The sequence below is a fragment of the Hyaena hyaena genome, unplaced genomic scaffold, assembly GCF_003009895.1.
Source record: "Hyaena hyaena isolate Hyena2069 unplaced genomic scaffold, ASM300989v1 scaffold_26, whole genome shotgun sequence".
In the NCBI taxonomy this organism is placed as follows: domain Eukaryota; kingdom Metazoa; phylum Chordata; class Mammalia; order Carnivora; family Hyaenidae; genus Hyaena; species Hyaena hyaena.
The window spans coordinates 3,996,021-4,131,618 of record NW_024080658.1 but is presented as its reverse complement, the minus strand read 5'-3'; the positions used below and the strand labels follow the sequence as shown (position 1 = coordinate 4,131,618).

General features: G+C 38.0%; 1 protein-coding gene across 1 annotated transcript; it reads left to right on the top strand.

The window, feature by feature from the left end:
• Positions 1 to 37,569: 37,569 nt before the first annotated feature.
• SLC30A8 (solute carrier family 30 member 8) lies at positions 37,570 to 78,674 on the top strand. Its single transcript, XM_039227200.1, has 8 exons — positions 37,570 to 37,640; positions 51,870 to 52,069; positions 62,459 to 62,605; positions 66,110 to 66,263; positions 70,359 to 70,509; positions 72,164 to 72,269; positions 77,155 to 77,289; positions 78,529 to 78,674. The coding sequence occupies exons 1-8, from the start codon at positions 37,570 to 37,572 to the stop codon at positions 78,672 to 78,674; spliced, it is 1,110 nt and encodes a 369-aa protein (XP_039083131.1).
• The last annotated feature ends 56,924 nt before the right edge of the window (positions 78,675 to 135,598 follow it).

Genomic DNA, 135,598 nt, shown 5'->3' with positions numbered 1-135,598 from the left:
CCACGAACCGCGAGATCATGACCCAAGCGAAAGTCGGACGCTCAACCGACTAAGCCACCCAGGCGCCCTGAGATAGCTTTCTTCTAAGCTATTTCTCTCCTATTGCTCTTTCAGTTTATTTATTTTGAGAGAGAGAGAGAGAAGAATCCTAAGCAGGCTCCATACTCTCAGTGCAGATCTCAATGCAGGGCTTGAACACACAATCCTTGAGACCACTGCCTGGGCCAAAATCAAGAGTCACAGTCAGACATTTAACCTACCGAACCATGAGCCACCCCTTAAAATTTTTTTTTAGTTTATTTCTTGAGAGAGAGACAGAAAGAGAGAGAGAGAGAGAGAGAGAGAGAGAGAGAGTCTCTCCCATTGCTTCTTGATGGCCCATAGCTTTCAAAGTTGTTATACCAGATGCAGGAATTATATTGGGTTATAAACTTCTGAGGTTTGGTCATTGTTAGTGGGGGGGGGGGCAGGGGGACTGCTCTTCATTTGCTCCACTGTTTTGTCTTATTAAAATAACTTTTAGTAACATTAGGGAGTAAAACTTTCTTGAGGACAGGATTTATTGTTAGAAAAATGTGCTTATTTTTTTTTTTTTTGGAGAATAGTACTTGCTTGATATAAACAAACTTGGCATTCATTCCACTTTCCTCATGTCCCAAACTGACTTAATTGCAAAGTGCATTTGAAAACAACAATATTGTACAAATGATGCCCCATGGGAGAGTAAGACAGGAAAAACCTGTCAATAAGCTTTTCCAAAACTCTATTGCTTCATTCATTCACTTAGTCACATATTCAATATTTATTGAGGGCCTGCTGGTTGCTGGGAAGTGAGGTGGATACTGGACGTGAATGATGCAACACAGAGTTTCAGCCTACATGGAGCTCAGCGATGGGAGGCATGTAAGATTTTCAACTGAGTATAAATTTAAGTAATTACAAGCTGTGCTTAGTACTACAAAGTAAATGTATAAAAACCTGCAGTATCACAGAATGGGAGATCAGGCCTTATTGGGACAAGATTGTTCAGGGACATTTCTCCTAATGGTATAATAAGCTGACATATTAGGCTGTTGTAGAGACAGAAGCAGCTCTCAATTCTTCCTCTGCACATTTTGGACTCATTCATTCATCCTTTTGTTTTCTTACACCAGTTGTTACGGTTGGAGTTGTGGCCGGGGATTCTGGAAAGGAGAGTGCAGTCTTGATATTATAGTCTCTCTTCTGAACTGATGGTGTTTGAATGTTGCTCTTTTGCATGGATAGGAAGAACTTGTCTTCTCTGCAGAAGTGCTGGGTTTGGTGGATACATTAGGAAAGCATTGCTTTCTTCATCGCTGTGTGGGGCAGATGTTGCTACATCAGTAGAGATACTTCTTGCTGAGCCTAGATGAATAATTCTTACAAAATGTCCAGGTTGTTGCTTCCAAATGATTAGAGTTGCAATGAGGAATGAATCCTACTTGCTATCATCCCACACTTCTGCTTTAGTTGATAAGTGGAATACAATTGGTTCCATCTAGGCCTGGGGTAACTGGATGCTTCTCATGTCAATGGCCTGCCCCTGACTTATGATTCATCTAACCTTTGGGTCAAGAAAAATTCTTCTCTCAGGTTTCTGCAAACCACACTCTGACATACTTCCAACCTCCAAGGAGCATGTGCACAAGTTATTAATACTGTAAGCTTAGAATAGTATTTGGCACCTAGTATTTGAAAAATAGATATAAATAAACAATAATGAACAAGAAAGGTCCTACGTTAACCTTTGTCTTTATATGGAGTCAGATTCTTGGGAAAGAATATGGCTTCCTTCTTGCCCCAAACCTGTGTCGGGGTAAACTGCTACTGAATATACTACATGAACACTAAATGCTTGGCAATGCTCTTGTGGGGAGGGATGGATGGCATACTGTAATCAAAGAAGAAAAGATGTGGAAAATCAATTATATTTGAGATATAATTTTGTTTTCATGTCAGAGATGTTTGTGTTATCTTTTGGCATAGATATATGTTAATAGTATAAACTTCTGCTGGGAATGCATCCAAATCTCCTTTTATTAGTAAAGATCTTGTGACCACTTCTCAATCTTATCAACACCTGGACATAATGGATCCTCAACTAACACTAGTTAGCTTCTTCTATCCTCTATCTTTTAATTCATCTTTGTATTCATTTCTGCACATTCCTTTACTCTGGGGGTACAGCTTATTACTTATAGACCCAAAGAGTAGAAATAGATCTACAGAGTCATCTAGTCCAAGAGTCTGTAAATTGTATTTTAAAGGTTCCCAGGGATCCGTAGACGACTATCATGAGTGTGAGCAGGTAGAAAGACTGAGAGGGCTCAACTCCAGATTCAAACACTGACATTTTTGTCCACTGAGTTCAACTGGAATTTATGTAAATGTGCTTTTAAAAAGAGTTTCCAGTGCTAAAAGAAGGTTTGGAAACCACTAATAGCTCTAGTCCTTGTTTTCTAAAAGATGAAACAGCACCAGAGAGTGGAAGTGGATGGCTAAAGGCCTCATAGAATGTAGAGTGAGACACAGCATAAACACAGGCCTCCAGGCTCATGAGCCAAGGCATTTGGGACACTGTTTTCAAATGTTCTGCCTTTGGCTTCTACCTCATCTTGGGAAAAGTAGGTTTTCTAGTGGAATTTTGCCTTGGGAGCATCACAGTTAAGAATTTCTGAGTCTATTCACTTAGGATTAAGTTCCCATAGTTGGCTAGATTCCTTAAGACACTATTGAATACAGTTCATAGCAGCACTCTCCACAATAGCTAAAACATGGAAAGAGCCTAAGTGTCCATCAACAGATGAATGGATCAAGAAGATGTGGTTTATCTATACCATGGAATACTACATGGCAATGAGAAACAATGAAATCTGGCCATGTGTAGCAACATGGATGGACCTTGAGGGTGTTTTGCTGAGCGAAATAAGTCAGGCAGAGAAGGACAAATATCATATGTTTGCACGTATAGGAGGATTAGGAGGAACTTGATGGAGGAACAAGGGGAAGAAGAAGGGTGGAAATGGTGGGGGAAAGGGAGAGAGGCAAACCATGAGAGACTCTTGAATGCTGACAAAAACTGAGGACTGATGGATGTGGGGGGGAGGGGGAATGGGCATGGAGGAGGGCACTTGTGGGGATGAGCACTGAGTATTATGTGGAAACTAATTTGACAATAAACTATTTGTAAAAAAAAAAAAAAGACACTATTGAATACAGAAATGATTCAGAAATGTCTGCAGACATTAAACAGCAGAAAGTATGGACAGAATTAAAGTTGAGATGCAATTTGAAAAAGGGCAACACCACCTGTGGAGACGATGTCTGAAACAGACAGTAAGTGAGCAAGGAAAATCCTAGAAAGCTGGTTGCAAGTATGGCATGGGAGTAGCGGGCAGAAAAGCATATTTATATTTGTAATGAGATTCAGTAACAGAAAATAAACAGACTGGAATGGGGCACATACACAAAACAACACTAAGTCACAGTATATTGAGGAGATTGTCCCTAGAGTCTTTGGTAATACTATTATAAAAAGGGCTGTTCCATTTTGTTAGCTCAGCAGCAAAGGAGAGATGAATTGGAGGGAGTTATGAGCAGAGCAAAGAATGGAAAGGATAATTGGGGTAAAGGTAAAAATATATAATACTTTTGAGGGACTGTCATAATAGCTTTCCATTACAATGCTAGAAACTAGAGACACCAAGTGGGGAGTGAAGTTAACTTGAGTGCACAGAGATTTACTGGAAAATGATTGCATGTGATTAGGAATATCAGAAAATAGGTTATACTTGGGAATAAAATACTAGTAGAGAGAATCAGTTTATCAGCAAATTGAGTCACCATGCTAGAAGTAGGAGCAGTTTAATATAAAGTGTAAGATTTGTATCTTTCTGCATAAACTTTCAGGTACAGGATGCCTCCAGCTAAACCATTTTTGTTTTCTTCTTGAACAGTCTTTGTTCTCTCCAGAGGGTCTTTGCATCTGCTGATTCTTTTGTCCAAGTCAGCAGTTGCCCCACATCCTCTCTCTCCCCATTAAAATCACTGAATGACTGACTCTTTTTGTTCGAATCTCAGCGAAAATGTCACATTCCCTCCTTTAAAAATGAGGTGTTCAGTGATTTTTGTTGTTGAGAGAGAGAGAGAGAGAGAGAAAACAAGAGTGTGGGAGAGGGGCAGAGGGAGAGGGGAGAGAGAGAGAGAGAGAGAGAGAAAATATTAAGCAGGATCCATGTTTCGCATGGACCCCCATGTGGGGCTCAATCCCATGACCCTGGGATCATGACCTGAACTGAAATCAAGAGTCAGATGCTCAAACTCCTGAGCCACCCAGGCATCCCTGAGGTGTTAGGTGATTAAGTAATTTGACAAATATTACACAGTATCTCACACCAGAACGCTAGCTTTCATTTCAATACTGCTTTATTCAATAAGAAATATATATTCCAATTAAAGAAAAAGGAGAGTATTCCTATCACAGGAGACAGAGAAGTAAGAGCCTCCCATCTTAAGTCTAGGAAAGTTCAGCCAAAAAGAAAGAGTACCTGGCCACCACAAGTCATCATTTGGGGTATCTTGAAAAAAGCTTTACAGTAAAAAACAAAAGGGACCTTGTGAGAGCTACCAGTTTATAAGGAATGTCAACTGGATAGGCTTTCTATAAATTTTACCAAAATAATTACAAGCTGTATCCCTGAGAGCTAAATATCATCAGTACCTGATATAGATTTTGGTACCAGGAAGTGGGTTAAATATTAAATAACCTCATAGAGTTATTTAATAATAATATATAATATATATAGATGTATGTTTTATTTTGAGGAACTCATTCATACAATTGTGGTGGCTGGAAAATCTCAATTCTGTAGGGCAGGAAACTGAGGGAGGGTTTCTATGTTGCAGTTTCAAGGCAAGACTTCTCTGGAAAATCTCAGTTTTTACTCTTAAGGTCTTTCCACTGATTGTATAAGAACCATCCATATGACTGAGTGTAATCTCCTTTACTAAACATCAGCTGATTGTGGATGCTAAACACATTTGCAAAATATAACACCTAGATTACTGTTTGATTAACTAACTGGGTAATATAGCCTATCCAAACTGACACATAAAATTAACCATTATAGGTGCCTGTCTCTATTTGTTTTCCATTTCCAGCTTATCTCTCTAATTGCAAAAGCAGGACAACATATGTTAGTTCAGGTATGACTTCACTGAGAATATAAGAATAGGGTTTATTTTTATTTTCAGTGCACATCATCATTTTTTGGATATTTTTTTGGTGACAGCTCTTTTTTAGACTGGTATTGGTATTGGCTTTATTCATCTCTAATTCTCTCATTTATTCATTCCACAAATATTTATAGGATACAAGCAGGTTCTGGGTGATGGAAAACAGTCTTTATAAATCAGTGCTTTATGCAATGATGGAAATGTTTTATAATCTGCACTATTTAATACAGTAGCCACTAGCCACATGTGGCTTTTTAACACTTGAAGTATAGCTTGTATGACAAAGGAAATGGATTTTCATCTTCATTTAATCTTAATTTATATTTCCATTTAAATATTCAAATGAGACTATTGTATTAGGCAATGTAGTTCTAAATTACTGAGTTTCTTTTACTAAGATCTAGAGATCAGTTGGATTCAGATTATTGCTCCAGAGAATGTTAAAATTAAACGGGACTTCAGGGGTCATTTGGCCAACCTTCCTTTGTAGGGGAGGATACAGAGGTCAAATGAGTTGCTGAAGGTTAAAGTTTGTTATCGACAGTGCAGGACCCAGGACTTCCATTGGCTAACTCTCAGTCCACTGTTTATTCCCTTTGTACAACCTTCCCATCTAATTAGACCATTTGATTTCCCCCTTAGAATCTCCAGCCCATTTACTCTACAATTAACAAATAACTCTAAAAATGGAACTCAACCATGCACATGGTTTCAGAATGATTACATCTTTCCTGCATCACGACAGAATAATCTGGCATTTTCTCTTTTAGAAGCCAGTTGGCTTGTCATACACCTATCACCTCCGCAGTGATGCCGATGGGATGTTCTCTCTAGTCAAGCATGACCCCCATAAGCTTTAGTGAAAAAACAAAACCATTTTATCTGCATAACCCTTAGTCATTGGTATTTTCTTTAGAGGAAAATGCAACTTGGCCCACATAATACAACTTTGAACACAGTACCTTCTTTGATAAATCTCTAGGTGACAGAAATGGGGTGAGCAGAGTATCCTAAGACTTTCTCACCTAGCTACTGATTGACTTTCTTGTACTATGAGTCTTTTCTTTGTTCATTTCCACTGTGCAAAATATACAGATTTACAGACAATGTACTTTGACCAGGACATCAGCCTTGTTAATATGAGCTTGATACCATTTGCACTATACCAAAGCAGCATGTCATATTGACTCTGTATTTAATTTAACATCAAAGTATAAAATATAGGCCACATAGGTCTCAGGAAAGTTTGCCTTTGCTTTTTAAAAATAAGGTAAATTTAAAAAATAATGGCAATCAGTTATTGCATGAATGAACCTGTGTCTTGTTATGTGCTTTGGATTTGAGGAGCAGATGGAAAGTGTCTCTGAGATGAGAATGATTGAATAATATAATTTTAAGCATGCTTTGCCAACAACCGATTTTCTGTCACAGTGATCAATTATTGAAGATGAAATTCTTATACCAGCTAGAAACGAGGATTGTTATATAAGGGAAGGAGACGATACTATCTCTTGGTGCAGAGTTTTATTATTTGGGGGCTAGACATCCAATCCACTATCTGTGATTGACACAACGATCCAAGTTCCATCATTCCTATGAGAGGTGAATCATCCATCCATTGCTATCAGAGAACCAAATTTAGATTGGATATTTGAGCCACAAATGCAACTGCTCCAAATCTATTTGGATAAAAAAGAGCAATAACTAGCATCAAAAAATCTACAGGGTAAGTCATTACAAAATCAACTACAAGTCAAAGACAGTGGTTTGAGCTGGGATAATAATTTTTATTTTGCTTTTATGGAAAAGTTTCAAAAGTTATAGTAAGTGTAGCAAAACCGAGTTCATTCAAATGATTTCTTCATAATCTCACCTTTACCATCCTGGTATTGATTGACTTGCCTCTGACATATACAATTAGGGATATACAGGGTCTTTGAATTTTTGGAGAAAAAAGTTCTAGGGGAATTTATTGTTTAATATTTTTTGGCATTATTTTCTATTTGTATAATGTTTTCTTTTATTTCAATGAAGAAAATGATGTTTCTTCCTTAACCAGCCTTGGAGGCATCAGTGGAACAATTAAAACATTCAAAACAATCAGCAGCAGTATGAATAAAGTATCAGCCACCTCCTAGCAATATTTCATATTTAAAACTTTTACTAAAGTTAATGGGCATATTGCCTGCACAAGGACTGCTGGATGGGAAATTCATGGAGGAAGGAAATTTTTAAATGGGTAAATTAGAATAAAATGCTCCCAGATGACAAGAATAAGCAGAATGGTGTTTAGAGTGATATGTAACAATAGCCACAGCAAGTCTAATATGCTATATTCAGACTTTCCACTTTTATTTGTACAGAGACTCTTTCTGCAAATGGCTCCAAAGAGTGAATTGCCAGTGTTATTCTAGCAAGGGAGTGAACAGTGCTCAGAGGTGATACTCTCAGGGCCCAGACTGAACTGGTAAATGGAGACTGATCCCTGTCCTCATGTGTCATTAGACCCTCACAACTATCCTAAAAAAATTAGAGGATCACCATTACCCATCTTTCACAGAGAATGAAGCCAAGGTGAAGATCAGGTATGTAGTCTGCCTCATACCTACAGCTTCTTCATGACAGTAAGAGGATTCTGAAAGTTGCTGAGGTTCCTGGATGTTAAGAGGTTAAACATGGAGCTTTGGCCTTTCGTTTCTCTGACTTGACTCTGTAAGGAGATGAACCAATTCTCAGGATGTTGAGTAGCATTTCTAAGAACTGAACAACATGAGATCTAAAATGTTCTAATCTACTCCTCTAACAAATTGTAACTGAGCATCTATTGTGATCCTGCCTTGGGTCCTGTCTCAGAGCCATTGACTGTTTGAGGATTTAATAAGCTTAAATTCCTGGATTCAGTGTCACCATTTATTTGATAATTTTCTTTCCTCTTTATCAGTTTCGATCTCTGGCAGGCCCTCTCCATGAGGCATCCTGTGGCTCTAGCTTTCATCCTTCTAAACTAGATATCTCATAGAATGAAGATAGTCTTGACTGATGGTTCCAGTAAAAGTCCCGAGGTTGAGTTTTACTGGATTGTTCTTCATCATGTGCTTTACTTGAATTAATCATAGTGGCCAGAGGGATTGGCCACTGATTGGCCAGACCTGTGTCATACACCTGATCTTGATGGAAGGGTGTGTGTAGGCAGCCTCATGTAATTTCATTAGTGTGGTAAAGGGATAGTTCTCCAAAAACATTAAAGCAAGAGGTGAGTTAAAATGCTGTCCATTATACAAAGGAGGAATTCGAGGCTCAGAGAAATTAAGTAGATTGACTAAGAAAAAGATGGTGATGAATGGTAGAGACCAAGTTCTTAACTTGTAGCTCCAGAGAAAATTTCCCCACACATCCATCATATCGTGATCACTCAGGTCAGGAAGAAGTGTTCCGTTCATCTTTTCAATCCATCCACTACAAATAGGAAAAAACAAGAGAAGCTACTAACCAGATTTTATAAACACCAAGACCCTGAGTATATTTTGGCTGGAGAGTTGTTTGTTCACTTGTATTTAATGAATGGCCCCTTATCTGACAATGCTGAAACACTCATTTAAACTACAACATCTGTATTTATGTTTGCTGAAGACATGCTGTTATTAAGTTGAAAAATTGCTATCTTAACAGTCTCATGTGCTTTAAACTTTGTCTACCAAGGTAAAAATCTTTAACAAAGAGCCTTAGTGCTGTTAAGGATGAAATACTGAGAATTCAATGAAGACATTCTATTGAGGGGATGATCTAAGAGGAATTACCACCCTGGATACCAGTCAGGAAAATGCTTCACAGAAGAGACAGCTCAGCAATTATAGTGATTAAGAGGCTTAGAACTACCCTTTATTTACGGACTTTTTCCAAGCCTTCTCTGTTCTGAAAAACTAAACTGTAGTGCAAAGCATTTCTGTATTTTTAAGTTCCCATTATACCTTGCAAGTTAGGTATATGAGGTAAGATTATTAGAATAAAAATATGTTGATTAAAAAAACCCTCTCTAAGGAAGATGAGTGAAGACATGGCTGCTATGGATGTTTGGGAAAGCCCCAGAGAGAGATGCTCAGACTTGGCCAAATTCTTTCCAGTCCGCTGAATTTTATAGGAATTCAGCAACATTAGCTTAATAAAAAAGCCATCAAATAGGTGGAAATTGAAGTCCGACACTGTGCATTCTGTCAGTTGCTCGCTCTGAATGACAGAGCTGAGGATTTCTTTCCAATTCTGTGGGTGTAAGTGCCAAAAAGATAAAATGAGCGGGATCAATGACATAAGGTTGCCACATGTCATGGTGCACTGCTTGGGGATGGAGACCCAGAGAAAGGCAAGGTCCTCCCAGGATGACCATCAGACTTGCAGAACAAGAGTATGAAAAGCTGAAAGTAAAGGACCTTTTGGAGGTGCCAGATACCAGGTCACACAGTAGGCATACAATGAAGCTTCACCTCTTTGGGGGACAAACTACTTGGAGTCCCAGATGTCTGAGAGGATCAGGTAAATGTCTGAAAAGTGTGTGTTCTTGGCAGAGCTAGAAGTTAGTGAGTATGGGAACTCGGGTGGTGGGTGTGTTTCTATATCCAAATTTATACCTGTATCTACATTTTTGCTTAATTACATAAGAAATAATCATAGTCATATGCTACATGTATGTCACCTCATCTAATCCTCACAATTGCCCTGAGAAGTGAGATAGGCAGATAAGGGCCAGTGTCCTCTTTCTCATTTTACAGGTGAGGATACTAAAGTCTGAAGATATCGAGTGATTTGTCATAAGACAGGCAAGCACTAATTGTAGACAAGTCCATGAAAATGTAGGCAGGGCAGAGTATAGTGATTAATTGCTTAGATTCTGAAATCAAATAGAACTTTAATCTTGGATCTACCATAATTGTCATGTTACCTTGGGAAAGCGCCTTAACTCTGAGCTCCAGCTGTCTCAACTAAACACAGAGTTAAGATAAAACACGTCTTTATAGGTGTTTGGATGATAAAATTAAACACATAATGCATTTAGCACAAATTCTGGCACAAAGTATTTTTTTAATGTTTATTTAGTTTTGAGAGAGAAAGAAAGAGAGAGAACAGAAGAGGGGCAGAGAGAGGGGGACAGAGGATCTGGAGGGGCTCTGTGCTGACAACAGACAGCCCAGCATGGGGCTAAAACTCACCAAACCTTGAGATCATGACCTGAGCTGAAGTCAGATGACTGAACCACCCAGGAGCCCCACAAAACAAGTATTTGATAAACATTACTAGCCTTTATTATTGTTTTCAGGCAGACAAAATATAAGATTAGACCTAAAAGTAGACCTCTCTTGCTTGCCTACTCACCATGCCTACCCCCTCCCCCTCCTCCTCTCCTTCTTCTCCTTCTTCTCCTTCTTCTTCTTCTTCTCCTTCTTCTTCTTCTTCTACTAACAACACCCCCAGTTTCCTTTGGGGAACTACTCCTTCCAAATTCTTGGTTACTGTGCTATTGTTGGGGCTTTGCCCTCCAGCCTGAGAGGAGGCACTCAGCTAGACCTGACTAAATAGAACACCATACTCTCTGGCAATTGTGATGATTTATTTAACCTTGGGCAAGTAGACTAACCTCACCAAAATGGAGTAAATCCTGGAGCTTTTCTGTGAACTTCTAGTCAGAGAGACACTTTGCTTCCACGGGTGCGTTGTGAAGAAGTGGGAGGCCAACTTACCACCCCAAGGGGACACCTTCCTGATAGTGAAGTCAACCTCCCAACGCAGAGCTGGGAGATGGAGGGAAACTGAGTCCTAATTACATGTTTTGAGGTAGTTGCTCAGCAAACCAGCTCTGCTCTTGGTGGAGGTTTTGTTGGGTTGGGTTTGGTTTGAAGTTTTTCTTCATAATTGATGAGTTTGAGGGTCTCAATTCCAAAATATCTTTCTGGCTCAACATCTGGAGATGTCTCAGATAATGGGGCTAATCTGTGACTTAGGTGGAGCCCAGTGACCCCGCATAGGTGACAGGAAGGCTGCAGAGATTAGAAAACAAGCAGTAGAGATGGGCTGCATCCCTCTGTGAAGAAGGGGGTGACATCTTGTGTCTCTCTATTCTAGTTATTGTCCCCCCACACCCTCACTTCTTGAAAACTATACTTGTTGCTAGGAATTTGTGAAAGTGACATCATTCATGGGTTAAGTTATACATGACATGAACTTTCATGCTTCCCTGAGACAAATTTCAAGTGCCAGAGCATCTTGTGTCCCAAACCTTGAAAAGGATTCAAGAAAATGGTTTAATGTGGATTGTATTGTTCTAGCTCACCAACTGTTCAGAGAATTTTAACCAAGTTCTGTCATATTTGTCCCTTACTCTTAAAAAAGCCTTTATTTCATAACTCAATTCAGAACAGCTAAATATTTCATTTGAAGTATAAAACCCCATTCACCACACAGGTAAAGACATTGGTATGTATGAAAAACCCCTTCAGACTCAGCTGAGTGACAAGATCTAGGACTCTAATTTCAGCTCTGCTGGAGAGACTGGTACAACTCAGGCTTCTTTGCCCACAGCAAAAATGAGAATGCTGCAGTTGTTTTACTTTGTTGAGCCTTGACAGAAGTATGAGGGAGACAACATCGTCAAAGCACAAAAAAACCTTCGAAAAAAGTCATCATGTTGTATATAGGATCAAGAACACATTCTGATGGCTACATTACATAAGCGAATTGTGTTATTATGGACTCAAGGGTTAGCACAGGGCAAACACTGGGGTGTATCCCAAGGACGCTCCTTCCCTGAAAGTCCTTTGATTTATCATCAAGTGATCAAGTGGAGTTCTTCACAATGAGTGTTTTCTTTGTTTCATTGAGGGGTTGGTTAATTTATTAATTCGCTACATTGAGGGGTTGGTTAATTTATTAATTCGCTACTTGTTTCCTGATTATTTTACTATCTACTCAGCACTGGAGATATCAAAAGTGGGTCATTCATTAGTTCATTGTCAATAAATATTTGTTGATTACCTACTATGTGTCAAGCAGTGGAGATAGAAAGATGGGATAGCATGGTCACAGCCCACTAGAACCTTACTGCTCAAATTGTGGTCTGGAGACTAGCAGTCTCAGCATCCCTTAGGAATTTGGTAGAAATCCAAAATTTCAGACATACTGAATCAGAATTTGTGTATTAACAAAGTCCTCAGGCAATTTGTATGCATATGAAAGTATGAAAAGTACAGCATTAGGAAGGCATGTGTCATAGGGTAGTTTAGTGGGAAAAGTAGGAACAAGTAGTCTAGAAACTTAGGTGCTAGTGGTTGGCAACTCTCTGCTCTGATGCTTGCTCTGCAGCTAAAGCAAGTCACTTATCTATGTTATGACTCAATGCATTCCCTTCAAAATGAAGATAATAATATCTGCCCTTCCTCTCTTTTGTGCTATTGTGAAGATCAGATGAGAAAATGGTTGCACCGTGTTAGTGCTGTCCAAAGGTAAGACATTGCTATTATAATATATAAGGTTTAGAGAGGTTTCTGTATATTGCACTTAGCTGCAATGCCCAGGAACTGGGGTTTGATTCTGATTTAACAATTTCCTGCATTATGATTCTATGTTAAGACACTCTTATCTCTAGGACTCAGAGATGTGAATAATAGTTTTGTTAATGTGCCAGCACGCAGTGAGTTTCTAGTGCTTTTTAGCTGTATGTGTATAGAAATGGTTGTAGTAGACATTTTATACATTCAGTTCATTTCAATAAAAGTTATTTAGGGCTTGACCACTGGGAAAAACCATGGAGTATGGCAGGTTTGGTTCCTGCTTTCACCGAGTATTTATTGTAGGAAGATGATATAATATACAAAATAATTATAATTCATGATACAATATGTATAGGTTCTCCAAGAGAAGTTCCAATAATGGGCAAAGACATGAGTATATTTGTAAAACACAAGAGATTTGTAAAATAAGAATATGAGAGATTATTTACAGATTACATTTTTATAGCTGCTCCTTTAGCAAACTGTTAGGCCATTGGGTCATGAGATATCCACAGGTGTTGTAGAAAAATATTAATAGATCACTAGAAAGTGATGATCTAGCTTCACGTGTGAACACTATGTCTCATCAGCCATCACATTAGAGAATTCAGACACATATCACTTAGGAACCTGAGTTCTTTCTTCCTCCTGTGGTTTATAAAGTTTCTCCATTAAAGTGCTATCACACTGCTTATAGGCAGTTTGAAATAATTATTAGAGGAAATCAGATTAGGATTTGGATGAGGGAAAAAATGTACAAGAGCCATTGCTGAACCCCTAAACTCCTATTTCATGCTCTCCTCCCATCTTACCCCTTTGAATTGCTATTTGGATTCCACCACACAGCTTTTGAACAGCAAGGGAATATACTCAGTGGAGTAGCAAGGATTTGATGATGACGCAAAGTGGAAAATCAATTTGGAGGAATTAAGTTTTATTATTGAACCCTCAAGCAGTGGGGTAATCACCTAGAGTGAATTCCCCCAATAAAGGCTAAGCTGAGCCCTGCCAGCTTTAAATCCCCATTCTTCCTATTACACAGCACATGATTTTAAAAAGTGAATTAATTGGCTGTTTAGTGAGCCAGGGTCTTGAGGTTCCCACTTCCCCTCATTCAGCAGCTTCCCAACCATGTGAGACACGGAGACTGGAGGAGACACATCCCATCGCTGTATGAAAATGACCAAGTCAGCCCTCCAGAATGCCTTCCAGGGAGGCCCAGAGCAGTCTCCGAAATGAGAGTAAGGAGGTCTGAAGTCTATTTTAGGCTCCACACGATAATCACCTTCTTTGTTTCTCTAAATGGAAAGCCAGCAAGAGGTACTGCTATAGTTAGCATGTGGTCAGGCAAACTCGTGAGTAGCTAGAGGTTATCCTGCAAGTACCATCCCTGTCTGCCATTCTGTCTGCTCTGTCCTTACCCATCAATCTTCTGTTCCAATTCTCTTTGTTCCTTTTGGGTAATTAGTTCTTCTCTGTGCTCCCCCCTCCCTGGATCCCCTAGGCCACCTTCATCAGGTTTGCATTGTTTTTTAGTAGCAGGAACTATTCATTTTATAATTATTCTTTCATGACTGTGATTTTATTTCACTCCACAAAAAGGCATTGAGCACCTACTATGTGTCAGGCAAAAGACAAACAAGGTCCTTTCTCTCCCTGAGATTCCTTTTGGGCAAGGTAGGCAGAGGCCCTCCGAACAAATATGTGAAGTAGGTTCACTTCAGTTAGCAATCAAGTGGAAGAAGGATGGTTCAAAAGTTACATGATGAAAGGGGGTAAGCTCTGGTAGTCACATTCTACCTAGTTTTGGGTAAACACTCATTAAGGCAGCGGGAGATACGCTGAAACCTCAGCGATGAGAAAGGACCAGCCATTTTGAGATCTGAGAGGATCATTCCAGACAGAGGAATCACAAGTGCAAAGCTATTGGTGGTACCAGATTTTTAATACAGGACGTGCTTGGGAGTAGGCTAATAGAAAGGGGGGAATTCGGGGTTTATCTGGAAATTGCATTTGCAGAGCAAGCACATTATTCTTGCTTATATTGTGTATTGAATGTGTGCTTTTATTGTGAGTGGCTTGGGGAAGGTTTGTAGAGACCTTATGGAGGAGAGAAGAGCTCTTTTGTCAGTGGCATATGTGTGACGTCCTGTTCATAAAGGCTATGGCTTAGATAGAATAAGGGGTAGACTATGGGCCAGTCCCAGTGTTCTAGCTGTATGGCCACTCTTTAGTGCTCCACAACATACCAGAATGCAAGATGACACAATTATGGGTCAAATGTCTTTTGATTTTTTTATGAAAATTTAAAATTAGAATTATTAATTACACATTAATCCCAACATACCTCATAAACTGGTGGGTAGCCTGGCTATCTTCCAGGTCACTCTCTTTCTTCTTGCTATCATCCAAATCTCTCCTTAGGTAGCTATTACTTTGAAATTAGAAAAGTCTGATGATGTAGTTTACACTCAGTTGTCCTTAGGAAATAAGAAAAAATGCTAATTTGTCTATTTTCTAAGTATGCACATTAGAACAGGGGCAATGATTTCACTTGCAGAAAGTGTTCCAATGTGGGTGAGTGAATTGAAGCCTAAGTCAGGGTTGTAGGAGATGAATATTCAGGCAAGAGCCCTTCCCAGAACTCCTGAAACTACCCTATGTAGCTCTCCTCCACACATACAGTGTTGCCCAGGATCTTAATGTTTTAGAATACTGCTCCCTCACCCTACTACTTTGTGGTTTTTATGCTCTTGAAAATTAATGCAGTAACACTCTACAAATGCATGACTAAGCAAATAATGAAAACAGTTTGTAGCTACCATCATTTCGGTCCTCCTAGAGGGCCCTTTCCTCCAAAGATTTTCTTATTTTGTAAAGCAAAAAGTTCTTTTGAGTAACAACAGAAAAACTGTAATGATTATAATAATAGCCAACATGTGCAGTGTTCTCTGTGTGCCAGGCTCTGTATTGACTCATTCAGACTCATCTAATCCTTGCAACAACCCTGTGTAGTGGGTATTGTTGCCCACCCCCATTTTAAGAACAAGAAAATGGAGGCATTTATGCTAAATTCATGCACTTGTAAATAGGTGGATAATTTAGCAATTGAATATGTACCATCATCTCAATTAGGGCTTCAACCATGGACTCACATCCCAGAGGACAGGATTTATTAGTTACTAAAGTCATTTGTGCAGAATATGCCAATGGCTTCCACTGTTTGGGATGAGAATGCCTTCTCAAGAAAATTTATTCTTGTTAGAGAGTGCCATCAAGCTACAGAGAGGTTTTCAACTTTTAATTATTAAACAGTGCAAGAGAATTTCAGATGAATCCCTCAGATGTAATTTATATTATAAAGTTCTATATTACTTTATGTACAGATGTCAGGAAAGATGATTCTAAATGAATTTTATAGGATTAAGGGAGGGCTTATGGTCTCAGCTCCAGGGATGAAGGCCTGGAAACAAATCTTCATTGAAACCTGAAAACGTCAGAGGTAAAAGGTCTTTCAGACTAAATATTTGGCTTCCAAGGTAAAATTGCAAGTTAATGCCAACATCAGGGTCTGTCTTATGTTTTCTCTTTTTATTATATTTGCCTTTTCCTTATGAGCATGACCAAGAATTCATTGCCTAGAGGTCATCAAAATTATGCAATTGCTCTTAACCTAACTTTTGAAAGACTTTTAGTCCTTGCAAATTTAACTCAGAAATAGTCTGGGTTATTTTTCTAGTTGATGCTATACCATTTTTCTTTCTCACTCACTCTCAAAAAAAAAAAAAAAAACCCACCTTACAAAACAACAGTTGCTCACAAATGAAATAAAAGCAACTGCCCATCTGTCATTATTGGTTTTTTAAAATTAAGAGTTGTCTTTCTAATTTCTCTTCAACTTTTGACATACAACTCAAAACACCTTTCCACAAACAGGTTATGTGGTTATTTCAAATACTCTCTAAAAACTCTATAAAGAGATTTGATTAAAATGGAAGCACAGATGACTGATAGTCTTAAAATAATTGCTGTCTTAGTGATTCAACATGAGCCCTGTCATTTATTACACTTTTAAGTGAAATAATCTAAATTAAAATCTTCTAAGATCAATAGCTCATTTTTTTTTTTTTAAAGCACAGTACATTCTTAATGCATTACCAGACTGGATAAGACATATTTTCAGAACTTGAAAGTCTATAGCAGCTCAAAACGAGTGTAGATTTGGAGTAATATTTTACAGCAAGCCCCTTTTATTTTTTTTGCACAAATATATTAAAAATGATCACCATCCTAAGCATAAAATTTCTCTAAACATATCTAGCTCCTTCTCTCCCTGTACCTCCTCACTTGAAAGATATCATTTTTGGGGCGCCTGGGTGGCTCAGGCAGTTAAGCGTCCTACTTTGGCTCAGGTCATGATCTCACGGTTGGTGGGTTTAAGCCCTGTGTCAGGCCTGTGCTGACAGCTAGCTCAGAGCCTGGAGCCTGCTTCAGATTCTGTGACTCCCTCTCTCTCTGACCCTCCCCTGCTCACGCTGTCTCTCAGATATAAATAAAACACATTTAAAAAATTAAAAAAGAAGAAAGATATCATTTTCTTCTTAAAATGTGTGGAAGTACTTATCAGTCTGGTCTTTTACCACTTGAACAACAATTTGAGACTTTCATCTTTGTATCACTGTCAGGTAATAGTAAAATTTTGGTGAATGTATAGAAAGAAAATTGTGCAAACAATTCACTACAAGTTGACACTCATTCAAAGATGTGGTACAGGGAAAAGGCAAATGACTCTGAGCCTCTGACACAGGCTTAGTGTCCTTGGGGAGTCAGAGTTGGTAGAGATCAAATATGGCAGTCCCCTTTTGGGCGCCTCCAGGCCAAGGAGTAAAGTAGCCGTAATTTGGAAAGGACAGATCCAAGATTTCATTATCTGTATCAGTAAGAGTGCTCTGGAACAGGTTCCAGGCAGGTTCTGCCGACAGGCTAAGAGAAGCCTGATGTGGTGCTGATAAACTGGAGGACTAGTGGTTGTGTGTTGACGTCCACACAACAGTCTCAGAGTTCTACACTGCTCACAAAGCAATTCACAGTTTTTGCTATTGTCTCCAAATCTCATGGTTCATCCACATAGTGTTAGGGAGACATCTGAGACCAGCCCTGGGCTAGAATTCTTTGGAATTTAGTCCGTGTTTCCTCCTTCCCATCTTCGTAATTTAGAGTGAGTTTGTAAAAGAGAAATAAAAGAGATGCCAGGGCTCTGGTTGCTAAAGTCTCCCTGTCCATTTACTCCCACTTTAGTCAGAGAGGAAGCTAAGGGGAATGTGAGAAGAATACATTCTCTTAAGAATTATCCTATTATCTGACCACACACTCAGCCATTCTTCCTTCCTCTATACTGCAAACCCTCTCTCCTCCCCACCCCTGCATCACATCACCTGGTCACATGGGTACTCAGTAAGCCTAAGTTCCATGGTGCAAGGTTAATGCCATGTACATTCCATCTCTAAAAGGCTCTAGAGAAGCCCAGCATCTTGAGAGGTGATGCAAGCTACAGGGCAAGGAAGGTGAAGTGCTATAGTAACGTAATATGTAAAGTGTTCTTACCGTATTGTCTCTGGTATGTGGACTTCCATACACATGGAAACCAGGGTAGCAGACAGGTATTTACATCTAACTCTGCTTTATTGGGTGTTTATACTCAAGCTAATGACTTACTAGTAACTAAGTTTTAGAAGCAGTGACAAGACTGGTTTCTGTATGGCCCGTAGACTCACTCTAATTGGTTTATAGGTGGATCCACATAGGTGGATCCTCTATGGGAAAATGAGATTAAAAGACCTATTTGCAGCTGCAGAGTCATCCTTTAATAATAGGTAACATGTCTTGAGTTTGAGGAGAGGTAGGCAGTCTTCCGAGTGCTGTCCATACTTTGTCTCTTTTAATGATCACAGCACTCCGATCACATAGGCACCATTCTAATCATTGCCCTTTTACTGCCAGCCCAGCTCCCTTGCTCCTGAATGGCAGGGCTTCAAGTCAAACTCAGGTTTCCTGCTCTCAGGGACTGTTCCCGTAACCGCGGCCAAAGAGCCTCCCCTTAATCTCCTCCATTGTACTCATCTCGGCTTCCAGCAGGTGGGCTCACTGTCTACAAGAACTCTGCATCTGAGGGCAGATGTCCACTGTGGACTCCAGATGAACCCACAGTGGAAGACGGCAATTTTAAACATTCTCATACTCTCATTTAATAAGACTTATTATTAGCTTTATTAGCTTCCACACCACAATTGAGCTCTGGTTGTCCACTGAAGACCACTGAGCTGCCTGACCTCTCGCTGAAGCCCTAGTCTCCTTTCCCACAAGTGAGAACCACAGAGCCTTGCAGGGTCCTTGGCGTCCCTGTGGAGTGTGGTTATGACCACACTCTGTCCTTTCTCCCACAGAGGACCCCAGTCTCCATTCCCCTTCATGGGGCTCTCCACAGCCATATGAAAACCCTTGAACTGATTTCTCCTCAGATCAGGACTGAACATTTCATGGGCTCTAACCCTGGATTGGGCATTCCTTGAGACCATAAGAACATACACTCTCTTGGTGAGGGACCTGTTAGGCTCAATCACCATTACAACTTCAGCACGGAGCACACTGCCTGGCACAGAGTAGGCACGCAGCAAACATTTATAGCTGAATGAATTAATGGGAACTATCTCCACCTTCTGTCTCACCTTAAAGGGTATACCTCAGGCCAGGCTCCATCTGTTCTGCCTTCAATATTTGCTCCTTACCACTGGGCAATTAATTATCTTCTCTTGGACCTAAGTTTAATATATGACAACAGACAGAATGTGCCAACATTTAAACCTCCCCATTTACTCAGATGATACAGAGACTAAAGGTCTACTCCCCTGACCAGAGGCCTTCATGTTTTAAATATGGGATCTATCTGACTTTATGTAAGGCATAAACAGACACCAGAATGAGACTAACAGTGACATTTACATAAATAGTCTATCAATATTAAGCTAACATGATGGAACCTTTAAATGTAACATTAATTAGAAACCTGAACTAATTTTATTATTAGCCATTAATACCCTGAAGACATCATCATACTCAAATACTGAAATGAAAGTTCATGGATTTTATTTTTGTGCAGAGTAATATGAAAATTTTATAACATAAGGCAATAGTTGACTGTTGAATTTATGCTTTATTTAAAGCAATCACATATTTAATTTGGTAATTTTCAGAAGCATTTTAAGGTATAATTTACTTACTAAAAAATTCACTTGTTTTATGGTACACTTCAAGGATTTTTAGTAAATTTACACAGTTGTGAAATATTATCACATTCAAGTTTCAGAACACAACATGTCATTCTTAATGTACTTCCCATATGAGATAGTTGCTTATTTTAATTCCTCAATTCATTTTGGATGTTGTGGTACAAACCACAAAAAAGGACATTGAAGATATTAGAAACTACTGATGAAGAAATTCAACAAAGAGCCAGCACTAGGTATTAGCTAGTTCAACCAATATATTGACTTGTTGTGAGAAAACTTCCCTTCTATTGTCTTTTTGTTTGCAATTAGGAAGCAAGTGCCTGGTTAGTTTCATTTGATATGACCTTGATTGGCAATGTCCAAGCAGAGGCAAAGCTGGGGAGGAGAATGGATGGGCAAATTCCCCCAAAATGGGGAATTGTTTTATGTGTTCATTCCCTGATAGTAAAAGCCTAGTCTAAAAAATGCAGTTTTTTTGCCATAGAGAGCAGAGGGTTGTGCCAAACCTTTGTGATAAGAATACTGTGTTCGAAGCAGCTAGATTATGCTACAAAACAAACAAGCCACAGATCTCAAATGTTTACAGAAACAAAGCAACATGTTTCTTCTCAGATTACATATCTAATTACCAAAAGTAATTTATGCAACTTCCCTCCTTAACCTGCAGGTAATTAGCAACATGACCACATCCAATTTCAAGAGGGCAGGGAAGTTCTCCCCTATGTCCAAAAAGAGAGGACAATTGAAAATCAATGAATGGCAGGAATGATTGCCATGTGTATATATATAGTACCACTTAATGAAATGAGGGAAAAGAAGGTCAAGATATCAAAATTCTAGCATTAAAATTCCTTTTAGTAAAAGAACTCTTCTCATTTGGGAAAATATCTTGATAAGCATTTTAACGTGAGGGTAGAGAACTACTTAATCTGGCAACAGAAGATTCTCCTCAAATTACTCTGAAGGTGATAGGTTTAAGAATTTGCTATGATTCTAAGAGGAAGAAAAGAACAGAAAAGAGTGAAGTGACAACTCAGCAAGATGGAGAGACTGAGACAAGACGAGTGAAAGATGGGTGAAGATCTTTAACCCTGTTAGTAAAGTGTATCTACCTGTTAGTAAAGTAGAAGTATCTTTTTGGAATGGTGATGACTATAGTCCCATTTCATAATTTCCAATGGCTGCAATTTAACTTCCTCCTTCACCCTTGGCCTCTATCTTCAGTAAATATTCTACATTTGTTAGTGCACTGTGTGCATAGATTTCTTATATGGAGAGAAATGGAGGGCAGTTTCTTTTCTGGTTTAATACATTGCTTAGTGAAGACAGTTTACATGGAAGTAGAACTTTGAGCCAGATATCTTCCTACTCCTGTGTCCTTTCTGTTCTCTCAAAAAACTGCCAGGAAAAGGGAAGATTTTAGATTTTCACAGGCCATTGAATGTAGGGTCAAAGCCAAATATTTTAGAGGGTCAGGAGACCCCCAGTTGGTTGTATTAGCATATTTCTAAGATTCTTAGTAGGATCAGAAATCTGGGTGTTTAAGAAAGTTCTTTGTTGCACATATAGAGAGATTTGAATCTAGTCCCACAATCTGGAAATATAACTTTATCTTATGGCTTTTGGTTCTTTTCTTTTAATTTTTCCATTTTCTTATACTTTGCATCATTCTTTCTTCATTTCACATGAAGAGACACCAGCCCAGATTTGTGTAACTCCAGTGAGGTCAGTGGAGGAAGCAGGAATTTATGCCACCAATTTTCATTCTTACTTCTGGAGCCTTAGGAAACACGAATATTTCAGGAATTTCTTTTTAGCTCAAGGAAAAAAAAATCACCGAATGTGGTTTTGAATAGAGATGTGCATGGGAAACTGGTGCCATCAATGGGAGGCATTGTAGAGAGCAAGGGACTTCTCTCAGCAATCGTTTTTGAGGCTTTGGAAACCAATGTGGCTAGGATGCTTGGAAATGCAAAGACTTGCCAGGTGGTTGTGCCCTTTTTAATTTCAGCTGCAATTATAAGAATGATAAAATGGAAAAATAAATATTTGTGCAATGACTGGGAAAAGCCAATTAGTGTTGCACCAGTGAGAAACAATGCAGAACTCCTCATGTCCTATGATAAATTGGCTCTCTCCACTCATATTTTTAAATGTATATATACTATCCAGATGTACTTAGTAGCTTAAACAGAACTAGAATGACTATACTCTGCAAGTTTGGTAAAAGAAATAAGCAATGAAGTTTCTGTATTTTAAGAAGAAAAAAATGAAAATACCATCTAGTTGTGTTATATTTTAACTACTAAATGTCAGAGTTGTCTTTTGTGTGTCAGTTTGCATAATGTGTCAGTTTGCACGATCTCCTCTCCCTTACCGCCTTTTTTTTTTCCCTTCAAAGAAGCATAGATAAAGCTAAGATATACTAGCTAGCAATGCAATTTCAAGCTTAATACTTCTGCCAGCTTCAAAAATTTTTTAAAGGGCAAAAAGTCCAAACTATGATAGCTTTTTCTTCTTATATGTTGACTTAACAACTAGATCTAAAAGTACTTTGTGATTTTTTTCATATTTGATCAGTCAGAATTGCCTGATTACAGGCTGGCTTTATATATGAAGTATTAATATGGATTTCCTTTATTTATTAAGCAGTTACTATTCAGTTTATATGTGAAATGAATCTTACATAAATTATTGCCATTTATCTTTGTAAGTATATATATGTACATCTATATGTGTATATATATTTTTTCTCATAGGATATGTATATATCCTATATACATATATATCCTATATATATATGTCCTTTCAGAATGATGATGCTTACAGTCCCATTTCATAACTTCCAATGGCTGCAATTTAACTTCCTCCTTTACTCTTGGCTCACCCTTGGAGATACACACACACACACACATACGTATCCTATGAGAAAAATCTATTTATTTCTATTTTACAGACAAAAAAACAGAATGAGAAAGGTTATGATGTTCCAACTGGTGAGTAGAGTGATACCCAAAGTCTCCATGACTTCAAATGGTTTACCCTCAATCACTATGTAATATTTCTCACCAGTATGTTCTATCCATCCATCCATCCATCCATCCATCCATCCATCCATCCAACTAGCCAGCCAGCCAGTCACTCATCCTTTCATTCATTGATTAAAACATTGTATTACTAACCCATGATATACCACACACTCTATACTGAGAACTGGGGATAGAACAGTGTAAAACATCAGAACTCGTTCCTGCCAAGAGCTTACATTATTATAGGAGTGGATGAGACCAGAAACAAAAACAGAGTGAGGGTAACACAGATCGTGGTAAGATCTCTGAAGGAAATGAAAAGTGCAGTGTGGCGGGAAACTGGTTGTGTCTGAGTTCACACTGTTTTTCACAGGAAGATCTGAGAAAGCCTCTCTGAGGAGGTGATATCTGAGCTGAGACTTTAAGATGAGAAGCATCGGTGTACACAGCCATAGAGAGTGGGAGTGTTCCAGAAAGAGGAGGCAGTACTGGGGAGGTATCTAAAAGGGCCCTTTCCAGGTGGGGGGAGCTTACTTTTTGAGTGCCAATTTTAAAAATGAGGTAACCAGTTCAGTGGGAACTATCCACAATCAGTTATACACATGCTACTCTCTAGAAGAGAGGGCCACTGGACCTGTGCTCTGGTTTTGTTGATTACCTTAAGGCCACTATTGCATCCTCAGGTGTTCATTTTAGATAAGCAACTCTAAAGTCTGTTTATCATATGTACCGCATTTATTTTTGAAACCTAGGAGAAAGAAGTCTCATGTGGAAGTTCTTAGGGAAAATGATGGGCAAGTCACACTTCTTATTAGTCTTTTCACATTACTTAATGTCTTAGTTAAATTAATTTTTTTTTTTTTTTTGGTAGCCTTCCCATTGCTTCTCATCTACTGAATAATAAGTTGCTGGGTGTTTGTAAACCCCATGCTGAAGAGCAATAACTGAAACTCTCCATAAAAGAGATATGCAATGTAGAGCGATAAGTTTGCCCTTAGGGTGTTGGAAGAGATATTATTCTTTGTGCACTGTCATTACTTTCACAATTAGACGAAGCCAGAAAAGATTCACCTTCTTTGTGACATTTCCCTGAAAGGCAGGAAAATATTTAGATTCATATGACAAAGTAAATGTTTTAGTTTGAGTTGCCTGACTATACAGGGCAATGTTAAAAGCTTCAGTGTCTATAATTTCAGGCCCCGGAGAGTGAGATTTTCTGTTTAAAGCCATGAGAAACCATAAGATATTGTGTAATGCTTAATATTGTTTTTGATTGACAGAGCCAGATCTAATAACCAAGGGTCTAAGATAGAAGTTTCTAATTTTTAGTGTTGGCATTTGAAGGTAACTGGGTTGGTGATAGTCACTTTTATCTTCACCATTTGCTTGGGTTTTGTGAATGAATGATGTGTACTTTAAGTATAAATATGTTGGCAGTACTGTGGTGTGTGTGCTAGTTTGTGATGATAGTTTGTGATTACTATGATATGTCACCCGGTACCAAATGGATTGCTTTTCAAAGGCAGTTCTCCCTTCGATTATAAGTTCTCAGACAGCTGGAATTATGCCCGTCTAAATCACCAGAGTTTAGCATAAACTTAGAGCTTAGCCAGTAGAAGCGAGAATGTTATCAAGGCTTGAGAGGAAGAGGAGGATGGATTGATGTACCAATTGCTGGGTTGAGTAACGGAGCTTAATTCTCTCCTAGAGCTTCTTGCTTTCTTCTTCATTTCTTTCCCAATGAAAGTGAATTCTGTGAATTTCGGTCTGTTCAGTTTGCTAATAAACAAGTCATGAGGTGGATGTGGAATTGTATGTGCTGCTGGCTCATGGGGGAGTCACGGAACAGTGGCCACAGCTACCAAATCTTAGTGGTCCAGTAGGTAGAGGAGAGGTCTGGGAGTCTCCCAGCAAAAGCAAAAGGAAAGAAAATAGCTTCATTATCGATGCTACTTTAACATTCACCAAACAACAGCCTCATAAAAACAAATCTGGCTTAAGAAAGTGTGTCTGAGTGAATTTCAGGGCAGCAAAACTACTGTGCATGACACTAAAATGGTAGATACATCTGATTATACATTTGTCCAAAACCTGGAATGTACAGCATCACGCATGGACCCTAATGTAAACTATGGATGTTGGGTGATAATGTTGTGTTGATGTAGGTTCATCAGTAGTAACAAATGTACTGATCTGAGTCTGATGTTAATAATGGAGGAGGCTATGTATGTGTGGAGACATGGGGTATGTGGAAAATCTCTGTACCCTGCACTTAATTTTTCTGCAAACCTAACACTGTTGTAGAAAATACAGTCTATTAATAATTAAAAATGACATGAATATAATTAGCTGTTGACTAAAAATGTTTAAATTTTATTTATATGGCATTTACCCTCTGGTACATTTTGTTTATTTTTTCCATAAATAAATTCACAAATTTTAATGTATTTATTTTAATAAATATTCTTTAATTTAATAATATTAAATACTTAGAAATTGTTTTGTTACCTTCGTAGGAGGAAGAGGATTATTTTTACTCACAAGAATGTTCTGAAGTGTCTCAGTACTGGCATTCAAAGTTTTCTGGTTAGGAAATTGGGGCAGAAAGAAGCAAATTTATTTATTGATCGACATACTGAAAATCAGCAAAAGGAACAGACTTAGATCTTGCAGACCCATGACTAGGTTCATTCAGCATGATAGCATGTTCTATTGAACAGTATCTGTTAAAATGAGGGGCTGGGCTGGACTCAGGTATCAAATATGATAGTTTGGGGGAGAAATATCCTCAGAGAAGAGTTTAATATGTAGAAATATACCATATTGTCTAAAACTTTGGGTAGAAATAAATAATCACTTCTACCCAGCAAAGACTTTGAATTAGTAGTGAATGATCCTGGGGGTTAGAGTGGTACACTTGAAGGCCTGTGATCTTGCCAGTCAACAGTGGAAAGGATTTGTAAGAACAGACAATGAATCCTACATGTTCAAATCTTAGGACTAATCGGTATACTTCATTTCAGTTGGGGAGCTGGTCTTTATTAATAAGTTAAGGTAGAAATGGCTATGTGGTAGAAAGCAGATGAAAAAGAAAAAAGAATTATTCTTCATTTGCTGACAGCAACATCCATAATAATGATGATTCTAAGAAATAATGAAGAATTAGTATTCATTAGGACATTACACTAATCATAGAATTGATTTCTCCTTCTGCTTCCTTCAGTAGAGAATGGCCAAGGGGCAGCTGACATTACTTACCAGCTTCCTTGGAAACTGATTTGTGACTAGGAAGTGCAGGTTATGCCAAACCCCTCTAACTAACCAACTTCTATCAAAAACTGTTCATAGTGTTTTGTCATATTGATTTCTGTTACATTGATAATACTGAAAATATGAAGACATTGTGCTTGTGCCTTGGATATTAGTTTTTGCAGCAGTTTAATCTGGGCATTAATAATGTTTAAAATGAAACTTTTATTCTGTGAAGGATGAATTATCACAATTCTGTTGAAGCCCTAGAAAAAAATCTTAGTTTTAAACTCTGAAGGATAAAGGGGAATAGTGCCCTTAAAGCTTAAAATAAGCTTTTTACAAAATGCAATATTTTTCAATAATGTGTTATGTATTTGCCTGTTACAATTAAATACATATTTTTGTTCTCTTTTGGAGTTAGCTGACTGTGAGGGAAATGCAGGCTCTCATTACCTGCTCACTGACTAATATCCGGGTGATCGACTTGGGAATTTAGGATTGCAAAAGCTATTATGATATCTCACTTGTGTGCACTCGATGCAAATTCAAAGCACACATCCCCTGATGGTGGTGGAGAGACCGGATACAATTGGATTAAAAGCATCTGAAAATGTTGACTCACTGGATGCAAATTTGCTAATACCCAAAGAAGAGATGAATTCGTTAGTGGTGCCTTGTGGTTGTGCTTCCAAGCAGAAAACCCACCTGCCGTCCCTTGATGCATTTGGGTTTGATGTGAAAAGCAATGGCTCAGTCTTTCAGGGAAAGGCTTCTGGGCGGCTTTTGTCTTGTCTTCTGGATGATCTCCTGAGAGGCAGTCTTGTCAGCCTTGAGTCAAATAAATCCAGACTTCGAGATTCAGAGAAGATGAGCTATGTCTTTGCTCTCTTGGCATTCATCTGGGGACTTGTGTGAAAATCCTTCTCATAAGACGAAAGGCCCCTCAAGGCCTTTCACTAAAGGAAAGTAAACGGTACTTATAAAAATTAAATGGTAGCATTCCAGATAGTGACAAGAGGCTCTCTCTTTTGTTTAATTCAGGAATTCAATGCTTTAGGTTTTAGTGATGCTCTATGCACATATAGATCAAGGAGCTGTAATATTAGGAACTATGCTTTTGTCTACATTTTGTTTTAAGATTCAAATAGGGAAGTACTTTTCCAGATAGACCAATACAGGTATTTGTCAGCCACAATAAAAATGCTCAGATAACAATATCAAACATCCAAGAAATGTCCAAAAGCAGTAACAACAGAAATAAAATTCTGGTGATTAGACAAAACAGACCAATGGGATTGTCGTCTTGAAGCCAGAAACAGAATAAAACCTAGATTGGTTGAAATTTTCTATGTAAACTGATAGATAAACTGGCCTTCTTAAGTGGTGTCATAGACAAATACTCATTAGCCACTCTGAGGATCAATCCTCCATAAGCTCTTTCCTTGAAAATTAGACACTATGATGGGGTGCCTGGGTTGCTCAGTTGGTTAAGCTTTTGACTTCAGCTCATGTCATGATCTTGTGGTTCATGAGTTCAAGTCCTACGTTGGGCTTTGTGCTGACAACTCAGAGCTTGGAGTCTGCTTTGGATTCTGTGTCTCCCTCTCTCTCTGCCCATGCCCCACTCACACTCTGTCTCTGTCTCAAAAATTAAAATAAACATTGAGAAAAAAAAAAAAAAGAAAATTAGAGACTGCAGTTCCAAACTCAGTGCTTTTGCTTCTTGCAGAGTAGAGATAGGACAGGGGAAAACAACATGCAGATGGGTAAGAGATAATCATATGTCTCCTAAAAACCTTTTGTAAAACTTAATCTGCCAGCCAACTGACAGCAATTGGCTGGATGGGCAGAAACGACCTCTAGGGGATACTTTGTTTGTCTCCACTAGATGCAAGAAGCAATCAACAAGGGAAAGAAACACTAATTGGATGAAAAGGACCAGTGGAGATGACAAAGAAGTGACCCTTCTAGAAACCAAGGTCCCTGGCCAGCCATGCACCAGGGTCCTTTCAATGCAGAGCTCTTAAGGACCAGCATCCTCAAGAGCTTGCAAGCTCACCACCTAAGGGCAGCCTCCCCTGGTAGCCTTGAGTGCTTCCCTTCATGCACACTCCCCTGGGATTAAAGCTGTTAGCCCTGGTCTCCCTACCATCAGAGAAGTTTGTTGCAGTGAATTGTTTATCTATAATGACTCTAGGGAAGAGACTCTGTCAAGTTCATTAATTCCATCAGTGCTTGGCACACAGTTTGGCTAAATGAATTAATATATATATATATATATTAACTTAAACTTCTTGAGACTGTCTTTTATTTTCTTGTTCTCTAGAGCTTAGTGAGATGCCTGGCTCGTAGCAATCACTAGATAACCTTCTAAGTAAAATCAGACTTTGAATCATGCTAAAGCTCTGATTCTGTTTGTTTAAGATTTATTTATATCTCTTGCAAAAGTCAGTCAATCGATGGGTATTTTTTCCCCTCTGGTAGCCTCAAAGGAACATAATAATCTTCTACCTCATGCAAGTTTGAAATGATAGTTTGAAAAGATTTTTTCTCAAGTATTTCAACTACATTTTTCTTTCGGATTGTTTTTTTTCTGGTTAACTTTTTGTCATACAATGAAGATCAGCTTATTCAAGCTGATTGAATAGGATATATACCATTTTTGTCATCAATGTCCTAAATTATCTTTAATTCATCTGCAATCTAACTAGACAGCTAATTCCCTGACCTTCTCAAATGGTATCCCTAGATGATACACATAGGCCAAAGTGATTGGTAATATCATTGCTTTTTCTTTGCCATTTTACAAAAGAAATTACTTTTTTTTGTAGTTTCCAAGAAACCAGATGATAACAGGAGGAATACTGAAGAGTGCTTTCATTAAAAAATTTTAAAATTTATTTAAACTAAAATAGCTCACCCATTTTTTCCCCACCTCTGGCACTCACCAGCGTTCTCTGTGTCTATGAACTTGATTTTTGCATATATATGTATTTATATGTGTGCATATTTTAGATTCTACATATGAGATAGATGATATGGTGTTTATCTTTCTTTGTCTGACTTATTTCACTTAGCATAATGCCCTTGAGCACCATCCATGTTGTTGCAAATGGCAAGATTTCCTTCTTTTTTTTAATGGTTGAATAATATTTCATTGTATACATATACCACAATTTCTTTATGTATTCATCCATTGGTGGACCTTTGGGCATTTTTCATATTTTGGCTATCTTAAACAATGCTGCAAAGAACATGGGGGGTTCATATATCTTTTTGAATTAATATTCCTATTTTCTTTGGATAAACACCTAAAAGTGGAATTGCTGGATCATACCGTAGTTCTAGTTAAATTTCTTGAGGAACCTCCATACTTTTTTCAATGGTGGCTCCACCAATTTACATTCCCACCAACAGTGCATGAGGGTTCCCTTTTCTCTACATTCTTGCCAATATTTGATATTTCTAATCTTTTAGATAATAATCTAATAGCTGTGAGGTGATACCTCTTTGTGGCTTTGATTTGCATTTTCCTGATGATTAATGATACAGAAAATTTTTTATGTAACTATTGGCCACCTGTATGTCTTCTATGGAAAAATATGTATTAAGACCTGCCCATTTTTAAATGATGATTATTATTCTTTTGGTATTGAATTGCATGATTTCTTTATATATTTTGGATATTAGCTCCCTATCAGATACATGATTTGCAAATATCTTCTCCCATTCAGTAGGTTATATTTTCATTTTGTTAACAATTTTCTTTGCTGATCAGTAAGTTTTAAGTTTGATGTAGTCCCACTTGTTCATTTTTACTTTTATTGCTTTTGCTTTTGGTGTCAGATTCAAAATACCATCACCAAGCCCTATGTCAAGGAGCTTAGTGCCTATATATTCTTCTAGGAGTTTTATGTTTGCAGGTCTCTTGTTCAAATCTTTAATGTACTTTGAGTTAATGTTATATATTGAGTCAGGTAGTGGCCCAGTTTCATTCTTTTGCATGTGGCTGTCCAGTTTTCTCTGCACCATTTATTGAAGTGATTGTCTTTTCTCCATTGTATATTTGTGGCTCCTTTGTTATAAATTAATTGACCATTATATGTGAGTTTAATTCTGTACTCTCTATTCTGTTTTGCTCATCTCTGTGTCTGTTTTTATGCCAATACCACATTGTTTTAATATTACAGATTTATAATCCAATTTTAGTATATGTGCTGCCAAAGCAAGCACTACAGATTTATAATCCAGTTTGAAATCTATATTAGAGTCTAATCTCTATTAGATTATGTTATGCCTCCAGCTTTATTCTTTCTCAAAATGGCTTTAGCTACCTGGAATTTTTTTTTGGTTCTATACAAATTTTAGGATTTTTTGTTCTATTTCTGTGAAAAATGCCATTGGATTATGATAGGGATTAGGCTGAATAGATACACTGCGTAGTATGGGCATTTAGCAATATTAATTCTTCTAATCCACGACCATGGGATATTTTTTCCTTTATTTGTGTCTCCTTCAATTTCTTTCATTAATGTGCTATAATTTTCAATATATTTGTCTCTCACCTCCTTGGTTAAATTTATTCCTCGGTATTTTATTCTTGTTGATGCAATTGTAAATGGGTTTACTTTTTTAAATTTATTTTTCTGATAGTTCATTATTGCTATATAGGAATACAACAGATGTTTTGTAGTGATTCTGAATTTTGCAACTTTGCTGAATTTGTTTATTAGATTTTGCTGGGGCCTTTAGAATTTTCTATATATAATACCATGTTCTCTGCAAATAGTGACAGTTTTACTTCTTCCTTTACAATTTAAATGCCTTTTATTTCTTTTATCCTGCCTGATTGCTCTGGCTAGGACTTCCACTACCATGCTGAGTAAAAGTGGCAGAATGAGCATCCATGTCTTGTTCCTGATCTTAGAGGAATAGCTTTCAATCATTAACAGGCTTATTATATATGGCCTTTATTATGTTGAGATACACTCCCTCCATATCTGCTTTTTGGGGAAATTTTAATCATAAATAGATATTGTATTTTGTCAAATACTTTTTCTGCATCTGTTGAAATAATCATGATTTTCCCTTTCTTATTCCTTACACCTTTCTTCTTCTGATGACTTACAATCATGGTTTGGGTCATTAGAAGCCTCTCTTGCTTGCTAAAGTAAATAAAATAAAAAAGAGAGGGGAGCCTGGGTGGCTCAGTCAGTTAAGCGTCCAACTTCCGCTCAGGTCATGATTGCACGGTTCGTGGGTTCGAGCTACGCGTCGGGCTCTGTGCTGACTGCCAGCTCAGAGCCTGGAGCCTGTTTCAGTCTGTGACTCCCTCTCTCTCTGACCCTCCCTTGCTCACGCTGTCTCTCTCTCAGAAATAAATAAAACATTAAAAAAAATAAAATAAAATAAAAAAGAGAGACATACACAGTTGTGAGAATGTGAAGCCAGAAGACAATTACTTTGGAATTTGCTAGACAAAATAAACTTTATCTATTTCAGAGAGTGCATTTAAGAGTTAATTAGTTTAAGACTTAAGAGTGCTTGTAAAAGGCATTGTGGGACATGGGGGATAATTAAAAAATATATATTTCGGGGCACCTGGGTGGCTTAGTCGGTTAAGCGTCCGACTTTCGCTTAGGTCATGATCTCTTGGTTCGTGGGTTTTTGCCCCGCGTCGGGCTCTGTGCTGACTGCCAGCTCTGAGCCTGGAGCCTGTTTCAGTCTGTGACTCCCTCTCTCTCTGACCCTCCCCTGCTCACGCTGTCTCTCTCTCTCTCCTAGAAATAAATAAAATAAAACATTAAACATTTTTTTAAAAAATATATGTATTTCATAAACATTTTAACCACCTACTCGCAAAACTCCTCCCTACCAAAACAGTGCTATCTTATTTTTGTATTATTTATTTACATTTACCAGGCTTAATAAAGTATTTCTTTTATTGTTTTAGTATCAATATTTTATCAAGTTTTTCTTTTTCCTACAAATACAAATTGTGTTTGCACTGCAACATTTCTATAGCTCAATATTTTTAAAAAGAAAAATGGCAAAAGAAAGAGTTATATAGTCCCAAATTGCCAAGAAGAAAATAAAACTCAGATGGCTTTCAGTCCATTCTCACATAAAGTATGAAATATCAGGAAATGGCTTGTGTTTTATACATGTTTACTTTATATTAAAATGAAATTTTCACAATGTTCTTTAAAATACAATCCAATTAAAATTTCAGTGTCTCTCTTTTCACATTTCTGGATGGAGCTGTTGAAGAACCCACATTGTAGTAATAACCATAAAACCACCTTGCTAAGGAAATGCTACCAAGCTTAGAAATAATACCTTTATAGTCTGTGTGGGAATACAGAAGTCCAGAATCGTCAGCAGGTGATCACACTGACTGAGTTCTCATTTCCTTCCTTTTATGTCCTCTTTATGGAGGACACATTCTGAATTGCACTTGACTGCTAAGTGGGTAGAATGAGGGAGCATGAGTCTATTTGAGAAATTACAAATCACAGATTATTTGAGAATATTGAGCCTAGAGAGTTTGAGGGATTTGGCCAAAATCATAGAGCTGACAACAGGTTCAAGTCCCCAGGTCCTCTTTGTAATAACTTCTACTTCTAATTTCCTCTGTTTCTGGGCAATTCTTAGCCTTCTGCTAAGACTGGGGCCAGTTTTTCAGAGACAGCCAAGACATTGTACTTAGACATGGTCAAGTCCATAGCAACTCACTTCTATACAACACTGGTTATATGTCAGATACCATGCTAAGAACTCTTACACACATTATCTCTTTTATTCTTCATAAGCACTCTGTAAAGAGGGACTCCATTAGTTCACCATTTTACAGATGAGAAACTGAAAACCACAGAGGCCGGGCAACTTGTTCAAGGTCACACATGTATGGAAGTGGTCAAAGCAGAAACTGAAACTAAGTCAATCTGATTTGAAAGCCCATGCATTAAACCACTTTACTATTTTGCCTTTCCACACAAACAAGAACAAGCCAAACAGAATGAAAATCCACATTATTATTTTAAAACAAGAACGCTTCATGCTTCATGTCTCTTTTTAAAAGACAGTTACATGTGAACAATGGCAATATGAAGTGTGTCTGAAATATGAGTTGAAATTTTGGGAATGTAAATCTGAAGAACTCAGTACTTTATTTATTAAACATTTTTTTCTTTAATGCTTATTTACGTTTGAGACAGAGGGGAGAGGTAGAGAGAGAGAGACAGAGACAGAGAGAGAGGGAGAGAGACAGAGAGAGAGAGGAAGAGGGAGAGAGGGAGAGTGGGAGAGAGAGAGGAGAGAGAGAGACAGAATGCAAGCTGGAGAGGGGCAGAGAGAGAGGGAGACACAGAATCCTAAGCAGGCTGCAGGCTCTGAGCTGTCAGCACAGAGCCCGATAGGAGGCTTGAACTCATGAAATGTGAGATCATGACCTAAGCCGAGGTCGGACGTTCAACTGACTGAGCCACCCAGGCACCCTGAGAACTCAATACTTTAGTGTCTAGAGAAGATCATGGTAGTTTTACATAAATATACCCTTTCTTCAAGTAAAATATCAAATAATATGTAAGAAACATGTGTTGATTATTTTTGCCAAGTATTAGCTACTATTTGTAAAATCTTATTAAGAAATTGTTGCCAACAACAGCTAGCACTGGGGAGCTGACCCAGTTCTTTGGTCATGTCAGTGGTGTTCTTGTAACTGACAGAATATTTATTCCCACAGTAACTGCTATAAATTGCATTTTGCCCCTTCAGTTGCCACACAAGCTTGCGATGGTGAGGGGGCGGAGAGGACAACCTGTAATTCAGGATGGTTTGGAAGCGGGTTGCCTAGGAAACTGGAAAAAGTAGCATCGTGCCCACCAAAACTGTCAACAAGAGAAAGGATTTTTTTTGATCCGTGTTGCTTTTCAAATACATATTTTGTGACTTTCGTGAGTCTGATTAGGGCCATTGGTCCTTGGTGGGCAGTGCATGCCAAAGTGGGTCAAAGGTTAGTCAGAGAGGATGGGAAATTCTCTATAAATAAACATTGTGCTGACAGAATACTGGGGGAAAGGGATAATGGTGTAGTTCATAGGAGTTTATAAGATGACAAAGTTATCAACAGGTGAATATTTCATACTATGTGACATGCAAGCAATTCTTAGTCATAATTTACATATAAATTTCTAGCAGTGAAAACTTACTTTTTTTAACATAAAAGTTTTATTTGCTTTAATCCACTCTTTGCTGCTCTTGTGCTACTTACACCAGAAAGTTTGGTTCACAGGAGAGTAGTTATTTTCAAGGGTAGCACTTGGAAATTCACAAATATTTGATGAAAATAATTTCTTAATACTTTAAATGATATGCATATTTAATTTTTGTTTTTAAATGTATCACAGATGCACACATATACATTTTATAGGTGTGTTTATGTGTGCACATATATTTAAGTAAATCATGAAATTGCTGATTTTAGCCTATATTAGGTCTATAAAAATGGCAATTTTATATATTTCAACTTATAAATAAATATCAGAGATCACAGAATGTATTTTTTCCTTGTCCTTCTTTGCTTGGGTGCCCGTTCCCTCTTTTCTCATCTCCACCTTACCCTACCCAGTAGCAATTCTACCCTAGCCTTCTTATATATCCTTGCCCTATTCTTGCCTCACATGAACAACCTAGAGTGCATCTCTGGGTTCACAGAATCATGGACAGGTGTAAATATGTCTGTGTGTCTATGTCTGTGTTAGTGACAAAAAGTCATGGTGCAGACTGCTAGGAATTTACCCAAGGGATACAGAAATGCTGAGGCATAGGAGCACATGTACCCCAATGTTCATAGCAGCACTCTCCACAATAGCTAAAACATGGAAAGAGCCTAAGTGTCCATCAACAGACGAATGGATCAAGAAGATGTGGTTTATCTATACCATGGAATACTACATGGCAATGAGAAACAATGAAATCTGGCCATGTGTAGCAACATGGATGGACCTTGAGGGTGTTATGCTGAGCGAAATAAGTCAGGCAGAGAAGGACAAATACCATATGTTTGCACGTATAGGAGGATTAGGAGGAACTTGACGGAGGACCAAGGGGGAGAAGAAGGGCGGAAATGGTGGGGGAAAGGGAGAGAGGCAAACCATGAGAGACTCTTGAATGCTGACAAAAACTGAGGACTGATGGATGTGGGGGGGAGGGGGGGATGGGCATGAAGGAGGGCACTTTGGGGATGAGCACTGAGTGTTATGTAGAAACTAATTTGACAATAAACTATTTGTAAAAAAAACAAACAAACAAAAAAAAAGTCATGGTGCAGAATCTCAAACTTTCAGATTAGTTTTTCCCCACTGGTATGTATAGCTAAATATTCTTTTTCCTGTATTTGAATATTGCTTATCTTCTCTTTCTTGCACTTATCCTTAATGAATCTCAGCCTAATTTTAAGTAGTTTCTTCACTTCTGACATTCATTCGCTTGAATTCTGTTTCTCTCATATGTGCTAGAAACAAGTCACAAATGATTCAAGGTGCAAAGTGTGACGTGTTGCACAGATGGATTAGTAATTCTTTTCTGGTTTCCTGCTTTGCATCCACAGAATAACCTGTTATTTTGTAAAGTTAAGAGGAAGGATATATGAAAAAGAAACACTTTGGATGATTCTACTAACCCTAGACACAGAATTTCTCCTGCAAGGAAAAATGGCCTCCTACCGCCATTTCTCTGGTCCATCTGTCAGAATCAAGTTAACGATTGCTTAGGCAATGGAGTCATATGAAAAGACCTTAGAAGTTATGTTATGGATGAGACTGTTTGAAATCTTAAAGATGTACAGCTTCACTGAAGATGTGATAGGAGACCTGATGTTCTCACTGTCAGCCAAAGATGACTCTTCCCTCCCCGCTACTGCAACTGCCATTGAATCCCATGTTCTTCTTCAGAGACTATCTTTAATTTATTAGGCCATTGTGGCAGATTTCTGCTTGGTATGGTGGGCAGATACCCAAGATATTGAGCAACTGGGCTATTCCACGACTACTCTACTCTGAGTACTTCTTACTCAGAAGTGAGTGTTGACAGAAGGAGAAGGAAATGAGGACTTGGTGGTTGGACATTCATGCCTTCTTCTCCAGTGTGCCCTTACCCCCACCCCTCACATGAACGTGTACTGTTCTTGGATGTCCTTTGGCTTCCACACAAATGCTACCACAAAGGGCTGTTGTCCTTGGGCTACAGTTGCTTCTCTTACTTGAGAAGGAAAGTGCCTTAGAATGAAATGAAGTGTGAATTCCTAGGAGTTTGGGGGTTGAAGTTCTCTTGGGATTAACTCAGGAGATGCCATTCCTGAGTTGTCATTGTTTGCCTGATAGAATTTCCTTGAGTGAGTCTTTTATCCTCAGTGGAGTATACCCTGGCCAGGGAGAATACAGATCATTCCAGTTCTTGTAGGTATGATTGAGGGCTGTTATTTATTTAGAAGCTGAGTCTGCCCTTTTCCTGCCTGTCAAAAGGGCTTCAAAGCTGCTGCACCAGGAACTGTTTCAGATTACAGACTTCAGTAACTAATGATCCATGTCCTCCCTCAGCAGTAAAATCCCAAAATGGTCCTAGGAGAGGAGAAGTAAATCCTGATAGCTGCTTAGAGGTCATCTTAGAACTAAATCTCAGGAGAAATGCTTTTAGGTTGAGAGGGAGAGGTCTCCCTCAAAAAAGGAAAGGAAAAGAAAGGGAAAACATGAGACGTGCACAGAAAGGTGTCTGCAGTTCACCCAGGTGTGTTCTGAAGATCAAATCCCTACATCAGCAATTAGCAGGAAACCTTTGAGCTCTTCTACCTCTGAGGAAGCACAATGGAATCAGAGAGCATAGGAAGCGTGGGCGCGCACGCATGCACACGCGCGCGCGCGCGCGCGCACACACACACACACACACGCTTCACCTGATTCTACCCGCAGGTCTTCCATAGGAAAGGAGTTTCTGTGGATGAGAGAATGAGACCAGCTGATAGTCCAAGGAGGCTGTAACTTTAGCAGACCTACAGAGAACATTGATGCAGGACGCTTGTTATTCTAAATCCCGGAAGCCTTTTTATTTTTAATTTGGAAAGTATGTGAATGCTGCTTTGGTTCCCAAACTGGACAGTGAGGTAAACAGGAGCAGCCGCCACAATAAGGAGCAGAAGCTCTCATCCTGATCACCATGGAGTTTCTTGAAAGAACTTATCTTGTGAATGACAAAGCCACTAAGATGTATGCCTTCGCCCTAGACAGGTAACAGACATCTGTTTCTGCTTCGCAATTTTCTGTCTTGACTATTCAATAAACCCTGAGGCGCTACTGCTTCAAAATTGGAAACTTCTGCTGTGCAACTCAGAGGCATTTTGTAAAATTTGGTAAACTACTGACTGACTGGTATAATTCAAATCCTGATGAATTCAGGATTTAGTTCCTTAAATATCCTAAATGCACAAAGGATACATTTTATTAATATATTTTTCATATGTAGTTTATCTTCCAGAAAACAGGCATATCCAATCTAATGTGTTTACCTTTCTTTTCTCCAATTATTTCCATTTTTAAAGTTCCAGGTAAATTTTATTAAATTATATTTTAGAAAAAAGTTAAGGGTTTTAAACTGTGTGACAGAATTGTGATTATATTGATCTTTAAGTTAATTGTTATTTTCTTAATCATAAAATAACATAATCAAATGTATACAACTATAATAAATATAGCTGAATTTAATGTTCTATATAGTTCTAGTTCCATTTAATATCTCCATGGTACTACATGCAGTATATTCATTCATTTTCCCCTTATTAAACTACTATTGATTAAATATATCTGGATATATAACAGGAAGAAAATATTCCTACCCTCAGATCTCTGTCCTCTTGAAATTTTGAGTCTAATGTGGAATGCATCTAGGGAATAGGCAATTACAAAACATCATAGAAGTATCATTCTGGTGGTGTTTAATGAGAATATCTCAAAGAAAAGGTATTAGCTAGACTTTAGGGGTCAGAGAAAGCTTTTCAGAAGTGCTAGAGTAAGAAATGAAAAATGAAAAGGAGTTAGAGAGTAAGGTTAGGAAAACTCCACAAAGAAAATAGGGTTAAGAGAGAGGGAGGCAAATCATAAGAGACTCTTAGGAGTCTCTTTGTTCTATAGAGAACAAACTGAGAGTTAGAAAGGAGGTGGGTGGGAGATGGGCTAAACGGTTGATGGGTATCAAGGAGGGCACTTGTGATGAGCATTGGGTGTTATATGTATGGATGTATGTGAGGAATCACTAAATTCTACTCCTAAAACCAGTATTACAGTATTTGCTAACCAGCTATAATTTAAATAAAAATTTGAAATGGAGAGTGGGGGGGAGGGGAGAAGGAGACGGAGAGAATAAGATTGGGGGACATTTCCAGACTGAGATAATTGCCTGGAAAAAACAGACATATAAGAACAAGAACTTCCCATATAAGAATTGGGAAGTTCAGTCTGAATGAAGAGCAAAGAGAAACATGCTTATTACATATAGATAAATGAATGGAAATCTGAAATGAATTCATTTTAGGAGCAGAGCTTAAGAGAATACATAAACATTAATACTATATGTAATGTTTTTGTTTTGTGGAACCAAATTAATATTCTAAAGAGTAGTAACATTGTGTTTGATAGCATCAAATATTTGAACAACAGTAAAGGGACTTTTTTTAATAGGATATTTATAATTTGGCTTTAAAAATATATGATAGATTCTAGCACATCTATTATCTCACATTATAAAAATTATTCTTCTTAGATGAAACAGGTGATGGGGATTAAGGAGTGCACTTGTGATGAGCACTGGGTGCTGTATAGAATTGTTGAATCACTATATTGCACACTAACATAACACTGTATGTTAACTAACTGGAATTAAAATAAAAACTTAAAAAAATGAAAAAAATAAAATCGTATTATATATGATTTATTAAGACCATAAATAACAAAACCTCATGTTAGGTCAAGCAGAAATTTTAGACAACCGATGATTAACACTATGGACACTATTAATAAAGCATCTCTATGTTATTAAAATAACACTATTTCCCTTCTCACTAAAGTAGACCATTAACACTATTACACAAATAAAGCCAACTATTTATAGTTACAGGGTCTCTTTCACTTCCTAAATGGGTATGGTTTTCAGGATATGGTGATGATAAAAACTGTCAAACTCATTTAAAAAAATTTTTTTTAAGTTTTTATTTTATTTTTGAGAGAAAGAGAGACAGAGTGTGAGTGGAGAAGGGGCAGAGAGAGGGAGACACAGAATCTGAAGCAGGATCCAGGCTCTGAGCTGTCAGCACAGAACCTGAAGTGGTGCTTGAATCCACAAACTGTGGATCATGACCTGAGCTGAAGTTGGACACTCAACCAACTGAGCCACCCAGGTGCCCCTGTCAAACTCATTTTAATTTTCTTTTCATATAAAAGCAGTTAAACCTGGGAGAGATGATTTATCCTGATCCCTGATTTTATCAATTAGGAACCTGAATACCAAAGAGAAAAAGTGCCTTTCTTAAGGTCAGATATCTAATTATGATAGAGTTGGGAACTGGATCCATGCCTCCTGTTTGTGAATTTAGCATCTGCTTCCTCCTCCACATCTCCTGCACACACATTTTCACCTTGTACCCTCCTGAATCCTTAACTTATTTCTTCTTGACGTCACACGGACCTTGATTTCCTCAACAATCATTTTATTATTCATAGTTTTGTGGGTCAGGATTTCCTCAAGGCTCCATATAAGTTCAGCAAGGTGTGTTCATGGGGCTGTATTCTGCTGGTGTCTCAAACACCAGAATCAGTGTCTCAAACACTCAGACACCAAATCCAAAATGGCTTTGCTCACATGTCTGGGAGCACTGTGTCAGCTTTTTGGTTTGTCTTCATTCTCCCTCCTATGGCCTCAAATATCCCCCCACTCCTGTAAAGGAGCCTGCTATGGACTGAATATTTGTGTCTCCCCCCATCCCACAAATTCATATGTTGAAGCCTGAACATCCATATGACTATCCTGGAAACAGGACTTTTAAAAGGTGATTAAGATTAAATGAAGTCATTAGGATGGAGCACTGATATGGTAGAACTGCTGTCCTTATAAAAGAGGAAAAGACACCAGATCTCTCTCTCTCTACCATGGGGATGTAGCAAGGCAGCTATGTATAGACAGGAAGAGAGCGTTTGCCAGAAACTGAATTTTTCTAGCACTTTAATCATGGACTTTCAGACCATGGGAAAATAAATTTCTGTTGTTTAAGTTACCCAGTCTGTGTTATTTTGTTATAGCAGCTTAAGCAGACTAACACATGGTCCAGCTTTAATTGGATTGGATTGTGGGGCAATTTATGCCTCAGGGTATTGTTGAAAACACTAATCAATAAATGATTAAATAGGTCAATTGTTAGATATGATACCCATTTAGGCAGAGCATCCAGAAGCTTAACAGTGAGACAATGGACAGCGATAGTCAAAGATTAAAGAGATAGTCATGATTAAAGAAGATCAGCATCCTTAGGCTGGGGTGGGGGTTAGGAGGTAAAGATGACTGTGTGCATGCCTAAGGCTGCACCCTCTTGCAAATGATAACAGAAGCTGTATGTGTAGGGGACATAAGAGGAAATAGATTCCACTTAATTAGACAAGTCATTCCTAAACAAATAAAAATGCAAACAAGTAAAAAGCCCCAACAGGCCCATGGGAGATCAGTATCTAGAACTGCTATAGTGTATTATCAAAAAAAATAAAAATAAAAAAATAAAACATCCAATTTTAGGCAAAATATTATAATGCCTGCAAAGAAATAGTGAAGAATACTCCAAGGAAGAGCAGGTAATAGAAACTGCCTTTGAAAGGGCCCAGATATTGGACTTTGCATTCAAAGATTTCAGAACAGTCATTATAAATAAGAACTAAATGAAATCATATTTAAAGAAGTAAAGAGAGGTATGATGCAGTGTTTCATCAAAGAGAGAATGTCAATAAAGAGATAGAAATTATATTAAAAAGAAAAAGAACCAAATGGAAATTCTGAGTTGAAAAGGAAGCACTATCAATAATAGCCATATTACGGAAAGAGTCCAAATATCCATCATCTGGTAAATGGATAAAGAAGATGTGGTATATGTATACAATAGAATACTACTTGGCAATGAGAAATAATAAAATCTTGCCACTTGAAACAATGCGGATGGAGGGTATTATGCTAAGTAAAATAAGTCAGTCAGAGAAAGACAGATATCATATGTTTTCACGCATATGTGGAATTGAGAAACCTAACAGAAGACCATGGGTAAGGGAAGGGGAAAAACAGTTTCAAACAGAAGGAAGCAAACCATAAGAGACTCTAAAATACAGAGAACAAACTGAGGGTTGATGGAAGGGCAGGAGGGAGGGGGAAATGGGTGATGGGCATTGAGGAGGACACTTGTTGGGATGAGCACTGGGTGTAGTATGTAAGTGATGAATCATGGGAATCTACTCCTGAAGCCAAGAGCACACTGTATACACTGTATGTTAGCTAACTTGACAATATATTATATATATAAAAAAAGGACAGTGAGAATAAAAAAATTGTCAAAGGGGCTCAGCAGTAGATATGAACTGGCAGAAGAATCAGTGAACTTGAGGGTAGATCAATAGATATGCAATATAAAGAACAGACAGAAAGAATAAGGAAGGAAAAGAACCTTAGGTAACAGAACCTTAGGGAGATGTGGCAAATCATTAAATCCCTAACATAAGCATCATGGGAGTACCAGAAGGAGAATTTAAAAAGGGGGAGAAAAATATTTAAAGAAATAATGACTGGAATTTCTCAAAATTTGGTGACAATATTAATCCACATATCTACAATGGTCAACAGACTCGAAGAAGAATTAAGGAAAAATGGATCTACTCTGACATATCATAGTGAAAATACTGAAAGCAAAACACAAAGAGAAAATCTTGAAAATAGCAAGAGAGAAAAAAAGATTCATCATGTTCAAGAGCATCTCAGTAAGATTAACAGCTGACTTCTAGCAGAAACAAAGGAGCTGGAAGGTGGTGGAATGACATATTTAAATGACTAACAGAAAGGGCTGAAAGAAAATGACAACAAGGGCTAACTGTCAATCAATCATCTTATATCCAGCAAAACTATCTTCTAAAATGAAGGAGAAATGAAGACATTCCCAGGTGAACAAAAATAGAAATGTTTTTGCTAGTAGACTCACATTTCAATAAATAGTAAAGAAAAATTTTCAAGCTGAAAATAAGACACCAGACATTAACTTGACTCAACACACAAAAACCAAATAGCATCAGTAAAGGTAATTATAAAAGATAGTGTATTTACTCTTCTTTCTTCTCTTAACTGATATAAATTGCATATATAAAATGTATATAATATTAGATGAAATGGAAAATTTATACAAAGATACAAACTACCAAACGAATTCAAGAGAAAATAGAAAATCTGTGTGGATCTATAATAAATAAAAAGAATGAATTAGTAATAAGGACATTTTCTGCAAGGAAAATTGCAAACCCAGCTGTCTTCACTGGTGGTTTTTACCAAACCTAAAAAGTAGAATTAATACCAATTCTTCATAAAGTCTTCCAACAAATATAAAAAGAATGAACATTTTCAGATTCATTCTATATTTCAATATTTCACTGTTATCAAAACAAGAAGCTAGCACAAGAAAACAGAACTATGGCTCAATATACCTTATAAGTATAGATTCAAAAATCCCTCCCCCCAGTACTAACAAACTGAACACAGCAAGATATAAAAAAACATTAGAAACTATGGCAAAGTCAGATTTATCCCAGTAATGCATTCTTGATTTGACATTTGAAATATAATCAAAGTAATATACCATATTAATAGAATTTTAAAAAACCACCATATGATTATCTCATTAGACACAGAAAAAGCATTCAACAACATTCGACAACCTTTCATTATGGTGATGTTCACCAAACAAGGAGTAGAAGGGAACTTCTTCAACTTGATAAAAAGCATCTATAGAAAATCTGAAGCTAACATTATACTTAGGGGTAAAGGCCTGAAACCTTTCCCCTAATATCAGAAACAAGACAAGGATACCCATTGTCACCCTTTCTACTCAGCATCTTACTGAGTGTGCTAGCCAAGGGCAAACAGGCGAGACAGAAATGAAAATGAAAATAAAAGGTATCCAGATTGGAAAGGAAGACATAAAACTTAACACCTTGTGCAGACAACATCAACTAGTATATAAAAATCCCAAAGGATACACTAAAAATCTTTAGAACTAATGAACAGGTTCAGTAAAGCTCCAGGTAGCGAGATAAATGTCCAAATAATAAATTGTATTTTTATATGGTAGCAGTGACTAATCTGAAAATACAATTAAGAAAACAATTCAATTTACAACAGCATGAAAAAGAATAAAATACTTAGGAATAAATTTTACAAAGTACAAAACTTATACACTTAAAATAACAAAACATTGAAATTAAAGACTTAGATCTTTATTAGGTCAATGAAAAAGACCTAATGTTTGTGTACTGGAAGACAATTTTAAGATGGCAATATTCTCCAAAGTAATGTAGAGGTTCAGTACAATCAGTACTAAAATCTCAGCTGCCTTTTGAAGAAAGTGACAAGCGAATCCCACAATTCATATAGAAACAAAAGGGGCCTAGAAAAAGTGAAACACATTTGGAAAAAAAAAATATTTGAAATCACTTCCTGATTTCAAAAGTTAATTTAAAAGCTACTGCAACAAATGGTACTCAGCTAAATGTAAGAGCTAAAACTATAAAACTCTTAAAAGAAAACACAGGCATAAAACCTTATGACCTTGGGTTAGGCTATGGTTTCTTAATATGGCGCCAAAAATATAAGTGATAAAAAAATACAAAAAACAGAGCATCAAAATTAAATTATTTTGTTCTGCAAACAATATAATGAAGAAAATTAAAATATAAGCCACAAATTGAGAGGAAATATTTATAAATTATGTTTGTGATAAGGGACATGTATCAGAATATATAAAGGACAATTACAACTCAATAATAAAAAAGATAAATTGGCCAATTTAAAAATAGGCTTTGGATAGACATTTCTCCAAGAAAATATACAAATGTGTAATAAAGCTGTTCAACATCATCAGCCATCAGGGAAATGCAAGTCAAGACCACAATGAGATAGCATTTCATACCCACTAGGATGGCTATCATCAAAAAACCAAAAACAAGTGTTGGTGAGGATATAGAGAAATGAGAGCTCTCCAATATCGAGCGCGGGAATGTATAATTGCACAGTGCTTTGAAAAGCATTCTCTACAAAATGTTAAACATAGAGTTTCCTTATGACCCAGGAATTCTACTGCTAGGTATTTATTCAATACAAATGAAAACATACTTCCACAAAAGCCTGCATACAGATTTTCATAGCAGTATTGTTCATTATTAGGAGTAAAATAAAACCCCCAAATATAAACCACCTAAATACCCATCAGATGATGAAAGAAAATGTATCTCCATACAATGGAGTATTATTTGAAAATAAAAAGCAATAAAGTACTGATGTATTGATAGTTGCTCAAACATGGACAAACCTTGAAAACATTATCCTAAGTGAAAGAAGTCATTCATAGAAACCACATGTTGTATGATTCTATTTATATGAAATTTCCAGAATAGGCAAATTTATGGAGGCAGAAAGCAAATTAATGGTTGCTCAGGGTAGGGTTGTATGTAAGGAGATTGGGAGATTGGGGAATTAGTGGTAATGGGTACAAGGTTTCTCTTTGGGATGATGGAAATGTCCTAAGTTATTATGGTGATGATCATACAACTCTGCAAAAATGCTAAAATCCAGTACATTGTATACATTAAGTGTATACATTCATATGTGTGGCATATATAAAGCTGTTTCATAAAGGAGAGGGTAATTGAATTCCTGTTCTGGAGCAAAAAATTACATCTGATTCTGCAAACATTTCTATTCCCCACGCCCTCTAGATCTCTCCCCTCAGAACACTTTTTCACATCACTCATGTATTTCACAAACATTGAATCAAGTATAATCTCAGCAAATATGTACTGATATTTACTGTGTTCAAGACAAGGTCCCAGGCACTGAATACTTAGGGCTCTTTCTGTTGCAGACAGAGCAAAGTGGTTGATAAGGGAAAACAGGCCAGGAAGAGCTAATGGATTTATAAATGTTTTCTCCTTCTTGGACATTTATCCTCTCCTTAGGATTAGAGGTTCAACTCCCAGGGTCAATTAATACAAAAGTGATGATTTGTATGCTTTATTGTCATTGGAGTAGAATCTAGAATGATAGATGTAGACAAAGGGGAAACAGAAGAAATGCTTGCTTTTTGTTTATTCAAGTTCTGTTATAAAAATGCTTAGCCTAAAAGTTATTTCAAGGTAAAACTCGCTTTATTGTCTCTGAAGAAAATTGGAAATGATGTAATGTGGTTTATGAGTATGGTAGACTAACATAAAAATTCCCATTTTTTTGTGCATTTAGCTCATTTCAAACACACTCTGAAGCACTTATATGAATTAGTTAAAGTCTCACGGCTGCCCTGTGAGAGAGGTGTTATTATTATTCCCATTTTGCAGTGAGGAAATTGAGGCACAGAGAGGTTAAGTCATTTTCTTACAGTAATAAAATTAGTGAGTGGTAAAGCTGGGAGTTGACTTAGCAATGGGGTGTCAGACCCCAAATTCTCAGCCCCCTTGCTGCACTGCCAGCCACTCAGCCCCTCCCAGAAACCAGCATGCCCTTATCCTAGCTGCTGTAACCAGAAATCCATGATCTATCCTCCAGTCCCCCTCTCCCCCATCCTCCTTTCCCCTTAACTAATGCCATTGATTAGAATGTCCTTTGGAGTCTACCTCCCAAATATCCCTCAAATATGGCTACTTCTTCCCATTTACTTTGTCATCACACTGGTCCAAATCATCAGCATCTCTGCTTCAGCCATACATGGTCTCATGGATGCCCCTTTATACTCAAGCCTTCCAAGCATCATCAACAGTGATCATTTTAGAAATGTGAACCACCTAATGTTACCTACCTGCTCAAAACTTTCCAACTTCCTCCCTATAGAATTTGAAGAAGAGCATATCCTTTTTAATGGCTCACAGGGCCATGAGCTAACATCTGCCTACTTCTCTGATATCATGCAATGTTACTTTTTCTTCACACCACGGTGGCCACGTATGTAGTTCCCTTCTATCAAGTCAAGCTTTGGAACAAGACAATCTCCTTCTTGCCTTTGTGCCCTTGCACTAGCAACACCCTCTACTTGTGATTTTCTCTTCCATGTAGGTCTACTGCTGGTTATCCTTGAACTCACTGTGGTGGTATCTCTGCAGAGGAGCTTCCCCATTACCAGTCTATTTAAAGTAGCCTCACCTGCCCTCACCCAGTCACTGCCCATCATACTACACAGCTTCTGAAACTATTGGCTGGTGTACAGTTTGTGTCCCTCTGCTAAGATATAAGCTTCTTAGGTCAGGAGCTTAGTCTCTAAGACTATGGTTCATTAGGACCTCTGACCGTGCAGGCATGCAGTACATACCTGTTGAACGAATGAATATGTGAAGTGTGGGAAATGCATGGTGGGACCCAAGCTTTCATCTCCTCTTCTAAGTCACAGTGACTGGAGGATCTTGGGAGAAGTGATGTGAAAGTACAAAATGGAAGCAATTTTATGCAGTCAACATATGAAACAAGAGGCTGAAAAGTATTACCAGCTCTATTTTGGAGACATAAAAACAAAGGGGTTTAACTTCTACCATCAAGTAAAATTAAAATACAAAAGAAAAAGAGAAGCTTCCCCAAGATTATAAAACAAAGCTCCATTTTCTAATTAATTATTTTAAGAAATGAACTCAAAGTTGTAGGCTATTGTGAGAAACATTTGGAATATTTCTGTTTCTCCTGTTTCTTCCACGCCTCCCCCCCCATCCCCCGTTTCTTTTTTCTTCGATGCGACAGTAAATTTCTTTGCTCTGGTCTACTGTTCCTATTCTTCTAAGTTTCAACTATCTTTGAATTTGTGGGGATCTATATAATTTATTCACAATTTCTTTTTTGATGTATCATAGCATTTGCTTTTTAGGACCTTCTTAAAATTCATCTTAGGTTTCACACCATTTTTAGATCAAGAGCCTATTTTGCATCTATAGGTACCCTGACCACTTTGCTCTAATGAAGTGATGAGAAATGTATTTTAATTTTGGCTTTCAAGTTTGGGGAGGATTAAGGACCCTTCTAGGAGCCCAGAGAAGACTGGAACTTTGCATCACCACCCCCCCCCCCGCCATAAAACACACACAGACACACATATGAACACACTATATCCAATTTCAATGGACCCTCTAAAGCCCACCTTTGGATCTCCTGCTTAGTACTTCAAGGAGCAATCTCAGTTCAGAGTAAACCCATATTGGTTTATCTCAGAGTCTAGGACAACAAAGCAGGGTTTAAAAGTAGAAATTGGCCAGGTTGCTTGTAGTCTTCTTCTTGAGCATTTCCCAGAGGCTGCGCCCCTAGTGCCTTGGCCTACCTTCTGCACTGCTTCAGAATAAGCTCCGTCTCCTGGTCACCACCTGGTTTTCTCTGGCCACAAGATTCATGAAAAGTTTAAAGTAAAGCAAAGCTTCATATGGCTCAGCAAATCAGTGGTCACATGAACAGTGTCAGAACAATTGGTGACCCTGTCTTGGTTATGTTGTCTTCTCAGCACAAAGGAAAGGAAACCTCTATCACCCTTCCTTTTTAGTTCTCGTGCTCCTCTGAGTTGATGGCCACAGGTGACCCACACTGCTACATATGTTGTTTTTATTATCAGGGTATGTATCATTTTATGAAGGCAAAGATTTATAGATATAAATATTCTATGTACCTATTGCCAAATGGTTCCTATTCTAACAAAGGAGATTATTTGGAACTGTTTAAAATCCTGAGTGCTATTAACATCATCAGAATCCCAGTTCTGCTGTTTGCTGGTTATTTGACCTCAGGCATTTAACCTGTCTGAACCTTAATTACTGCAGCTAAGAAACCACAAATCAAAACCACACTGAGATATCACCTCACACCAGTCAGAGTGGCTAAAATGGACAATTCGGGAGACTATAGATGCTGGTGAGGATGTGGAGAAACGGGCACCCTCTTGCACTGTTATTGGGAATGCAAACTGATGCAGCTGCCCTGGAAAACAGTGTGGAGGTTCCTCAAAAAATTACAAATAGAACTACCCTACCACCCAGAAATAGCACTACTAGGAATTTATCCAAGGGATACAGGAGTGCTGATGCATAGGGGCATATGTACCTCAATGTTTATAGCAGCGCTTTCAACAATAGCCAATTTAGTCAAGAAGATGTGGTTTATCTATACCATGGAATACTACATGGCAATGAGAAACAATGAAATCTGGCCATGTGTAGCAACATGGATGGACCTTGAGGGTGTTATGCTGAGCGAAATAAGTCAGGCAGAGAAGGACAAATATCATATGTTTGCACGTATAGGAGGATTAGGAGGAACTTGACGGAGGAACAAGGGGGAGAAGAAGGGCGGAAATGGTGGGGGAAAGGGAGAGAGGCAAACCATGAGAGACTCTTGAATGCTGACAAAAACTGAGGACTGATGGATGTGGGGGGGAGGGGGGGATGGGCATGAAGGAGGGCACTTTGGGGATGAGCACTGAGTGTTATGTGGAAACTAATTTGACAATAAACTATTTGTAAAAAAAAAAAAAAAATAGCCAATTTAGGAAAAAGCCTAAATGTCCATCAACTGATGAATCAATAAAGAAGATGTGGTTTATATATACAATGGAATACTAATTTGCAATGAGAAAGAATGAAATCATGACATTTGTAGTGACTTGCACAGAACTGGGAGGTATTGTGCTGAGTGAAATAAGTCAGTCAGAGAAGGACAGATTTGCATGTTTTCACTCATATGTGGATCTTAAGAAACTTAACAGAAGACCATGGGGGAAGAGAAGGGGAAAACAGTTACAAACAGAGAGTGAGGGAAGCAAACCATAGAGGATTCTTGAATACAGAGAAGAAACTGAGGGTGGATGGGGACGTGGGGGAGAGGGGAAAATGGGTGATGGGCATTGAGGAGGGCACTTGTTGGGATGAGCACTGGGTGTTGTATGAGAGCTATGAACCATGGGAATCTACCAAGAGTGTACACCAAGAGCACACTTTACACATGGTATGTTAGCCAATTTGACAATAAATCATAATTTTAAAAAAAGAAACTATGGGATTGACTAAATGGTATCTATAATCTTTCCATCTATGAAGTTCTAGAATTCTCTTCCAGGCTGTAAATAATGCTTTATATTCAAGAAGAACTGATATATACTGCCTGCTTTAGGAATCTAAGTAGGTTCATGTGTCTGTTGTCCATCTTGGTGTCTTCTTTGGAAAAATGTCTATTCAGGTCTTCTGACCATTTTTAGTTGGATTATTCATTGCTGAGGTAGTTGAATAGGATCATTTCTTTATATATTTTGAATACTAACCATTTATCAGATACATAATTTGCAAATATCTTCTACCATTACAAGGGTTGCCTTTTATTTTTGTTGATTGTTTCCATCACTGTACAGATGTTATTTTGATGAAGTCCCAATGGTTTATTTTTGATTTTGTTTCTCTTGCCTCAGAATATAAAGACATATCTAGTAAGAAGTTGCCATAGCTGATGCCAAAGAGGTTCCTGCCTGTGCTCTCCTCTACAATTTTTATGGCTTCAGTTTTCACATTTAGTTTTGTTTTTTTAATCTATTTTTTGTGTGGTGTAAGAAAGTGCTCCAGTTTCATTCTTTTGTATGTTGCTGCCCATTTTTCCCGACACCATTTGTTGAAGAGACTGTCTTTTTCCCGTTGCATATTCTTTTTTTAGTGAAATATTTTTCTTTTTAATTTTTTTCTTTTTAAGTTTATTTATTTATTATTTATTATTTATTTTACAAATAGTTTAGTGTCAAGTTGGTTTCCATATAACACCCAGTGCTCATCCCCACAAGTGCCCTCCTCCATGCCCATTTCCCCCTTCCCCCCCAAACCCATCAATCCTCAGTTTGTTCTCAGCATTCAAGAGTCTCTCATGGTTTGAAAAGATGCTCAACATGGCTGATCGTCAAGGGAATGCAAATCAAAACTACAATGAGATATCACCTCACACCTGTAAGAATGGCTAAAATCAACAATAAAATAAATAACAGGTGTTGGTGAGGATGTGGAGAAAAAAGAACCTTCTTGCAATGTTGGTGGGAATTCAAACTGGTGTAGTCACTATGGAAAATATATGGAGGTTCCTCAGAAAGTTAAAAATAGAACTACCATATGATTCAGTAATTACACTACTAGGTATTTACCCAAGGGATACAAAAATATCAAATTCAAGGGATACATGCACCCCAATTTTTATAGCAGCATTATCAAATATAGCCAAATTATGGAAACAACCCAAATGTCCGTCAACTGATGAATGGATAAAGAAAATGTATATATACATATACATACAATGGATGGAGCTAGAGAGTATTATGATGAGCAAAGTCAGTCAGTCAAAGAAAGGCAAATAGCATATGATTTCACTCATATTTGGAATTAAACAAATGAGCAACTGGAAGAAAAGAGAGAGAAGCAAAACAAGAAACAGACAACTGTAGGGAACAAACTGATGGTCAACAGAGGAGAAGTGGGTGGGGGTATGGGTTAAAAAGGTGATGGGGATTAAGAACTGTATTTGTGGTGATGAGCACTGGGTGTTGTATAGAAGTGTTGAATCAGTTTATTGTATACCTGAAATTAATATAGTACTGTGTTAACTAACTGGAATCTAGATAAAAAAGAAAAGAATGGAAAAAAAAAGAAAGTCTAAGTAGGTTCAACTCCCAATACAAATTTGATAGATTGGTAGAGAGTGTCTGCAAAGCTGTGTTAAGGATTCTGGGGGTCCACATGGACTCAGAAGGACAGTGTGGAGAAGAAAGGAAGAGTTTTGGCATGTGATAGTGAGTATTTGAATCATCAGGCTGGCTCATTCGCACAATCTAACATTGCTCTTCACACCCCCCCTTTTTAACATTTGTAAAACAGCGTCCATATTCTTTCCAAAGTGGAGTAATTTGTAAGGCAATGCATCAAAATGTATCTGCTCCCTTTCTTCTGTTCTTTTAACATCTCTACTGGTATAGCCTTGCTGAATAAAAAAGCAAAACCTTTGGTGGTTGAGACTTCAGAAGGAAATGTCTTGCTTGTTCCTTACACTTGATATTTCTTGTAGAAGGAGCCGTGATCTGTAACTTCCTACCTAGTTAGCAAATGTCCTTCTATCAGTTCTGAGAATGGGTAGGGCTGTCAGTGAGGTATTTGTCTGCAACCATGTTCACTTCTTGCTTCTGTCAAACTCATCCATAGTGTGGAACTCCAGCAGAAAACCTTGAATAAAAATCAATGTCCTGGAGAGAAGCCAGAGGAGCTGGATTCGGGAGCCATCTATCACTGCCACGGCAGCTCCAAGGCCACAGAGAACAGAGCAAATGAGCAAGTCTACGCCAAGTGGAAACTCTGTGCTGCTTCGGGAATATGCTTCGTCTTCATGATTGCAGAGGCTGTGGGTGAGCATTATTCAAAAAGACTTCTCTGATTAAACAAGCAAACAGACAAAACCCCACATCATTGCAGGAGGGTTACCTAAGTTCTTCTTTTAAAGAAAGATTTCATATTTTCTGTAAGTATGGAGTAACAATATGCTCATTGTAGATAAGTTAGAAAATATTAGGAAACAAAATAAAATTCATTACCATCCCACATTTGAATAGTAACCTCTAATAACATTGTAGAGTATTTTTATACAGTGTATTTTTCTATTCACAACTCAGTTTTTAAAATATAACTGAGGGCATACTGAATGTTTTTGACCACGCCATCACAGATCCTTCTAAAACATTTTTATGCCTGAACAATATTCTATAATACGCTCCACATAATTTACATAACCATGTCTCTATTGTTAGAAATTTAAGGAGTTTTTTTTTCCTGCTATGGACAGTGCTGCAATGAAAACTCGTGAATAAAACTCTGCCTGCCTTTCTGGTTAATCCCTTGAAAGAAACCCCTAAAAGTGGAAAAACTGATTGAAGGATATAAATTATTTTATTACTTCTTGATACATATTGCCAAACTGCTACTCAGAAAGCTTAAAACAATTCATATGTCTTCCTGCTGTATGTGAGAATGACTGTTCAAGTCTTTACCAGAACTTATTTTAAACTTTTATTTGTTTTTTTAACTTTATTTATTTACTTTGAGAAAGAGAGAGCAATTTGGGGAGAGGTAGAGAGAAGGAGAAAGAGAGAGAGAGAATGAGAATCCCAAGCAGGCTCCACACTGCTCCCTGTGGACCCCAGTGTGGGGCTTGAACTCACAAACTATGAGGTCATGACCTGAGCTGAAAGTCAGACACTTCACTGACTCAGCCACTCATGCACCCCTTAATCTTTTATTTTTAGAAAAATGTGTATTTATTTATTTTGAGAGAGAGAGAGAACATGTGGTAGCAGGGAAGGGGGAAACAGAAAGGGAGAGAGAGACTCCCAAGCAGGCTCTGTGCTGTCAGTGCAGAGCCTGATATGGGGCTCAGTCTCAAGAACCGTGAGATCATGACCTGAGCTGAAATGGGGTTGAATGCTTAACTGACTGAGCCACCCTGGTTCCCCAAACTTATTTCGATCTTTTAAAAATCTTTATTAATGTATAGGCAAATATGACTTATTTTAATAGTCATTTCTTTGTTACTGTTAGAATATTTTTTGCATGCTTATTAGTAATCTGTATTTTACTTTGTTGATGCATTTCCTGCTTGCCTCTTAATGTCTCCTAATCATTTGTTTTTTAGATCATTTATAATGCTCTATGTTGATCTCTGAGAACTCTTTATATTGTTAGGATATTGAATTTTTATATTTGTTATAAATACTTCCCCAGTTTTTTGTTTACTTTTTAATTTTTGGTCTGATGTGGGTAAGTTTTAATTTTTTACATATGTAATTGTATGAAACATCCCATTTTGAGCAGATTTCTTTTATTGCTTTTTCACCATTTTAGTGCTTTGGTCCTACCTACTGAGGAGACAAATACCATTTTGTTGTTCAATTTTTTGCATGTAACTTCAAATCAATGTGAGATTAGATATGCTCTAAGGACTAAGAATTCTTTTTCTAAGTAGCTCACAAAGTTTTCAGTATTATTTATGGAATAATTAATTACTCCTTCCATTTATTTTTGATGTTTCTTTCATCACTTATCAATACTTTATAAAGAACAGGGTTTGGTTCTAAGGTGTTTCATGGATCAGTATTGCTATTCTCTGTTAGTAGTAACATATTTAATTAATGTACATTTATATGTTATAATATCTGTTGTTCTTTCCTAATTATTCCTTGTTTAACAGAAAAAAAGGAAAAGGCTACTCATTTGTTTATTAGTCTAATTAAACACAAGAACCGTTGTATTCTCTTCCCTCCAAAATCAAATTATGATTTTATTGGTATGTAAGTTGATTTGGAAACACAGATCTTTTCAAAATACTGTTTTCTAGGAATATGGTATTTTTCCATTTAGCCAAATACTCTATGTCTCTCATCAATGTTTTGTGATTTTATTTAGTTTGCTTATTTGATTGTTTTAGTATAGGGACAGCCTATTTCTTGCTAGGGTTATTTAGATATGTTTGGTTTATTATTCCCAGAGGTGAGTGGACTCTTCCTTTTCTCACGTTCTCTTTTCTAGATGGTTCCTTTTTGTATTCTGGAGAGTTCTCCATTTTGCATATTCATTTTATATTCTAAATGTATCTCGTTATATATTCATTTATATTCTAAATGCATCTCAGCCCCCTTTCCTTGTTCCTCAGTCATCCATTCTTACCTTCCCAGGAGATAACAATTTCTTGTGTAAAAAAAAACCCCCATATTTCTCTTTTTTCAATAGTAAAAATGTTACATATTTTTACCATGTTAAATAATATCTTATGGCTAAATCAAATCTTATGTTCAACTATTGAACTGTTAAGTGCAATGTTTCCTGAGAGGTTAAGTATTTTTACTATGTTAATGAAGTGGGGGTATTTCCCCCTAATATTTAAATGATAAATAATCAAGGATGATTGTTGACTTTTATCAAGTATCTTTTTTTTTTTAAACATATTCTGTTAAAAAGTTTTTGACACATTGTTGGTGTGTATTATATTCAGATATTTCCTAATATAATACAATGTCTGCATTTCTGGAATTTTGATGATAATAAGTAGTATTTATTTAAGGCTTATTATGTGCCAGAAATTGTGATGAATGCTTTCTATCATGTTACTTTACTTAATCCTGTCGAAATCCGAGAGGTAGGCCTGATTATTAGTTGCATTATGTGGATGAGGGACCTGAAACACAAAGAGTAAAGGTCCCTACTTGAGTCCCACACCTTGTACGTGGGCAGGCAGTCTAAATTCTGGGGCTCATGTTCATAGGCTCTCACTACAGTGACTCTCAAATGGACTGGTGGACCATTCGTTCAATGCATTGCTCAATCTGGGCCACTCACATTATAATTAGGATTTTTTATCTTTATTGATAATTGAAATTTAATGATAGTTTTCTATTATGGAGCTATTTTTCTAAGTTTTTGAAGTAGAGATACACGTATTAAAATGAAAAGTTTGGTTTTAATGATACTTTGTATAAGAAAATAGAAACCATTTTTGTAACATTGTGATTATCTCTTCCTTTTTAAGAACTCCCTGGTAAATTGTCTAGCTTTGGAGACATTCTTGGAAATAATTTTTAACATATATTTAAGAGCTTCTTCCTCATTTATTGATGTACTCAAATTTTTTACTTCATGAGTAAATTTGGGTCATTTGTGTTTTCCAAAGTCAGCCATCTCATTGAAGTTTTCCAATTTATTATCATACAATGGAGCATGACAATTTTATATTCATATTCTCTTATTTCTTCTAGCTACTTTTTCATTTTGATATTTTTTATGTATTTTCTTTTCCTTGATTTAACTTAGCAGATGTCTAATTTATTGATATATGTATTTATTGAATATATTATCATCTAAATTTTTCTTTTCAATTCATAATTTTGCCTTTAAAAACATTTGTTACTTCATCTTTCTTCAAGGTTGTAGTCTTATTGCATATTTTAATATCTTGAATTACATCTTCTGATTATCTTTATCCCATATTTTTATTAATAAAATTATGTTTAGCTATGTACTTATTCAGTCTAAAGTTTTGACTTTATTATTTGACTTAATATTTATTTTAAATTATTCAAATTTATATATTATTTTTGAGTTTATTATTTTTTCTCAAAAATATGTAAAAAGCATACCAGAAACTCCCTGGCTTATAGTATCATAAGCTATGGCCAACCCATTACCACTATTACCTGTTATACTTTTACCAATTTTCTGGCTTCATTTTCTATTACAAAAAAGGAGGGCCAAATTAATGATAATTTGAGACTGGAGGAAAACAGAATCTGATAACTTTGTTTGTTTGTGTTTTGTCTTTTGGACTATCATAGCTAGAAATCAGAATTAATTGCTTTCTTAAACCTATAGAGTCTGATGATCTGTATATTTATATTCAGACTTTTATTTATTTTTTTTTAATGTTTATTTATTTTTGAGAGAGAGAGAATGCGCACAAGTGGGGGATAGGCAGAAAGACAATGGAACAGAGGATGTGAAGTGGGCTCTGTGCTGACAGCAAAGAGTCGACATGGGGCTTGAACTCAGGAACCATGAGATTATGACCTGAGCTGAAATCAAGAGCTAGACGCTTACCCAGCTAAGCCACTCAGGCGTCCCTTTCTCAGACTTGTATACTTTTGAAAACTGGAAAAGAACTTAAACTTACCCAGCCCAAGACAAACCCAGGGTTGGCAAATAATTTTCTAGTCAAAGATTCTAAAATTAATTGATACCACACAATTTCTAGAGCGTGATAAGTCTTTTGAAGGAACCAACTAAATAGCTTAATTAAGTGGCAAAGAATTTAATTTTAGTAGTTCCAATTAGAAAATTCACTTGGAAAAGCCACTGACACTTATGTCAGATGTGCATTCTTTTTTAATTATTCAAATTCATAAGATCACGGACAATATTGCTCATGTAAGAGATGGACAAAATGGAAAATCTAAAAAACAGAATCCATTCAAAATGTGATTTGAGGGGCACCTGAGTGGCTCAGTTGGTTGAGTGACTGACTCTTGATTTTGGCTTGTGTCATGATCCCAGAGTGGTGGGATTGAGTCCTGTGTTGGGCTCTGTGATGACAGTGCAGAGCCTGCTTTGGATTCTCTCTTTGCCTCTCTCTGTGCCCTTCCCCAGATTGCACAGGTTCTTTCTCTCTCTCTCTCAAAATAAATAAATAAAATTTTAAAAGTGTGATTTTAAAAGGTGATGTTCTGGAAATTCATAGCTTTCTAGATAAAGCACTGACACCACCCCATGCAAACACAGCTCAGTTAGATTAACTGGCTTGTTTTCTCCATTACTTTCTTCCTCTGCTTCTCCCTGAATCCATGTGGATGCTGAGAACAGATGTTCTCCCCAGTCAATGTCTAATCAACAGTATGAAATGAGATGGTCCCCCATTCATAAAACTCACTTTTCTCCTCATACCTTTCCTATGCCCTGGCATTCTGCTTTAAAATGACATTATTTCTAGGAACGGAGGAAAGAAAAATTATTCACTTGGAGTGAACAAATCAATTTCCCTCTTCCCTCTCATTCTTAATAATTAATTCATCTATGACTTCTAGAAGAAAGTGATGTTACCATGAGGGAGAAGAAGGGGAAAAATAGTTGGGGAGAGGGAGGCAGGCAAACCATGAGAGACTCTTGAATGCTGAGAACAAACTGAGGGCTGGTGGGGGTGGGGGAAAGGGGGGGTGATGGGCATGGGGGAGGGCACTTGTTGGGAAGAGCACTGGGTGTTATATGGAAACCAACTTGACAATAAACTATTTAAGAAAAAAAAAAAGAAAGTGATGTTGTCAGTAAAGGAATTAAATGGGTACTCACAGAAGCATTTGCAATTTGAGCTGCATTGATTTTGAGCTGATTTTCCTAAAACATTGTTCTCATCATGTTAATTCTGTCTTCAAAATTCTTTAGTGGCTCCTCTCCGCTTAATTCAGTACTTCACACCCTTCTCCCCACCCTGGCAAGCACAGGAAATTTTACTGACAACTGGGGTAAACTCACAAGGGTGTTGTAGCAGGAGAGGCTTCCCCTGTGGTAGGTCCCACTTGGCTGTCCCATGTGAAAAGAGCTCAGTATGTTCGAAAGCTCTGGAATTCTACACAAAATGAAAAATTCTTACTTTGACTTTCAAGTCATTCCACCCTCTGGCTGCCAAACTGACTATTCAGCTTTTACTGCTTCATTACATGACTCTTCTGTTTCAGCTATTTATTCATCCTGTGCCAAATAATGGTTGCACCTTAAAGTCTCTGTAGCTTTTGCTTATGTCTTTTTATTTGACTGGAAAAGGCCTCTCCTCATTCCCCATAATCATCAAAACCCTGCTCATCATTCAACACCCAACTAGACCTCACCTCCTGCTTAAAGTCGTTCTTGATCAGGTCAGAGAAAGTAACTGTTATTCTCACGTTACTTTTGGGAATCTAGGAGGTCCTCATACAGGATATGGGATTTGAGACAGGACTTGAAGTTTGCATAGGAATTGAGGGGTGGCTAAAAGAGAGAGATTAAAAAAGGGCCTTTCAGAGAGAGGGCCCTGACTATTGCTATGGTTCAGGAGGTAGTAAATATCAGCCTTGCCTGGAAAGATTTTAAGTGGGTAGGTCTCAAAAGGACAGGAAATCTGTATTCTTAGAAGGCAATTCAAGTGAGAGGCACCTGGGTGGCTCAGTCAGTTGAGCATTTGACTTTGGCTCAGGTCATAAGCTCACAGTTCTTGGGTTTAAACCCCACATCAGGCTTTATGCTGACAGCAAGGAGCCTGCCTCAGATTCTCTGTCTCTGTCTCTCTGCCTCTCTGCCTGAACCCTGCTCACTCACATACACACTCTCTCTCAAAAATAAATAAACATTTAAAAAAATTAAAAGAAAGAAAAAAGAAAGCAATTCAAGTGATTCTTGATGCCATTGTAGTGGTCAGATATTGCCTGTTCAGGAAGCTTTCTCCTACTCACTGTGCTAATTCCATTTCTGGTCATCCTGGACCAAGAACCTCATGCTCACAGGTGAGGCTGTGTATGAGATTCCAAGCTGGATTACTCAGAGTCTCGGGGTCTTTTTATAGGAAGGATACATGGTGGGGGGTAGGGAGGGGGGGAGGGGGGAAGGAAGGCACTCTATCTTCTGGAAATACTATGCTGTAATGATATAAACTTGGAGCTTCCAGAGACCAACCTTTCTTGCTAAGGGTAAAGTAGTCTATCTTCAGTAGGACAATAAATAACAATAGTTAGAGACAGAGCAGCTCCCACCCCCACAAACATTATTTGAACCTTAGTATTAGGCTGCACTAGACCCAATCCCACCTTGATATGTTCTCAAGTTATTTGAGCCAGTAAATTATCATTTGGTTGTTGTTGTTGAAGCTAGTTTGAATTAGGCATTTATTATTTACCACTGAACCTATCTGAAAATCTATCTAAGTCAGCGATGTAAGAGAAAACACAGTGAGTGGAAAATAAAACTAGAATGGTATTGGGGGTTCAAGAAAGAGTGTGAAGCTTGGATGGTGAATCCGGATTAATTCTATAGGCCTTGTGGAATAAGATGACATTTAGAACTGGTCGTGGAGCAGATTGGAGGAAAGAATTAAGGAAGGCTATAAGCAATAGCGTGTCTACTCCTAATGGGCCTTTGAGCCTAATGAATTGGGACTCTTTGTGACTGTTTGTGAAAATTACTAATTATGGAAAGGCCCTCACAGGCACATGTACACATGTATCCCTATTTGAAAAGGCAGATGTACAGACCCTGAGACCTCACAAAAATCAGCTCAAGTATGACCATTACTGGAAGCAATTGAGAATGGTCAGAGAGAGATGCCCTGATGCAGGACTGTTTCGAGTATAAAGAGTGATGGAGAACACATGAGGTTGCTAGATAGAAAAACAGCTGGGAGCTGGCAGGGGAAGAGAGTAAGTAGCTCAGGGTACAAAAATTCTCTTAGAGAAAGCTATAACTGGGGGGTTTGATACCCATGAGCTTTACTGATAAGGGTGCTGGCTTCATACTATAGTGAGGGTGTCTCAGAACCTTAGGCTACTTACATTTTTTTGAGGTTCTTGGTGTTAAAAATTTAAGAAGTGTCAAAACACACCATGTAAACTGTGGTGTGTTTTAATTACTTGTTAATAAGTGCATGCATTTTTGATATACCACATTATATAGTGTAATAATGCTATCATAAGGCAGTTAAAGTATTTTAGAAATATGCATTAATAGCATACAGTGGTGTCTTCCAGTAATGAGACATAGGCTGATGTTGTCAGAGAGACATTTGCTTCTTTGATCCTGTCAGTATGTTTCTGTTCTCCACACAAAATATCATGTGTACATAACGCACACTTTCTGGAGCTGAGTGAATATGAGACTCATGCCCAGTGGCTCCCCCCGTGACCTCCTGTCCTGTCATCCCACAGGCCCTAAGAAAAGTGTGTTTCCAGAACATAGTCCTTAGTACCTCTTCTATCTTGTTATCAGTGCATTGCTTTCTACATCTTGACATAAACCATAAATGAGTGCTCCTGTTTTACTTCATGCCTTCATGGCATCTTCTGGGCTATCACTGCTCTATCTTTAACCAATAGCTCCTTCTCCCTCCAGGTCAGCCTCCACATTGCTGGCAAAGATGTCTGTCTTAAATACAGATCTGAGCATGTTGCAACCTTATGCCTCAATATCACACCAGATTCCCATATCCCATAACCTTATCCCATATCCATAGATCGATATCCCGTATCCTTATCCCATACGATAGCATTCAAATTCTTTGGTATGACATAATTTCCCAAGAGGATCCCCCAACCCACTTTTCCATTCTCATTTCTGGTGATTCCTCCAATACCCCACAACTCCTATTCCACAAAGGGGCCGTCTTCTTTCATTTCTCTCTGTTTTTTGTTTCTGCTATTACCTTTTCCTGAAAAACCTTTCCCTTCTAGCACATTCTTACCCCTCTGTCCTGTGAAAAGTTCCTCAATGCTCCCAAGGAGGGTGGTTTTCTGATCCTCTGGCCCACTGTACATGTCTACAGTATAGATAATGTTAACAATGAGATCACTGAAGGGAGGGACTGTGATTTGTTTAACTTTGTTTATCTTTGTTTACCCCATTCCTATACTATGCACAGCAAGAGCTCAATAAATACTGGCTGGATGACTGTGTTAATTGTTGGTAATACCCCATACTTTCAGGAACAGACACAAGTTTAGTCAGAAACTACCTCTTGCAAACAGTTTTCTCCATAGAGAAATGGGCAATTTAGTACAATTGCTCAGTTTTCTGGATTATTCTTATAAGTAGAAAGGTTAGTTGCAAAATGGTTCTCACTTCCCAGGCCTCCATAGAAGTATGTTTCTTCCAAAGCAAGTCCTTTTTCTCTCTCAGTTGCCTCCTGATTCAGCTGGACCTGTTGAAGAATTCCTAGAGGACTTCATTTCCTTGACTTAGGCTACGATTTGAGCCCAGCACATGGAATCCTCACCATCATTCATTGCGGCCGACTATTTATCTGTATGTAGTCATTCTCTGAGTAAGATATAATCCATTATTAACACAGCTTTATTATCAGACCCAAGTTTGGCAGATAGAGCAACAGTAGACGGTAATTGGAAGAAAAGCTGATTTGTTGGCAAAATGTTGCTTTTTGACTAATGAATCATTCTGATTTTTTGCACTGACAGCTCAGTAACAAACTTGAAGACTACTTTGTTTCAGACCATTAAACTTTGACAAACCAGCTATTAACTACAGCTAGAGCCAGTGGTCTGTGGGGATTATTGCAATTATGAGCCATATCTGTAATTTTTAAAAATCATTAGCTGAGACGAGGTGGGTTTGATGACTGAGAGGCTTCTGACTGATAGGGTCCATCGCCTCATTGTACACTGGCAATAAACAGCTGCCAGGGAGATAATCAGTCAGCAAAAGCTCTTTCTGGAGGAAGATGTAGTGAGAGCAATAAAGACTGTTCTCAAAGAATGAGCCCTGCTTGGGAAGGCAGAGACAAGAATTTCTTCTGACTTGTATTTTGGAGGCTGGAGGTCTTTTCTCTAAGGAGAACTCAGAGGCAGTAGGGAAGGCAAACCAATGGACAGAAAAGTAAAGTGGCACCACCTTGGCTTGGGTTCTTTTCCTATGATTGTTGTTATACTCAAGGACCCCAATGGAAGGTGCCTGCCCTTTTCTTTACTGTTCCCTACCATTCATAATGGGGATTTTGAACTAAGGTGGATAATATAAATTAGTAGAGCAGAAGGAAGTGATAAAAACTGTGGTAAAATTACAAGTCAAATACAAACATAGCTGTGGGCTGTGACTCCTGAGTTACAGACAAAAGTCCAAGTATTCAGCCTTAAGTGTAAGACTCTTCAAATCCAGTCCACATGTCTCCAGCCTCATCCTTTTGTGTTTTCTGAACTCTTATGTCTTGGTCCAACTGTGATGTTCTGTAAATGTGATGTGACCCACACTTTCCAATCTCTGTACCTTTGATCTCCCAGGAATGGCTGCAACCTTGAAATCCATTTCTATTTGTTCAAATCCTATCCACTCTCTGGGTATCTGTTTCTTGTAAAATTGGGAAGAAGAGGTAGATTAAATCAATGTTAAGACCCTTTCTCTGATAAAGTTTTGTGAGTCTGTGGCATGTTTCACCAAGTATGGTTAATATGCATGTGAATCTAGTTGCATTTCGGGGCTCTTAATCCCATGTAATGTTCTGTATCCCCTAGGAGGGCACATTGCTGGGAGTCTTGCTGTCGTCACAGATGCTGCCCACCTCTTAATTGACCTGACAAGTTTCCTGCTCAGTCTCTTCTCCTTGTGGTTGTCATCAAAGCCCCCCTCAAAGCAGCTGACATTTGGATGGCACCGGGCAGGTACAGTTCACCCATTGAGCATTAATGGCAAAGTAGTGCTGCATGGTCAAATCAAGGATAAAAACAGAAGCGACAAAGCAAAGCCTTGTCCAGAAATCCCTTAGAGGCACAAATGGTATTCAGGATACAAAGGATGTGTACGTGAAAACATGTGTTCTCAAGGATGATTTGGCAAAAAGCCAGATTAACTGTGTTATCTCTATTCCAATTGAACAATAAAAACACATGTATCACTTTAGCAGCCACCCTAGCCCAAGGGTCTCAGCTTACAGTAAGGGCCATGATACCATTCATCAAGTTCCTCTGCATCTGGGAGGGAGGATGGGATAAAGCTTCTACCATTTGTAAAGTCAGGCACAGAGAGCCCAAGGGAGCTAGAGAGATTGAAGAACTTCTCACAGGTAAGTAGAGAATAGAATTTGAAGGAGAATTTAGGGCAGAGCAAAGAGGGCCAACAGGCTGACATGGCCAGCCTGCATTGGAAGGTACCTCTAGATACAGACCACAACTTAGACACTGACAATTTTGGGTTGTGGTTTTTCAAGCTTAAAATGGGAGGAAGTTCTCATTACACATGAAATAATTTATCATCGCAAGTGTTTTGAATTGCCTTTCCTTTAACATTCAGAGGGAGGGAGATGGGGAGAGAGAGAGAGGCAATAAACATCAATAAAAATAATTTGTGACAATGTGGCCTGAAGATGCTTTTCAGTCCCTGAACACTGTTACCCTTGGAAAACATGTATTTTTGGCTGAGTACCTGTCATTTGTATAAATTTTTACATGTACTCTCCCCTTTCTGATACTATTGGTCAAAGCTCTTTTGTAAACATAGGATGTTTTATAAACATAGGTATAACTCAGAATTTAGAATACTGCTTGTACTTTCTCATCTTGGTGATGGAAGCTCATGAAGGTTGACACTCCAGAAAACCAGGGCTGTTCAGTAGCACCCTCTGCTTTCAAAGAAATGTTCTATAATACAGAGTATAATGTGTCCATAGAGCAATTTAATATGGCTATTGTTACTAAACAACTGGATTATTTTAATTTAATTTAATTTATTTTAATTTAATTTAATCTTATTTTATTTTATTTCATAGAACACGCATACCTGTATGTGAGTAGAGGAGGGGGTGAATGGGGGAGAGAGAATTTTAAGCAGGGTCCATGTTCAGTGCAGAGACTCCAACACTTAGCTCAACCTCACGACTGTGAGATCATGACCTGTGCTGAAACCAAGAGTCAGATGCTTAACTGAATGAGCTACCAGCCACCCTGAAGAACTGGAGTTTTAATATGTTAATTTAAAGGCATACAGCAACAGTGATGATGGTTACTATATTAGGCAGCACTGCTATCAGACATATAGGTGAAAATGAACTAGCTTGTCAAACATGTAATTTCACGGATGACTTTGTTTAGGAAAAAGTTAAGTATAAAAAGTGAATTTATTAAAAAAATTAAGTGGCTAATAAGACAGATGGCATGTGGACGTGGTAAAAATCATGAAGGCTGCATGTAAGTGATTGAAGCTGGGGATACAATAGCCCCATACCAGGAAACAATACATTATATTGTTCTGCTTTGAAAGGGAGAAGATCAAAGGTAAGGAAGATCCCTGGCCACTTACTCTAGAATACTTCTAGGCACTTGAAGCCTTTTAGTACCTACCTACAAGGTTGAGTTAAAGATCAGGGAGAGTGTTAAGGAACTCCTAAGTGAGCAAATGTGCTTTACTCAGGCTGCAGGCAGAACACTACCTTCTCTTTATTTTATTTTATTTTCTTTCATAGTTCATTGCCAAGTTGGTTTCTATATAATACCCAGTGCTCATCCCTACAAGTGCCCTCCTCCATGCCCATCACTCCCCTTTTCCTCTCTCCCACCTCCATCATCCTTCAGTTTGTTCTCAGCATTCAAGAGTCTCTCAAGGTTTGCCTACCTCTCTCTCCCCAACTATTTTTTCCCCTTCTCCTCCCCCCTAGTCCTCTGTTAAGTTTCTCCTGATCCACTTTTAAGTGAAAACATAGGGGATCTGTATTTCTCTGCTTGACTTATTTCCCTCAGCCTAACACCCTTGAGTTCCATCCACATTGCTACAAATGGCCAGATTTCATTCTTTCTCATTGCCATGTAGTGTTCCATTGTATAGGTATACCACATCTTCTTGATCCATTTGTCAGTTGATTCACATTTAGGCTCTTTCCATGATTTGGCTCTTGTTGAAAGTACTGCTAAGAACATTGGGGTACATGTGCCCCTATGCATCAGCACTCCTGTATCTCTTGGGTAAATTCGTAGCAGTGCTATTGCTGGGTCATAGGGGAGTTCTGTTGTTAGTTTTTTAAGGAACCTCCACACCGTTTTCCAGAGGGGCTGCACCAGGTTACATTCCCACCAACAGTGTAGGAGGGTGCCCATTTCTCCACATCCTCGCCAGCATCTAGAGTCTCCTGATTTGTTCATTTTAGCCACTCTGACCAGTGTGAGATGGTATCTCAGTGAGATTTTGATATGTATTTCCCTGATGATGAGGAACGCTGAGCATCATTTTATGTGTCTATTGACCATCTGGGTGTCCTCTTTGGAGAAGTGTCTGTTCATGTCTTCTGCCCATTTCTTCACTGGCTGCAGCAATTTCTTACTTGACACATCCCAAAAGGCAAGGGAATCAAGAACAAAAATGAACTATTGGGACCTCATCAAGATAAAAAGCTTCTGCACAGCAAAGGAAACAATCAATAAAACTAATAGGCAACTGACAGAATGGGAAAAGATAGTTGCAAATGACATATCAGATAAAGGACTAGTATCCAAAGTCTATGAGGAACTCACCAAACTCCACACCGAAAAAACTATCTTATCTTTACATATTAATACACGTGTCTCCACTCTGATACTTCTTTTCCATATAGTTACTCTTAAATTGCAGTTAGAGTGTTGATATACTCTGAGCTTGCTTGTGTGTTTATAATACGTTGGGTTGGCAAATGAAACTCAACTCCATCAAGTACCATCTGAAGCCCTCCCTTGTTACTATTTTATTCCATACAAGGTACCGGTACTGGCAAATTATAAATGTTTTATGGTGAAATTAAGTTTCTAAATACATTTTGCTCTTTGTGTCTCATTATTTGATTTCCTAATAAGTTTCAATCATTTTAGCACCTGTTTAAATTAAAATCCCTGAGGAAAACAGCAATGGCAGATAGCAATTAATATACTTTAAAAATTTGCTAGAAATTACTTAGTAATATGGAGCATAATGAACTCAGATGCTGGTGTCTTATGAATGTAACATTAAGGTGAATCATCTTAGTGCTAAAACCCATCCACACTTTTGCTTTGTGAATCACAGAGTGAACTAGTTAGTTTAGAGCCTCTTTTTGCAGGGGGACCAGTTGGGGGGAGGCAAGGAACATCAATGCCATATGACTCCTAGGAGGTTAAGGTGACTCACAAATTCTCTGTGTATGGGTGTCTGTGTGCTTGAATCCCTAGAGATCCTCGGTGCCCTGCTGTCCATCCTGTGCGTCTGGGTGGTGACTGGTGTGCTCGTGTATCTGGCATGTGAGCGCCTGCTCTACCCTGATTACCAGATCCATGCGACTGTGATGATCATCGTTTCAGGCTGTGCAGTGGCAGCCAACATTCTGTAAGTCACCCCACATGCTGCCCATAAAAGCTTGGCTTTAACCCTGTGTGGACACAGACAGTGGGGTTTTTGTTGATGTTTGTTTTTGCTTGATTTTTCCATTTGTGAAGATGGTGAACTGAATAAATTGCCAATGAGGTAGTACAGAGCCAGGATCTGAATCTAGATCCATGAGGCCCAGAATTGAGCTCATAGCCAGTCTGCACTCTCATACATATTGATGGTTCCATATGGGAAATGACTTCCTCCTCTTTTTTTAATTTTTAAAAATGTTTTATTTATTTTTGAGAGAGAGAGAAACAGAACGTGATTGGTGGAGGAGCAGAGAGAGAGAGGAGACACAGAATCCAAAGCAGGCCACAGGCTCTGAGCTGTCAGCACAAAGCCCAACCCGAGAGTCAAAGCCATGAACTGTGAGATCATGACTTGAGCCAAAGTCAGACACTTAACCAATTGAGCCACCCAGGGACCCCATTCTATTTGTTTTTTTGTTACATGATCACAGTAGGGGTTCTCAGGTGCTGGGTTGGAAGGGATCTTACATTTTATTTACTCCAGTCCCCATCCTACTTTTGAATTCTCTTTTGCAACATCCTCATAAAATAGTCATCAGTGTCATATATTTTAACAGATCAAATGACAGGGAATTTGTTCCTCTCAAAAACAGTCTATCTTATCTTTGTATCATTGTGACTGCATGAAAACTCCTTTTTAAGCTGTATTAGCTAAATTCTGTCTTTAGTTTCCACCCCTTGGTCCCTTTTCTTATCCAGGCAGTCATTTTTTTTTAAATTTTTAAACGTTTATTTATTTTTGAGAGGCAAAGGGAGACAGAGCACAAGCAGAGGAGGGGCAGAGAGAGAGGGAGATACAGAATCCTAAGCAGTCTTCAGGCTCTGAGCTGTCAGCAAAGAGCCTGACGTGGGGCTTGAACTTTCACGCAGTGAGATCATGACCTGAGCTGAAGTCGGTCACTTAACTGACTGAGCCACCCAGGTGCCCCATTATCCAGGCAGTCTTAATTCATCCTTATGAGACATGTAATGTCTTACTAGACATGTGACCATTGCTATATTGGTCTGCTCTTACCCAAGCAAGCTACTTGATTGTTCATGACAGAGGTGAGGTGAGGTGGGGTGAGGTGGGTGGGGTGGGGTGGTGGAGCTGTTAAAGCCAGGCGTTTGGTCTTTTTTGGTTGGTTTACTCCTTTCAACTTGATAGCTTGATTCTGGACAACCCTACTTAAAACTGTATCACCGATCTACTGACCTACCTACCTATCAATCATCTGTAGTGAACAGAATAATGGCCCGAAGATTTCCATATTCTATTCATTGGAACTTCTGACTATGTTAACTTACACGGTAAAAGGAACTTTGGACATGTGATTAAGTTCAGAATGGATCTTGAGATGGGGAGATTATCCTGGGTTATCCAGACAGGACCAATGTAACCAGGAAGATTCTGTGAGAGGGACACTTGAGGTAAGAGTGAAGGGAAGATGCTGTATTGATGGCTTTGAGAGCAGAGAAAGGATACTGGAGCTAAGGAAAGAAAGTGATCTCTAGAAGCTGGAAAAGGTAAGATAATGAATTCTTCCCTAGAATCTCCAGAAGGAATGTAGTCCTGCACACCCAGTTTAGACCTCTTACCTCCAGAAGGTCTTGTTCTAAGCCACAGAAGCTTTGTAATAATTTGTTATAGCAGCAAAAAGAGACTCATACACACTGTGTATCATCTATCTATCTTGCAATGTAACACGATACATGCGATGAGGTAGGCTTATACCTGAAAGTGAGGAAGAATCATATTTTAAACAGTGTCTTTTAAGGAAAGCAGAGTGGAATCTCTGGTATTAAAGGAAAATCCGAACATGTATATCTTGAAAAAGCTCCTTGGGGCACTCTAATATCCATACCTTGTGCCTGCCTCAGTCCCTCACCTCTTAGCGTGCAAACTGTTGCTCGAAATCTCTGAGTTAAACAATTAGAGGAGTGGTATTTGATGGCTATTTCTGAGTAGATCCCTATTTCTATCCAGTTAACTTGAAAATGTGTTTCATATTGACACTGGGAGAAAAAGTGTGTGGAGATCAATGCAAATCTATCAGGATAAGGAGACAAATACGGCAGAGCACATGTGCTGCTGACTGGGGTCAATAACATCATCTTTGCATAAGGAGAACAATATGTCCACAAGACAGCAGGGAAAATGAAAATATTAATAATTTCCCAAGACTCATAGTCACATAGGTTGTGCCGATGCTACATGAATATGAAGGATACAGCTAGCTAACTTCCCCATATATCTAGAACCTTGATAATTGAGTTTAACTTTCTAAATAGATGCATCCAAATTTTCTTCTTACAACAGCTGCTTTTGAACTTTGATCTTAACATTGCAAATGCTTTTCCTACTTAGAAAGACAAGGGAATTGAAAAGTGGTGACTTCCATGGGCAAATAGGTAGTTATTTGTAGATAAATATACTGAGTGACTATAATGTTCTCTCCCAGAACTGGGATTATAGGTTTCAAGCGCTGCTAGATGCTGTGTTGTCTGAATACAGAAATATCAGAACCATCATTTGGGAATAAATCAATTCCTTGTAGACTCCAAATCAGGACAGAAAGTTCTAACAGAAGTTGCAAAGGGATTCTAGAATGAAGATTATTGACAGAGCCTTAAGGCTATTGGATGCTGTTTTCTCTGCCTGAAATATTCTCTCCCCTCCAGCTTATAATTTAAGTCTAACATAACCTTTCAAATTCAACTCAATTACTTTGTTTAACTAAATCGGACATCTTGTTGTATTATCTATTGTACCTGTTCTTAGTAGGCTTATTAAAATGAGTATTTTCCATTTATGGGTGTCTTTTTAAAATCTCTACCATCTCCATCATACTTAAAGCTACACTGGAGGGGGACCATGTCTGTTTCATTCACCTTTATAACACAAGTATTTAACAGTGGCTGGCATACAAGAGTCCCTAAGTTTGTTTGTTTGTTTTTTTAATAAAATGAGTGAAAGAATGAATGACAACATGATGAGCACACATGTATAGATCTGGAAAGAGAGTATGTTAACTGCTAGCCATATTAAGCTGTCTGAAGATTCTTAAATGGTAATTATTAATTAAGGGTGACTTTCTGCCCAAACATTGACTATCTGAAAACCTTACATTATATTATTATCAAATCTTGCTGGATAGCAGTCATTCCACTTTGTGTATTATAACCTTAGATTTAACAGACACTTTACCAGCAAACAGACTGAGATGTGTGGTACTAAACAATAATTTTTTAAAACTTTTGTTCCAAAATAAAATCAGGTACATAATTTATAGTGCCTAATATTCTCTCTTTGACTTGGATAGATGTTAAATTTTGCAATATGTTATAATATAGAGAGAATTAGACCACAGCTCATATTCTTAGGGCTATATAAATATATATGTTTTTATATATATTTGCATATACATATACATTACATATATATGTACATACATACATATATTAATATATTTTAGTCTCTTGTTAATAGCTAATATACACAAGTACATTATTGGCCATTAAAATTATTCAAAATTTAAATTCTCATAGAAATAAAATTAAGTAAAATAAAATATTTTTTAAAATCCAAACTTGATGAAATTTTCTTATTTTGTTTTACCCCTTTCTGCTGCTTTACATTTGAAACCAGTATATTTAATTAAGCTCCCACCAAAGCTCAGCTTTAAGCCTAGCTCAGTGCCTGACATTTAGTAGATGCTCAATAAATGATATTTTGCCTCCTCATTGTCAAATACTTTCATCTAGGAAGTGATGTTTTCCAGTTTTAATATGAACCAGAGTAGCATTATGTATATGGAAGAGAAAACAGGTGAACCTTTGTTGTATGTCCTTATGTAAAAATTTAAAACTTGTATGATGCATTTGTTTTCAAAACTAGTCCAAAATAGTACATTTTACAGCATCAATATTTCAACTATCTGCCATCTTGGATAATACATGCCCTTGTCAACTGCTTTATTATGCTGCATAGGTTTTCAGTGCCTAAACTCATGGGTGCTAAGAACATCCTTCTCTCTTTCAGACTAAGTGTGATTCTGCACCAGAGACATGCTGGACACAATCACAAGGAACTGCAAGCCAATGCCAGTGTCAGAGCAGCTTTTGTACATGCCCTGGGAGATCTATTTCAGAGCATCAGTGTATTAACCAGTGCACTTATTATCTACTTTAAGGTGAGTATGTTTGAGTTTACCCACTGCCATAGTAAGTTTATAGATTAGGTAGTACAGAAGCTGATTTGCCGCTATTAACTTAAACAAAGGTGGCCAGCCTATATTTGTCTATACCATCTACTTCACAAGGTTTCAACAATCAACCAACCAACCAACCAACCAAACAAACAAACAAACATTCAAAGCTCAAAACCTTAGACTTTCCAAATTCCCAAGTACTATGTATCCAATTGTAGGGCTGTCAGTCTTTCCAGAAAGTAGTTCCTTTTGTCATAGAGTTAAGATGAACAGCAATCAACCATGAGTACCTTAGGATTCTTGGATTATAAGCAACGGAAAGGATGTCTAGTTTACTTAAGCAAAAATATATTTATTAGCTGAAATTTATTGGATATACTCTTGGATGGAAATCAAGGTAGAAATAAGGGCAGCATTAGGTATCCTAGGTTTCAGAAACTATCCAAATTCGGTCCTAGCTACCAGTGCAGAAATGAGTGAGTCAACCAATTTTTTCCATTTCTTGCCATTATGCTGGAGATTCATATTTCTGGGAAAGAGAGTCCACCAGACCTAGCTTGGGTCTTGTACCTGCTGCTTGGCTGGAGAGGGAGAGCACCTGATTGATTGTCCCACCAATATCACCCCCAATGGGGAAAGATAATTCTCCCCCCACCTCCCTCTCCCAAACAGAGTGTTAATGGAAAGTTGGGATGGATCCTGGATGAACCTCTGACCCTAAACAGACATTTAGTATAGAACTGTATTTTTTGTACCAAGAACTAACAAAAGTCGGTTGGGTTACAGGTAGGGGTAATGGAAAAGAAGAGCATTTAGCTCTGTTGTTTGCATCTTGACTGTCCAGTTATCAGGGAGTCTTTGTTATTTATACTAAAAAATGAAAACACATACATAAAAATTATAAAGACATATCTGAATTTAATTGAGCAAATATTCACTGAAAGCTTAAGTTTAAGACAGAATCATTCAAACTTGTGCTGGGTAGTAGAATTTGAGTTTCTCAGAGGAAACAATGCATGGACTTTCCTGTGACACAAAACTTCATCCAGGGCAGAAGAATAGACAGGTATGTCTTCTGGAGCTAATAGCTCCAATGATGAGACAGGGCAAGAATGAGGCCTCAGCTCATACTCTTAGGGCTTAATCAAAGATGCCTGTCTCGAATATGTGTCATCCTGAGGAGGGAAAGGAAACAACCCCAGTCTGCCAAGACCAAGCTCTACCTGGATCTTGGTCATATGCAGCTTCTAGGCAGGTGATATCCTTTCTTCTCATCTTATAAGGAAGGCTGAAAATCCATTGACTGTTATATAAACTCGTGCATATTTTCATCACATACTCTATTAAGAGTATGTGCTTCTATTAAGAGAAAAGTCAAATCAGGCCTTTGGAAAGAACACTCAAGGACACTCTCCTTTAATTTGAATTTAACTTTTAAATTTCTTTAGCCACTGATAGTTTAAAGCTTAAAAGAAGGATTAAGTCTTGAGGAAGTCTTGCCTCTGAGTTGGATGTTAAGTTTCAGGGAGGTGAAAGGGTGATAGAAAAAGAAGCAGGGAGGTTTACTCATTTTATTAATCAGACTTTCTGCATGGAAGGCCTGAATTTGGTTAACTGAAGTCCCTATATTTTCTAGCCAGACTATAAAATGGCTGACCCAATCTGCACATTTGTCTTTTCCATCCTGGTTTTGGCCAGCACCATCAGTGTCTTAAAGGACTTCTTCACCTTACTCATGGAAGGTAGGAGTGATTTTATTATTATTTCCAGGATCAGTGTTTTCTCTTCTCTATAATCACAGAAGGGAATGGCATCAAGGTAAACCTACTGTTAATTTGTATTATGAGGCAAATATAAATTTATAAGGAATTTTTGTGAAAACAAATATTATGATTTTTATTCATATGGGAACAAATAAAAAGAATTGCCTTCTCTTTTTTCCTCCAGAAACTATTAAATGATATGGTATATGACAAAAACAATATGTACAAATACTAAGGATAGGCACTGGGGGAGATATTGCAAAAATATATATTTCTCCCTATATATATGGAAAAGGCCTAAGAAAAATTGAATAAGCTATCTCTTAGGCAGCATTATAACTACTATGAAGGGCTTGCCTAAAACCCTTGTTAGACCAGGCCAGCACTCAAACTTCAGTGCATCAGAATCACGTGCGGTCTGTTAAAACACAGATTGCTGGGCCCACCCCGATAGTTCCTGAACCAGTAGGTCTGGGACAGCATCTGAGAATTTGAATTTCTTTCCTTTCTTTCTTTTTTTTTTAGACTTTTAAAAATGTTTTATTATTTTTGAGAGAGGGAGAGAGACAGCATGAGCAGGGGAGGGTCAGAGAGAGGGAGATACAGAATCTGAAACAGGTTCCAGGCTCTGAGCTCACCATCAGCACAGAGCCCTATGTGAGGCTCAAAGCCACGAAGAGTGAGATCATGACCTGAGCTGAAGTCAGATGCTTAAAGAACTGAGCTACCCAGGCGCCCCGAGAATTTGAATTTCTAACAAGATGCTGATGTTGCTGGTCCAAGGACCACACTTTGAGAAGCATTAGAATGACCTTTTCATACTACTTAAGGGTTACTACACGAAGGCCCTGAAAACAGAACCTAGAAAAGTCCATCAGAATTAGAGGTTTGCATCATACCAAGCATTTGGATGATCAAGAATATCCAGACATTGGCTTGAACTTTTCTTTTTTGTACAGCACATTTGACATCAGGCAGACAGACTCTCAGAGTGCAAATGCCTTCACAAAAGCCCACATTTCCTTAGCATTCACTGCTGAGCACACATTTAAGGGCTTTGTTCCTTTGGGCACCATAATTGTTGGAGGATGCTGCTGCTGACAATGATGAATCACAAGATGGAGTCAAACGTCACTAACAAGTGAACATCCTCTCTCTGAAGGTGACAATATTTGGTTTGTCAAGTCACATACGCATCCATTTCCTTTCCTGATGGCCTAGTGCCAAGCTGTAGCTGTTGTTCCTATTACCGAACTTTGCTGATGTACAGGTGGATGAAAGGCAAATGGGTGTACATTAGAGATGAGTATATTTCATCCTCTCTGTCTCTCAGTATTGCTCTTCTCAGGTGATTATCTCTTTTTATTTAAGGAAAATGTAGCTAATTATTGAAGCTGGCAGGTAACTCCTACCTGGAAGATGCTTAATTTTTAAACTAGGTTTTCAAATTAGGTTAGCATAAAATATTTGTACTTGATAAAGTTTTATAAACTATAGAAAGGTATGAAATTATAAAAAGTCTCTCCAGTTTTTTACATTTGAATTTTCAGTCCCATTCGTCAGGGATAACACCTACTGATAAGTTGTCCCCAAATATCTGTACATTGACGTGTGTGTGTGTGTACATATATATATACATATATATATATGTCTTTTTTTATACAAACAAAATTTTGCATTGATACGTATTTTGTTTTGCACTTTGCTTTCTTTACTTGGAGGTCTTTCCATATAGCGTATATAGAGATACACCTATTCTTTTTCATGGTAGAAATATTCCACTGTAGGCATGTACTTGCTTATTGATGATATCACAAATTATGGTGTAATTACCATTCTCCGTGTGTGTGTGCACGCACACACACACACACACACACACACCATTCTGTGTTATATATATAATATATAATATATATTATATATAAAGATTTATTTATTATATATAAAGATTTATTTTGTTGCCATTTCTACCAAAGATGTCATATCAATTTCTTTCCCACCAACAGTGTTTGAGAACGCCCATTTCTTCACATCCTTACCATCACTGAGTATTATTAAAATGTTGATTCTTTTCTAATGTGAGAGGTGAAATATTATATCTTATTGACCCCGTATGCAGTTCCTTCATTATGAGAGAAATTGAGTGATTTTTTATATATTTATTAACTTGGGTAATTATTTTTAAACACTACTTTGGAATTTTCCTGGATGCACTGATATTGTTGCAGGCTTTCCCTCAGGAAAAGAAGTTTCTAGTATGTGATGGAGCAGTGAAGCCATTGGGAACATATCTTCTTGCTTGTTGATATTATTTTACAGAGTAAAAAAGAGTAACAGTGGACTTGTGTTCTCCTTAAAAGTAACGAGATAATAGAGGCAAGAGAGAAGGGGGTAGTGGAATAGTGATTTCATCTCAAGGGTCCTAGACAAATGACAATAGGTCTTTAAAGGGTCAAACAAAACTCCTCAGGGGTGACACATTAGGCCTATTAGTCAGCTTTCAGTTGCAATACTTAGAGTCTACTATTTGCATAACGTTTCACACTTAGCACTTGGACTTTAGAGTCTGACATCTCCCTTATCAATGTAGCCTAAGCAATGCTTCTTAACCTCTTTGATTCCCAATTTCCTCTCCCCCAATTAAATAGGAATTATAACATTGATGATTAGCTCTTAAAGTTCTTAGAACTTAGATAATCACTATGAATATAGTACTTAGCACAAACCTTGACATACGGTAGTTTCTTAATAAAGGTGTGTTATCATCATTACAATATAACAATGTTACAATGTAACAATGTCACCTATGACTCCATTTTATGGCTAATTTGAGAATTCTTTTGTTTCTAGTGCCCTGAGCTCACAGAGTAAAAGAACATGTTGACTAGCTCTTTGTTGCCTCCATGAAACAATATGAAGTGGGATTAAATGAAACTCAAACTTTATGGAATTTTTATATTAGCCTCAAGGAGAAAGTTTCTATGAGCAAGGTTCTTAAATCCTGAAAAAGGAGGGTTAAGGATTCCCTATTCCTTTATTCCTTTAAAGTTATTCTTGGGGTGCTTGGGTGGCTCAGTAGGTTAAGCGTCCAACTTCAGCTCAGGTAATGATCTCATGGCTCATGAATTCCAGCCCCGCTTCAGGCTCTGTACTGACTGACAGCTTAGAGCCTGGAGCCTGCTTCGGATTCTGTGTCTCCTCTCTCTCTGCCCACCCCCCCCCCCCACCCCAACCTGCTTGTACTCTGTCTCTCTTTGTCTCTGTCTCTTAAAAATAAATAAACATTAAAAAAATTTATTCTTGACTAGCTGCTCATTACAATCATTTGGAAAGCTTTTAAAAAAATACTTGTGCCTAGGGCCCCCATACCCAGAGATTCCAATATAATTGATGGGGTAGGAGCTGGCTTTCTGTGTTTTTAACAAGCAGCCAAGCTTGAGAACTACTGCAAGGTAAAGTTGCCCAGTGGCTCATAAATGTTAGTGCCATTGTTCTTAACCTTGGATGTATGTTAGAATCACCAAATGAGCTATAAAAATACTGATGCTTTATTTTACCCCCAGAGGGTCTGATTTAATTGGTCTTGGGTGTAACCTGGTGATCAGGATTTCTAAAATCTCCTCTGATGATACTAATATGCATTCAAGTTGGAGAACCATAGCAACCATATTGAAGCGTGTTGATTTTAGAGCCTCATCCATAGACATTTTCTTTAGGGGGACTGGAATGAATCTAAGGCATATTTATTTTTAACCAACACACCAGGTATTTGTGTTATGTCTATATGATTGAAGCAGAAGCCAAAAGGTGGTCAACCTTAATAATCTTTTCATCCTCTTTGGGTTAGTTGGCAGGGATTTAATTATTGCATCAAATAGTTTTATCATTTTTATGTTGGTTGCGTTGATTAAAAAATAGCTTTATCGTTGTTATGCTATTGAGTTGATTAAAAAAAAAGCTTATGTTAAACTGATATGTTTTACAATTCTAACTGCCCATTAGCTTGCTTTCTCTCTAGCCAAAGCAAGGACTCAAGGTCCTTTCTTTCATATCCTCTCATCTTCCAAATGATAATCCTTGTAGTATTTGAAAAAAGAGATGCTTCTGCCCTTAGCCTTCACTTCTTCAAGCTAGATAAAGCCCAGCTCCTTTAGTCCAAAAGAATAGCTGATTGGCTGTCAGGGTCCCTCCCTCCCTTTGTGCCCCATACCATTCCTTTAGAAGCAAGAATTGTGTCAAACTCTGACATTATATAACCCAGACATTAAACCCTGAGTCATGTACCAAAATAAATAAGAATTCTAGAAACAGGCGATCTTACAATGTTAGGATCATCTATTAACCCAGTTTAGTTAGTGACCTGTTGGATAACTACTATTTACATAGCATTGCTGTGTACAAAGAACAGATATTTTCCCATTTGCTCCTCAAAGGACTTAGTGCACATATTGCTCTTATCACCCTTATTCTACTACAGATGTGCTGAGGATCAGAGAAGTTCTAAGGGTAAATTCATGGTAGTTGTGATCAGAATGCTAACCCAGAATTATTTGATTCCAAATCCCACGTTCCCTCATTTTGCTTTTTTATACTGTATGCAAAGATAAGTGGAAAAAGCTCAGTTGGTTTAATGACACACCCTGAAAACCAAGAACGATTCCTATTGTTGGTTATTGCATGGTGACTTCTTTGAAGCCCTTTGAAAGAGTCAGGTGAATTTAATTTGTAAACATCTAAAGTAAGAAACCAGAAAAGGGGAAGGCAAGTTGATATTCTGGCGAAGATTTTGCAGCCCCATTTAGCCATGTTAATGAGCTGTATTTAGTTACAGAACAAACAGCCTCCCTCACTTTCCACTTGTCAGGTGTGCCAAAGAACATGAATTACAACGATGTGAAAGAGCTCATCTTAGCAGTGGATGGAGTGGTGTCTGTGCACAGCTTGCACATCTGGTCTCTAGCAATGAACCAAGTGATTCTCTCGGCTCATGTTGCTGCAGGTCAGTGAGTTTTGTAAACACCCTGCCAAAATTCAGTTCTTGCCCTATAAACTTAGTAATTTCCCTCCCTTTTGTACAGCTGCCCTTCATGTCTGTTGCCTGTCAAAACAACCTTACAGTGTTTCCTGTTACCAAGGGTCTTTGAAAAAAGCCCTTGTCAATGTTATCATAGACACAGAACAGTGATACTGAGGACATCCCTTGAGGCAGACTGCAGAGGGTAGTGAGTAGAACAAACAGCTAAAATGGCACCCGAAGTTCAAGGTCTTCAACTCTGAAAATTAGAGCTCACCTGTTTGACTTGGTGCCCGATGAATTAAATAATGGGATGAGCTCAACAATAAACTTCATTGAATTATTTCCTATGTCTAAGATGCTCTGCCTCTCACTGAAGATAAAAAAAAAAATAAAGGAGACCTAGGTCCCATCCTTAAGATGCTAACAAGTTAAAAGATGTGCCAATAGGAATTAATTGTGATTTGCTCACTGGATGGTTAGAAATGATATGTTAGGCTGCTAAGAAATAATTCAAGAAGTTACCTAGAGGCAGGGTACGGGAGCACCAGCGACAGGCATTGAGGACTATGCTTTCTCAGATGTCCTCATCTTTGCGGAGAGGCTCAAATCTGGCTACAGGTTATTTATAGCACCTACTACATCAATATTTCACTGCAGATGGAAGAATCTAGTAAACGATCAGTTTACTTTGGAGGGAATCTTACAGCCTCCTGATACCTTTTGGGACAGGAGAGAAGATGGCAGTCAGGTTGCTGCCCAAAGAAGAGTCTGTGGGGAGCTCTAAATGCTTCCCGGTTCCTATCACTAGTCTTGATATAAATGCTGATTAGAAACAAAGGCTGCAATGCAGAGATCTCTGGGGACTGGGGGCGGGGAGGGGGGGGCGGGTAGGAAGGGCTGTATAAAAAAAATAGAGCTTTGTCTTGGCTCTCTTCAGGCCTTCTCTCCCCTTCCATGATGATCTTCTAGGAGTGTCAGACCAAAGAGAGAAATGTGGGCAGGAAGTGTTTCCATAGTGATGGGTACTTTGCTGCACTAGAATTTCTCCCTGTCTTCTATGTGTGGATACAGCTGATTGTCAGAGCCAAAGTGGCTTCTCCTGAGTGCTCCACCTGTGGCCCTCCCCATCAGGTTAAAGACAAAGTACTTGAGAATGGAAATTCAGCTGTCACCTATGTGTGTGCAATCAGTGCCCATCTCACTGTGCTTCTTTCTCAGCAGCAGCCAGCCGGGACGGCCAGGTTGTTCGAAGAGAGATTGTTAAAGTCCTCAACAATAGCTTTACTGTGCATTCACTCACCATTCAGATGGAATCTCCAGCTGACCAGGATCCTGGCTGCTTTTTCTGTGAAGACCCCCGGGACTAGCTCAGTGTCAACTTCCAGAGTTTGACGGCCCACTATACACTGCTCTGCAGTTTCTAGAATATAAGAAATAAAGAATCAAAGGAAGAAGTTTGAGAAATTCATGACACAGTACAGTGCACATCTTATCCCTCTTTATTCAGCTCCATCCACCATGAATGAAGATGCATGTAGATTCATTAATCAATTGGATTATCAACTCATCAGTAGCTGTGTTCAATTACAGGAATGTGTGTATAGACTATTCCTGACTGGGGCTGAAATAACAGCTGTTTGTAACCATAGGCAATAAAAAGTTCATCTCCCTTCAGTAATGCATCCTGAGGATGAGTGGGTAAAATTGAAATCAGGAAAGTCATATTAGAAATCAGTGCCAAGGTCTCCCGGACTCATTTTATGAAGCCGGCATCACTCTGATTCCCAAGCCAGACAGAGATCCAGCAAAAAAAGAGAACTATAGGCCAATATCCTTGATGAATACGGATGCAAAAATTCTCAACAAGATCCTTGCAAATCGAATCCAGCAGCATATCAAAAGAATCATCCACCAAGATCAAGTGGGATTCATTCCTGGGTTACAGGGCTGGTTCAACATTCGCAAATCAATCAATGTGATCCATCATATCAATAAAAGAAAAGATAAAAACCATATGATCCTGTCAATAGATGCAGAAAAAGCATTTGACAAAATACAGCATCCCTTCTTAATAAAGACTCTCGAGAAAGTTGGGATAGAAGGAACCTACTTAAACATCATCAAAGCCATCTATGAGAAGCCTTCAGCTAACATCATCCTCAACGGGGAAAAACTGAGAGCTTTCCCCCTGAGATCAGGAACACGACAGGGATGTCCACTCTCACCACTGTTGTTTAACATAGTGCTGGAAGTCCTAGCATCAGCCATCAGACAACAAAAGGAAATCAAAGGCATCAGAATTGGCAAAGAGGAAGTCAAACTTTCACTCTTCGCAGATGACATGATACTCTACATAGAAAACCCGACAGACTCCACCAGAAGCCTACTAGAACTGATCCAAGAATTCAGCCAAGTTGCAGGGTACAAAATCAACGTACAGAAATCGGTTGCATTTTTATACACCAATAATGAAGCAACAGAAAGAGAAATCAAGAAACTGATCCCATTCACAATTGCACAAAAAACCATAAAATACCTCGGAATAAACCTAACCAAGGATACAAGAGATCTGTATGATGAAAACTATAGAAAACTTATGAAGGAAATTGAAGAAGACACAAAGAAATGGAAAAACATTCCATGCTCATGGATAGGAAGAATAAATATAGTTAAGATGTCATTACTACCTAAAGCACTCTACACATTCAATGCAATTCCAATCAAAATTGCACCAGCATACTTCTCAAAACTAGAACAAACTATCCAAAAATTTGTATGGAACCACAAAAGACCCCGAATAGCCAAAGTAATACTGAAAAATAAAACCAAAACGGGAGGTATCACCATCCCAGACTTCAGCCTCTACTACAAAGCTGTCATCCTCAAGACAGTATGGTATTGGCACAAAAACAGACACATAGACCAATGGAACAGAATTGAGAACTCAGAAGTGGACCCAAAAGTATACAGCCAACTGATCTTTGACAAAGCAGGAAAGAATATCCAATGGAAAAAAGACAGCCTTTTTAACAGATGGTGTTGGGAGAACTGGACAGCAACATGCAGAAGAATGAAACTAGATCATTTTCTCACACCATGCACAAAAATCAACTCAAAATGGATAAAGGACCTGAACGTGAGACAGGAAACTATCAACACCCTAGAGGAGAAAGCAGGAAACAACCTCCTTGACCTCCACCGCAGCAACTTCTTACTTGACACATCCCCAAAAGCAAGGGAATCAAGAGCAAAAATAAACTGTTGGGACCTCATCAAGATTAAAAGCTTCTGCACAGCCAAGGAAACAACCCAGAAAATTAATAGGCAACCAACGGAATGGGAAAAGATAGTTGCAAATGACATATCAGATAAAGGGTTAATATCCAGAATCTATAAGGAACTCACCAAACTACACGCCCGAAAAACAAACAACCCAGTGAAGAAATGGGCAGAAGACATGAACAGACACTTCTCCAAAGAGGACATCCAGATGGCCAACAGACACATGAAACGATGCTCAGCATCCCTCCTCATCAGGGAAATACAAATCAAAACCACACTGAGATACCACCTCACGCCAGTCAGAGTGGCTAAAATGAGCAAATCAGAGAACTCTAGATGCTGGCGAGGATGTGGAGAAACGGGCACCCTCCTACACTGTTGGTGGGAATGTAAACTGGTACAGCCCCTCTGGAAAACAGTGTGGAGGTTCCTCAGGAAACTAACAATAGAACTCCCCTATGACCCAGCAATAGCACTGCTAGGAATTTACCCAAGGGATACAGAAATGCTGAGGCATAGGAGCACATGTACCCCAATGTTCATAGCAGCACTCTCCACAATAGCTAAAACATGGAAAGAGCCTAAGTGTCCATCAACAGATGAATGGATCAAGAAGATGTGGTTTATCTATACCATGGAATACTACATGGCAATGAGAAACAATGAAATCTGGCCATGTGTAGCTACATGGATGGACCTTGAGGGTGTTATGCTGAGCGAAATAAGTCAGGCAGAGAAGGACAAATATCATATGTGTGCACGTATAGGAGGACTAGGAGGAACTTAACAGAGGACCAATCGGGAGAAGAAGGGGGGAAATGGTGGGGGAAAGGGAGAGAGACAAACCATGAGAGACTCTTGAATGCTGACAAAAACTGAGGACTGATGGATGTGGGGGGGAGGGGGGGATGGGCATGGAGGAGGGCACTTGTGGGGATGAGCACTGGGTGTTATGTGGAAACTAATTTGACAATAAACTATTTGTAAAAAAAAAAATAAATTAATTAAAATTCAAAAATTAAAAAAAAAAAAAAAAAAGAAATCAGTGCCAAGGTAAAGTCAGAAAATTCTCCCAAAATAGGAGAAAATAGCAAAACAGGAAGAGCTAAGTGAAGTTAGAAGAGATTCCAGAAGCTTAACATCCTACTAGAACTTGACTCTCTCACTAATTTATAATATGATTTAGAGCAGTATCTTTTTGCTCCCTATCAGCATCACTATTCACTAAATGGGGTAGAAATGTCCTCTTTCCTTCTCATTTACGAATTATGTTTTACCATGTCTGAAACTATTGTATCGTATTTTCCTTCTCTGTAAAAGCTCCAGACAAATGAAAAATAATGAAATTGCTGCTATTTGAGTGTTTTTACATGGTGTGACCTAATAAGGAGGCACAGAGCATGCAAGTTCTTATTACAGGTCATAAGGAAAATAAGTTAGTCAAAGAATTAAGAATTCCCAGGTCTTAAATTTTATGGAATACCAACTATTGCCCAGGTATTGCACAAGACTGTTTAGATGTGTCACCTCATTTCATTTGAATGACAACTTTGGAAAGTTGGAATTAATACTATCATTATATAGATAAGGACATAGGCTCTCAGAGGTTAAGTAATTTAACCAATGTCATTTGTTCTTTCATTCAAAAATAATTTTTCAGGGCATCTGGGTGGCTCAGTCAGTTAAGCATCTGACTCTTGATCTCAGTTCAGATCATGATCTTATGGTTCATGAGATGGAGCCCCAGGTCAGGCTCTGAGCTGACATCCTAGAGCCTGCTCGGGATTCTCTCTCCTTTTCTCTCTGCTCCTCCTTCTTTCTCTCTCTCAAAAATAAATAAATAAACTTTAAAAGAGTAAATAATTTTTCAATACAGGCTGTAAGCTGAGCATTGGTGAGCTGTGTCTGTATGGCCTTTGGGTTCATGGAGCTCTTTCCCTTTTGTTGGGAAGACAGGCATTCCACCGATACACACCAAGAATGTACTGCAAATAGTGGCAAGTGATGAAAGAAGAGAGGCTGATTTAGATTGGCGGAAGTTGATGGAAAGGCTCTCTGAAGAAACAGCATCCAGGCTGAGACCTGAACAGTAGATGACAGCCAAATGAATTGTAAGAAGAAGTGCATTCTAGACGAAGCAAGAGCATGAGTGGCTACTATGAAGAAAGTACTTAGTGTGTGGGAGGAAATTAAGATGACCATTGTTGCTGGAGGGTACTAAGTGAGGAGTGAGTTAAAAAAACAAACAAACATAGAGGATATGAGGCAGGAGAGAACAGTAAGTCCAGATGACAAGCCAAAATTCTCTCATTTTCAGTCATTGATTGTATAATACTGTGCGTTACCCCTGATTGTAACTCAACATCACTTGTAGAGAGTAAAATTAAATAAAGATGTGCAGGCCTACATCCTGGAAATCCTGAGTCAGTGGGTCTTATTTGGAACTTAAACTTCTGTACATTTTTTTAAAACATACCCAGAGATTTTCTAAAGAACAGCCAGGGTCTAGAAGAGCTTGAACCAAAGGAGGTCACTGAGTATGGGAATTCAGACACATAACTTGGATACCTACAATAATATCTTGGGTTGCAAACACATGGATGGACACAGAAAAAGTGATGGGCAGTGCTGTGCAGGCATGGCTGTTGAGGCTTCATGTCACTGAGGTGACAAGCTGGACCTTGAATTAGATCTGGAGTTTCTGTAGACAGATTAAGAAAAGGGCATTCTACACAAAGGGAAGACTATACGGAAGGCATACTCATGTTTACCTGTTAGTTTTTAATTTGAAAAGCAGAATATTTGTGGAAAATGAAACTTTCAACTCTGATTTTAAAACTATATAATTTTTACTACTTTACCATTATTAACATTGTAGAGAATGAGAGTTACGTCTGATGATTTTTATGTCATTGTCAGCATCTAGCAGGGTGCTGGAAACCTAACAGGCATTAAATAATTGTTGAGACAATGACTCTGGGGCCCTTTGTGGGTCTTGTCATTATTTTTCATTTACATTTGTATTTTTCTGAAAATTTGAGGGCAAAGAAAACACTGACTTTGACTGAGGAGGTCACATCTGTCCTATCTCTGCAAATCAATCAGCACTGCTGAAATAGCTACTTAGCATTCTGCTGATGGCTCGCCCTGCTCAGAGGAGACAAATAGACTTGTCCCCCACCTCAGTGAGCACGTTTAGGCAACCAGAATTAGAACCACTCAGGTTCCTAATGTCTCCTGCCTCAGCTGGCTCTCAAAATGGGAGGGACAGTTCATGCCAAATCATATCTCCTCTCTCAAAGGCCATTGAATGGGTTTGCTTTTCCATATTTTGTGTAGGACAGAGCCCTTAAGACTTGGCAAATACACAAGTTCTGGTGTAATTGTTCACTCTGCTTTCTTTTCAAAATCTCACTTATCTTTTATGGCAGAAACACACTGAATGCCAGATAATCATAAGGTAGGGGGATTTGTATGTCAACCAAAGGAATTGCCCCGTGTCCCTAAGCCATTTCTGTTGTCTCCCTGAAATTCTATTTCTTTTATTGGCTAGATTGAAAAATCTGGATGGTAGATGTTTTGGGGATAAAGTGCAAAACAATCTGCATTGGGGATTTTAAGGATTTGAAGATGAAAGGGCAGATGACACCGAGGGGCTTTATGCACCATGTATCAGTTTTGAAAGTCTGCTTCTCCCTTTGCCTCTTCCCTGGAGTTCAGGATCATGAACTCTAGGCCACTGACATTACTGGAATAGTGTAGTAGAATTCTTTACTTTATGCCATTGCATTCTCTCTGCCTATCAAAACATCTTTCATGTCATTCAAAACAAGACGCTTTATTCTTCAGAGTACTCCAATCTGGCCAACTTCGCTGCCTTCCTCCACATCTTTAATATGCTTCTCTGTCATCCAACATCCAGTAAAGATTTATCTAGGACTCTATGGTGATGTTAAGGCCCATAAAAGAAATTGATGTGTTCCATATGTTCGGTTACAGATGGGAAATGGGAATGTCGAAGGACATGAAGGAGAGAATGTTTGCACTTTGAACATCGCATTTGTAGTTAGATTGCCTGAATTTGAATCTTAACTCTTCCCTTTATTAGCTCTGTGACCTCAAGCTAGTTACTTAAATGCTCTATCCCTCTGTTTGCTGATCAGTAAAATCTCCCTATTCAGATGTGTGAGAATTTAATAAATTAGGACACTTAAAGACATTGGACTTGTGCATAGCATGTGGCTAGCACTCAGTAAATACTAACTTTTATTTATTTTTATTTACAAAGGGAGTGCATATGAATGTGTGCATGAAGACAAGATTTATACCATCCTAGCTTTTAAAAGGCTTTGAATCTTCAGCACAACTCCCACAAGAGAGTGGCAGAATTATTGGTGAGAATTGAACAGCCCTTTCTCTCACGGAGCAATTGAGGCTTGCTGAGATAAAGGCATCTACTGAGAGCACTGCCTAGTGGGGGAGGCATGGAGTCATTAAAACAGTTAAGTCCCTTTCTGACACACTCTGAAAACTTCTACTTTTATCTTTAAAGTAAACGCCTAATTAGTCACTCAAAGTACATTTATTAACAAAATACAGCTGTCCAGTTCAAAAAGGCAGAGTCACAGATCTCCCAGCCCTCTTCCCCTGCTCCTGGGAGGTATCTTTCTCTCTTAGCCACAACTTAATCTAACCATGTGTGTTTCTTCCTTTTGGTTTCTAAATTGTCGTTAGCATGTAGGCATCATTTCTTTATCTGTTAAATTTTACAGAGCCAACAAACACTTTTAGCACTCAGGTGTCCCCCTAAAAATACCTGGCACATGTATTTTATAGATTCTTGGAGAATATGGCTCTCTAGCTATAGCTCCACCCAGTGAACTACGAGCCAGAGAATCTTGCACAGAGAAAAGCCTCATTTTTCGCAATTAGGTTTAAAGTACCTTCAGGAAATGATTTTCTCAGCTCATCTCCCTGAATTCCCTGTTTTGGATCACAGGGCAATCTGTTTAAATGACTAATTACAGAAATCATTAAAGGCACCAAGCAAATGTCTTTGAATACCCACATCCCAAGTTTTACAAGTCCTGCTTGATGTGACAGTGATAAAACCACTTAACAGTCCAGCACAGGCGGATTAAAAAAAAAAAGTGACCATATGTGTCTTAGTTTCTTAACTTTCAAATTTCACACTTAACGTTTGTCATTCTGTTATTGGGCACCTGTTTGAATTCTATTTTAAAATGTTAATGTATGTTGTTTAAAACAAAATCAGGAAAATGAAAGAGTTTAGTTAAGTCATCATCTTCTTGTCACTAAAATCATGGCATAAAATGTTTCTCCTAACACCAATCAAGGCTGTAATAAGAATATATTTTTCCACTCTCAATCTTTTATTGGAGGATAGAACCCATTGAGGAAACCGATTGGTCTAAGGGAGATGGAAGATAATCTAAGCATCAGGGGCACTGTTGAAATCATCTTGGTCATTGGTATGAGACACCAGTGGGGAAAAGGATGGTGCTCAGAGACAGTGGTAGCTCTGGACAGTTGTAAAAAACAAACATACTTGTGCTTCTTCATCCAAAAAGGCCAGGAAGCAATGAGGGACATCAAGCTGAATTGCACCCCTTTCAGGTGTGTCAATCAAGCACTAGGAGACAATGTTTCAGTATAATTGCCCCATATTTCCTTCCTTCAAAGGGATATCCTTTTGCTAAAAACATAATTATCCTATTTGAAGTCATTGAAGCCATGTGGTTGTTGTACACAGTCCAACGGTCCCTTCAAGTGCTATTTCCCTAGATCGTAGAGTTTAGGAGATTTTGGGGGTATTACAGAAGAAGAAAGGGCACCAGCCATACCGAAGAGATTATAAACCATGGTGACTTAACTTGTACAAAAGAATCAGGATCAGATGTGACTTCAGGGTCTTGTTCAAAGTTGAACAGCGTTCTTCAAATGGGAATCTGTAGACACTTAAGAAGCTAATGCCTGGTTTCTTTTCCATCCACTATTTTTTCAGGGATGAAGAGTGGATTTTATCTGGCATCTACAGGAAAATGATGAACAGTAATTTCCGTTACTGTCCCATTCTCCACTCCACATTTGTCTTTGATGTGAAAGAAGGCTATGGTCAAAAAATATCAGTACCCTATGCTGATATTTCTTTAGAGCAGTACTTTCTATGAATAATTGATGACCTACACAGATTAAGTGTCTTTTTCTAGTTTCCACTTTCTCATAGAGTTCAGCACCTTGTATAAATTTGGATGGGGAAATGACAGTTCGGATTTCCTTGGCTCTATGAGTTCTGAATTCATAAACAAGAAGTAGATTCTTTTTCCATTCAATCTCTAATCCTTTATAAACATAAAGACATAAAGATTTTGTGAGGACTTAGATTAGGTCATCTTTAATGTTAACTAAAGAGAGAATTCTGATGGGGCGCACTATGATGAAGTGCATGTTGATGAAGACATATTATTGTTTTCCTCCTCCTCTTCCTCCCCCACCTCTTCCCCCTCCTTCCACTCCTTTTATTCCTTCTTTTCTTTCTCTTCCCCTTCTCCTCTTACCCTTTGTTTTCTCTTCCTTTATCATAATTATTATTTTCATAGCTTTTAAACACTCTGGAGTTTCCCACTTACAAATCCAATTATGGAGAATGTTTTACTTAAGTGTAAACATTTGCACAATAGTAGAGACATTTCAATAAACAGATTTTGAAGAATATGACTAATCTCCTACCCTGAGACTTTTTATTAGTTTTTTAACTCATGTAATTCATTTTCCAACTCATTTTACTAGTATTTATTGATCAACTACATGTCAGACACAAGTTCAATGAGTACATTATTGCTTTAGATATGTTTATGTTAGTCTAGAAGACTTCCATTTCTATCGTGAGTTAAGAAATGACTGCATAACTAAATCTTGAAGTTCCTAAAAAAAATAATACTCAAATGCTACATATCAACTCTGAGAAGTAAACACACCTGCACTGCTTCTTCCTTGGAAAGTGTATTTCATAAAGGTATTGCTCAGTGCAGCCAAGTCATGAAATTAGTCACATTTCCTGATGAAATCTTTCTGATTGTTCTAGAACTTGAAGTATTTCACTTCACTTCTTTCTCCAGTTACTGAGATATCAGTGTGTCTCATTGTACAATAGCAAATATTGGGCAATGACTTGAGGGCTAGATGAGCTTGGAATGTTAGCACTGGAACAGTAAGATTTAATCCTAAGATTAAATAAACTTAGGAAAAAAATTAACAAGAACAGAAAATATATGCACACTGAAAACAATATGACATTGATGAAAGAAATCAAAGAAGACACACACAAATGGAAAGATACCACTTGCTCAGAGATAGCAAAATTGTTAAAATGTTTATATTACAGATTCAGTACAATCCCAACCAAAAATCTAATTACATTTTTCACCAAAATAGAAAAAAAAAGATTCTGAAAAGCCAAAGCAATCTTAAGCAAGAAGAACAGAGCTATAGGAATCACATTTCCTGATTTCAAAATATATCACAAAGCTACAGTAATTGAAACAGTATGGTATTGGCATAAGAGCAGACATATAGACCGATGGAACAGAGATCTCAAAAATAAATCCATGCATTTATAACCAACTGATCTTTGACATGGGTGCTTAGAACACATCATTGGGAAAGGACAGTCTCTTCAATAAATGGTTTTGGGAAAACTGGCTATCCACATGCAGAAGAATGAAACTGGACCGACATCTCACACTATGTACAAAAATCAACTCATAATGGATTAAAGACTTAAAGGTAGGACCTGGAACACTAAAACTATTTGAAGAAAACATTGCAGAAGAGTTTCTTGACATTAGCCTGGGCAATGATTTTTTAGATATTACCCCAAAATCACAGGCAACAATAGCAAAATAGATAAGAGGGATTACATCAAACTAGAAAGCTCCTGCACATAAAAGGAAACAATCATTACAATTAAGAGACAACCTATGGAATAAAAGAAAATATTTGCAAACCATAAATATGATAGAAGGTCAATATCTAAAATACATATGGAACTCAACTCAATATAAATAATCAAATAACATATTTGAAAAATGAACAAAAGGTCTGAATAGACATTTCTTAAAATAAGACATGCAAAGAGCCAACAGGTATTTGATTTATTTTAACATTTATTTATTTTTGAGACAGAGAGAGATAGAGCATGAGCTGGGGAGGGGCAGAGAGAGAGGGAGACACAGAATCTGAAATAGGTTCCAGGCTCTGAGCTGTCAGCACAGAGCCCAATGCGGGGCCCGAACCCACAGACCATGAGATCATGACCTGAGCCAAAGTCTGACACTTAACCAACTGAGCCAACCAGGTACCCCACCAACAGGTATTTGAAAAGGTGTTCAACTTCACTAATCACCAGGGAAATGAAATCAAAACCACATGAGACGTCACCTCACACCTTTTTGAATGACTATTAAAAAGGTGAGATAGCAAGTGTTTGTGAGGATGTAGAGGAAAGGGAGCCCTTGTACACTGTTAGTGGGAATGAAACTGGCAGAGCCATTATGGAAAGCAGCATAGAACACCCTCAAAAAGTTAAAACAGAATAACCATATGACCCAGGAACCCCAATCCCACTTCTGAGTATTTATCCAAAAGAAATGTAATCAGTATCTTTTTTTAAAATTTTAAGTACAAATTATATTTAAATCTTTTTAGCATTTCATTTTTTTTTTTTTTGAGAGACAGAGAGTGAATGGGGGAGGGGCAGAGAGAGGAGTAGACACAGAATCCAAAGCAGGCTCCAGGCTTGGAGCTCTCCGCACAGAGTCCAATGTGTAGCTGGAACTTATGGACTGTGAGATCATGACCTGAGCTGAAGTCAGATGCTCAACCAACTGAGCTACCCAGGTGCTCCTGAAATCAGTATCTTGAAGGGATATCAGCACTCCCATGTTTAGTGCATCACTATCAATAGCCAAGATATGGTAACATCCTAAGTTGTCTGTTGACAGATAAATGGATAAAGAAAATATGGTGTGTATGCGTCACACACACACACACACACACGCACACACACACACGCATACACACAGAGGAATATTATTCAACTTTAATAAAGGGAAATCCTGACTTTTGCAATAGCAGGGATGAACCTTGAGGGCATTATGCTAAATTAAATACGCCGGACACAGAAGGACAACTACTGCGTATGCCACTTATATCTGAGATCTAAAAAAGTTTAACTCATAAAAGCAGAGAGTAGAGTGGTGGTTGCTGGGGTGGATGGGGAGATGGTCAAAGGGCACAAAGTTCCTGTTTCTGCAGGATGAATTAGTTCTGGAGATCTGATGTACAGCATGGTGACTATAGTTAATAATACTGCATTATATACCTGAAATTTGCTAAGAGAGCAGACCTGAAGTGTTCTCATCACACACACATACACACACACATGGTAACTATAAAATGGTGGAGATGTTAACTGGCTTGATTGTGGTAATGTTTTCACATAGTCAAAAAATCAACTTGTCATCTTAAATATATACAATTATTATTTGTCAATTACACCTCAATAAAGCTGGAAAAAAAGAAAAAGAGAGTGGGAAAAGGTGAGAGGATGGGTGTGACAGGACTGGGAATCTGGAATTAGACAAGTTATTAAACAAAAAAGTGAATGGGGCGCCTGGGTGGCTCAACTGGTTAATTGTCCAACTTCGGCTCTGGTCATGATCTCCTGGTGTTTGAGTTCGAGCTCTGCATTGGACTCTGCGCTGACAGCTCAGAGCCTGGAGCCTGCTTCAGATTCTGTGTCTGCCTCTCTCTTTGCCCCTCCCCTTCTCACACTCTGTCTCCTTAAAAAATAAGTAAACAATAAAAAATTTATATAAATAAAAAAGATGTCATATAGGCAGTGTTTATATGAGTCTACATTTCAGGAAATAAATCTGGGCTACAGTTACAAAAGTAGTAGTTTTGCCAACTCCACGTAGTTATACAAGAGGCCATGGCAATGAAGGTCATCTTATAATGGTGCCATGTGGAACTTTTGGCCTTTGTGGTAAAGGGGGAGAAAGAGGAGAGAGATGCTGGTTTTTAACTGCATCTTAAACTGGTCACTTGCAGTGCCTTTAAACTGATATGTCTCATTTCTACTTAGAGTCCACTGGCCAGAATTAACCCCAACCTAACTGAAAGGAATCTGGGAAATATAGGTAAGCACATGGATTATTTGTACTAATGGTCACTCACTCAGAGAAAGGAGACAATGGCTAGAGAGGTGTGTGTGGATAAGCAGGAGGGGAAGGATTCTGTTGTGCCAAGTGTTGGGACTGGCTCTAGGGGAGCATGGGGTAATTTACCTTCAAACCCAAGATTCTATAAGAACAGAGCTCTGCAGTTTGGTGGGCAGATGTGGTGGAGGCAGCCTGGCATGCTCTGGTTGCTTCTGTTTTCTAAGTGAAGGAGGAAGAAAGGTCATCAATAGAGTGTGACAATGGAGGAGGAGGCACTGGGGATTTAAGGCAAGAGGAGAAAGTGAAATAGTCTTCAAGGACAGGGACCAGTGGAAGGGCAATGATGAGAGAATGACAAGTTGGCTGTGCTAAGGCTTTGTCTCTCAGCTCCCCACGCTCTATACTTGGCTTCATGATGCTGGGGTAGGGATGGTGTTAACTATACTTTCGCTTTGCTGGCTGCTCCCTGGTCGAGGTCCTGGAGCAAGATCAGAAGCCACAGGGAAGAAGAGAGACTTTCTTCTTGTTGGCTTCCTGCCTGACCGTCTCCTGATCAGTGTTGACCAGCAACACTTCCTCAGCCTGGCTGTGGCAGTTCATTCCAGTGGCAGCAGGTTTTCCAGTTTGCATTTTATCCACTACTCACAGAACCGGCCTCATCACAGAAACTCAGAGCAAAGCACCAGCTTGCTATATTCCTTCCTCAGGGGTCTAGAGCCCAGCTGCACCATGGCCACCCCAGGCTAAGACACCAGCATCAACTGCTCAGTGCCTCTAACTCAAGGCACAGAGTTTTAGTTTCATGGGGGTTTCCTTCTCCAAGTCTGAGTTCTATTAATTTCTCAAGTGCTATAATTGTCAGCTGCTTAAGGGGTTCTGTGTTTGGATTTTAGTGTTATCTTTTTGCCTTCTAGTTCTTCAATACCTAGTTAAAATATTTATATTTTATATAATAGAGAATGACTAATATAAATATAAGTATAATAGAAGTATAAAATAGTAAAGAATAATTAATGTGGTCTCATTGGACCCTGATCAACACAATGGCTGTCTGACCATGAGAAAGCTATTCAACCTACCTAAGCCTTCATTTCATCACTGATAAATGGCTTAATAATACCCACTTTATTTTGTTAGTTATGAGGATTAAATGAGTTATGAGGATTAAAGCACTTAGCACAATGCACTACTTGGAGTAAGTTCTCAATAAATTTTAGTTTTTTGAATTAAAATATAAAGTTTACTTTTTAGGGGGAAACCTACTCAGATGGTCCCTTGTCTGGGAAGCTTTCCCTGACATTCCACCCAATGCCTATCATTCTATCTTCAGTGCTACCCTTTCAACCAGATATTGCTTGTGCCTTTGCCTTTGACTCCTTGCATTGTGACTGCTGTGTTTATATGTTTCCCTCCCTGTTTATCATATTTATGATAAATAGTAACACTTAGTGTATGGCCTAACACAGAATAGGTTTCAGTGAATTACCTTTTTCAGAGTAACATACTCTTGTCCAGCAGACTTTAATGGTTATTAACTAATATGCTAAAACACTTAATTCTTTCATATGTTTTGTTTTAACACTAAATATGTGCACTTAAATTCTAGCCTTGGATTCATTCACTCCTGGTTCTAATCCAGTACATTTTTCTAGCTGCATGGTTTTGATGACATCATGAAGTAGAGTCAAGTTTCTCACAATAAAGTGGGGGATACTGACACCTATGCCACAAGGTTGTTGTGATCGTTAGATAATTAATGTGATGTCCTCATTGTGGCTTGCACATAGCATGGACTGAGAACATAAAAAATTTCCTCTTTCTTGAACTACAAGCCTGCTTTAAAAGATAAACTTGTTAATAAGAACACTGATGCAGTGTCATAGAAGGTATGGGTTTGTTATTTTAAAAGAAAGATTAATGGGGGCACTTGGATGGCTTAGTTGGGTGAGCATCTTACTCTTGCCTTCAGCTTGGGTCATGATCCCAGAATCTTGGGATCAAGCTCTGCATTGGGCTTCATGTTAAGCATGAAACCTGGTTGGGATTCTTTCTCTCTCTCTCTCTCTCTCTCTCTCTGTCTCTCTCCTCCTGCCCTTCTCCTTCACTCATGCTCTCTCTCTCTAAAATAAAAACAAAATAAAAAAAATAAAAGAAAGATTAATGTACTCAATCGAAATATCATTTGATCAAAATATGTCATGAAAACATCTCTGGCCCATATCAGGGGACTTTAAAAATTAGATTAATTCTGTTGAGTACACTATTATTTTAAGGAATTGGTAAAAATAAATAGGAAGTGGAAATATAGAAGGGAAGAGTTTCCAAACAAAAAGAGTGAGGTAGTTATATTGCAAACTTGTGGGATCTGACAATATTTGGAAGAACAGATGGAAAGAGAGTAGAAATATGGGGTGGAGGATGGGGTGTGGGATAAGAGAGAAGGGTAAGACATTGGGGATGATAAAGGAAAAACTGATTTCCAAGTTACACACAACCTGAAGGGGTTCATTGAAATAGTGTGATGCAAGTGGAAGATGAGATGGCATTTCCCTCCATGATCAGCAATGTCGAATAGATATCAGGGATTTGAAATACTAATGCCGATGTAAGGCAGAATTTAAGTCACCCTAAAATGATCTTTGCTTTTTCATCCACTGATTTAATCGGTGTTTGTTTAGTGGCTGTTGAGTATGCACTAGGCTCTGTGGTAGGCCTGGGATCCAAGAGTGACCATGACACTCACTCTCTAGTGGGGAAAATGGACAACAGACCAATCAACAAAGACTTAAATTAGAAATTTTCAGGTAACAATAAATGGTGTGAAAATAAATTAAGGGAACTTCATTTAAAATGGAGTCAGAAAACCGGAAAGTGGGAGATCTCACACACATGTAGTCCCCACTGCAGCCTGCATCACCAACAGAAAGGAGGAAGATGAGAAATATTTCAACAAGGGAGGGCACTTCTCACCTAGGAATCCATCTCCTGCCTTTACAAAAAGGGAAGATGGCTCCCTGCCCCAGAAACAACGCACTACCACCCACCTGCAGCCAATGAGAAGCCGCACAACCTCAAACTATTGTTCTCCAATCAACTTTTGTTCAGAATAACCCTCCCCAATTTTCTCCTAAAGCCTAATAAAAGCTGACCTTCCCATTGTCTCTGTAGACTTGCCTATGGTTCACTGTAGCTCGCTTTTCCTGAATTACAATTCCCCTGTTATTCCCAAATAAACTCACTTGTTTTTACTTGAATAAGATTGATCTTCACTCTGTGTAAAGTTAGCAGTGGTAAGAAGAAAAGCAAATCAGATGATACGGTAATGAGTGAGATGTCATAGAGGGAGGCAGTTATCTACACAGCATGGTCACATAGGTCTTTTAAGTTAGATGACATATGGGTTGAGCCTGAGTGTCAAGAAGGAGCCAATCTTGCAGAGGAACAGAGGAAAAGAGAGGCCAGCTTGAGCAAAGGCCTAAGATAGGAAGAGCTTGACAGACTTGAGGAAAAAAAGGAAGTCACTGTGTCTAAGCCTCATGAACAAGGCTGCGGGAAGAGGGACAAGTAAAGGCTCTGCAGGCCATGGCAAGGAACGGGAATTTCAGTAAATGCAAAGCTCTTCACTGGATAGAAGGGGAAACTGCAGCAGAAGCTTGGTGGGCTGCAGTTGGGTGGGTTTGTATTGTTTTGGCAAAACACATTTTTGAAAAAATTGATCAATGATTGACCAAGTACCCTAAAACCCCTTATAAAGAAGGTCTTTGTGGGGTGTCTGGGTGGCTCAGTCAGTTGGGTGCCCGACTTCAGCTCAGGTCATGATCTTGGCTCAGGTCATGATCTCGAGGTCAGTGGGTTCGAACTCTGTGTCAGGCACCGTGCTGACAGCTTAGAGCCTGGAGCCTGCTTCGGATTCTGTGTCTCCCTCTCTCTCTGCCCTTCCCCGCTTGTGCTCTGTACATCTCTCTCAAAATAAATAAGCATTAAAAATTTTTTTAAAAATGTCTTTGTTTATAATAGGCTTGAGCATGTGTATGTGTGCAACGACCCCCCCCCCCAACACACACAGCAAAGCACCACTCTCAAAGAAATACAGCCTATGATCAGTGTCAGGACAATTACCAGGTGGAGGTGGGGGGGGGGGTGACAGAACTAGTCAATCTCATCTCCATGCTCCTGAGATTCATCATTTCTTGGGAGTACTTCTCCATATCTGCCATCACTACCATTTAAACAAGACAATAATAAATAAACCCACACTTGGCTATCTTTCCTTTTTGGCTACGATGCCCTGGCTTCCTCCTCTGGGTCTGCAGAAGCTGTCCCTTTTCCTTCACGCAGACACCAAGGAAAAGCCATGGTACCCTGATGATCCTTACTGTGGACTTCAAGACCCATATCCTATCCACACCTGATCTGGGACAATCATGGCCTCCCTCCAGAGGAAGGATTTTAAAGCTTATTAACCAAGGACATAGGTACAACACTTATTTACAAACCTTGTGCCTCTTTAAAAATTAAGTTCTAAAAACATAAATTACACACAGGATTAAAATCTAGACTTCTCACTATGGGTTCATCTGTCCTGACTTCATTTTCCAGTTTCATCTGCTATCACTCTTCGCAAGCACCCTATACTTGTGGCTCACTGAGCTACTCACCTGTTCCCAAGCAGGGCATACTGGCTCATGACTCTGCACTCTGGCTCACTTCCAGTACCTAAACCACCCACTCTTCTCTTCTCCTCCTCCTTAAAAACTCATATTCTGCAAACATCAAGTTCTAAGATAAATACATTTCAGGGGTGTAATGTACAGTGTGGTGACTATAGTTAACAATACTGTATTGTATATTTGAAAGCTGCTAAAACAGTAGACCTTAAAAGTTCTCATCATAAGAAAAACAATTTTATCTGAGTAATGGATGTTAACTAAACTTACTGTGATGATCATTTCCCAATATGTACATCTATCAAATCATTACGTTACAGCTTAAATTTATACAATATTATATGTCAGTTGTATCACAACAAAAGTAGAAGAAAATAAAAACTCCTTCCTATTCAACCTTTCAGGCCTTGCCAAAAATCACCTCTTTCCGAAGCTTCTCTGACTTCCACCCTCAGGAGACTTAGGTCCTCCACCTTCTTTACTTATTCAATATTTTGTAGGCACTTATTATATTCCATAAAAAATATTTCTTTACAAATATGATTTTCCCAGTTAGGCTTTGAGTCCCTCAAAAGCAGTGGTCTTTAGGGGCTCCTGGGTGGCTTAGTCGGTTAAGTGTCCGACTTTCGCTTAGGTTATGATCTCGCGGTTCGTGGGTTTGAGCCCCGCGTTGGGCTATGTGCTGACTGCCAGCTCAGAGCCTGGAGCCAATTTCAGAGTCTGTATCTCCCTCTCTCTCTGACCCTCCCCTGCTCACGTTGTGTCTCTCTCTCTCTCCTAGAAATAAATAAAAAATATTAAAAAATTAAAAAAAAAAGCAGTGGTCTTTATCTTATTTAGCTTTTTATCCTCCCCTAGAACCCAGCCTTGTGCCTGACATCCAAATAATCACAGGGTTGTTTGTTGAAATAATAATAATTATATTACATTACATTACATTACATTATATTATATTATATTATATTATATTATATTATATTATATTATATTATATATCCTGTATTAAAATATAGGAATGGGTCATGAATCTCTGCCTGAGCCTTTAAGGAAGTGGGGTACAGGTAGCAGATGGGAATTGGGGGTGGCAAGAATAACAAGACAGGTGTTGACAGAGCCAATTCTATCATTGTAAGTCATTCATAGATGACTCTGGAGCTGTGTCACCACAAGTAAAATTGGGATAAGAATCTTTTTGACCCTTTTTATCCCCTGCACTTCTCGTAGAGATCAAATGGGAAATCACAGGCAAAAGCATGTTGTAGACTATAAACTATCATATAATTAGCAGTTCTTATTACTATTACTAACTGCAATGATTTCTGCATGGCATTACCTTGTAGAAATTGTATTATATAGAGTCACCTCTTTTCATGGGAGTATAGCCGCCCCTTCTCCCCTCTCCATATCTAAAACACACAGTCATATACACACTGACTACTTCTCCGAATTGTGGAGAATTGCTTATTGAGGCCTTCCTGTAAGACCACTTGACCATGAGGTTGCAAATACATATCCATTTAAGTTGCAAAATAATTCTTTTGGTAGTAACTATTGTGCTCTGTTCAGCAAACACTGACTGAGCAGCTTTTATATGCCTGACACTATATCTGAGAAACTTAAAGTCATTCAATGGAAAATGAGGCAGAGGGTCTGATCTGAAGTTTTCCCCAGCACTGTAAGTCAAATTTTTAAGACAAGGTTTTAATAGAAGGTCTTGCTTAACTTGTTGGGGGAATGTGGACCCAGTTAGATTTCTTGGAATGCTATTTACGTAGCTGAAGCAGATGATAAGGTAAAGAAAGCAAATACAGGATGCATTTTGTGACTTAGAATAAAATCCTGTTACTAATTAACATGGTGGAGGACACAGCTTCTGTACTGGTGTTATATTGGAATTCAGGACACCCTTGACCTTCCAACAGTTTTTGGAAGGGTTGGAGGTCAAGGACTGCATGGTTCTGGATGGCAATATTGGCCTAAAAAAGCCTGCCCACTTACCTAACAAGAACGGGAACCTGGCATCTATTCCAGTAGAAGTATTATTGGAGTGGCAAAGCCATAAACTCCCAAGTGTGTTTAGGCCTCTGAAAGTGAGGGTTTGGCAGTGGTGTTTATTCAAATTAGGGTTTTGATTTATTATAAGGGAAAAGTCTCTATTTCCAGTGGATCAATCCAGCTGACAGAAGTGAGATGGGGCAGAAGAAAAAAGCAGCAGGCTGATTGATGTGGGCTCCTATACATCACATGCCTTTTTATGAGAAATTAGCATCTTAGACAGGAAGGCTTAGAGAATTTTAATGTTAAGTTGATTAGAAGCCAAATAATTTGGTTTAGTCAGAGGTCCCACAGGTTTCTTGGGAGCCCTGATTGCTCTGGGCCAGATGGTCTTTTTTAGCTGTGCTGTTCCTAGTCACACACCCAGACAGCTCTATGCTCCCAGCTCTGCTCAGAGCCGGAGAGGCTGTCCCCGCAAATGCTGGACCTTCTCAGTACTCAGTGAATACTAAATAATCAAAATAGCATTAATGGCTCAAGCTGGCATATCCCTTCAAAAGTCTTGGACAGAGGTCAGGTACTGTCTTCAACTAGCTGCTAGAGGGGGAGAACAGGGTCCAACTTTTTCCTCATTATAAATGATAATCCTGATAGTAACATACTACTGACATAATATCAATAATAATGGTAATAGTAGCTGGCCAGGTGTCAGATACTAGATGAGAAATTAAATAAATTTTCTTATTTAACTCCGAACAAACTTCATGATGTACATATTATATCCTTCACTTTCAGATGTGAAACATCTCAGAGAGGTGAAGTGATTTGTCCAAAGCTAGTAAGTCATAGACAATGACGATTCAAACCCAGGTTTCTGTCATTCCCAAACACATGCTCTAAAACTTTATTCTATACTCCTTATTTCTCATTATGGCTATGTGCATAACATGAAAAAATAACCTGGGGGTTAAAGGGAGCCTTCAATTCCCTCATTTGGCACCAAAGGGGCAAAAGAAGTTGAGATGACAAGTTGGGGGGTGAAGGAAGCAGACTCTAAGTGAAGTAATGCTGTTCTTGTGCATTCTGGCTCCTGAATGCTAAGGAGAAATGAATCTTACCTATTTGGGAAAGCCAATTGTACTAATAATGGTGATGGTGATGGCCATATAGCTTCAGAGAAAATTCTCCTTGCTGCTGGATACTACTCAAAATATTATCAAAGTTCATTAGCTGTAGAACTATAAATGCAACTCACACATGCTATGTCCTGAAAACACTGAGTGCTCAAGGAAACTCATTGGTCATAAATGTGTCTCAATTTATTCTACTTAAAGAATGGGGAAGTAGACTTTTATATGTATATAAATATTTTTTACTGGGATAGGTGGAAAATTGTGTTTGTGTTGTGAATATATTACTTATTTTAGAAATAAATTTTGGGGGCACCTGGGTGGCTCAGTCAGTTAAGTGATTGACTTCGGGCTCAGGTCATAATCCCCCAGTTTGTGGGTTTGAGCCCTGTATCGGGCTCTGTGCTGACAGTTGAGAACCTGGAGCCTGCTTTAGAGTCTGTGTCTCCCTGTCTGTCTGCCAACCGCCCCCCCCCCACCTGCCCCACTTTCAATCTGTCTCTTTCTCTCTCAAAAATAAATGTAAAAATATTAATAAAAATAAATTTTGAAAATCACCTTTGACAGCTTAAAATGCTTAATTAATATACATTTAATGTAGAATTCTACATCTGTAGTCTCTGAATTTCTCATATGCAAAACTACACAAAACAAAATTAAGTGATTAGATTTTTCTACTGTATTCCCCTTGTTTCTCATACTCAGGATTTGGGTGGAGCAGAGTTTTATTTAGAACTTCAAAAAAGACACTTTTGCATATGTGGGTGATCATTGCTCTCTTGTACAAATCTTTTGAGACAAAGAAAAAGTAAAAACTTTCACTACATTCTAGACATCATTAAAGGCTGGCTGTAGTTGGTAAATGATTCACAGCCACCCAAGAGCCCAAGATACGGGTTTGACCTTGTGCATCTCACTTTAAAGTAATTAGACTATGCTATCAGGAGCAGACTACAGGATGGCTGGGCAGGTGAGGAGGGAAACTTCCACTAAGTAAAGAAGATATTAATCCAAGGCTTGCTATAAGGCAGGAAATGCAGGGAAGGTATATGACAGCTTAATGGAAGTTGCTGAAATATGGACTGCTTCCTATTTCTGCAGAGCCTCTTAAGTGCAAAATGTCTTATAGGTGCAGAAAGTACTTCTGCCTGTGATGTTCACATTTGTCAAAAGGCCTTCTCTCCAGCAGTACATACCCAAGGCAGACAGATGACTAGTTATTTCTTCTTGAAATCTTAGTCTATTTTCATTCACTCATGAATCCAACTGATATAACCAATGTTTGAAACATGCTTATCAATCCACTCTCCTCTGAAACACAAAGCTAATCATTAGAGGCAATGTCAGGTTCTGGGGGTCTGGAGCCAGACTGTCCAGGTGTGAATCCCAGTTCAGCTTTTTGCTGGTTTTCTACCATCAGTTATTAAAATTTTGTTAAGGCTGAGCTCCTCCATCTATAAAAGAGGGATGCTCAAACTATCTGCCTCGTAGGGCTGTAGAGTTAACACATATAAAGAATTCCTGGCTTGTTATTACTATGTCACACTCCAGCTTGACATCCTTCAGGTAACTTCTCAGTGCCCTTAGAATAAAATCTGAAGTACGAACTATAGTTGACAAGGTCATCCCTGACCCATCTCTGTGGTCTCGTCTGGCAACTCTCTTCCTTCTGTCCTTACTCCAGACACATTCCCATTCATCAGATGTCCCAACTTTCTCCTCCAGGGACTTGGCATATTCTAATCTTCTGCTTGGAAGAGTCCCACCTTCTGCCTTACACAATAAGTGCTAAATTCTCATTCAAGTCTTGATTCAAATGACACATAATTAGGCCTGGCTTAGGTCTCCTGTATTGCTCTCCCATAGCATCTTGGACTTCTCCTTTGTAGCACTAATCACATTTATAATTAAACATAGATTTTCTGCGTTTTTAAAATATCTGTTACTCGACCCTATATTGACATAAGTATTTGCCAGTGATAAACTCAGTTGACTGCCATTTAAAAAGAGGCTCAAGAAATATCAGATAAAAGAACTGAATGAAAAAATGCAAGCCTACCATGGGTAATGGCTGGTACCCTGTGTTACATAATAATAAAGCTGGTTTTCAGTTTATCAATATGGGCCTGATTTCACAAGTCTTTGTAGAAACATTTTGGGGTAATAGGTAGGTTTACAGCATAGATTGTGGCCATGGTTTCATGGGTGTGTATTTATCTCCAAACTCATCAAGTTGTATCCATTCTATACAGCTATTTGCATATCAGTCATAACTCAGCAATGTGGTTTTTAAAAAATACTCAACTATGATAATTCTAGACTGTTTTTTAAATAGATTCCATTAGCTCTTCATGTGCCTATTTCCCCATGAAATTCTATAATCCTCAAAGACAGAAGAAGCCTGTGGCTAAAACATTTTGAATCTAACATAAAGCATGTAGATATCACTTAACTAAAAATAATAAAATAAGATTGGTTATTCTGTACAACAACAAGTATTCACTATTACAAAAATGTATGTGTAACATGTATGAACTCAATTGGAAGCTGACAGTTTAGGGGTGCTGATAATACCCAAGGCTAGGAGTATAGAACCTGACTTCTGTGTGCCACATTCCTAATGAGCAGCTATTCCTACTGCTGTGTGTCCCCTGTCACTCTGTTCTCTGCTCCTTTGCCCTGGTGGCTATCAAATGCTCTCTTCTGAGAGTCAGCCCATCTCAAGTTACCACATACACCAGTGTGTCTTTCTGTCAAGAAAGGGTCTAGGCTGCATTATGCTGCTTCGAGCTGTACGCATCTCCCTCAGTGGTGTTTTGGCCTCCACTGTGTATTGTGGCTTCTTTACGAGCTAAGCTCGAGCTTCTGTAGGTAAAGTACCCATAATCCTGGCCCAGTGCTTTCAGCCTAGTGCTTGTGCAACACGGAAGTCAGCATGCTTTAGTTTTTCCAGGAACAATCCAGAGACGTAGTTAAGAGCATGAACTTTGGAGTCAGATGGACATGTGTGCAATTGTGTGATGTGTTAGGTGTATGGGTTTTGAAAACTGGACCCGCTTCTTCAGCTTTAAAAAAAAAAAAAAACTATCTCACAGGTTTTCAGAGGATCTAGTGAGACAATGTCTACAAAATGATCAGCATGGCGGCTACTATCATTACTTGTATTACTACTACTCATGGTACCACTATTATTAGTTCAAGTTAACCCTGAGACGGAATTGAATTTCACCAATCCAAATGGCATAGGGCAGGTGTCCAGAGACCACTGTCCTACAATTAAAAGTACATTAAAATATCTAAATTGATGGTTCTATACCCTTTAGGGAAGACTTTAGGTGCTGCTTCATCATCTTCATGCTGATGGAACCGCTGTGGCTCAAATAATGTTGAAGGGAAGAGGGACAGATAAAAAGTGAGGACAGATGAAAGACCTGTAAATTGAAAGTTATACTTGAGAATCATGTGGAAGCCCTTGCTATCTATTTTGCAAATTAGTTTTCTTTTTAAACTTCCAACAAGCTCAGCTTCCCCAAATAGCAAGTCAGCAGGAAGCAAAATTTTGGTGAGTTTCTTATTTGACACTGCATATTCTCACTAATTCATTTCATAAAGTATATGAGCACACATATATCTTTGTGAACAAATGTAAAGGCTCCTGTTTGGAGTTATGGTTTTCAAAATCACAATTGGTTAAAAAAAAAAATGGGGGGGGTCACCTGAGTGCCTCAGTCGGTTGGCTAAGCATGTGACTCTTGATTTCAGCTCAGGTCATAATCTCAGGGTTGTAAGACTGAGTCCCTCAATGGGCGATGGGCTCCCTGCTGGGCAAGGAGCCTGCTTCAGATTTTTTCTCTCCCTCTCTCTCTGCCCCTGCCCCTCCCCTGCTTGCATGCACTTGCACTTGCACATGCTCTCTCTCACTCTCTTTCCATTTGTTTGCAGCAGGCAATTTTGTCCTAGGGCTACTGGGCTGGGGGAAAACAACCACAGAGGCACTATGAACTTCTTTAGAGATGGGTATTATCCCTGCCCTCTGAGAAGTTCTTCTTGTGGCTATCAAATGGAAGCCCTTCCTCCTGGTGACAAGGGAGGTCCAAGCAGCAGTTCAGGCTCACAGGCAAATGAGCCAAAAAAAAAAAAAAAGGGGGGGGGGGGATTTTTCTTGTGGAATGCCCAGGAAGCGGGACATAGATTATGTTTATCATCTTAAACATAATGGATGGCTTGCTTGGAATTTTATTTTGTTTTGCTGTTGTTGTTTAGAATTTTAATTTATGCTGTTGGGCATGGGTATGATGATAATGTAATTGACCCAAGTCTTTAATACCTATTCCAGGTGCTAGTTTCAGGTTAGGGTCAGATTTGCCTTATTTGCCTGTGGGGCTTTCCTGCTCACCTTCTCAGGATTTGGGACCCGCTGCCATGCTGACTTTTCCTTCATCTTATAGCTAACTTTTATCTCAGCAGAATTTTAGCCTAAAACTTATATTAGCAGTATCTGCAACCATTGCAGGTAATTTACAGAGGTGTATTTATGACACATGTAAATATATATGTGCATGGATATATATACATATATACACACATATGCAAATATAACACATATACAAAGAAAACATGCATACATATATATACATAAATGTGTTATATGTTGTGTGTATACGTGTGTGTGTATATACAGATATAGGATGTCTAATATAAATACGTTTATGTAGTTTTTATAAATCTACTTTATATATTTTATAACTCACAAATAATATTTCTATAGCTCTTTTTAACCAGATCAGAGATGGGAAGCAGTTTTCCACAAACACCCCTTTATACTGTACCTAAACATTCAAATTTACATATCTGAGTATTTATTGTAAATATTTATTTATAATATAAATATATTTTATATTTATATTTATTCATATAAAAATACATTCGAATATATAATTAAGTATACTTAAATACACTTTATGTTTTATGTATATATAAGATTGAAAGAGAAGACCAAGAACAAAGAAAGGGTTAAGTTAGGTTGTATTGTTTCTTTAAATTACTATGAGCACTCTGCTCAAATGCAGGAATTGAAAGCTACAAGCTATTGGTTGGGTTAGAAATTATTTCTCTTAACACTCTGGTAATCTGATCTATTGTGCATAACTGAATCTTATTTAGTAGTATCAGGATGCTCCCCTCGGGAGTCTAACAAACTATGGGCCTTGGGAATTTGTAAGTCCCATTCTTGAAAGTTACTGTGAAAGTCAAAATAAGCTAAAAGTTCAGTAATGAAAAATTTTATTTTCAACCTGTAAATAACAGATAATTGTAAAGGTTTCCAGTGCACAGAAGAATAACTTTACCAATAGTAGTACATATGAATGATTTATGGTAACCGTATCCTCTACAATGAATTTGTTCCATATCTTCTCTGAAGAGGTGGAGTCTTTCCCCACAAGCCTTGAAATTAAACTGATTTGTGACTTGTCTTAGTCAACAGAATGCAGTGGAAGTGAAGGAAAGCTAGTTCCAAGTTTAGGCCTTAAATGGTCTTTCTTTCTTCCTCCTTTTTTAAGACTAATCTTCTAGAAGATGAGACACATGGAGCAGAACAGTCAACCTATTCATCCCAGCTGAAGCACTACCTAGTCATGTGAGAGAGACTATTCTAGACCAGTGGTCCTGAGCCAATGCACCGGCCAACTGCTGACTCTGCTGTGAGGCCAGAGGTCATACAAACCCAGACAGGAAAATTTCCCAGATAAACCATGGACTTGTGGGAAATAGTAATGCTTGTTGTTTTAAGGTATTAGGTTTTGGAATGGTTTTTACACGGCATGATTGTGGCAATTTTAATTGATATAGTCAAGTGCATAGAAATTCAGAGAGGGACCTAGAGTTACAACAAACATTGTCAATAGCATAGTTGATCATCAAAATTCAGTTATTTCCTACTGTGCTGAATGTGAGGCAAGAGAGGTATGTGGTTACCAATAGCTAAAATTACCTTTCAGTCCTGACACCTTTAAAGATGAGCTACCTGGGGGAGCAATTTTTAACATGTGCTCCACCTCCATCTAAGATTTGTCTATGATTTGGCGTATATTTCTGCCCACAGCACAAAAGTCAGACACTCTCAAAAACGTTAATGATGGAACACAGGCCATGAGAATCCTATGGGGAAGTTAATGCATGTTTGGCCAACTGCTCAGAGGGATACATGATTCTGATGATTCAAAAGTTAAGGTTTGGAAGTCAGAGATTTCTTATGCCAAAATGGGACACTATACACTTACAAAATAAACACTAGAAGAGGTTGTTTATTGAAAATTCAACTAAGTAGTGTGTGGAACCATTTCAACAACCCACCCAAAACAGGGAAACAGCAGCTGCTATAGACTGCATTCAAGCTAGTGGGGATTCGAGTTGTTACAGACTGACCATAATCCCAATGTAAATTCTAAAGTCCTCACATCTTAACTGTGGAGACTAAAGGGCCCACTTGGTTCCATGTGGTACAAATCACATTTGGGGGCTGTCTGTGCAGAGGGTCAGAGGAGTGATGCAGATTTCCTCCTTCTTACCTATTGGGAAGCTATGTCTCCTGAGACTGCAAGCTGGGTTCCCTTTCATTTCTTAGGCTTCCTAGACAATCCGAGGGCTGTGAGCTATTTGTGACTATATTAGGATTGTGCTTTCTCAACCTCAGCAGCCTTCTGTGGATTGACACTTAGAAGTTTCCAGAACACTAAATATGACTTCTGCTGTCTTTGCTCTTTTGACATCAGGCAAAGATAACTTGTTTCAGACCAGATGGTGTCAGTTTAATCATTGGCACCTAATGTAGCATGATACACTAGTGTTGACCCATAGTACATTACGGGTAATTTTCTGAGATTTTGCTTTGGAAAGGAGAATGGAGAGAGTTTAGAGGAAAAAATATTATTAGTAGTATGAAACCTGATCTAAGACTTTTTTCTAAACTAACAAAATGTATGTATATTAATAATTTAATAGTAGTATTAATCTTCTATTAAAAATCTAAAATGTGGTATTGAATATAACTGGTTGTTTTATTTCTTTTTAATTAAAACTTTTTTCTTTTTTAATAATTTTTTTTTTGTATTTTTATTTATTTCTAGAAGAGAGAGAGAGAGACAGCGTGAGCAGGGGAGGGTCAGAGAGAGAGGGAGTCACAGACTGAAACAGGCTCCAGGCTCCGAGCTGGCAGTCAGCACAGAGCCCGACGCGGGGCTCGAACCCACGAACTGCGAGATCATGACCTGAGCGAAAGTCGGACGCTTAACCGACTAAGCCACCCAGGCGCCCCTTAAAACTTTTTTCTTATTGGGGCTCAGTCGGATGAGTGTCCAACTTTGGATAAAGTCATGATCTTATGGCTCATTAGTTCAAGCTCCGTGTCAGGCTCTGTGCTGACAGCTCAAAGACTGGAGTCTGTTTCAGATTCTGTCTCCCTCTCTCTCTGTCCTTCCCTGCTCATACTCTGTCTCTGTGTAAAAAATAAACATCAAAATTTTTTTTAATATTTCTCATTTTTTTTCAGTCTCATTGATTTTACTTAATATACAAAATTTGCGCATATCATTTTCATGTATATTTGGACATGATATACATGCTATGATAACATTACCACAATGAAGGTAATAAAGATATTCACCACCTTCAAAAGATTTCTTGTGTTCTCTTGCTTTTTTTTTTTTTTTAACCAGGGAGCCAGGGACAAGGGCACTTAACATGAGATTGACCCTCTTAACACATTTTTAAGTGCACAACACCACATTGTTGACTATACATAGTGTGTTATACAACAGATCTATAGAATTTATTCATCTTTTTAAATGTTTTATTTATTTATTTTGAGAGAGAGAGTGCAAAAGCAGGGGAAGGGCCAGGAGGGAAGGAGAGAGAGAATCCCAACATGGGGCTCAATCTCACAAACCATGAGATCATGACCTGAGCCAAAATCAAGAGTTGGATGCTCAACCCAGGTTCCCATAAAATGTATTCATCTTGTATAACTGTGGCTTTATACCCATTAAACAACTCTTCATTTCCTCCTGCCCCATCCCCTAAAAACCGCCATTCTATTCTCTGGTTCTATGAAGTTGACTATTTAGGTAACTCATGTATGTGGAATCATGCAGTATTTCGGTCTTTCTGTGTCTGGCTAATTTCATTTGGTATAATATCTTCCAGCTCCATTCATGTTGTTGCAAATGGTAGGATTTCCTTTCAAGCTGAATAACATTCCATTGTATGTATATACCACTTTTTCTTTATCCATTTGTCTATCAATAGACACTTAGATTGTTTCCATGCTGTAGCAAACAATCGAGTGCAGATATCTATTTTAATAAATTAATTCTTCCAACTCATCAACATGAGATGTCTTTCCATTTACTGTGTCTTCTTTAATTTCTTGCATTAACGTATTGCAGTTTTCAATGTAGAAATATTTCACCTCCTTGGTCAAGTTTATTTCTAAGTATTTTACTCATTTTGATGCCATTTCTTATTTTCCATTTTGGATAGTTCATTTTTCATAAATAGAAATCCCACTGATTTTTGTTCATAGCAGCACTCTCCACAATAGCTAAAACATGGAAAGAGCCTAAGTGTCCATCAACAGATGAATGGATCAAGAAGATGTGGTTTATCTATACCATGGAATACTCCATGGCAATGAGAAACAATGAAATCTGGCCATGTGTAGCAACATGGATGGATCTTGAGGGTGTTATGCTGAGCGAAATACGTCAGGCAGAGAAGGACAAATATCATATGTTTGCACGTATAGGAGGATTAGGAGGAACTTGACGGAGGAACAAGGGGGAGAAGAAGGGGGGAAATGGTGGGGGAAAGGCAGAGAGGCAAACCATGAGAGACTCTTGAATGCTGACAAAAACTGAGGACTGATGGATGTGGGGGTGAGGAGGGATGGGCATGGAGGAGGCCACTTGTGGGGATGAGCACTGAGTGTTATGTGGAAACTAATTTAACAATAAACTATTTAAAAAAAAAAAAAAAAAGAAATCCCACTGATTTTTGTTAGGTTGGTTTTATATCCTGAAAGTTTACTGGATTTGTTTATTGGTTCTAACAAGTGTTTTTGTTTTTGTTTTGTGGAGTCTTTGGGGTTTTCTGTGTATAAGGCCATAGCATCTGCAAACACACAATTTTATGCCTTTTCTGATTTGGATGCTTTTTCTTTTTCTCGTCTATCTGCTTATGATCTTTAAATTCTGGACTCTACCATTTCTATGGGGTTTTGCGTGGTCTAGGTTCTGTCGACATCTGCAACTATATCAATTAGGAAATATGGCTATACGTTCAGTAAAAAAACTCAACAAAATGGGTTATTAAAGGAGGGGACCAATTTTTCTCATATAGCAATTTTCCAAAAGTAGGAAGTCTAAGCAGCTGATCAAGAGAGTCATCCAAGAGTCCAGGCCTCTTCTTTTTTCTATACTATTTTTACCAAGTTATTTTTGTCCTTATGGCCATAATATAGCTGCTGTATCTCCAGACACTGCATCACTATTCCAGGGAGGAAGAAGAGAGAAGCATAAAGGAACAAAAGCAAGAGTCTTATCATATGAGACCTTATTGCTGTTTTTATTTCAGAAAGAAAGACTCTCCAACAGGGAATTAGGTTTCATCTCATTAGCTACAGCATTGTCACAGTCACTCTTATCCAAGATAATCTGTTATTGCTCCAAACTAAATCAGGATATTGTCAAGAGTGAACAAAGGCAGAATAGGAGGCAATTAGTGTCTGCCTCAATAACCTCATCTTACACCACTCTGCCTCACTCCTCATTTTCCAGCCACACTGGTTTCCTTTGAGTTCCTTCAGTATAGCAAGCTCTTTCTTCCTCAGGGCATTTTTGCATTTACTGCTTTTTCTGCTCAGAATATGCTCAACTTCACTCTTTCCTAGGATTTGCTTCTTCACAGCTAAGCTTGCACTACGTACAGTGGTGCCCCCACAACCCTTCAGCAATTACTATTGAGCACACCCTTTTGTTCATGGCTCTAGCTACCATTTGTAATTACACCATTTATTTGCTTACTTGTGTGGCATTTAATTGAAACTGAAACCTCTAAGAGCATCTCTTAAATTTTTTCTTTTATTCCAGGTGCATAGCAGGTACTAAATAAGTAGAAGTTGACTAAATGAATATTTTACTGTGTTTAATATTCCCAGCTGCCCTGGGGGATAGTCATTTCTTGTGATTATAGAACTATTGAATGTGTCAGAGTTAGATTTCAAACCCATATCTGCCTGACTCTAAAACCTTTTCTCTTTCCAGAAACACTGCTTCCTATAGAAGCAGCTCCACTGGCAGGTCTGAGCAATCTCTCTCTATTTGGGGGCATGGAGGTCATGCTCTACACCAAGCTAATTCCTTTGTTTGCCCCACCTGGGGTTACTGACATTAGCCCTCCCCTAACAAGCCAGTCTTTTCATTTGATTCTCTCCCGAAGACCAGAAACCAGAGTGTTTGTAGTTCCCCTTGAGTGGCTCATCTTCAATGATGGAAAATTCACTGCATTCTGCTGACTAGTAAGTGGGAAACCCCAGTCCTCACTATATTTATTAACAAACATGATATTTGTTAATAATGTTTCACTTCAGAGATAAGGGAGTTAGCCTCCTCAGAAAGGGAACCCCTCAGAGTCAGGATAGTTGTTTCTAAGCATTATTACTTAATTGCAGTTAAAATCTAGTTTGCACATAAATCTTGTTTAAGGACACCTTCTCCTGATACAATTTTTATCAATGCAACTACTGACCAGGGCCTCTAGTACTTAAAAATGACTCGTACATTGGAAATGGATTCGTTGCCTAGGTCATCTCCTGGGCAATTCCAAATTTCTGCCTCCTACACACTTGCACATTCTCATTGTGAGTGCTCTGAATGCATTTCGATTCCCACTTAGAAAATTTCACTATGCCTCTTTGAAGGCTTTTGTTGCTTGTGTGTTTGTTCGTTTTTCTGTCAGCCATGCTTCTTCTCTCTCTGCTTCTTCCTGATTACCACCAGAAGCTTCCTCCCTTTGCCTTTTTTTCCTGTGTTAAGTTAATGAGGGTTATGGTTCGTTTGTCTCCATGATAAATGCTGTTGGTTTTCTTCCTCCATTTTTAATCATAGATGCTCAGAGAGAGCTGTGCTCCACAAAAAGTTATTATTTTTTTAGCCTTAATTGTCATGTCCTAGCCTGGGTCAAGTGTGTGATTTCACTGCACTCTTTCTCTATATCTACTCCTCATCAGCTTAAATAAAACCCCTATCGCACTTGACCCATACCAGACATTGATCTTTCTCCTGCTCCCTATGTTGATCATATGAATAAATATTGGCAAAAATAATACATGAATGAATGGATTGCCAGTATTCTTCTCTTGCCCTACAGGAAACTAGAAAAAGAGTACCTGATGCAGAAATAGTGTTCAGTAAGTATTTGATGAATACTTTGATCAATTTGACTGATTGCTTGCTTTGCATTATCTCTTGTGAGTAACTCGCTACTTTATCTCCACTTCTTTTGTTTGTAGCCTTTATCTTTTCATGAGTAACACTGAATGAAATAACTTGAAGGCCATTGGGCAAATCAAATTTATGTCTCCAATTCAAATTATTGAGTACCTAAAGAGAATACAGATGAGAAAGACACAGCCCCTATCATTTAAAATTAAAAAAAAACTAAAACTATATAGTCATGTAATAATGCAGGGGAAATACAGTCAGGGCTGGAAATCAAAATGTAAACAGTATGGCAGTCCAATAAAAAAAGAGACCACTTCTGTGTCCTAGGGGTAAATTAGGAGAAATTTCTTTGATTCAAAATAGAAATAAAATATGACTTCCCTTTCCAGAAAAGTTAAAATGTAAAAATAGTGGGATATCCTGGGCTAGCTTATCGGTTTGCCATGGATTGACTGGATCTCTCTAGTATACCCCAGTTCCTAGTCTGGAAGCCTCTATTCTATGTAGCATGAGTAACCCTCCATCCTCCCCGCCCCCTGCACCTGCTAGGACTGGTAATGGGTCCCTGCTGCTGCGAGTCCTGTGGTACTACTCTATCTCACTAACTCCCTAGGCTTTACCCTCCCCTTTATAAAGAGTCCCATGATTAGACAGTCCGCAGTGACTCAGCTCGAATGTGTGTTTACTACCAGGGCAAAGCTGAAACAGATACTTGCAAAGTGCTGAGCACTGCATATTTTGTGATTTAATTTTCAAAACAAAATTGTGGGATAGGAGTTACAATTACTGCTTTAAACATGAAAGATATTCATTCCTGAGTTATTAATTAACTTAGAAAGTAGTAGGGAGACCAGGTAGCCTGAGACTCCGTTTTCAGCTCTTCATCTCATCTCTCTTTGTTTCTAACCACAGGAACATGAACTCAGCAGATTTTTCTTATTTCCCTTTATTTTAGTGCTCAAGGTCTGTTCATTATTTTTTCTTTTAGGCTCTCCCCCCTGCCCCAACCTTCAGCCCATACCTTTATATGTACTACATATATGCATTTTGAGAGACTTCCCAGTCAACTCTTTTATGGATAGTCTGTGAAAATGAAAGCACAGAGAAGGCCATTTCTCATCCATTACAGGTATGTAAGAGTGGTAAAGAAAATAAAGTTCAATTTTGCAAGTGACAACCACAGGTAATAGAAACGGTCAAACCAGGAATTTGAGAGTGGGCTGTAAATCAAAACAACACAATGCACAGTCAAATAGATAGGAATAGGAGTGATCAGGGTTCTTTTCATCTATATATTTATCCACTCTCAGCAAAGGCTTCTGGCTCTGGAGAATTGGAACTCCTAGAAATGCCAGTTCTCATTGCCAAGCAAGGTTGGATACTGAAATGTTATTTTACATACCAGGCGTCAAGCTGCCAGTGTGGTCTCTACAGCAAAACCTATGAAATACCAGAGAAGGCTATGATGGACGGCTGCACATTTTCAGTAATGGTAAGAAAAATAATAAGGCCCCCAAATGGAAGCATCTGTCAGAATAGAGGTTGACTAATGCCTTTGACAGGAAAAGGGTTGAAGCTGCTTCACTGTAATACCATGAGAAGATGGATAGCACTTCAATACTATGACATTGATAATGCCATTTTAAATTTATAAAGCTCTTTTTATTCTGAAGGGGACAGTGGTAAAAACACAGAAAGCACTATAAGTTTCGCTAATTTGGCCCTAATGGCCCTGCTTTAAGACCGTTTATGGTCCTGAGAATGTAGTAAGATTATGTGGGGTATTTATCCTGCTTTTGAATTAGCACTTTCCTGATTCAGGAAAGATGGTATCAATCAATGTTATGCAGTAGATATTTGTTTCACAATATTCAGGCACATGAAACATCACGTTGCTTTGTTTTTCCAAATCAAATTAAATCTTGTGCTGAGTGTCCCCGGAGCCACTATGGGATAGCCAATATCTGTCATTATCAAGGAGCTTTTCTTTTTCATCCTGGTTGTCCCAAATGGCTTCTGCAATCCAGTGAACTTGGGCAAATGTACAGACCATGCAACTACTACCAGGCTTAAGACACAGAACATTTCTATCACTCCAATAAGTTTCCTGATACAGATTTACAGGGAATCTACTTCCTACCCTTCTGGCCCCAGGCAACCATCCATCTGCTTTTCCACCATATACATTAGTTTTAGATTTTCATATAAATGGAAAGAAGATAAAATGTATTCTTTAGTTCTGTCTTCTTTTGTTCAGTAGTATGTTTCTTTAGATTCATATGTGTTATTCTGTGTATCTATAGTATATTGTGTGTATCATCCTATTGCAGAGTACTATGCCATTGAATACTTATATCACAATTCCTTTAGCCATTTACCTGTTGACAAGCATTTAGGTTGTTGCTATTGTTTGGCTATTCTAAATAAAGCTGCCATCAACATTTGAATACTGGTATTTGTGTGGATGTATGTTTATTTCTATTCAGCAAAAACCTAGGAGTAGAATTGCCAGATGATATGGTAGCTATACATGACACTAATCATCACTTTTTCAAAGTGAGTATTTGATTTCATATTTCTATCAGCAATATGTGGAAATTATAGTTGATATACAGCCTTCCCAAATCATGGTATTTTAAATCTTTTTTTATTGTATCCATTTAATGTATATTAATGTATGTATAGTGATATCTCAATTTACTTTTAACATTTTATTGATGACTAACAATATTGAGCATCTTTTCATTTGCTTATTGTTTATCTTTTTTTTGTGAAATCTGTTCAAATCTGTGCACATTTTTGTCTTCTCATTCTTGAGATATAGGAGTTCTTTTTTTTTTTTTTAAGTGTATTTCTTTTGAGAGAGACGGAGTGCAAGTGGGGGAGGGGTAGAAAGAGAGGAGGACACAGGATCCAAAGTGGGCTCCACCTGACAGCAGAGAGCCTGACAGGGGCTCAAACCTATGAATTGTGAGATCATGACTAAATATGAAGTCAGACACTCAAGCACCTGAGCCATCCAGGTGCCCCAAAATGTAGGAGTTCTTATAGATTTTAGATACCAATCCTTTGTCAGAGATGTATGCACTGCAAATATATTCTAGCCGGTGGCTTGTATTTTCATTTTTGGAATGCTGTCTTTCAGAGAGCAGAAATTTGTAACTTTAATGAAGTCTAATTTATTATTTTTTTCTATTATTTCTGTTTTTTGTGCTTATCTGAGAAAACTTTGCCTCTTCCAACTTTGCAATGATTGTTTTTTTTTTATTCGTTTGTTTCAATCTTGTACAGAGATTGGCAGCATTTCATCTCCTTATGTCTTTGTTGCTAATTTAATTGCCTGTTCATTTTCTAATTCTCTTGCCATTATTACTTTTTTCTTCTTCCTTTTTTCTTCTCTCTCTTCTCTTCTTCATTTCCTTTCTTTTCCACAATATTTTAAAGTCCTAAGTATAGACTTGAAAACAGATATTACAAGCACCTGGAAATGTTGAGTAATTGTGACATTCTTTAAATACATGTATGAATTCACACATACACTGATATAAAATCTCCAGGTTTCAAAGGAGAAAAAGAGAAGAGCTAAAAACTAGAGTGATGCAGTTCTGACATCACTCAGAGGGAGATATGGTATCAGTAAACCATTTTTAGTGGTTTTAGTGCCCTGGTCGTCACAGGCAATGAGATAGACAGATCTATATAGAGTTGGGAGTCAGAGTTTTGCATGGTTCTGGGAACTTTAAAGAACTCCTACACTAATTGTTAAAGATTTGAATAGGGAACATTTACTTATTGGAGCACGGTGAGAACAAGATTATTGTCTGTCTCTGTCTGATCTATGGTAGGAAGAAAGAATTTAAGATTTATGCCTCATTCAGGTGTGTGTTTGGAACTCACACTGCCTATGTTGGGAACCCCAACCCAAAAATTTAACGTAAACATTGGCTCCAGGAAGTGCCTGCCAAAAACAAATACAAACTAACTCTTGAACAAAAATGCTTCCAGAATCTAGGTCACAAAATATACTCCATTAAAGCAACAATAACAGGGAGGCTGGGTGGCTCAGTCATTTAAGCGTCCAACTCTTGGTTTTACCTGAGGTCATGATCTCATGGTTTGTGAGTTTGAGGCCTGCATGGGGCTCTGCACTACTAGTGCAGAATTCCTGCTTGGAATTCTCTCTCTCTCTCTTTCTGCCCTTCCCCCACTCTGTCTCTCTCAAAATAAATAAATAAACTTAAAAACATTAAAATAATAAAATAACAATAACAAAAGAGATCAGCTAGATGGGCCTGTTTTAAGAGAACATAGGAGAAAAATAATACAAATGCATTGGAGTAAACACACAAAATAACTGCAGAATTAGTGTTATTCAAACTTGAAATATTAGAATGACAATCTGAAAAAAATAAAATAATTACATTTAAGATGAATAAGAGTTGAATAAAGGAATCAAAATCATCAAATACATACAAAATATTACAGGAAAAGTATAAGAAGTCTTAGAAAAAGAAATTAAAACTTTGAGGAGTAAAAAGGTACAATCACCGAAACTAAAAATTCGATAGGTATGTTTAACATCAGATAAACACATGAACGTAATGAATAGAAACATGTGTCTGAGCAGAAAATCAATAATGCATCATGAATGATAAGAGGTGAAAAATAGGAAAGCAGTGTTTAGAAACAAAAGAGATGAAATGAGAACGTCCAATATGTATCTAATAGCAATTTCAAATGGAAACACTAGAAAGGATGGGACAACGATACATTCATAAGAGATAAGAGCTGCCAATTTCCCAAAATTAATGAAAAAAAATCTACCAATTCAAAAGTAGAACAAAACTGAAGAATTGTAAAATTTTAAAAATCAGAGAAAAATAAACTGCTTCTAAAACACAAAAACAATTACAATGAAATTGTAAATCATTTGTTATTCTCAAAAGCAGTAAAGAGGGAGTGTGGGGCAAGCTGAAGGTAAAGTGCAGGCTAACAGCACCCCCGACCCCCAGGTAGGGGTCTGTGTAATATTGCTTGGACACTCCTGGCTCCCCAAGAACAAAGGAAAGGGGTTTAAGTGCTTGCCTTGGTGATGTAGGAAAAACTAAGGCAAATGACAACTTAAATTTCCTTACTGCCTACAGCCCACTGACGAGCCCTTGAAACAGGCAGTGACCTCCCTCTAGATGCTCAGCTGCCTGGAGGATGGCACTTTGCTGGGGGCAAAAGAGAATCTTAGCTTAACATTATCTCAACCTTGAGGATCCTGTAAGTCTACTTCCTCTATCTCAACTGCCCCAAGATGTATGCTGGCAATCAGACTCCAAGCTTATGGTCCCTTCTCCCCCAGATATACATCTGAAGGGTCTCATGACTGAGGTTTTATTAAACAGTAATAAGTGGTGTTTCCCTAGCAATAGCTAGCCCCTCAAGGTCCTGGAAACCTTGTTTCCAAAATTCCTTAGAGACTTACTCTATCCCTGACCCCCTCCCAACCTGAGGGTATATAATGAGTTACCCGTCACAACCCCAGTGCAATTCTTTCTGCCCACGGCTCCTGTCCCTATGCTTTAATAAAATCATATTTTTGCACCAAAGACATCTCCAATAATTCTTTCTTCAGGGTCGGCCCAGATCCCATGAACCTCCCTTCACCCCAAAACTTCATCAATAACAAAGGTCAAAAGACCTTAATGCTGAGGGAAAATAACTGATAATCTAGTTAGCTTAAACTATATAAAACTTCGAAATGTTAAAGCCTAAGCCTATAAAGTGGTAACTGTATATATTTTAATCTATTTGTAGATTTTATTTAGATAATTTCTTATTCAATTGTGACTGTATAATTATGACATTTTCAGAAAAAGACTGGGAAATGTTCACCCAAGGATCCTTGCAGAGGAAAAAAAATATCGTTCAGGAAAAAGGAAATTGTAGACAGAGGACAGAGAGGAATGCAAAAGGCAGTTGAAGAAATAATTTAACATGGAAAGGCTGATATCTAAACAATCATTGGCTTCATTAAACAACCAAAAATAGTGAATAATTGAATGACATAAAACTAAGGAAAACTAAAATACTAAACAACAATTACATGACATTAGAGGACAGGAAATTTGTTTATAAGTGTTCTAATAACCATACATAGTTCATGGAAGGATAAAGATTGTGGTTTCCTTTATATTTTTTCAAACATGAGGGAGTGTTAAAATTTTAATGGTAATCTCAGAAGGACAAAAATCAAATATATAACCTAATTGAATAAAGGAGAAAAAACTGGATTAATACATTAGTAGCCAGAAAGGAGGATAAAAGAAGTAAAAAGAAAAAAAAAAGCCCAGTAATTGAAGAATTAGATAAGAAATACAAATATATCAGTAAAGGAATATATGTTAGTGAATCAAGCTTGCTATAGAAGATAGTCACAGCTTCATTAGAGAAAATAAATCTGTTTTGTTTACTGTTTTCTCTCTCACATCCAGAATAGGGCCTATTATTTAGAAGGAGCTAACTAATGCTTAATGCTTGTTGAAATAATTAAAAATTGGAATGAAATCCCATTATACTCTGTTGACGAGAGACATAGTTAAAGCAAAACAAACAAAATACAATACAGAATTAAACTAAGGACAAATAATTTTGTTATTTGTTACTACTAATGAAAGGAAAGCTGATGTAGTAATATGAATGACTCAAAATACAGTTAAAATTTATTCGGGATAGAGTGTCACTACATATGTTATTTGGACAGGATAGGTTTTGCTAGAGTAAAAACCGATCCCAGTTGTTTAATATGGCTTGCTCACATTTTGTATGTAAATTCAGTGTGGTATTCAATTCTACATAATCCCTCAGGAACCCAGTCTGACAGGGTCTCCATTATTTTGAGGTCGCTCCATCCGAAGTACAGTCTTTTTTACCATGGAAGGGTAAGAGAGCACCAGAAAGTCTCATGCAATGAACTACAAGCTTCATCCTGGAAGTGACACTCACTTCTTCTCTCACCCTCTGGTATAAACTGGTTCCTTGGTCTTGCCTTACTGCTACAGGGAACATTAAGTATAGTATTCTAATGTATTCAGTAGGCAAGTATGATATATGAGTAAACACTAAAAGTCATTACCATAATGGTAAAAGAACACATCTAAATTTTCACACACCTAATATGCTGTCCTATAAGGTAATATTTAGCACATTAAAAAATGTCAAATATACTATCATAGAAGGAAATTTTTACATACGTTTCCAAGTAATTGATGGGTTAAATAGACAAAGATTTCTCTAAAATATTTTAGAGAAAGAGTGAGAGCACGAGTTGGAGAGAAGCACAGAGGGAAAGAGAACCTTAAGCAGTCTCTATCCATGGTTGAGTATGGATGTGGGACTTGGTCCCACAACCCTGGGATCATGACTTGAGCCAAAATCAAGAGTGGGATGCTCAACCAATTGAGCTACCCAGGCACCCCATGGATAAAATATTCCTAAAACACAATAAAATATTTGAATGATTCAATTAACAATTATATCTAACAGAAACATATGGAATCCAGGACCCACCAATTAGAGAACGCTCATTTTTTGCAAATATATGTTTTCAAAGAACAAAGTTTTTAAACTAGAATTTTATACCCAGTGATAATATATTTTAAAAAGTTAAATAAAAACTGATCAGAAATACAAAAACTGAAAAGATATACCACTAGCAGACCTATACTATAGAAATGTTAAGTAACATCCTTCCAAGAGAAGGAAATGGTACTAGATGGGAATACAGATCTACACAAAGGAATGAAGATCAATGGAAATACACTGGTAAATATGTACATTTCCCCCTAATTGCTTATACATGATAGTTTAAACAAAAATAGTAATAATGTAGTATGAAACATAATATATGTAAAGGTAAAATTCAGGACAAGAAGAACACAATAATCTGGAAGGGAAATAGAAGTATACTTTTCTGCCAGTCTTATGCTCTACTGTGAAGCCATGTAATATCATTTGAAGGCAGACTATAATAACTTAAAAACGTGTTATACAGGTAAAAATTCACTAAAAAGACTTATGGCTAATAAAAAAAAGAATTATGGCTAATAAATCAAAAAAGGAGATAAAATGGAAGCATAAAGCTATCACCTAACCCAAAAAGAGGCAGATAGAGGGGAAAAAAGAAGGAAAGAACAGGTGAGACCAAGAGAAAAAAAATAGCAAGATGATAAATGGAAACCTAAGAATATCAATATTCACATTAAGTGTGGTAGTGGTATAACCACTTTGGAAAATAGTTTTGCAGTTTATTAAAAATTTAAACATACATATACTCCAGGATCCAACCATTTCACTCCCATCTATTTACCTAAGAGAAATAAAATCATATATTCATGCAGAGAATTATTATTCACAAATATTTATAGTAGCTTTTTTATACAAGCCCTAGATAGAAATACCCAAATACCCATTAACAGATGTGTGGATAATCTACAGAATATTCAGTACAATATAAGGCTCCTCAGGAATAAAATGGAATGGACTATTGATATTCTCATTGATATGGATAAACTTCAAAATAATGATGTGAGTGGAAAAATCCAGACAAAATGAATGCCTACTAAATGATTTAGTTTATGTAAAATTCTATAAAATACAAACTAATGTAGAGTGACAGCAAGAAGGCAAGTGGATGCCTGGAGGTGGGGGGTGGTAGGAAGAGGTGGGAGGCACAAAGTTGGAAGATAATAATATATTCATTTTCTTGGTTATGGTGGTGGTGATGGGTTCATATATATGTCAAAACTTAAGAAAGTGTACACTTAAAATATGTGCGGTTTCGTCTGGAATCAATCTGTCTAAAAAAAAAATCTCAGATCCCACCCCTTGAAAAGTTATGACCCAACTATATGCTGTATACAAGATACTAATTTCAAACATAAAGATATAAATTAGGGGTTGGTGACTATGGCCCATGAGCTAGTCACCAATTTTAGTAAATAAAATTTTATTAGAACACAGCCATTAACACATTTGTTTACATATTATTCATGACTGCTTTCATGCTGCAGTGCCAGAATTGAGTAGTTGTGACAAAGACCACATGGACTACAAACTGAAATATTTGCCTTCTGACCTTTTATGAAAAAAGTTTGATGACCAGTGATATAGAAAGCTTGAAAGTAAAAATGGAAAAAAAGATATGCAGATACTATTTTTTTTTTAATCTGGAGAGGCTATAGTAATATTAAAATAGATTTTGGAGTTAAAACAGTATGAGCAGTAAAGAGGTATGTTACATAATGACAAAAGTTTCAATTCACCAACTAGATTCAACAGTACTAAATAATTATGCACCTAATAACAATGCTTCAAAATACATGTACCAGAAACTGGCAAAACTAAAAGGGGAAACTGACAAGTCCCCAAATACAGTTGGATATGTCCACACTCCTCTCTTGCAATTGATAGAACTAGCAGACAGAAAACAAAGCATTTTCTTGAAATATTTGACAAATCATTCTAAGAGTTCTTGGTATCTAAAGGTTTCTTTTTATATCATGTTCTGATATCAAGTGACATATTTTGAGAATTACTTAATGATGAGAAATAAGTTTGACTTGTTTCTTAAAATATTTTTGTTTGTTTTGTTTCATTATAAGTGCATGTTACTATTTCTGGCAGTATGGCAGAACACACAACCAGAAAACCCTCCTATAGCAAAATACCTAGAAATGCTGGTGAAAAGAAATTTTAAAATGCATGGTTACCTTACAAAATAAATAAGATAAATCTCCAGGGGTTACAAGGAAGAAGATGAAAATTCTACAGTTGCGCTTGGCGTGGGACAGAAATTTGGACAGTTTGGTAGGTTTCAAGTAGACAAGATTCAATAACCACATGGGGGCAGGAGATAAGACCTTGAGGCCTTCACAAAACAGTAAATTGGTACTGGGCCACAAAATGCCACATCTTGACTGACCTGGTAGAATAGAAATAATTCAACCACTATCACGAAAAGAAGTTAAAGCAAGTTGTATATTTTTACCCGGAATTTAGAGGGGAAGCTCTCTCCTAAAGTTGGTCACCATATGCATTTGAGGTTTGACTTTACATTATCTACATTGTCAAGAAAACACTCAGGTAAAAATTAACAAAAGTTCCAGGTTAGTAATACAGAGGTACTTGTTGAAAGCAAACACTAAATCTCTTTCTTGGACACATCCTAAATCCTGAACTCCTAAGCTTTTCACAAATGAATCTCCTAAAGATGTGCTCATAACCCAAAATTATAAAGCTCTACTGAAAAACAGTGAGCAGACAAACTAAGTGGCAGGTTAGTCTCCCAAACACCTGATATAAAGCTTACATGGACTATTTCAACTGGGGGAAGAAAGTCACATTTAGTTAATTTAATCTAATCACTACTTACTTCTTTTGAGCTATCATCTTTTGTTTCATAAAAGTCACTGCTGTCTGTCACAAAATAACAAAAACTTATATTTACAAAAAAAATGTGGACCTCATGATCATATATATTTCAAAGTTGGGATATGACTCACTGAATAATTTCACATGTAGTTTTCTGTTTTACAATATACTTCCTACAAAGCACTAATTCTTCCATTTCTTTTATCCTTGAGATTTAATTAATATATACAATATCACATCTAACTTGAAAATAAAATTTCACAAATAGAGAGGGCTATATTAATCTGTGCTAGTGCAGGAGTTAGAATTTAATTTATGGATTTGTTCCATACTAAGTTTCAGTGATTTTAGTACGTGTAGAGTGTTTGCATGTGTGCACGCGTGCATGCACATGTATGTACGTGTTGTGTGTTTCACAATGCTATGTGAATCTAATCTAAAGATTAGATTTTTTTTAATAAAAAGAAGTGTCAGAGAACCAAATAAAATTTGGGAAATAAATTCTTATCATCTGCTTTTATTTTTATTCAATAGTCAAATTTGTGATTTTTAGCTTGTCAATGGTCATTATCTTTCAAAAGCCCAGTTTGGAAGGTATTTGTCTGAGGCGATTTATATTCTGTATGAACCATGAGTTTATACTTGCAACTTGGCAATGACCTTGCCTATTTAATATCAAGCATTGAACATTACCTGTCTGTTAAGTGGATTTAGGATTGTTTTATAACTGATTTCTTTTTTCAGTGGTCCTCTAATTGCAATTCGTACTCAGTCTACTGCTCTGGCAACTAATGTGAGTTCTGTAGTTTCAAGGACTTCATACATTATTTGCTGTGAACACAAAGAATCTTGGCAAAGAAGCAAAGGGATACAAAGACAGGTTTTGCCCAGGCACATTTCTGGAAACTATATAGATATTCAGGAAAAAGAATCTGACTAAGTCACTGTGGTTCCCCTACTCCACCCCAACTTATGATTTGGACTCACCCACCATGTAATAAAAGGGGGATAAAAGAGGGAAAATTGTACAATATACTTACAGATTTAGTTTGAATGGAATCAATCCAGGAATGCTTGAAGTTTTGTGGGAGCAATTATGAAGTTTCCTTTTAGTAGAGACAATGAGATTATCAAATCTGAATTTCAGTTATTCTTATTCACCATTAAAAATGAAGTGCTATACAGGGGAGACTACATGGTTTAGGCTTTCACATACTCTAATTAAGACAAACTATCTTTTAAAAGAGATTTAAGGGATTTCATAATAGCATGCCTCAGTGGTGACTTTATCAGGGCATTATTAGTGGGATTGGCCCAGACCAAATTGTAGGATAGATGAACTATGATTTCTGATGCCTAGAACATTCAATTTCTAGGACTCTCCATGTAAGTCAATTCTTCTAAAGAATTCTGTCCATCAGTGTTTTTCAATCAATCTCTTCCATGAAAACTTACTGGTTATTTCATGAATCTTCAGTGTGCACTTCCAGCATTTCAGTGTTTGGGTAAAATGTGCTTAAATTACAACAAAGGGAAGACACAGGCAACCAAACAACAATTTATAATAATGACAGATCTTTGCTTCGATAGAGAGATATGCTCTGAGAATGCTTACAAAGGGTGCCTTTGTGCCTTGGAGGATCAAGGGAAGAACTCCTGAGGGACTAGACATTAGGCTGAAAACTTGAGTAGAAGTTAGCCAGGTGAAATGGAAGGCAAGCGTGCTCTAGCTAGATGAATGGCCCAAGGGAGAGAGCATGACATATTTAAAGAAGGACAGTGGTTCTTGCTCAGTGCTCATGAGAATACCCCAGGCCCTTCTTTCAGAAATACTTGGCAGCTTCTATTCATGGAAATACAGAAATAATTGTGAAGGGTAATTTTTATCAAAGTAGTTGAAACGAATTCTGGATTTCATGCCAGTGACTAATCCTCCTCAGTTAACACAGACCATGGAGATAGAATCTTCCCTTGTTAGTCATTTCTAGAGTTCAATTGGTCTCTCTTCCAGCAAACATCCAATAAATGTATCCTTAGTGCCCAGGCACTGTGCCAGACACCAGAGCTAAACAGATAGGGTCAGGAAAAGCTTCAGTAGAGATGACCACTCAAGATTTGCCACTTCTTAAATTCATTTCATTTGTTTAGAACATTTAAAAAATACATGTTCTTATTACAAAAATTCTTTTCAAGTGATTTCTCATTTTATTTCTACCATATAAGACACCCATTCATGTACTCATTCTTTCAACAAATATTTATTAAATATTTATTATGAAAGAAGACAATTATGTCTTCCATGGGGCTTTAGCCTGTCTATTAGGGGAGATGCATGTAAATCAATAAGTATAGTGTAATAAATAATTATTTCTTAATTAATAATGAATATGATAAGGGTTGTCATTAAAGCTGCTGAAAGGCTCCATGAGTGCTCTAGGGAGAACACTCAGAGGTGTCTCAGAGAGGTCATGGAGGGCTGCCTGTGGTAGGTAATATTTGCTTTTTCTTAAATAATACCAACTTTGTGTTTCTCTCAGAATTATAAAAGAAGGGAGGGACCGGAAAGAACTAATTTAAGTATTGGCTAATAAACAATGGGCAGAATGGGGGCGCCTCAGTGGCTCAGTTGGTTGAGTATCTGACTCTTGATTTCAGGTCAGGTCATGATCCCAGCATCATGGGATTGAGCCCAGCATCAGACTCTGAGTTGAGTGTGGAGCCTGCTTAAGATTCTCTTTCTCCCTCTTCCTCTCCCCTCTCCTTGCTCTCTCTCTCCCTAAAAATCAAAAAAGAAAAAAAAAAAGGAAAAAAAAAGAAAAAATGAAATGGGCCAAATGAAGTCAATGAGTGAGGAAGGAAAGATCATCTTGGGATAGGAAACTATAGTTGCAAAGTAATGGAAATGAGAAGGAGCATAAAATAGTTTTACATGACTGAGTCCTGTGTGGGTGGTAAGATGTGGTGCCACCTGTGATTAGAAAAGTAATCAGTGCTGGATGATAAAGCCCATTTAATCCTCAAAATCATCAAAAGTAATAAGCACTATCATTATCTAAATGTCAACTCAATATTTGCATTTGAAAGTCTACCTGGCCTTTAAAACAACATGTACAAAACCAAATTCTGGTCTTGCCCCCCACCAACCTGCTGCTTTTACAGATTTCTCTGACTTAATAAACAGCATCTTCATATGCACCATTGCTCAAGTTGAAGTCATTCTTCACCCGTTTTATCCTCATGTCAAGTATCTTAGCTGTCTATAACCCCTACTAATTCTACATTCAAAATCCACCCAGAATTCAGCATTTCTCACTACCTCCTGGCCTGAGCCATCATTCTTTGTTGAGATAACCACTGTTGGCCTGTTAAGCTATCTCCTTGCTTCTGTCCTGACTCACTCGTACCCCTTCTTTTCTCAAACCAATGGTCAGAGGGAGTCTTTTAAACTCTATAAAATCATATCACTTTGTTCAAAACCTTGAAAAAGCCTTCCACGGAACTCAACATAAAGGGCACTATGGTCCAAAGGATGACAAGCTTTACAAAATCTGTCCCTGCATCAGCACTTCCACTTTACCTCGGATGACTCCCAGTTTCCCACTTTCACCCACCACCTCAGCCTCCTTGATTTTTCTGAAACTTACCCATCCTCCCATATCTGACTCTTACTTCCTTGCCATGCCCTAGATATTCCCATGGCCCACCCCCTCATCTCCTTCTGATTTTTGCTAAAATGTCATAGTCTCAGAAAGACCTTCCCAGTCTCTCCTATTTAAAACTGCAACTCCCACCTACATTTCTGGACTCCTTTTCCACTTTACTCTGTTCCATAATATTTTATTCACTTGAGTGTTTAGAGTTTTTATTCATTTTTTAAAGATTTTATTTGTAAGTAATCTCTATAGCCAACATGGGGCTCAGACTTACAACTCTGAGATCAAGAGTCACATGCTCTACTGATTGAGCCAACCAGGAACCCCAGTTTTTATTCGCTTAAGTTTTAATGATGTAGATTCTCTTAGAATGTAAACTAATTTACGGTAGAGCTGTTTGGTTTCGTTTGGTCACGGATGTATTCTTAGAACTTAAAACAATCTCTGACACTTAACATACAATCATAAGATATTTGCTAAGTGAATACACCGGCCCTGTTTTCCAAATGAAGGTCATGGAGAGGATATGAAACTTGCTCAAGGTCCTATAGCAACTTGTGTGCCATACTGATCTTGTCCGCTTATCTCACAGATGATAGACAAAATTTTTCAGAACTGAAGGCTTTATTCTAGGCTATAGGTTTTTAGAAATATAGAGCCTGAATCAGAGTGGAGGACAGATGAAGGTTAGTGGGGTCCTTTAGGGCCCTGAAGGCAATGACTCCCCCGGTCTTGACAGGTAGTAGGATGGTGATCCCACAGAGCTGCCTCACAGGGCTGAAGCTCTTATCATCTCTACCCAGCCAGTTAGGGACTCTTCCTGCCTTTTTCATGCAGGGACTTTGTTGCTGCCTCCTCTTCCTCTGGGTGGGGGGTTTCCTTAGAAGCTTCAAATAGGGTGGGTAGGATATGAAGGACTTTCGGGGTCTCCATTATGAGATGGGCACCACTGGGCTAAAGGAATGCTTTGAAGACTTGCCTCTGAAAAGGTCCTCTGATGGTTCCATGGGGTTTGCTTTTTAGAGTCTGTATGGGGGGGAAAACCTTATGATAAAAATTACCTATTCTGCTTTCACTGTTTCTTGATAAATATGTGTGAAATTTAAAATCTCATTTCAAAGGGGAAAAAGTGATCCTTGTTCAATGGCATTCTATGAAAAAAAAAAAAAAAAAAAACCCAATTGGAGAGAAAGGGGATTTATCTATTGTCAATGCATCTTTATGTAGGAAGACAAGCTTTGATGTAACTGATAGCTTGGTTATATAATAGCCCATGAATACAGAAACGGCATGTGATGTATTATGCAGCACTTGAGACCAAAAGTTTGCTTCTCTTAGACAAGAATGAAAGTTCAGCCTGAAAGCTTTGTTGAAAGAGACTTTCTTTGTAATAAATCAAGAGGACCCGTTAAAGTTATCTTCAGTAGGCACCTCATATACACTTAGGAAAAAAAATGTTAACTCATTAAGCTTAATGGCCCCCAAAGCATCCCATGATGCTACAGAAGCTAAATCTTTAACAAAGAACTTCACTTCTAAGGAGGTAAGTATTGAACCTACAAAAGAGAAATTCTTTAAAGTGGAGATTAGAAAGCTGAGCTATTATGAAAGAGCCAGCACAGAAACTAAGTCATTTTTTACTAAGGGCAGTTAACAATTCCAGAGATGGATACTACAAATTGTGTATACTGGTAAAATTACTTAATAATGATCACCTGGTAAAATTTTTTTTTAAAGATCATATGCTCAAAATGAGTCAGGAGGAAAATCTACTTAAATTAGGAAGTTCTCTAAAGACATCTCTGTGTGTGGTGGGGGGTATGTGCATACATGTACTATGCAAGCAAAATATTCATCCTGGAAATGGCATGAGTTGGCCCAAAAAAATGTAATGGAGTGCAATAAATGCATAAAAGTGATACTAGGGTCTTCAATTAGTAGTATGCAAATAAAGCACTAAAGACTTCCTAGTTCTATAGTTATGATTTCAGTATAGAAAATGTAAAAGCAAATGCAAAAGAGAGGCATGACTGCACAGAATGGGACATAATGCTGTCTGAACTCCACATTAAATGCAATAATAAGAGTGTTGAGCTCCAGGCCTGGCTTATAATAAGAGCTCAACACTGTTAGCTATCATAATAATAATAATAACAATTATTATTATTATTATTATTATTATTATAATACTACTTTAGACCAAGGTTTGTGTTGGCAGACTACATGCACTTTTTGATTTAGCTGCATCTATAAAAGATTAAAAAGATGGAATGCAAAATTCTTTCAAAATGAAGTTGAACATCAACAAATTAAAATCTCAAGGAATCCAGATATGAATCAAAAAGATCCAATTCTATATTTGTCTACAGATAAAGCATTTCACCTGACCATCTGAAACCACTCAAGTGAATGAGGCATCAGGCAAATATATGCCATAGTTTATGCCAAATCACTTTTCTAATAGTTCAGATGTTTGTCTTCCCAATTTATTATGGCCAGACACTTCATTCTAGTTCTCTTCCCATCTTTTCTTCTGGCACTGAAACTCAAACTCCCACCTGTCATTCAGAGATATACTACTTGTCTTGTTCTTGTCCAAATCATTTGCAAAGATGCTGTAATATAGTGTGGGGTAACTTGGGGGAGTGCTAGAGTTAAAATTATTGCTTGCCTAACGTTTCATTTTGGGATCCTGATAAGTCATTTCAAACGTGAGCTGTGTCGAGTACATTTCAATTTATTACTTTTTCTAAGTGAACTAATCTAAATTAAAATCTCACCGAATCAATACCTCATTTTTATCACAGAGCATTCAGATTCTACCTCCCAATCATTCATCTATCATTCACCGTGCCTCAGAAATTTCTAACAATGAGAAGCTATTTCATATCATATTATGGAAATGACACATCTGTAGCCTGTTGTTTCATATATATGAGCCTAAATTCACAGCAAATGTTGCCTTGGTCTCAGCCCCTTATTTTATTTATTTTGCAGAACATTCCCATAACCCCTATCGTGAGGATTATCTAATACTTATTATGTGTTCATGACATGCATGATTATAATCTGAAAACTGTCACTAAAAACTATCTCATTTGTTTGGCTTCGATTCCTTCTTATAGTAATAGCCACCAGCTTAGACAAATGGGTGATTATTTTCATGTTTTTCAAATTCTCTTCAATGCCCTTCCCCCAATGTATTCATTTTGAGTATTTCCTTTTGGTCTTTAAAAGGTCTAGTGTTGACTTGTAGATATTGCAAAGATTTTTAATGCACATGCCATTCTCCTAATATATTTTCATTTCTGGTGACCTAGAAAAGAACAGAAGCAAAAAAAAAAAAAATGGTGCACGCGGAATTTATTCTCATGACAGTGTTTAAGTAAAAAAGCTTTCAAGGGATTTATTTAGTCAGGTCTCGTCTTTTCCATTATTCTTTTATGTTCCACTTGTATTGCATAGTCTATGGCCAATCCATAAAAGAATAATAAAAAAGCCCCATTTTATGCAACCACGTACTAGCATGTCTGCATAAAATAGGTGATGCATATATTTTATGCCAAGAATTCCAAATGGCTACTCATATTTCTTTTCTCTCTCAGCTTTCAAGGTTGGGTTCATAGTTTTCCAAGAGCAAAAGATCTTCAAGGTATTTGTTTCATGAGGGCAGGGACTGTGTCTGTCTTATTAATGAATTGATTTCAGAACCGAGGAGGAGTTCTGGTACATAGTAGGACATCAATAAATGTTTAAAAATAAACTTTCTTCTCTAATCCTTTACCATGTCAGTATCAGAAACAGGAATCCCTGCCACACTCATTCCCTAAAATCCTGAGAAATATTTGCAGTGAGGGGTGCGTGGGTGGCTCAGTCAGTTGAGCATCTGACTTTGGCTCAGGTCATGATCTCATGGTCCATGAGTTCGAGCTCCCTATCAGGCCCTGTGCTGATAGCCCAGAGTCTGGAGCCTGCTTTGGATTCTGTGTCTCCCTCCCTCTCTGCCCAGCTCCTCTCTCTCTGTCTCTCAAAAAATAAAAATAAAATGTTAAAAACATTTTTTTAAAAATAAATATTTGCAGTGAGACATTCCAATTTCCCAAATATATAAACACATAGTTTTTAACGACAGTAATGCATTTGCCATAAGAAAAATGAAAGAAAACTCTACTGTGTCTTAGTGGGAGCCTGCCATATGTGATATTAAAAAAAAATCCAAATATTCACAAAGTGAGTGACAGGAGATGGTCAATTTATGCCTTTGTCTTATAGTACCCAGAAAATGAAAGAGGATGTATGTTTCTTAAACTGGAAAGGATGAAAAGACAGTCACTGACTTCAATATGCTTACAGTCTAGTTGAAGACAAAGCAGAGAGAAATTTTAAAATATATATACATAAATGAGAAAACAAGGCTAAATATGGTCGATGCCTAGTAGAATGTGGGGAAAGATCCTATTGGATTAGGATGGGCAGGGGAGGAGTCTTCAAAGTTTTAGATAGAATCTAAAGCCTGAAGAAAAGACAAAGTTTATGAAACTAGAGAGGAAGGGTATGGGGTGAGGAAAGGAGAGAAGAATGAGGTTATTTCGGGAAGGAGGGATGGTGTCAGTTAGTGATATCTGGATGTAAGAGTGAGTACAATACTAGTTAGTGATGTTCAGATACAGCAGCAGAGATGATGTGGGTTTGCTCTGGAAAGTAATCAGTAAAATAGGTCAGGGTTTATGCAAATAGCAGTCATAATGAGATCTGGGTGGAATCAGAGTTTTTCCAAAATACACAAATGATGATGTTTATACACAAGACTATATCTGATTCCCAACTGCAAATGAATCATTTGGCCCAAATGTTGGCTGAGAAATTCACCAATGAATACAGGGGCCAAAAACTAAATAGAGACATCTCACTAGTATCCTAGGAAACAGATGGACTTTGGAGAATAGCTATCTGTGCTCTAGGCACTGTTCTTTTTGTAAGCTGCCAATTGCAGAGAGTGAATAAGAAGGGGACTGAAACCTTAGGCAGAGGGCAACGCAGAAGAGTGTGTACCTGGTGACTTGTGGAGTTAACTCAGCTGCCTAAAGTACAATTCAAGGTAACCATGCACAGTAGCCCAAGCTCTTCTCAGCCAAGAAGCCAGAGGTACTCACCTGCTGCCTCTGTGGTTGACTTTACACTTGATGAAAATGTATATTCAGATTCTAGAAAGGAAGCAGGGTGAAGCAGAGAGCTGACTTCCATAGAAGCACAGCAGATGGGGCTATGTCTGTCCCCGAACATCAGAACATCTGGTCTTGATTGTCACTATGGAGCAATGAGATTTCCCCTGAAGAGGGGAGAGGACCACCTTCATATTTCAATGGAGAATTGTGATGTTCAGGAGCTCGATCTGTGGTTTATACATCAAGGCCAGGTCAAGACCACACATCCCATTTTTAGAAATCTATCTAAAGGCATGTACTACATGGACACGTACTACAATTTACAAATGGGGGTAGGTTAAAATAGCAAACACTTGCTAGCAACTAAAATATCCATCAGTAGGGCCTTGCTAAGTAAAATGGTATTATATACATGCACTGGAATAGTGAGCTTGTAGCCCATCAAAGAGGGTAATAGTCAGTTTGGACTCTCAGATGAAGTTGTTTGAAAAAACAAACAACAAAAAAGAATTCCCTGTTCAAACATGCTTCAGAAACACTGAGTTAAATAAAGCTAAGTGGTTTTGTTACTTGATTTGTACTTGGTTTGTTACTTGAGAAACTTTAACACAAAAAGGTACCCATTGATTCTCCTGGCAAGAGGCAGAATAGGTTCGCTTTCCCAGGATCACTAACTTCCTTAGGGGTGAAGGGTATCCTGCATAGTGTTTTGAACACTGTGAAGAACTCAAGAATTAGTGAAAGTCTGAGATTGGGCTTTATATCTTAATTTGCTGTGTTCCTTAGTCTTTTTTTTAATTTTTAAAAAATGCTTATTTTGAGAGACAGACAGAACATGGGTAGGGGAAGGGCAGAGATAGAGGGAGACACAGAATCCAAAGCAGGCTACAGGCTCTGAGCTGTCAGCACAGAGCCCAACATGGGGCTCAAACTCATGACCCATGAGATCATTACCTAGGACAAAGTCAGATGCTTAATCGACGAAGCCATCCAGGCAACCTGTTTCTTAGGCTTGATGGGGAAGAGTAAGCAGCACCCTCTGCAAAAGTCAAGGGTAAGCAAACTTTGTATTTGTCAAATTCTTAATAACTCTGGTTAACTCTGATGTTCAATTCTGGTATAAACCGTCATTTTTAAGGACACCATTTAGAATTTTTTAAATTAATGTGAAAAAAAATGTATTCTGAGCAAGAGCAGCAAATTTTATTTAATCAGCATCCCATCCATCATTGTGTAATGTATGCAGTCTCTGTAAATGCACAGGAAGGTGTGCAAAGTAGAGCTGATGAATTATGGAAACATTATACCTATGCTTAGTGCATTAAATACTTTTCTGCTAACCCTTCCCTTCAACCTCCCAGTAGGTATGGCCCAAATAATGCTAGATAAACAGAGCCCTTTAATCACTTTTAATATTCAAAAAAGTGAATACAACTAGCTAATATGCGTAACAATTTAAAAATATGATCACATTTTCCAGTGGGCTAAATTCAGCTATATTATTGTTTATACTAAGTCTGTTAACTGAGGGAAAAAATGGAAATTTGCTTCTGACTGAATCTCCTATTAACTTCACACATTGTATATCCTACCAAATTGAATAATTAAAAAGTAATTCATAAGTTCAGTGCCTCTATAATCAATAATGTGGATGACATTTATCATCCAAAAGGAAATCGTGGGCACCTGAACCGGAAGAGTTTTAATTTTCCAGTTGGTTATTTGAAGTTAGACTAAAAAAGGGCTCCTATTTATAATTAAGTTATCTGAACAAATCATACATAAATTAGATTCAAACTTAATGTATCAGTCATTTATCTGCTAGGTGAGTGCATTTTCAGTGCTTGATTATACTAAAGAAACTATTGACCTCCAGGTTAAAATATTTCACCTTGACAATTTACTTTTTTATGGTTTGTGATCTTGAGAAATTATTTACTGAGTCATTACTTAATATTTCATTTGCTGTCTCCTCGTCTCTAAAATGAACCTATGATTTATCAAGCATTTACTATATGTAAGGCACTCTGTTGGTCCCTTTGTAGACCTTATCTCATTTAAGCTTTAGGACAACCATATTGTACTAGAGTTAAAAAATAAGACAGCATAAATCCTGAGAGTTTAAATAACACTTCCCAGTATGATTCAGAGAATAAGCGAAAAAGGGTAGATTTGAACGTAGGCCTATCAGACTTCTTGATAGTGTTGTCTGATAGTTCATTGAAGAAGTGTTCCCTCCTGATCAAGAGTATAAAAATGTTTGCCCTACCCACCTCCAAAGTTTGTATGAAGTTTGTAGCACACTATCTTGCCAAAAGATGTTTGCACCAACATATTTTCTATCCTACGTGCTCTTCTTAAATGTGATGCTGATAATCCTCCACTGAGAGACAAAGTCTTGGTTCTCTTCACTGGACTGAATTCTAATTTCCTAGACCGATAGAATGCAAGAGAAGTGATACTGATGACTCCTGAGGCTAGGTCCTAAACGGAAAGATGATTCTACTGGCTCTTACCTTCTCTTGGATTGTTTGCCTGGGGGAAGCCAGCCACCGTACTGTGAGGATACTCAAGCATCCTGGGAAAGAATCCCACATGGAGAAAAACAAGCTTTTGGCCAATAGCCAGCACCAGCTTGCCAGCTATGTGAAAGCACTTTGGAAGTAAATTCTCTAGCTTTAGTTAAGCCTATGGGTGACTGCAGTCCCAACCCAAATCCAACTGTAACAACATGAGGGACCCCATGCCAGAATTATTTATCCAAACCAGTCCCAAATAACTATCCATGGAGAGCAGAAGAAATAATGCAGGATTATTATTGTTTTAAACTATAAAATTTGGGGTGATTTGTTGCACAGCAATTGATGATCCAAGGCTCAAATAAAAGTATGTATCTTAAGCTCTATAAACTGTATATGAATAACTTATGAAACTAAAGCCTGCTTTATAAATGCGACTGGGTGTATATATTCTGACCCAGGCAATTTAAATAAATATGCACTTTTAACCAAATAATCTAGATTGTGGCCGTGACACAAATCATCTAAACCCCAATTTGTTTCAACTTTACCGTAATGGCATTAAAATAGCAGCCTGTTAAATAGACTTCCCATCAGGCAACAATGCTGGAAATGGAGAAAATGAAAACTGTATGTTTCATATTGCACTTCACAGTTCACAAAGACCTTTAACAAGCATCATTTCAGAATGATGAATAAATCAGAATAAATAAGAAATTGATTTACCACAAAACTAAGGAAGCTCTTTGGCTTTTGGGCCCCTGGCAGGTACAAGTCCCTCTGAGACATAGCAATATGTCCCCATGCTCCATGCTTCTGTAAAATTTGCAAAAGTCAGTATTTTAACTGCAATTTGTTACAATCTATCCTTACCTATTCTCACATACCTCTTCTTGGCCACTTTCTTTGCAGTATTTTTGACATCTGGTTAAAATAAACTTGAGCTGGATATACAATTTTCTTAACACATTTTGATTTATTTTCTTATTCTACATTTTCACATTTATACCTACTTTTGTTTTTATGGTTTAGTAATGCTCTTTTTTAACCAGGGCACCCCCAATTCTATAAGCTGCAGGCTCCCTAGGACCTGAATGGCCCTTGATCACCTTGCGTTACAATCACAGGGGCCCTGTGAGGTCATCAAGGGACATGCTATTATCCCAATTTTATAATGAGAAAGCTGAAATTCTGAAATTCCCAATGACTTATCCAGGCAATGCAGTTAATAAGATACCAAGAGAAAGCACAAACCCCAGACCTCTGATTCCTGGTTCAGTGCTCTTTCCACCAACCCACCCTTCTGGAAGCACATACCCTTTCCACTTCTTCTTCTTTTAATTTCCTATCCAAGTGGATCCATCCTGTGTCCCATTCTTTTGCATCCTGGTCTATCCTATGATTCATATGATACTGTCATTCCTCTTCAATTTACAATGAGTAATTAGAAACATCATTCAAGAGCTGCCTTCAGAGCTAATAACCTTAGAAATGACTAGTGTAGGGTTTTCAGGTACAAAGGCAGGTTACATTTCAAGTGTAAGACTTTCTCCAGTGCTTTCAAATCTCATAAATGAATTATAAATGGAGTTAGGAAAAGGAATTCTAGGATGCAGCAGGTGTAAAGGCAGAAAACTTGATGATGCTTGGCTGGACTTTCCGTGAGAGTTGCAGAAGACACAGGATGAAAAACATCTCTCCTGCAGATGGCTTGGTTGGTGAAAACTATCCTCAGTTTTGTGCATTTTAGCCTGGCCAACTTTTCCTTCAATGAATGTCTTGCCTCCTTCCCAGCCTAAGGTATCACTCTGGACTACCCTTGCTTCTTTTCAGGGGGGAGTGGCAGCATTTCCACCTTCCAGTGAAAACATAGTCTGTTTTGAAAACTGAATTACCTCATTGAGGCCTCTTAGATCCTTTTACAGAGCTAATAAATTGAACCCTATTTGTTGACTCAGAAGTAGGAAGAAATAAAGCATTCCCAAGAGCAAAACTGAACCAGGTAGAGCTGAGGTATCGGAGCAATTGATTTCAATTAGTTGTAAAGAGTAATAATGAATGCTCAAAAGACCCCTTCCCAAAATGTCCTTCAGCTGATCGTTTATTTCCACTCCTTTCCCTCTTTAGAGGCAAAACTTTAAAGGACCATCTTTTTGCAGCAAATCTTAATATAACAGTTAATATGGAGACGAAGTGACTGAGTCCCCTTGACACATGTATCTGATCTCTATTTAGCAGGGAGGGAAGAGGAAATAGTTAAGTGCAGATGTGGTCCCTTCCCCCATCACAATGCAAAATGCAGGCTCTGTGTCATTAAGATTCTTCTATTAGTTTCTTGCAAATCTCTCTCCAAAGACAGCAAATTGTGGAGCCATCTTTTTTGATTCCACTAATGGCATTTTGGCTAAAATATAATTTCTCCATTGTGTATTATGAACAATATTTACAGTTGATGTTTTAATATAATGTAAGATTTGAATCATTTAATCTGTTTCAACATAAACAAGACTTTAATCTGTCTAGCTCTTTTTGCTTCTGTTTATGTGTAAAATATCGTAACTGGTCTCTCTTCCTGTCTCTTCTTTGCCTTATCCCAATTTTCTAATGAACCTCTCATTAAAACGCCCATTAATATGCATATCATTTTGACCTTAAGCCTTCTTGTCCCTCTCACTTCTTAATTCTTTCCCAGTCTTGTTCCTACCAGTTTCCATTTTTTGTCCCTTCCTTTCTTTCTGAATGAGGTTTAAAATTATATTCAGCAGTATTCCAGCAGTCAGACCTGACCAGATTTCCTGAGTGCTGCAAACAGCTGCAGGTCGGCAGTGTGGCTGCCACTGCCAGGGCTTTGGAGGGAGGCAGACAATGAGAGAAGTGGAGGGGACATCTGGGTGATGTTGTGAGCACCTTGTGTGGATCAGACAACAGGATCTGGGAGTAGAGATTTGTGAGTGACACTCTGTGAAGACTTTAGGAAGATGGGCACAAGAAATTTCAGGATGCTCTTCTGTGATTTGCTGTGTCTCTTCTTCAAGAAAACCTGCAGGGGCACCTGGGTGGCTCTGCTGGTTAAGCATCCAACTTCGGCTCAGGTCATGATCTCATGGTTTGTGGGTTCAAGCCCCAAGATGGGCTCTGTGCTGACAGCTCAGAGCCTGGAGCCTGCTTTGGATTCTATGTCTCCCTCTCTCTCTGCCCTTACACCACTTATGCTCTGTCTCTCTCTAGCTCTCAAAAATAAACAAATATTAAAGATTTTTAAAAAAGAAAACCTACAGTAAAGAGAAACATTATTATTATTATTATTTATTTATTGAGAGAGAGAAAGAGAGAGAGAGAGAATTCCAAATAGGCACCACACTGTCAATGAAGAGATCCATGTGAGCCTCGAACTTATGAACCATGGGATCATGGCCTGATCCCAAATCAAGATCGGATGCACTGATTAAGCCACCCAGGCTCCCCAAGATAACATTATTTTTTAAGTTTTCCTATAATTGAGGGTGTGTGTGTGTGTGTGTGTGTGTGTGTGTTTGCCTGTGGTGTAAAGGAATGCAAAGGCTGGTAATCAGCTGCAGGGTAGGCTAGAAACATTTTGGGGAGCAGATCTCTCCCTCTCCATGCCTCCATTCACTGCCCTTACCCCCCTTCTGCCTACTAAGCAGTCCCACCTACACCACTAAGAAAATATCCCTCAAGAGACAAGAATTCCCTTGGAC

Excerpts from the sequence above, each read along its gene's own strand:
- SLC30A8 (XM_039227200.1), top strand. The coding sequence starts at position 37,570 with ATGGAGTTTCTTGAAAGAACTTATCTTGTGAATGACAAAGCCACTAAG. Across the intron at positions 37,641-51,869 it reads TATGCCTTCGCCCTAGACAG|TGTGGAACTCCAGCAGAAAA; the intron begins GTAACAGACATC and ends ACTCATCCATAG. Across the intron at positions 66,264-70,358 it reads GCAGTGGCAGCCAACATTCT|ACTAAGTGTGATTCTGCACC; the intron begins GTAAGTCACCCC and ends TCTCTCTTTCAG.